The 144,179-nt window shown below is 39.7% G+C and overlaps 5 protein-coding genes, 1 long non-coding RNA gene and 1 pseudogene across 18 annotated transcripts; 5 read left to right on the top strand and 2 right to left on the bottom strand.

Moving 5' to 3' along the window:
* Positions 1-39,273: 39,273 nt before the first annotated feature.
* Positions 39,274-40,227, top strand: LOC149380667 (uncharacterized). The gene has a single exon (XM_089630457.1). It carries the CDS (start codon positions 39,274-39,276, stop codon positions 40,225-40,227), a length of 954 nt encoding a protein of 317 aa, XP_089486583.1.
* Positions 40,228-48,371: 8,144 nt separating this feature from the next.
* Positions 48,372-50,303, top strand: LOC149380668 (bidirectional sugar transporter SWEET17-like). Its single transcript, XM_089600915.1, has 6 exons — positions 48,372-48,573; positions 48,660-48,696; positions 48,849-49,056; positions 49,143-49,304; positions 49,380-49,499; positions 49,802-50,303. The coding sequence occupies exons 1-6, from the start codon at positions 48,537-48,539 to the stop codon at positions 50,093-50,095; spliced, it is 858 nt and encodes a 285-aa protein (XP_089457041.1). The 5' UTR covers positions 48,372-48,536; the 3' UTR covers positions 50,096-50,303.
* Positions 50,304-68,812: 18,509 nt separating this feature from the next.
* Positions 68,813-70,895, top strand: LOC149380669 (uncharacterized; annotated as a pseudogene).
* A 71-nt stretch (positions 70,896-70,966) lies between these two features.
* On the top strand, positions 70,967-88,323 carry LOC149380670 (uncharacterized). Of its 10 annotated transcripts, XR_016293908.1 has the most exons (8): positions 70,967-71,031; positions 71,154-71,237; positions 84,477-84,617; positions 84,753-84,836; positions 86,004-86,434; positions 87,250-87,353; positions 87,436-87,536; positions 87,620-88,323. It is a non-coding gene; the product is annotated as an uncharacterized LOC149380670 (long non-coding RNA). The 10 variants fall into 10 exon arrangements; XR_016293906.1 differs by lacking the exons at positions 71,154-71,237; positions 84,477-84,617 and adding an exon at positions 87,027-87,150; XR_016293903.1 differs by lacking the exons at positions 70,967-71,031; positions 84,477-84,617; positions 84,753-84,836; ... (1 more) ...; positions 87,250-87,353; positions 87,436-87,536 and adding exons at positions 72,636-73,072; positions 73,665-73,788; positions 73,885-74,014; positions 74,095-74,165 and having other exon boundaries at positions 71,120-71,237.
* A 17,642-nt stretch (positions 88,324-105,965) lies between these two features.
* On the top strand, positions 105,966-107,821 carry LOC149380671 (serine/threonine-protein phosphatase PP1 isozyme 9-like). The gene is made up of 4 exons (XM_089630471.1): positions 105,966-106,385; positions 106,535-107,094; positions 107,160-107,363; positions 107,456-107,821. The coding sequence occupies exons 1-4, from the start codon at positions 106,190-106,192 to the stop codon at positions 107,477-107,479; spliced, it is 984 nt and encodes a 327-aa protein (XP_089486597.1). The 5' UTR covers positions 105,966-106,189; the 3' UTR covers positions 107,480-107,821.
* Positions 107,822-112,556: 4,735 nt separating this feature from the next.
* Positions 112,557-115,620, bottom strand: LOC149380672 (folate receptor family protein). 2 transcript variants are annotated; one of them, XM_089602168.1, is made up of 5 exons: positions 115,425-115,613; positions 115,090-115,233; positions 114,278-114,636; positions 113,623-113,942; positions 112,557-112,959 (listed from the first exon to the last, which is right to left on the bottom strand). In XM_089602168.1, the coding sequence occupies exons 2-5, from the start codon at positions 115,157-115,159 to the stop codon at positions 112,830-112,832; spliced, it is 879 nt and encodes a 292-aa protein (XP_089458294.1). In that variant the 5' UTR covers positions 115,160-115,233; positions 115,425-115,613; the 3' UTR covers positions 112,557-112,829. The 2 variants fall into 2 exon arrangements, with proteins under 2 accessions (XP_089458294.1, XP_089458295.1); XM_089602169.1 differs by lacking the exon at positions 115,090-115,233 and having other exon boundaries at positions 112,558-112,959; positions 115,425-115,620.
* A 13,284-nt stretch (positions 115,621-128,904) lies between these two features.
* LOC149380673 (Dormancy/auxin associated family protein) lies at positions 128,905-130,551 on the bottom strand. Of its 3 annotated transcripts, XM_089630785.1 has the most exons (4): positions 130,407-130,551; positions 130,249-130,372; positions 129,877-130,047; positions 128,905-129,325 (listed from the first exon to the last, which is right to left on the bottom strand). In XM_089630785.1, the coding sequence occupies exons 2-4, from the start codon at positions 130,361-130,363 to the stop codon at positions 129,216-129,218; spliced, it is 396 nt and encodes a 131-aa protein (XP_089486911.1). In that variant the 5' UTR covers positions 130,364-130,372; positions 130,407-130,551; the 3' UTR covers positions 128,905-129,215. The 3 variants fall into 3 exon arrangements, with proteins under 3 accessions (XP_089486911.1, XP_089486910.1, XP_089486912.1); XM_089630784.1 differs by having other exon boundaries at positions 128,905-129,318; positions 130,249-130,483; XM_089630786.1 differs by lacking the exon at positions 128,905-129,325 and adding an exon at positions 129,581-129,799 and having other exon boundaries at positions 130,249-130,483.
* Positions 130,552-144,179: the final 13,628 nt, after the last annotated feature.

A 144,179-nucleotide genomic window follows, 5' to 3' on the forward strand; every position in this document is an offset into this window, starting at 1 on the left:
CATTAGTAGGATTGAGGTGGAGTATAGAGGTTTTAGAGGTGGTGAGAGGCCAAAGATGAGCGAAACGAGTGAAGTACGAGTTCGACAGCGTTTCGGGACTCAAAATTGGATTACCTTTTGGGAGAGGACGGACCTCTCTATTTATAGGCGACCAAGGGGTCATTGAGGCACCCCTTGGCCGAGAAGGATTTTGGGCCGGCCAATGGCCGAGGCAAACCTTCGCCGACCGGGAGGCTGCCGGCCGGGAGCTTGCCGAACGGGACTTGGCTGGCCGGGAGTCGGCCGGACGGGACTTGGCCGGCCGGGAGTCGGCCGGACGGGATTTGGCCAGGGATAAAGGCAGGCCAATGGCCGGGGATATTAGGGCCGGCCAATGGCCGGGGATAAGGGCCGGCCAATGGCCGGGGATATTAGGGCCGGCCAATGGCCGGGGATAAGGGCAATGGCCAGGGATAAGGGCCGGCCAATGGCCGGGGATAGCTAGGGTCGGCCATTGGCCGGGGATAGCTAGCCTCGGCCATTGGCCGAGGCGAACCTTGGCCGGCCGGGAGCTGGCCGGACGGGACTTGGCCGGCCGGGAGCTTGCCGGACGGGGCTTGGCCGGCCGAGAGTCGATCGGACGGGACTTGGCCGGCCGAGAGTCGACCGGACGGGACTTGGCCGGCCGGGAGTCGACCGGACGGGACTTGGCCGGCCGGGAGCTTGCCGGACGGGACTTGGCCGGCCGGAAGCTTGCCGGACGGGGCTTGGTCGGCCGGGAGTCGACCGGACGGGACTTGGCCGGCCGGGAGTCGACCGGGCGGGCCTTGGCCGGCCGGTAGGTGACGTTGTGATTTTTCCCTTGTCGATCGTTGACGGGTCGACAACATTAGCCCCCCGAGTTTCCGATCGAGCGTGGGTCGAGTGGAAACTCAAGAATCACGTTGACGCGTGGACTTCAGACGAACACTCTCGAGTTCGCGAGTGCGTCACAGAAAGGCTTTTAACGCGTCGCGAGGGGTGGCTTTGGTGCGTCACGAGGGACGACTTCCGTGCGTCGCGGGGGACGGCTTTGGTGCGTCGCGAGGGACGATCTTTCCGCGTCGCGAGGGACGGCTTTTGTGCGTCACGTGGGACGGCTTTATTGTGCGCGGCTTATTTTCTCGACCTACCAATGAAGGCGTGATCGATTCGCACGACTTGATTGCGCGCGGCTTATTTTCTCGACCTACCAGTGACGGCGTGATCGATTCGCACAACTTGATTGTGCGCGGCTTATTTTCTCGACCTACTAATGAAGGCATGATCGATTTGCACGACTTGGGCCACAGGGGGCCTTGGCGTCACATTTGTGTGACTGGGTTTTCCGTGGGCGCTGGCTAGACCAGGTACGTCCGGCGGGCGCAGGCCTTTGAAACCCATTTGTGACTCGTTGCCCATTGGCGCACGAGCTGGGCGGCGAGCGTGGTGCCACATTTGTGTGACCCGGTTTTCCGTGGACGCTGGCTAGACCAGGTACGTCCGGTGGGCGCAGGCTTTTGAAACTCATTTGTGACTCGTTGCCCATTGGCGCACGAGCTGGGCGGCGAGCGTGGTGCCACATTTGTGTGACTCGGTTTTCCGTGGACGCTGGTTAGACCAGGTACGTCCGGCGGACGCAGGCCTTTGAAACCCATTTGTGACTCGTTGCCCATCGGCGCACGAGCTGGGCGGCGAGCGCGACCATATCATCCTATGAGCGTGGCGCCCTTGGGCGCGCGTGTCACGTGATAGGCGGGGTTATGTGTAGACTTGATCCCCCGGCGAGTGTGGCACCTTAGTGCGGTGGTCGCATTTTCGGGTTGAGTCTCTTGGGTCGAGTCTTGTGCCCTTGTGAGTGCGGTGCCACGGCACGCGTTTCACGTTTGGGGACTCAATTGGCCCATTCTTACTCTCACGAGAGCGTCGTAGAGTGAATTTTGGTCCGCCATTGGGGGCGACATAAGCACGTCGTTAGCGACGGTTTTTGTGTTCCTCGTATGAGAGCAGGCAGATTTGTCATCGAGACTTCCGAGTCTATTGGTTATTGGTGTTTCGAGAAGTTGTGCATGTCTGACATAAGGACTTTCAAGTCGAAACTCGAGGAATAGACCCAACCTGGGGAGCTATGCGTGAGGTCGACTCGAGGGTCGGTCATGTGTAGAGTCGGCACGAAGACTTATCAGTTGACTCGTGGACTCGAGCCTCCACTCGAGGAGTCATGTAGAGTCTGTACGAGGAGTAGTTAGTCGACTCGTGGACTCGGTACTCGACTCGAGGAGTGAACTCAACTCGAGGAGTGTACCCAATTCGAGGAGTGAACTCAACTCGAGGCGTTACGCGTAGAGTCGGCACGAGGACTTGTCAGTCAGCTCGTGGACTCGTTATTCGACTCGAGGAGTGAACTCAACTCGAGGAGACATGTAGAGTCGGCACGAGGAGTAGCTAGTCGACTCGTGGACTCGATACTCGACTCGAGGAGTGAACTCAACTCGAGGAGACATGTAGAGTCGACACGAGGAGTAGCTAGTCGACTCGTGGACTCGGTACTAGACTCGAGGAGACATGTAGAGTCGGCACGAGGGGTAGCTAGTCGACTCGTAGACTCGGTACTCGACTTGAGGAGCGAACTCGACTCGAGGGGACATGTAGAGTCGGCACGCGGAGTAGCTAGTCGACTCGTGGACTCGATACTCAACTCGAGGAGTCATGTAGAGTCTGCACGAGGAGTAGTTAGTCGGCTCGTGGACTCGGGACTTAACTCGAGGAGTGAACTCAACTCAAGGAGTGTACCCAATTCGAGGAGTGAACTCAACTCGAGGCGTTACGCATAGAGTCGGCACGAGGACTTGTCATTCAGCTCGTGGATTCGTTATTCGACTCGAGGAGTGAACTCAACTCGAGGAGACATGTAGAGTCGACACGAGGAATAGCTAGTCGACTCGTGGACTCGATACTCGACTCGAGGAGTGAACTCAACTCAAGGAGACATGTAGAGTCGGCATGAGGAGTAGCTAGTCGACTCGTGGACTCGATACTCGACTCGAGGAGTGAACTCAACTCGAGGAGACATGTAGAGTCGGCATGAGGAGTAGCTAGTCGACTCGTGGACTCGGTACTCGACTCGAGGAGACATGTAGAGTCGGCACGAGGAGTAGCTAGTCGACTCGTGGACTCGGTACTCGACTCGAGAAGTGAACTCGACTCGAGGAGACATGTAGAGTCGGCACGAGGAGTAGCTAGTCGACTCGTGGACTCGGTACTCGACTCGAGGAGTGAACTCGACTCGAGGAGACATGTAGAGTCGGGACGAGGAGTAGCTAGTCGACTCGTGGACTCGGTACTCGACTCGAGGAGCGAACTCGACTCGAGGAGACATGTAGAGTCGGCACGAGGAGTAGCTAGTTGACTCGTGGACTCGGTATCCGACTCGAGGAGGGAACTCGACTTGAGGAGACATGTAGAGTCGTCACGAGGAGTAGCTAGTCGACTCGTAGACTCGGTATCCGACTCGAGGAGTGAACTCGACTCGAGGAGACATGTAGAGTCGGCACGAGGAGTAGCTAGTCGGCTCGTGGACTCGGTACTCGATTCGAGGAGTGAACTCGACTCGAGGAGTGAACTCAACTCGAGGAGCGAGCTCAACTCGAGGAGTCATGTTTAGACCGTCTCTCTTTGGGGCCTCCGGTCTAACCATCGGCCCCTTGAGACTTTGTTATACTTTTATTATTTTTTTTTTGTTTTTGATTTGTTTTGATCGAGTATTGCTCCCTGTTAGCCCCCCGAGTTTCTTGCGTTTGTGAGACGAAGACCAAGAAACTCTCGTGTTGGAGGTATACAATAGTGTGTGTTGCCACGTGTAGAATAACTCTTTATTGCAATAAGGGGGTCGTTACAGGTTGTTATGGCACTTGGCCTTCTTTGAAAAAAGAAAATTACATTTTTTAAATAAAGTGATCACGAAGTCGAGCGAGTTCGGGCGTGAGTTTAAGGTCGGAAGCTGTGACAATCATGGCTTGCTAGCGGATGCGACGAATTCCTTGAAGTTCCCACCTCGAATTAGGGAATCAATTTGCTTCCTAAGTTGGTAGCATTCTGTTGTCGCGTGCCCGTGGTCATGGTGATATTCGCAATGTTTGTTCTTGTCTCGCATTGCGGGGTCCTTCCTCATCAGAGGTGGGGATCCCAGCTTCTCTCTGTGTGAGCTCAGGATCCTGTCGGGTGTTGCGTTGAGAGGTACGAAGGATCGCTTCGGGGCTGGAGAAGGATGGTCATTAGAGACTTGACCATTTCTACGCCTCTTCCCTTGCGAGCAGGGACCGGTGGCCGGTGCCATGAGCGTGGCGGCGCGCTTTTTGTTGGATGCGCGGTCAACAATGTTGGGTGGTTGGTGTCCCAAGGCAGCCTCTCTCGCGGTCTCGTGTCGGGCGTTGAGCTTCTCTCTCAAGTCGCATTGAGGTGGTCTCTCAAGTCTCCGTTGGCCGTCCCTATCACCCTTGGCAAGGATATGTCATTCAAGCAACGTCCTCGACGGGCGCCATGACCTTCGGTGTCGTCGCCCATCCGGGGGCCTTGGATGCGAATGGTGAGCTCGGAGCATCCCTTTCGGGACCTTGAGATTGAGCGTCCTCGGGTATTGTACGATCTTCGACGCCTTGATGCGGTCTCTCGAGTGTGCCCCCTCGAGGGCGCATGTGTGCGTTCAACCATTGATTGATGTTTTGGTGCGGTCGCCTGAGGGTGTCCCCTCGAAGGCGTACGTGCGCGTTCGGTTTCGTGAATAGCGTGGTCGAGGTTGGTCTCGTTGGTTCTCGACTTCGCCACGTAATCGGGGTCTTTCTTGTCATGGTTGACATGGTCCTCGATGCGGTAGCCGAGGGGGTCGGCAATGAGTGCGCCATCGACGCCGGGGCGGTCTAGGAGCTCGGCCAGCCCTCGAGTCGTGTCCTCTCGGAGCGTGGCCTCGGGGTCATTTGTCGAGTCTTGGGGCTGGCTCTCGTTGTCACGAGGTTGCCCTCCTAGACGATGCACGAGGCTTCGAAGACCGTATCTCGAGCTCGTCGCTCGGGTGCCCATGGAGGCGGCGGGAACTTGACTCATCTCTCGAGAGTCGTAGAAGTAGCAAGAAAGAGGAATGGAAGGGAGAGCGTCGCCAAGGTCGGGAGGTCCCCTCCTTCTAGCGCCAAAATGTTGTCGCTCGTTTTCGGAAAACTATTTAGGAGCCCAAAGTGGTTAGACCCAAGGCCGGACCAAGTGGTCTCACTTCCGCTCGAGCGTGTCGGACTTGGTATCCCAAGTCGTCCCTTAGCTGTGAATGTCCCTTGAGTTCGTCCAAGTACCTGAAAAAGAAGAAAGAACAGGTGAACTAGGAAGGGAAAACAGAGGGGGTGCCTCTGTTTACCTCTCCGACGCTCAACATTAGTAGGATTGAGGTGGAGTATAGAGGTTTTAGAGGTGGTGAGAGGCCAAAGATGAGCGAAACGAGTGAAGTACGAGTTCGACAGCGTTTCGGGACTCAAAATTGGATTACCTTTTGGGAGATGGCGGACCTCTCTATTTATAGGCGACCAAGGGGTCATTGAGGCACCCCTGGGCCGGGAAGGATTTTGGGCCGGCCAATGGCCGAGGCAAACCTTCGCCGGCTGGGAGGCTGCCGGCCGGGAGCTTGCCGGACGGGACTTGGCCGGCCGGGAGTCGGCCGGACGGGATTTGGCCGTGGATATTAGGGCCGGCCAATGGCCGGGATATTAGGGCCAGCCAATGCCCGGGGATAGCTAGGGTCGCCCATTGGCCGGGGATAGATAGCCTGGGCCATTGGCCGAGGCAAACCTTGGCCGGCCGGGAGGCTGCCGGCCGGGAGCTGGCCGGACGGGACTTGGCCGGCCGGGAGTCGACCGGACGGGACTTGGCCGGCCGGGAGCTTGCCGGACGGGACTTGGCCGGCCGGGAGCTTGCCGGACGGGGCTTGGCCGGCCGGGAGTCGACCGGACGGGACTTGGCCGGCCGGGAGCTTGCCGGACGGGGCTTGGCCGGCCGGGAGTCGACCGGATGGGACTTGGCCGGCCGGGAGTCGATCGGGCGGGCCTTGGCCGGCCGGGAGGTGGCGTTGTGATTTTGCCCTTGTCGATCGTTGACGGGTCGACAACACATGCATTTGTATTTTTTTCTATTATGTCGTGTGGGTAAGTTTAATTTTTATTGAGATGGTACTTATATTATTTTTATTATAATTGGTGTGTATTTTATTTGGTATGTATCGTGTTTAAGTAATGCTATGTATTTTATTAATGTTATCTTACTTACTTTTTTTTAAAATTATTGATAAGTAATCTATTTTTATAAATTATTTAAATAGGGTCAAACTTATAAATTATTTTTTGTTTGGAGATAAAATTTACAATATTCTATTGCACCAAAATGGTGTGAGCGAATAGTTCCACAACAAATTTGGTGATACAATTCATCACACAATTTTCTTAGTTATTTTGGTTCAAAAAATAGTATCGGTTAGAGTAAAACTCACACTAAATGTGTAACTTACAACACCAATATGATGTGGGTTGGAGATGCTCTAATATAATTGGCCAAATTATCATTTTAATTAATTATGAAAAATTAATTTGTAAATATTAGATCCATCCCTTTTCCTATTTTAAAAGTGCTAACACTTCGAAAAGAGTAAGTATTCAACATCATTTCAAGCATAATGCTTATTTAAATATAAAATAATTATTTTCCTTAAGCTAAGAATAACGTGTTTTAAGTTTTTATCGCAATATATATATATATATATATATATATATATATATATATATATATATGTATATATTTTGTATTTTAAACAATTATTTTTCTTAATGTTTAAAAAAAATGCTTACAACTTTGGATTTCATTTTATTTTGTTTATTGTTACACTTTTTTGTCATAAAAATAATTGTCTAAAGTTTGAAAAATAATATTTTTATAAAGGATTTAAAGTACCTACTGTTAAGCCGTTTTTTGGATTCAACATTTGTCGACACGTGGTGTGCTTGGAATAGTCACGTGCCTAGTCTTGGATGGGCCCAGAATCATTATTCGAGATTCCAAAGGGCTCAAGGAAGTTTAGGACAAGGCCCAAAACATCTGAGAGCTTCAGAGAAATCTTTGAATCGTGATTTGAGAATAGAAGTCACTCTTCAAGGCTCCAAAGGGCTCGAGGAAGGTTAAGACAAAGCCTAACGCGTCCAAGAGCTTCAGAGGATCCTGAAATCGGGTAGCGGGTCGATGAGATTTTTCTCTTACTAAGCGAAGAACATGAAAATTGATTTCTCAAGCTCTTGGACACTTTTAGAGAGGGAAATGTAATTTGGCTTTGTTGGCCTTGGTTTGTGAGAGAGTAAATATTACCTCTTCCAATCTATAGAGAATGGAAGTGATTATTTCTCTTTGTTTATTTTGGATCTCAAATGTTGTTTGAGAAAAACTAGAGAGAGAAGTGGTAGAAATAAATGGCATGAGTTTGCCTAAGTTTTTTATTTCTTGAGAGAAAATGGTAAAATGAGGGGGGGTATTTATAGTGTTTTGTGAGAGTGTTGAGTGATGTGAGGTATTGGGTTTGGGCGGATGAATATTCTCACGTGGGTGAGCTTCTCAATTTTGGCGGATGACATGACAATGAGAGTCTTGGCCTTGGTTTCTATCAGGCAGAAGACTTGGTCAAAGCAAATGAAAGGAAAACAAATATTTTGGGCGGATGACGTGGGATATTGGCTGAAGAGATGTGGTAGTAGGGCCAAGCTTCTTTTTTGTTTGTTACGCTATTACTTTTCCCTTGTTTATTGCTTTTTTATTTGACATTCCCGCTTAACAGGCCCCCAGTTTCTTGTGCGACTTGTCGTGCGAGAAATTTAATTGCTTTGATGGAATATGGAAGATGCTCGTCTAGACCGCAAGGGGTCTAACTTTGAGTTTTTCGTTGATTTCGGAGCCATAGGGGCTATTAGCGACTTGATCCCGGGAATTAGGCGACCCTAATCCACGGGGGTCGGGATTTTCGGAGCCACGGAGGCCTTAAGCAACTCGATCACGGGGATCGAACGACCCTAAACCACGGGGGTCGGGATTTTCGAAGCCACGGGGGCCTTAAGCGGAGTGATCACGGGGATCGAGCGACCCTGAACCATGGGGGTCGGGATTTTTAGAGCCACGAAGGCCTTAAGCGACTAGATCACGGGGATCAACCGACCCTAAACCACAGGGGTCGGGATTTTTGGAGCCACGGGGGCCTTAAACGACTCGATCACGGGGATCGAACGACCCTAAACCATGGGGGTCGGGATTTTTGGAGCCACGGGGGCCTTAAGCGACTCGATCACGGGGATCAAACGACCCTAAACCACGGGGGCTAAGTTCATGTTAGAGGCAACAAAATAGATCATTTTATCATTGATATAAGTATTTCCACTGGGTGGATTACAAAAGGTTTCCCTTCGGGGGGATTACATGTGATGGGTCACAAAAAGATGGTGATAAAAAAGTAGATTAAGTGGAGTCCGATCGTTTATGCGGGTCTTGCTCTTGCCTGGGCAGCTTCTAACTTTTAGGTGACAACGTTGAGATGAGCTCTTGCCCTTTGAGCTTCGTTCTCATTGTTCCCCTTGTCGACTGCTTTGCCGTGTCGGCTTGTCGAGGCTTCAGAGTTGTTGACCATTTTAAGAACGAACTCTTTTAGTTCTCCTCCTCGGATTAAGGACTCGATTTGTCTCTTCAAATCGATGCATCCAGAGGTCACATGTCCGTAACACTGGTGAAACTCACAGTACTTGGACCGGTCTCGTTTAGCGGGATCGCTTTTTAGAGGCGCGGGGTCGGTAAACTTGTCGCGAGCTAACGCGAGGATCCTCTCAGGCGGGGCGTTCAGCGGAGTGAAATTTGAGTGGTCTCGAAATTTTTCCACCAACAGACTCTTTGAATTAGCATGAGGTCGTCCGGAATTGTCGGCACGCGCCTTTTTCCTTTTCCAGTCGTCGGACTCTTCGTCCTCCCTTCGGCGATTTCCTTGGTCGCTTGTCCTTCGGATCTGGACAAACTCTTCTAGAGTGATGTATTTCCCGGCTCGGGCCGTGAGCTCGGTCATTGTCTTTGGCTCTTTCTTGATCAAGGAATTGAGGAAGTCGCCAAGTAGGAGTCCGTCGAGAATCGCCGAGATGGCCGTCGCCATCTTCAAACTTGTCAATTCTGTTAGACTCCTCAGTGAAACGTGACAAGTATTCGCGCAGAGATTCGCTTCTCCTCTGCGTGACTGTCCGGAGGTGGCTCTTCCCCAGTTTTCTCTCTCTAGAGCCGCTGAAGCGGGCAAGGAATTTTTGTTGCAGCTCCTCAAAAGATCGAATGGTCCCGGGCCTTAGCTTGAGGAACCATTGGTAGGCAGGGCCACTCAAAGTGAGGCAAAAAGCCTGACACATGATCGCCGTTGAGTGTCTCCCCACTTTCATCCACATATGGTACTGCTGTATGTGACAAAGTGGGTCGGCCTTTCCATCGTAAGCAGGGATGCGTGGTAGAAGGAAGTCGTGCTTAAAATCCTCTGCGAGGATATTCGTGGTGAACGGAGACGCAGCGTCTTCCATCATGTTGCAGACGTCTGGCGTCAATGTTTGGGTTGCTCTAATGCCTTGCACTTCGTCCCTCAACTTTTGGAAGAGTGTCATCACGTCCGTATTGTCAGTGGGGGTTGCCGTGGGGGCAAGTCTCGTCGTGCGTCCTCTCTCGTTAGACGCCTGGTCGAGAGGCGCAATGTGTGGTGGAGTTGGATCGGTCGGGATCGGTCCCGTTGCCGCTCGAGGGTTCGCCGGTTCGAGGGGGTGAGGATTCCGTGGAATCTCCCATCGAGCGTTTAGCTGTTGCCTTTGGTCTTCGCCATGGCGGGTCCCGGGTCTCGGGTTATGGACGCGTCTTGGTGGCGCGAACCTTCGAGTATCGCCGTTATTCGCCATGTCTTCTTCGTGGCCTCGGCGATCGAAGGTGGACGGACGTGATCGATCCGTTCTAGCCTCGACGAAGGAGCGAGAGCTTTGTGAGGCGGCCGGGTGGTTTCGTGGCCTTGGCTCGACCATCGCTCGGCCAGCCTGACGGCGTCGGTGATGGTCATGAACTCCTCGTGCTTCTTCGAGGTGGTTGTGGCCGATGTCCTGAATGCTCGGATCAGGGACGTCATCGCTTTCTCCTTGAAGGGGCTCGGGTGCTTCGCCTTAGGGGTTGTCGTCGGGGACTTGCTCCGAGTCTTCAATTTCCGGTCCTAACGGGATATATTCCGGTACGTCTTGCTCGTCGAAGACGTCGTTGATGAGGGTGTCTTGGCCTCTGAGTCTCGCGACAACGCCGGCGAGACGAAAGATACTCGTTTCGATTCGCTCCATTCTTGCGTCTCGGTCGCCTTGCACGAGTGCAGGGAGAGATTCCTCTCTGGGGGCGTCGTTCTCTTGGGCTTGACGGGCTCGGGCCCGAGTGTTGAATGCGATGCTTCCCGCCGGAGGGGCGCCGCCCTCAGAGATGGCTAAGTGGCTAGCCATTTGTTGTACGTGAGTTTTGTGGTCTTCCGTGGAGGAAGTGAGTTTGCCGGTGGAGAGCTCGTGGTTGTTCTCGAGATCCCCTCCTTCTAGCGCCAAAATGTTAAGCCGTTTTTTGGATTCAACATTTGTCGACACGTGGTGTGCTTGGAATAGTCACGTGCCTAGTCTTGGATGGGCCCAGAATCATTATTCGAGATTCCAAAGGGCTCAAGGAAGTTTAGGACAAGGCCCAAAACATCTGAGAGCTTCAGAGAAATCTTTGAATCGTGATTTGAGAATAGAAGTCACTCTTCAAGGCTCCAAATGGCTCGAGGAAGGTTAAGACAAAGCCTAACGCGTCCAAGAGCTTCAGAGGATCCTGAAATCGGGTAGCGGGTCGATGAGATTTTTCTCTTACTAAGCGAAGAACATGAAAATTGATTTCTCAAGCTCTTGGACACTTTTAGAGAGGGAAATGTAATTTGGCTTTGTTGGCCTTGGTTTGTGAGAGAGTAAATATTACCTCTTCCAATCTATAGAGAATGGAAGTGATTATTTCTCTTTGTTTATTTTGGATCTCAAATGTTGTTTGAGAAAAACTAGAGAGAGAAGTGGTAGAAATAAATGGCATGAGTTTGCCTAAGTTTTTTATTTCTTGAGAGAAAATGGTAAAATGAGGGGGGGTATTTATAGTGTTTTGTGAGAGTGTTGAGTGATGTGAGGTATTGGGTTTGGGCGGATGAATATTCTCACGTGGGTGAGCTTCTCAATTTTGGCGGATGACATGGCAATGAGAGTCTTGGCATTGGTTTCTATCAGGCAGAAGACTCGGTCAAAGCAAATGAAAGGAAAACAAATATTTTGGGCGGATGACGTGGGATATTGGCTGAAGAGATGTGGTAGTAGGGCCAAGCTTCTTTTTTGTTTGTTACGCTATTACTTTTCCCTTGTTTATTGCTTTTTTATTTGACATTCCCGCTTAACACCTACTATTTCAAAAATGTTACACTTAACATAAGGTTTTATGAGTTTTCCGATTTCAAATTCGTAACCTAAATTTCCAAATTTCAAATCTATCAAATTTGGTTAAAAACTTGTACGGTTTTATTGTTTATGATTTTTTTTTAACTGAGTATAGTGACTAGTTAGCTACACACGAATCATTTTATAATATTATAAAAATAATAACGAGTGAGATTTGCAGTGGTTAAATTGTGTTACTAAGCTTCTGAAAAATAGCCAATAAAGAAGCCAACAATTAAGAAAATAATCCCTTACAAATAAAAAATAATTAATAAAATGCAAATATATATATATATATATATATATATATATATATATATATATATTGGTTAGGCTAAATAAAATTTATGTTAATTTTCATGAAATAAGAGTCTTAGGCGAAATAAAATTAGAGAAATTGCTTAATTTGCCACCAATTTCATAACATTTTCCCACTTTCCACCAAAATTCTAATTATTCCCAAAATGCCACCATCTATGTCAACAATGTTGACATTTATGTTTGCCATTCACTATTAGATGTCAACATTGTTGACATAGAGGTGGCATTTTGGGAAAAATTAGCGTTTTGGTGGAAAGTGGGAAAATGTTGTGAAATTGGTGGCAAATTAGACAATTTCTCATAAAATTATGTTAATTTTCATGAAATAAGAGACGTAAAAGATGGGGAGTAATCAATATAGAAGAATTTATTGCAACTAGTCAATCTTTTAGTTTTATTTAAGATTTTATCTAACGTTTCATCTTATTAAGAAAATAACTCACTAGGCCGAAGTTAATTAAATTAACTAAACAAGTTAATTTAATTTACTACAGACGTGATAGGTTATTTTCTTAATAAAATAAAAAAAAATGTATTTTTTTAAAAGAGGGTGGACTATTGAGCTACTAGCCTTATTGCCCTATTAATATATAAAAGAGAAAGAAAGAGATAGTTAATATAGGGAAAAAAACAACCTATTTAAAGATTAGTAATGCAATATATATATATATATATATAAAAAATAAAATAAAAAAGTTTTTGCATTCAATGAATCCAAAATATACTGCATTTTTTTTCTTGTCATTATCTAACTATTGCAGGTACGAGAACTCATGGACTACCGTGAATGTAGCAAGTAAAATAAACTCTTTTACCGATATCCATGATATTTCGAACGACTCGTTCCAGCACTATCTATGCTACTTTGGTAAATATCAGCTTGGATTTCAGTTTGTTTATGGCAGATCTAATTTAGTCTTTGTGTCTCAACTTTGACATATATATTGTTAGTCATATTGCTAATAATAGGGAAAAATAATAGACTAATTGCAACAAAATTATTTTAAATAAATAAACAACAAAACTAATATATAAACATGTAGACAAGAGAACAAAATAAAATAACTAAACCGGATATCACAAAAAAAGGGTAAAGAATGGAAATGGAGAACACATCGAGGCTTTTCGATAATTTCAGCGTTATTGATTTCCCATCGGGTGCTGGAATAACATGAGCAACCACTTCCCAGGATACAACAACGTACGAGATGAACAAAACACCACCATGTTCAACTCTGGTAAACTACCACTAACACCGAGAGAATTGAGAGAAAACGTGGAAAAAATAAAACTCAAGAAAAAAGCTATTTCGTGTGTGTTTCTAATCAGCCTTTCAGCCACGGCTCAGTTTCATTTTCGCTTCTTGAATGAGAAAATCATTAAGCCTTTTATAGGCATGAACTTGATCATTTTTGTACATAAAATTGATGCAATGAAATAGCACATAAATCAGCCTTACGGAAGAAAAATGTCCAGCCATTTATGTTCATTTAGGAGCACCAGAGTAACAACTCATGAAAGCTAATTACCAGCCCATTTGTGCATCAAACTGTTTCATAAAACAGACAAAAAAAAAATGTTTTTTCAACGCTTTGAGTATCAATTTCTCATTCATCTTAGCTCTGATTTTGAAAAATAAATAACCGATCTTATACCCATCGTAATGAGGAATAAGAATTAGTCATATCTTTCTCCTGAATGAAGAGAGAGGTCATGCCCCTGGGGTCCAGACCCGGGTCCCTCATTTCGGATCCACTCGCTCGCTTCTCTATCTCGATCCTCATCTCAAGTAATTAGTCATAGCAATTCAGTTTTGATGAGTTGGACCCCACTCAAATATTAGCCACAAATCAACATATCAATATGCCCCCATGTGAATGGAATTGAGTTATTTCCACATAGAACATGACCCGTCTCAATATGGTGATAGCTTCTACGGTCAATATTAGTATAGAATAGGTAGGCATGACCTTTGAACCTTCCCTCATGGAAATATGTCATGTTTACTGACTATTCAGTCGACGCGATGCCCTTGAACTGTTACTCGTTTGTGTATGAACGATAAACATATTTCCCACAAATATCTTCCTAAAACAATATCCAACTCTCGTGGTTATGTTCATTTCGGCCCTACACATGAGCCTGATTCTGCAAGAGTTTCTAAATAATTAAGCCCAATTAATTCTTTCGAAGTGGCCCCACTTCTCTCTCACATATATGATTCTTACCAAAAGGAATCCCACATCACTTCATCAAAAATATTCGATATCATAAAATCATTAAAAGCTCAACGCTTAACCTCGTACGGGTGTCACTATTTTTTATAATAGGAATAGGATCAGAGGGTCTCCCTCCATATTAACCTCACTTCGTTTCGAAAACTCGATTGTCCATTTGAACCAAGATTTTGGGATCTCCAGTCAACATGGTTGAGATGTTTTCTACTTTATTCTCAGACATGCATTGTCTAACTCTAATATGACATCTAGAAATTCTAGAATAGTCGTATACAAGCTTGTCTAGAATTTTTTCAACAAGGTGTGACCGTTTCAAGACAATCCTATTGGACTTTGTGTAATTTAGACACCCAATATTACATCGGCAAGTCCAATATATCTTTCATATTAAATTCACGGTTTGATATATCATATGTATATTTGATAAGGTGATTAGTATCACTCATAATAAGCATGTCAACAACATATAAACATAGAACCATATACCTATGTTCAGTGTATACTCATTTGTCACACTTGTGGATCTCAAATCCAATTGACATTCTCATGGTATTAAGTTTCTCAAGCCTTTATCATACGAAGTTTCGTTGAGTCATACTTTCCTCTCTTGCGTAGGCGCAATACAATTGTCGGGTAGTTCTGCATAGATTGCTTCTCAATATATCTATCATGGAAATTAGTTTTACATCTTTTGATGAATTTCAAGATTACGCAACGTGGCAGTTGAAATTATCATTCTAATAGATATTATTGTCAAGATGAGAGAATATATAACAAAGTGGTCAAGACTCTCTAGATGTCTTATGACCTTTTTTTATAAGTCTCGTCTTGTAATTGACCATTTAGGTCATCCACTTTCATCTTTATCGAGAAGATACACTTCGAACCAAGTGTTTTACTATTAAGAAGAAGATTAATCAACTTGCAATTGTGATAGAGTCTCTTTCACTTCTTATGGTGTAAGTCCATAACTGACCATCAAAAGAGTTCGTGAACTCTTAATATGTTTGAGGTCAATCCTCTAGCACATAGGTTAGATATTAATAACTAAATGACATTTTTACCAATACTTAATTTCTTCATCTAAGTCATTCCGACTTTATCTCTTCTTCGGGCTCTTCATCAAGTTCTTGAGTTATGTCCTCAATAACCTGAATACTTAAATAGAAGAGTTCACTTCATCTTCTTTAGATTTATAAGGAAATACATGCTCAAAAAACTAAGCATTTTAGATTCCATAAAGAATCATTGTGTTTATCAAGCTTTTTGAACCATACACAATACACCAATACACATATTTAAATTGTGTGCATTCAATTTAAATGCAACCAAGGCCTTTGGTTCAATTTTTTATTTCTTTGGGAGCGGTTGCAATTACTCAGGCAGAGTACCCCCCACACTTGAAATTATTTGTAGGAAAGATTCCTTCTTTTAAATAACTCGAATAATGATATAACATCTTTCATCCATATACCTTAGTCAAAGATAAATTACCAGCATGATGGTTACCCCCACATGTCTTATAGTAACTTAAGCATCATCACATTCACCAAAGAAAGTGTGATTTAATTGTTTGCAATGCCATGCGATATATGATAATATGATGGATTGACGTTGTGAATAAATCCATGTTGTGCACAGAAGCACCAAATGGTTCATCATATTAACATCTACGGTAACTTCGCACATATTAAATATTTTATAAAGTTGACTCCCACCTTCAACTTTAAACAAGACAAACTACTCAATTGCCACAAAATTTTATAGGCAAATAAATTATTTTGTACTTTCGTCAATGAAAATCACAAAATAAAAATTTTCACCTTAGTTGGTCCATAAACTATACTTGTAAATTTTTATTCATATTACTGATGTCGATTGTCTTCGAAAATATTAAATTCCTTGTGACTTAGAAAGAATTCCACATCAAAGCCTAAATGTGACCAACAAAGAAGCCCGATCTGAGCCCACAAAGGCTAAAAACGTCTACCCAGGACGAGCCCATGAAGAAAAGGCCGAAAAAGCCAAAAAAAAGCCATTGTCGCGCCATGCCACATACATGGCGCATTGTGCCAGTGAAAAAACAGGCGCGGGCTTGTATTTTCATGCGAGCGCGAGAGCCTTCTGCGTACACCTTGCCTTCGCCCAATTCGATTTTTAGGGCTCTTTTCAGTTCCCCAACTACTATAAATACCCCTATCTTCAAAAGGAAAAAGGTACACAATTATCTCTCAACACAATCACTCGATTCCAGAGTCATGAAACGTTGCCAATGACTCTTCGCACTTAATTTCACTCTGATTGAGCTCGATTCTCTCAAATATTCTCTACGAATTACGGCGCCCCCACTTCACGCATACCAATCAAAATAATGTTGACCGTCGGAGTGCGCTCTAGAGGCACTGCCTCTGCACTCCCTAAACTCACTTTATTTTTCTTCTTACTCTCAGGTATCTGCGACGAACGAAAAACATTCTTTATCTAGGGGAGGGAACTCGTGACTTTTGAGTTTCTACAAACCCGGCTCGGGCGTGGCCACTTGGTCTGACCTTGGGTCGAACCGCACAAAGTCTTCGATGTTGTTCATTTTTTAGCGATAATTTTTTGTCGCTAGAAGAAGATGACTTCCCGACTTAAACAGCCCGAAATCCCTTCCAATCTTTTTCTTTTCTCCTAAAAATTCAATTTTCTCAAACTTGTGAAAATATGAACAATCAAAATCCTAACACTTATGAGAGAGGCACACACTCCTACGCTGACTAATCCCTATATAATATGCACTGACTGGCGCAAAGAAATCAAAACTTGCCCCTAAAGGCGATCACACCTCAGATCCCAGAGCAAGAACCGTAGAATTACCACATTATTGAGCTTGATGAAAGCGTTCTTCAACTGACAGACCACCTCGCAACACAACGAAACAATAGAGCCACTATCGAGGGACTCATCGGCCTAGTAGGGTAGGCTCACAATCTCGCCCACTCGGGGGGGCTCCAAGGATGAACATACATACATTCACACGAATGAAGAGAAGGGTAAACACACATATTCTCACACAGATATGAACAACGACACTCTCAACCCCGACGTTGGGGAAGGTTCTGACAGGCGCGTTGTTCGGCATAAAGCTCAGAAGCCCATTCAAAACGGGCGTGAATCGAGCCCATGCTCATACGCGGAGCAACCACGCACAAAGCAGGTAGAGCGCGCCGCACTATACACCTCGCGCGCTTGCCTCCATGAGGCACACACAAGCCTTTTCGAGCACATGCGCCAAGGCTTGCCATGCGCACCTTGCCTCTGTCCAATGGCTCCGCCACAGCTAATTGGGGTAAAAGCATACATAAATATTGCATTAAAGCCAATATCAATATGGATAGACTTGCTCAATGATCAATAATAAAGAGATAGCATTCAAACATGAAAAGAAAAACGTCTCATAGAGCAACTGCTCCAAAATTTCCTACAAAGCAATCATGTGTAGTAGCTTGTATGCCTTGCCCTACTCTACCCCACGATGACGCTTCCTATCCCTGGAGGACTTCATTCAAAACTCAAAATTCCACGATGACCGTCGTAGGAAGAAGGAAGACTCTGACAACCACAACTTGCAGAGAAAAAGAGCAAAGCATGATGACAGCTCTAGCACACTTGCGGGACAAAAGCCCCAGCTATCGGACAAGTTTCATGACTGTGCAAACTTTGCACCGCTGAACACATGGACTGACATAATCTTGTGCATCAGCTTGTATGTCATGCGCTACTCTATCCCGCGATGACGCTTCTTGTCCCAGAGTGACTAAGCGATTGCGCTTCTTGGCCCAAGTGCCTAAGCGATCCTGTGCGTTAGCTTGTACGTCATGCACTACTCTATTCAACGATGACGCTTCTTGACCTATGTGCCTAAGCGATCTCGTGAGTTAGCTTGTTCGCCATGCGCTACTCTATCACGCGATGATGCTTCTTGTCCCAGAGTGACTAAGCGATTGTGCTCTTGGCCCAAGTTTCTAAGCAATCCCGTGTGTTAGCTTTACGCCCTACGTTACTCTAAGCGCACTTAAGACGCTCCAAGTAGCGCACCTCAAACGCCGTGAGTGGCGCACCTAAGACGCCCCATGAGGCGCACCAAAGCCATCTTTCACAAAGCCATCCACAAGGTGCATAAAAATCATCCACTCAAGACACCAACAAGGTGCAATACAGCATGTCCTCCGATATAGCTCAAGCTTTGTTCATTTGGATCCATGAGGTCACTATCACAAATCATATCGAGTAAGAATAGTTAAACTATAAGCTAAGTCAAAACAAGAACGAGACAAGTTTTACGAAAATTGTCTAAAGGGTAATTTTGTCTTTTTGGACATAGGATGAAATGAATGTCAATAAATTTTTTGACATAGGAACGCGTAGCGGAGATGTACGGGCAATTCCTTGAGTTCGATCTCTGGTGGCTCCTCTATCGATGGTTAGGCTTGTCTTTTGCTTTCCCCGAGCTCCTCAAAATATCTTCTCGTGTTTGCCTCTAAGCCATTCATGTGATTTGCATATTCTAGGGCTGCACATGTGACAAACGCATTAGTGAAATCGGACTTGTTTAAGAGGCATACCTCGAGGGGCTCTTCCGAGCGAAATGAGTGATCGTGGACGGCTGCCTCGCACACGTCTACCCGGAATATGTCGTCGCTTGCCTTTGGGTACTTCATAGATTTGAAGACGTTGAAAGTGACCTCTTCGTCATTTATCCTCAATTTCAGCTCGCCTTTTTGCACGTTGATCAAGGCTCCTTCGGTGGCTAAGAATGGTATTCCCAAGATGATGGGAATGTCGCGGTCTTCCTCCATGTCGAGTACCACGAAGTCGGCGGGAAAGATGAACTTGTCGACCTTCACGAGTATGTCCTCGATGATGCCTCGGGGATGCTTGATCGACATGTCCGCCATTTGAAGTGTCACTCGCTTAGGCTTCACTTCGCCGATTCCTAGCCTTCGGAAAATAGAGTAGGGCATGAGATTTATGCTTGCCCCCAGGTTGCAGAGTGCCTTGTCAAAGGAGAACTCACCAATTGTGCATGGAACGGTGAAGCTTCCCGGATCTTTGAGCTTTGGTGGGAGCTTTCTTTGTATTATAGCACTATACTCCTCCGAAAGTGTGATGGTGCTACAATCTTCGATCTTGCACTTGTGCGTGACGATGTCCTTTAGGAATTTCGCGTAGGCGGGCATTTGCTCGATGACATCGGCGAAGGCGATGTTGATGCAAAGTTGTTTGAAGAGCTCCAAGAACTTGCTATATTGCTTGTCAAGCTTCACATTCTTCAATCTTTGTGGGAATGGTACCGGCACCGTCTTGATCGTGGCAGAAGGCGGGGGAGGCGTGATCCTTGGAGTTGTGAACGTTGAGGAAGATGGTTTGTCCTCTTCTTTCTCTTTCCCTTTGTCGGCGCTTTAGAGTTCAAGCCCACTTCTCAGTGTGATGGAGTTGCATTGATCTCTCGGGTTGACTTCGGTTTTGCTTGGTAGAGCGCCCTGATGTCGTGCATGGAAGTCTCGTGCTAGTTGCTCTACCGTCGTCTCGAGGTTCTGAATTTGTGCCTCTTGATTTGTCATTCTCGTTCGAGACTCGGTGATGAAGGAGGCCAAGAGCTCCTCTATGTTTGACTTTGGTGCGGGCTGGACTTGTTGCGGGCGATTCTGGCCTCCCACCTGTTGTTGATGTTGGTGCGGAACCCCCAGTGGTCGACTCTGTAGGAAGCCTTGTTGTTGTTGTGCCCTCCATGCGAAGTTGGGGTGGTTGTTCCTTGCTCCGGTGTTGTAATTGCTGGAGTTTTGGAATGTGGGCCGGTTGTAATTCCCCACGTAGTTCGCATTTTCTGCATGGCCATCATTCGCGTGTGGGCAATCGTCGGTGAAATGACTCCCTTGACACAAAAAACATGGCTCCCAAGTTATTTACGTGGAGTTCACCACGGCTTTCATCTCTTTCATCTCCCGCATCTCCTTTCGGAGGTTTGCCATCTCTATCGTCATCTGGTGCATTGCCTCCGGATCAATCGTGGTCATCGCGGCTTGAGCAGTGGCGGGGCCGGCCTTCATGATTCTCCTCTCTATTGGGCATTGATCGTTGGAGCGCGCTAATTCTTCAAGGAGAGCTTGGAACTCCGATGGCTTCTTAGTTAGCACTGTGCCTCCCGCGACGGTGTTAACTGAGGTCTTCGTTGAGTTGAGGAGTCCGTAGTAGAACATTTTAAGTTGGACCAGCAACGTGACCCTGTGGTTAGGAAATTTTCGAAGCATCTCCTTGAAGCGTGCCCATGCTTCGTGGAGGGACTCGCTATCCATTTGCGCGAAGCTGTGAATGGCGTTTCTTAGGCGGGCCGTCTTCTCGAACGGGAAGAACTTGGCGAGGAAGGTGTTGCACAACCCATCCCATGTGGTGATGGAATTGGGGGGAAGCGAGTTGAGCCATGCTTTTGCCTGGTCAGAGAGGGAAAATGGGAACAATCGGAGTCGGATGGCGTCCGCGTTGATGTTGTGGATCTGGAATGTCCCGCACAACTCGTTGAAGTTGGAGATGTGCTCGTTCGGATCTTCATTCGGGGCTCCGGAGAATTGATTTTGCTGGATCATGTTGATCGTCCCCGTCTTGATCTCGAAGCTTTGGTTCCCTCCGATGGCCGGGTTAACAATGGCCGGGCGATACCCTTGAGTGGTGGGTAACACATAGTCGAGGAATGGTCTTTCTTCGTTGGCCATGATCACTTCTTCAATGACTTCCTCGTCTATGTTTCGCTTCTTTTTCTTTCGATTTTTCTTGCACGTTTTCTCGATTTCGAAATCTAACGGAATGAGACTCGAATCACCGTCTTTTTGCATTAACCTTCAAAAGAGACAAAAAACGCAAAAACAGGTGAGACACAGAAAATAAAAGAAAGTTCAAATCAAAATCTAGTTAATTGAATTGCAATGAAAAACTTAGTTCCTCGACAACGGCGCCAAAAACCTGTTGCGATTTTTACGCGCGCAAGTGCACGTGTCGCTCAAGTAATATAGTGTATTAAGTGCGAGTGTCGATCCCATGAGGAACAATCTTAATCAACAAACAAATCAACTAGCACGAATTGAACGTAAAGGAAAGATGTTACAAATTATTGACAAGTTCTAGCGCAAATAAATAGCAAAACACTCAAATAACAGTTGTAAGCAGAAAAAAGAAGCTAAGGACCAAGGCTTCACGGGTTTATTCAACGGTTTGGATACACGAATTTTACGCACAATCAATAATCAACTCACTACTCTTTGCTAATCATACTCACAGAACAATATTGCTAAATCTCTCTCGAGCATCTAACAACCTATGTCAAAATTAGGAAAATCTTCTCTCGATCTCAATCCCTAACAATGGCATGCATTCATATCAAGAGTATCCACGCGATTCTATGGCAACCTAACTATCTCTAGCCTAGGCATGCATCATAGCCAAAACACTAACAACCTAATCTTTCTCAAGCATCAAGTTGAAGTATAGAATCATGAACAAGGTAGCTAATCTCGATCAAGCATTAAAACGGATTTGAATTAAGAAAAGCAGTAGAGAATGAAAACTGAACTTCAATATATTAAATCATATCCATAACTGAATCCTAAACCCGCTACGCCATAGTCCTTAATGGAATTAGTTCATAGCGTAGCGAGAAAACAAAAAGAGAATGAGAAATTGTGAACTAAAATACGGGAGTTCAAGAGTAAAGGAGAAGAACGGCTCTCCTCTTTTTCTCTATCTCTCCCAAACACTAAGTGAATATAAAAAAATAGTGCTAAGATCACTAAACAAGAGATTGAGAAGTGTATTTATAGGCCTAGGTCGAAATTCTTGGGTTTTTCTTAATTTTCGGAGCAGACTGGGTAATAAAACTTGATCCAACGGCTAAAATTGACTCAAAACACGTGTTCCCCCTTTTGGTTTCGGCGCACCTCGCGGCGCGCGGTGCCTGGGTTGCGGCACGAGGTTGATACTTTCGGGAGACTTTCGGCGCTTAAATTCTTTGACCTCGCGGCGCGCGGTCTGAGGGTCGCGGCGCGAGGTCTACACTTCCACACCCTTGCGGAATGCGCAAGCTGCTCAGAGATGAATGAGATGATTCCCAGACCTCGTGGCGCGCGATAGGAGGGTCGCGGCGTGAGGTTTCAATGTCTTCTTGACTCCTTCTTAGTTTTTGACTCGTTTTCGATCCCGAATGCCTCGATTTGTACAGATTTTTTCAGCGTATCATAAAAATCCCATCTTTGACCTGAAAACCTTCAAAACACACGAAAAACCTCAAAACTACTCAAGAACAAGCTCGGATTTAGTTGGGATGATAGGATTTTTCTACGTACGATACAAACCTATCAACAATATAAGAAAAACCCATGTAGAATTTTCACATAAAATTTCATAAAATGAAATTCAATTCTCAAGGCCCAAATACCTTCATGTTGGCCATGTGGACTATTTCATTGTCATCATATGACAATTTCAAAAACTTATTTATTGACATTCATACCATCTTATGTACTAATGGACAAAATTATCCTTTAGATAATTTTCGTAAAACTTGTCTAGTTCAACATTTGAACTTGTTTTGACTTAACTTCTAGTTTAACTAATCCTACTCTAATGACTTGTGGTAGTGACCTCATGGATCCAAATGAACAAAGCTTGATCTAGCATACTTGGACTCAAAAGTTCACAAACCTTGTCCAAGTTCTAGCTTAATGTCAACTGCCTCCACTGAAAAATTGACACTGAAATCTCTCGGTTCAAATGAATATATTTTCTACTCAAGAATTCTAATTAATTGTGATGAGCGGATCCATTGAATATTATCTATGTTTACCCTTCATGAATATCATCAACTAGATGGGATTTACAAAATTATCATTTTACCCTTCTAGTTGTTGTTTCCTCAACTCTTTTCTCGCTTGTGAATAAGTTAGAAATAATGTATTGACGATGAGCTAACAAATCACATTGATTCATCCAAAAGAGTCATGACTCAATTTGGACATTGGTCAGTTCATTTATTCACATTCCAAGGAATAAAGCATGAGGTGATATACATTGCATTTCAGCAATCTTGTACATGAATTCCATATCTATGAGATCTTCACAAAGTTGTTCATGACATCTTCATAACTTAGTAGTTCACCAATAAGTCTTGTCTATATCACATAGTGAATCTAAAACTCTGAGTTTCTCGAATGAGAATACGTAAGCTATGAAATGACATGTCTCATTTCAGGATTGAGGTAAGCATGATGCAATTCATACATAGTGACTCTGAGACAGAAGAGGTTAAATAGTTTGTTCTTACAATGTCTCTAGAGGTGCACTGGTCAATTCAATATCTTCAGAAGATACCTAGGAAGAATTATAAAGTCTCCAACTCTCTATGTCTCATAACCAGACAATATAGATTCTCCTAACAATCATACTGAGATCAATAGCCCTTTGATCCTTAAATTGTGAATATGTTGTTTTAAGCAAACCATGAAGAGTTTGTTCATGCAAATCTATATTTGACTCTTCATTTCTTGTTAAGTTTGTTTAAGGACTAAAGACTATGGTTTACCATAAAGCTTCAAACAGACAAGGAAGAATGAATGAAAGTTTCAACTTTTATTAATTATTCTGCAGTTACAAGCAAGAGTCTTCGTGAGACTTTATTACATCAAATGCATATGAGTAATGAATACTACTCTTCTTCTGGACAACAATGCCAACACCAACGAGATCTCTTAGGCACTTGGGCCAAGAAGCACAATTGCTTAGTCACGTCGGGACAAAAAGCGTCATCGCGGGATAGAGTAGCGCAAGGCGTACAAGCTATTCAACGGGATTTCTTACGCACTTGGGCTAAGACGCAATCGCTTTGTCACGTTGGGACAAGAAGCATCATCACGGGATAGAGTAGCGCAAGGCGTACAAGCTACCCAACGGGATCACTTAGGCACTTAGGCTAAGAGCATAGTTGTTTAGTTGCGTTTGGACAAGAAGCGTCATCGCGCGATAGTGTAACGCAAGGCGTACAAGCTACCCAAAAATATCGTTTCGACATTTATATGTGAAATGGAAAATTGATTTTTATTTATCTTTGCGGATCTCAACCTAGTTTCCATGAGAGGATCAAAACTGCCTTGTCCCGAGTAATGAATTTATTGAAAGCGAAAAAATAAATAATGCCCTAGAGATTTAGGCGATGATAGTGAGGGGCAGTGTACGGTTTCCGCTATTTTCTTGATGAGCCATGGCGGCCTGTCGGTAGCCAGGAGCGTTGGCGTTGTCAATCGTTTCGAGGACAAACTTATTTAGCTCTCCTGCCTGGATGAGGTCTTCAATTTGCCTCATTAACTGTTTGCATTCGGATGTCAAGTGACCGCGGTCCTTATTGAACACACATTACTTGGTCATATTGCGAGGACCGTCGGCTCTCAGAGGCGCATGGTCACGAAATTTTTCGTGCCTTAGATCATCTATGGCCATGCGTTTAACGACGTGAAGTTTGGATAGTTACATAATTTATCTGGTAGCTGAGGCTTTTGTCTCGGTAGTGGGCGAGAGTTTTCTTCAGGTTTTGCTCCTTTTTTTTACGAGTCACGATTTTCAGAGTCATCTTCCTTCCTACGACGTTCGTCGTGGGATCTTCAGCTTTGAATGAAGTCCTCTAGGGACATGTATTTTTCTGCACGAGTCGAGAGCTTGGTCATTGTTTCTACCTCTCACTTGACGAGCAAGCTGAGGAAGCCTCCCCCCCCCCCTCATCCGAAGCCCCTCGAGGATAGGTGCAATGGCATCTCCGTACTCAAACTGGTCTAAACTTGTTAGATTCTTTTGCAAATCTAACCAGGTTTCCACGGATGGATTCTCATTTTCTCTGCTTGAGGTATCGTACGTGAGCTTTCCTAAGCATTCTCTCGTGGGAGCTACTGAAGCGAGTGATGAAGGATTGTTGCAGCCTCCACGAATGAGTTAATTGATCCGGGCCTTAGGTTTTTGAACCATTTAAAGGAAGGTCTGCTTAGCGTGAGGCTGAATGCCAGGCACATGATTGCCGGTGAATGCCTCTTCACAGCCATCGACATGTGATATTGTTGGATGTGGTGAAGTGAGTCTATTTTCTGTTCATAGAGCGAGAGATCCGACATACGAAAATTGGTTGAGAATTTCTATGTGAAGATGTCAGCCGTAAATGGGGAAGCTGTAAGTTCCATCATTCTCCAGCCATATTGGGTCATAGTTTGAACGGGCACGAGGTTCCAGACCTCGTTTCCAAAGTCGTGGAGCATGGTGACCACGTCTGCATGTGTTGCAGGGAGACCGACCTGGACGAGTGAGGTGCCTTGCCCTATTTCGTCAGAGGCCTGGTCGACGGGGGTTGTGCAGGGCAGAGCGATGTTATTTTGGCCGAGTCCGGCCATCGTCTCGCGGCCCTGTTTTTGGGAGGAAGCTGTTTTCCCGATCTTCTTCGGAAGGCGTTGAGGCAGCTGTCGCCTGTACGGCGAGGGGATAGTTTTCGATTGTCGTTTCGCTATTGCGAAATTATGGCACCGTTGTGTTCATGGGCTGCGGTTTGAGCCTAGTTCATTTGTGTCCCTGAGTGGGAGCGAGATGTTTGAGGTGAAGCTGCGGGACTTCGTGATTCACGCTGAACAGCACACCTGTTGGTGCCTACCCAGTGTCAGGGATGCTGTGATTGAGAGTTCGAGTGTCGGGTTGGGTGTGTCACCACTCTCGCTGTTGGAATCGATCTAGGGTTTGAAAAAATAATTAACGCTTCGGTAAGCGGCGGAATTTTAAAAATTTTCTTTTACAAGTAAAACAGTTTTTACTAACCTAGACAAGTGCAAGTACATGTAATTAAAAACCAATATGAGCTAGAAGTTTACTAACCTTTCTTGAAGCTCGAACTTTGAAGAAGCTTGTGGAAAGTTTGCAACGCTCGTCTCCCCTCGCAGCACGTCTCTCTTTCTTTCCTCGGCACCTCGAGCAACCACGAAAGTTTCTATCACTAAATCACTCGAAAAGAAGGAATCAGTGAGTGGGCACTTTTAAACACTACGACTTAAGAACAAGTCTCGAAGTCGCAGAGCTAAACACTAGGTCGAGTGAGGACCTAGGTGCCAAGACAAGAAAAAATCGAAAATAAACTAGAGAGAGAGAGAGGATTTTCGGCCAAAGTTCTAGAGAGAGAGTCTCTCAATCTCTTAAACTTGGATGAATGAAATGTGAGGAAATGAGGCTCCTATTTATAGGAGAGGTCTCACCTTCAATAAGGTAGTTTCCTCTTCTATGGAATATCACATATTCATGAGCCAAATTCCTCTCTTTCCTATTGAGACACTCGGCCAAGCTAGGGCTTCTAGAAGCCTTGATTTGTTTCCTATTTTGTTCAAGGCTTGCCTTTTCTCTCAACATGGCCGATTCTTTATGCATCCCATATGCAAAATTTGTTTCCTCTTTTTCTTTTGGCAAGTATCTAAATACATTTATGCACAAAATAAACTCTTTCTCTTGGGTATTTTGGGCGCCCAACTCTCATCTAGAAGGAGCTTCTAGAAGCTTATTCATTTGTTCATGACAACATGAGAAAAGCCCATTAAGAATTTTCAATAAAATTCTTATGAAATGAAATTAATTCACAAGGCCCAATAATCAAGTTATGGCCGAGTGACATTAAGTCATCAAATGAACTTGTCAAAAAATTTATTGACATTCATTTCATCCTTTGTCTCAAAAGACAAAAATACCCTTTTAACTATTTTCGTTCTTGTTTTGACCTAGCTTCCAGTTTAACTATTCCTATCGATGTGATTCGTGACAGTGACCTCATGGACCCAAATGAACAAAGCTTGAGCTAAACACTTGGACTCAAAAGTTCACAAACCTTTTCCAAGTTTAGCTTAATGCCAACTGACTCCACTAAAGAGCTGACGCTGAAAATCTCTCGGTTCAAATGAATTTATTTTCTACTCAAGAATTCGACCTAATTATGATGAGCGGATCCACTGAATATTATCTATGTTTACCCTTCATGAATGTCATCAGCTAGTCGGGATTTACTAAATTACCATTTTACCCTTCTAGATGTTATTTCCTCAACTCCTTTGTCGCTTGTGAATAAGTTAGAAACAATGTATTGACGAGGAGCTAACAAGTCACATTGTTTCATCCAAAAGAGTCAGGACTCAATTTGGACACTGGCCAGTTCATTTATTCACACTCCAAGGAACAAAGCATGAGGTGACATACATTGCATTTCAGCAATCTTGTACATGAATTCCATATCTATGAGAACTTCACAAAGTTACTCATGACAGACTCACAACTTAGTACTTCACCAATAGGTCTTGTTCGGAATCACATAGTGAGTCCGAACTTTGACTTTCTCAAATGAGAATACTAAGGTGTGAAATGGCATGTCTCATTTCAGGATTAAGGTAAGCATGATGCAATTCATACATAGTGACTTCGAGACATAAGAGGTTAAATGGTTTGTTCTTATATTGTCTCTAGAAGTGCACTGGTCAATTCAGTACCTTCGGAAGATACCTAGAAGAACTATAGAGTCCCCAACTCTCAATGCCTCATAACCAGACATCATAGATTCTTCTAACAATCATACTGAGGTCAATAGTCCTTTGACCCTAAGATTGCGAATATATCGTTTTAAGCAAACTACGAAGAGTTTGTTCATGCAAATCTACATTTGTCTCTTCGTAAGTTGTTAAGTTTGTTTATGGACTAAAGGACTAAGGTTTTATCATAAAGCTTCAAACAAAGAAGATTGAATGAACGTTTCAACTTTTTATTAATGAATAAGCAATTACAAGCAAGAGTCTTCGTAAGACTATATGACATCAAATGTACATAAATAGACACTACTACTCTTCTTGTGGGCACCATTGACAACACTCGCCTATATGAGAGCGGATGCGATCACTCTTATCCTCGTTCACGTGAACATAATCACATCCTCAGAGCCCCCCGAGTTAGTGAAACTACCATCCTTCCCAGTCGGGCTGAGAAGGTTCTCAATGGTGGCTCTATTGTTTCCTTGTCTCACGAGGTGGTTTGTTAGTCGACGAACGCTTTCCTCAAGCTCAACGATGCAGAAGTCTCGCAGGTCTTGCTCTAGAATCGGATCTGCGATCTCATTCTAAGGCAAGTTTTGATTCCTTTACGCTAGTGGGTGCAGATTATATCGCACGCTTTCTATGCTAGAGTTCTCGCCTCTTCAGACATGTTGGGAATTTGATTGTTCATATTTTATCAAGTGTGAGAAAATTGAATTTTTAGAATAAAAGAATAAGATTGGAAGGGATTTCGGGTTGTTTAAGTCGGAAAGTCCCTTCCTTCTAGCACCAAAATGTTGTCGCTGAATATTGAACAACGTTAAACACTTTGGGCGGTTTGACCCAAGGCCGGATTAAGTGGCCATACCCAAATCAGATTTGTAGAAACGCGAAAGTCATAAGTTCCCTTTCCTAGCTCAAGAACGTTCTTCGTTTGTTGCAGGGATCTGAGAATAAAAAGAATAAAAAATATAAGCTAGAAGGGCGTAGAGACGGTGCTTCTGGCGCTCGCTCCGACACTCAACATTAGTCTAATTGCTATATGTGATGTGGAGGTTTCGTTATTCTTTGATAATATTTGAGAGAATCATGCTCGATCAGAGTACAAACGTGTTTGGAGGGTCCTCGACAACGTTTCACTACTCTAAAATCGAGTTATTGTGTTAAAAGAGAATTGTGTACCTTTTGCTTCTTGGTGATGGATCTATTTATAGTGGAGTGAGGGCTGGAGAAGCCTTAAATTTTGTGGTCGATATATCCATACTGGACATGCAACGATAGAAAATCAGTTATGATAATATCGTCGATATATCCATACCGGACATGCAATGATAGAAAATCAGTTATGATAACAATCGTTTTATGAATTATTGAGAGAATATCATGAAATAATCGAAAATAAAATATCGTGAGATAACAACAATATATGTAAATTTCGCGGTATTTTAAAAGGCTAAAAACTCAAAATATCGACCTTATCGAAAAATCGTGCAAACCGAGTTTATAAATTAAAAAAATATATATATTCAACTTATGGTCTCATTTTGGGCGAAGCCCAATCGAGAGCCGATAGGCTTAATTAGCCTGATTTATTTTTGTTAACCAACTCAATCCTTATTTATACAATACTGAAACATTTCATTAGCATTTCACAACCAAACCGATGTGGGATTTTTTCAAAGAGCCTGCTAAAAGATTTAAATTAAAAAAACTAAAGAGCAAAAAGATGGCTTTGACTTTATTTTGTACGTTTGGACAATTGCGCACCTACATACATAGGCAGATTTATATATATATATATATATATATATATATATATATATATATATATATATATATATATATATAAAACAAGTGTGTCCTGTCTGCTTATCTATTTTTTATTATTATTAAATGTTGATTTTGAGCGAGTTGAATACCGTTTTGTGAATAAGTGTTGTTGATTTTGACTGAGTAGAATACCATTTTGTGAATTAGTAGGATCGTGGTTCCTAATTTGATATTTTGATGATTTCAAACCATCTCTATGACAGGGTCGTGGTTGATATCGTCGATATATCCATACCGGACATGGAACGATAAAAAATCAGTTATGATAACTATCATTTTATAAAATATCGAGAAAATGTCATGAAATAGTCAAAAAAATATCGTGAAATAACAATAATTTGTATAAACCTCGCGATATTTTAAAGGCCAAAAACTCAAACTATTGACCGTTATCGGAAAAAAAAAAAAATCGTGCAAATCTGGTTTATAAATTTTAAAAAATATTCAACTTATGGTCTCATTTTGGGCCAGGCCCGGTCAAGAGCCGATAGGCTTACTTAGCCTGGCTTATTTTTGTTAGCTAAGTCAAATCCTTATTTATACTATTTTGAAACCTTTCATTAGCATTTCACAAATATTGGACTTTTTCAAAGAACCTGATAAAAGATTTAAATTAAAAACGATGGGCCGAACGAGATTTGAACTCGGTAGCATAGCATCATTGGCACACACATTAACCAGTAGATCAAGTTGTTGCCTTGCCGACCATATGGTATAATTTACGGGTTTGGACACCAGGAATAAACAAGCGATTGATTTCACATTACTAATTTTTTTTCAAAATAGTCACATCTAAGAGTGTTTAATCATATGTAACTAAAATTGACACTATTAATTACATGTTTGTAACTAAACACTCCTAAATCTGTCTAATTTTTTTAAAAAATATTAATGTGGAATAACCAACTTATTTACTCTTATACGTGTGTATAATTCTATATAATTTAATAATAAGTTGTATTAAAACAAATTTAAAACATTATATAAAAACAATAAAAAAATATTAATAAAACACTAAATTTATTTTATATATATATCATAAATTAAGTTATTATAAGTAACGTGGCTCTTTATCATATCATTTTTCTTTCTTTTTTCTAATGTGTCTTTATTACTTATAATTGCAATTATGAATATCAAAGTAATTAAAAATTAATGGTACATAATATATTAATTATGAAGACATTCTTTTAAATACCAATATAATTTACAAATATTTAGCGATATAAACTACAAAAACATAGCATTTGCATTTTAGACACCGTTTTTATAATTTTTTCGTAAATAACAATAAATGTTTCGTAAATAGCAAAAAAAAAATAGGACGTAACCAACGTTATTTACTAAAAATTTACTTTGCGTAAATAGATTTATGTGGTTATTTACTAAAAATTAATGAAATGTTAGCTATTTAGAAATGTTTAACATTTTATATGGCTAGATAGCGCCATTGGACTATAGAATTTATAATAGTCATACTATAAATTTAATTCTATGTGTATATATGTATATATATATATATATATATATATATATATATATATTCATATGAAATACGTATGTATACATACATATAACTTATCATAACTTTAATTTGTAATAATAAATTATATCATTAATTATTATATGTAAATAATATAAAAATAATATTTGAGTATATATTAATAATTGGTAGCATTTAAGAACTATTTCATCTTTCAAAATTTGGAGACATATATCTATATATATATATATATATATATATATATATATATATATATATATATTGGATTTTTTTAAAATTATATTATGTTATAGGATTGTAGTCGATATATCATCGGTATTATATGTAGTCGGTATTGTAAATGTTATAGTACCGGTATCGAGATATCTGTCGATAGTCGATATATGAGTAAAATCAACCTCGGTATTAGTACTTAAAATATTGGTTTAAAGTCATTAGGCCGTAAATGTCCTCTTAAAAATAGGTAGAAAAGAAAAAAATTATACAACTATCAATATTTGTTGGACTAATTTGTGAACAATGTTTTTTTTTTCCATTTCTTACACACCTTTCGTGAGAACAAAAAATTATTAATATTTTACCCTTATTCCTCTCTCTCTCTCTCTCTCTCTCTCTCTCTCTATAACCTGCTACTCCACGGAACTTGTTGTCGGGACAATGTCGAGGGTTTGATGCATAGCATTGCCAATCCGAAGCGAAACCATCGATGCCTCCAATGTGTCATTATTTTGAGATATGGAGATGCTTTGATAAAATCACAAGTATATAAGTCTTTTTGTTTCGGTAGTTTTTTAGCGTTACTATATTCGGTTGTTTTAGTTGGGTTAATTACGTGGAATTCAATTTTTTTTTTTATAACATAACTTTTATGGAATCAATGGAACTCCTGTTTAAAAAAAGTTTTACTTCCTTTTGAAATTTATCCCGATTGGTTGATTCCGATTGGGAAAATGCTATCAGCATGGATTATTGCAAATAAATCTTTTTAAATCCGAAATATTTAAGATCAAATATAGATTTTGAGTTTGTTGATACGTTGTTTTGTTGGCTTTATTTTTTAGTGCAAGTGGTATGGAAAGATGTCGGTTGTTATGTTTTCACTTCTAGTTTGACAACTTTCCTCCTGTGTGCAGACAGTATTTCTGGCAAGTTTCCAGTTTTTGACAGATTGTTTTGCTGGTGACTTATTGCTGAGTTATTGCCTCCCTGCTGTCTTCATTACAAGATATCTGCCTCGCTGGAGCCTTCATTGCAAGATATCTTTCGCTGCTGTTTTCATTGCATGATATTCGCCTTGATGGAGTCTTTGTTTTGTGATATTCGCTTGAGGACGGGTAAGGAAACCCGAGATATCTTCCAGGATTGTTCAGCTGCTATAAAAGCCATGCGCTCTCCCTTAGCAGTCTCGACACTTTTGATCGAACACTCAGAGCTCTTAGACATGCAAGACCGGCGGACTGGGAGGCTGTGTGTTTTGGTTTTAAGTGGTGTATTCTCTCAAACACTGTTCCACAGATTGAGTGTATGTGAGAGTTGGGTTCTTGTGTTCTCGTGATTGAAGGTTCACGTTCTGCTGAAGACTGAAGGTCATCCGAGCCAGGAGGTTGCTCGAAGAGTGGAATTGAGACGGAGCTCAAATTCAGGGGGAGTCCCTGTCTAGGTGATCACTGGTAGTAATAGTCTCTAGGTTTTATTGATTTGTTGATTGTAATCAGATATAAACCTTGTGTGTACTATTGACTACAAGTTAGTGAAAATCTTTTCCACTGGCAGCGTGCCCCCAGATGTAGGTGTGTTTCACCGAACTGGGTAACCATATCGTGTGTACTTTGTTTACTGCACTGTTTTGTTGTTTATCCATATCTGTGATCAAGCAAGTTGTCGGACACATTGTCAACACATTGTGTGCGACATCTTGCCTTTGCAACTAATCAGAATTTCAATTGGTATCAGAGCAGGCACCTTGATCTCTTAGGTGGTTTCCTGTAATTTTTTTCTGATTGCCTATTATAGATAGTTCCCGAGAAGGAGGTTCTGTCAATCGCCTTCTAGTACTCGACGGAACCAACTATGGATATTGGAAGGCACGCATGACCGCTTTCTTGAAGTCCCTTGATAGCCGAACATGGAAAGCTGTGATACACGGGTGGGAAGCTCCTATGACGACTGATGACAAAGGAGCCCGTACTGGCACAAAACCCGAAAAGGACTGGACCCCCACTGAAGATGAGGCGGCCCTTGGTAACTCCCGTGCTCTCAATGCTATACTTAACGGTGTCGATAAAGATGTTTTCAGGTTGATAAATACTTGCACTACTGCCAAAGAGGCCTGGGAAATCCTCGCTGTTGCCTATGAGGGAACTACAAAGTCGCTGAGTTCAACGTTCGCATTCGTGACCTCGCCAATGAATCATATTCTCTCGGGAAACCAATGACTGATGAAGATCTTGTTCGAAAAACCCTGAGAGCTTTGAGCTCTAGGTTCAAAATGAAAATCACGGCCATAGAGGAAGTTCATGACCTAAAGACGTTGAAGTTCGACGAACTAATGGGATCTCTCATGACGTTTGAGCTCTCACTTCCTAAGGTGGAAAAGAAACAAAGAGGAATGGCCCTCAAAAGTTCTGTTCATGAACAAAGGGATCAGGTATATTCAGACTCTGACAATGATATTGACGATACTATAGCTATGTTTGCAAAAAACTATGGCAGGGTCATGAAAAGACTCAACCAGATGAATGGGAAAAATGTCCCACAAGATGTCAAGGACAATTTCCAACAACGATTCCAGGAGAACACTTATCCTCACAGGAATAGTAAAAGTGGTGAACGATCTGGGAAAGGCAAAGGCATTCAGTGCCACGAATGTGAAGGTTTTGGTCATATTCAAAAGGAGTGTCCCAACTTCCTCAAGAAACAGAAAAAGGGATACAACGCTACTCTTTCGGATGAAGAAGATGAAGAAAGCGACTCATATCAGATAAGTAACTTTGTAGCCTTTACTGCCTCTGTCCATGCTCATGAGTCTACTAATGAATTTGGTGAATGCTCTCAGAAATATGTTCTAGATGAAGAACTATCTGATGATGCTATGAATGAAGCATACAATACCTTGCACACCAAATGGGTTGAGGAATCCCAGATTCTAGACAAACAGAGTGCTCTTATCCTTACCCTGACTGAAGATAAGGCAAGGCTCCTGGAGACGATTGTGGATCTGAAGAAGGAAGTCAGTCGGCTAAATGGCGAACTCGAGCACATGACTAAAACTGTCAGAATGCTGAACTCTGGGACTGACAGCCTTGACAAAATCCTCACCATCGGCAAGCCTGCGAAGAACATGAAGGGGCTTGGATATACCCATGGAGCTTCATCTTCCCAGACTACGTTCGTTCCTCAAAAGCAGACTAGCCAGATGTCGCGAAACATGCCTCAACCATCTGGTAACAACAAGTCTCATGACCTTTCTCGACATCATCAATTTGGATCAACCAGGTCTCCTGTCAACAGACCTCGTTGGGTATGCCATTATTGTGGTAGGAAGGGACATATCCGTCCGTTTTGCTATCGGTTGTATATGAGGAATATCCGTCAGCAAAGGTCCATCCACAGGAATGTCCCATCTCATCAACAACCTGCTACTCGGCTGGAATGGAGAGTGAAAAATGCCTCCTATCGTGCCAATATTGCCTACACATCTCTGAGTGCATCCACCGGGAATGACTGGTATTTCGACAGTGGTTGCTCTCGCCACATGACTGGTGATCACACCTTCCTGACCAACGTGAAACCTTATTCCAACTGTCATGTTACCTTTGGAGATGGAGTAAAAGCCAAAATTATGGGTAAAGGTCAATTAAACTATCCTGGTATGTCTTGTCTGACTGAGGCTTTGTTGGTAGAAGGACTTACCGCTAATCTTATTAGTATTAGTCAGCTTTGTGATCTGAATTTGCATGTCAACTTTACTCGTGATAAGTGTGTAGTGATTAATGAAGAACATGATGAACTTATGCGAGGAAACAGATCTCGTGACAACTGCTATCTGTGGTCTCCCGTACCAAACAGCAATTGTCTCTTGACCAAAGTTGACGAAACCAAGCTGTGGCACCAAAAGCTTGGTCACCTAAATCTCAGAAGCATGCAGAAAATTGTCTCTGAGAAAGCCATCATCGGTGTCCCAAACCTGAAAATTGTAGAAGGAAAAATTTGTGGTGAGTGCCAGATTGGGAAACAGGTCAAGACGTCTCACAAGATGGTGCAACATCTTACCACATCTCGTGTTCTGGAACTTCTTCACATGGACCTGATGGGACCGATGCAGGTCGAGAGCCTTGGAGGGAAGAGATACGTGTTCGTTTGTGTGGATGACTACTCCAGGTACACTTGGGTTGATTTTATTCGTGAGAAATCTGACACTTTTGCTGTTTTTGAAGCTCTATGTAAGAAAGTTCAGAGAGAAAAAGGAGAGAGCATAGGCAAAGTGATCATAATCTGGAGTGATCATGGGAGGGAATTTGAGAACATGAGCTTTGCTAAGTTTTGTGCTGAAGAAGGGGTAGCCCATGAGTTCTCTGCTCCAATCACACCACAACAAAATGGAATTGTTGAAAGGAAAAATCGAACCCTCCAAGAGATGGCTAGAGTGATGATGTTGGCCAAGGATATTCCACCACATTTCTGGGCTGAAGCTCTCAATACTGCCTGCCATATTCACAATAGAGTTACTATTCGTCCAGGTACTTCCAGCACTCATTATGAAATATGGAGGGGGAGAAAGCCAAATGTGAAATACTTTCATGTCTTTGGTTCTGTTTGTTATATTCTTGCTGACAGAGATCCTCGGCGTAAATTTGACCCGAAAAGTGATGAAGGTATATTTCTTGGATATTCTAGAAATAGTCGTGCATACCGTGTTTTTAACAAACGCACTAAGACTATGATGGAATCCATAAATGTGGTGATAAATGATGACCATAATGTTACTAACAGTCCTAATGATGAGGATGAAGTTTTTCCTAGTAACACAGATGTCAGGACAGACGCTGAAAACTCTTTGGACGATATCTCCACTGGAAATCCAAATGTCAGGACTGATGCTGATGACAAAGTAAGCGACATTGTTCCAGATGAAGGATCCTCTCCTGAGACTGAACAGAGAATTCCTTCCCGAAGAGTTCAGAAAAATCATCCGGCTCATGAGGTGATTGGCGAAATCAGTGAAGGAATAAAGACTCGTCCAAAACCTCCTGTTAACTACCGGGAGATGATTGGTAATCTCTGCTTTGTCTCTAAGATTGAATCTAAGAATGTTAATGAGGCTATTGATGATGAATACTGGGTTAATGCTATGCAAGAAGAACTTGTTCAGTTTGAAAGAAACGAAGTCTGGAAGCTGGTTCCTAAACCTGACAATGTGAATGTCATAGGAACTAAGTGGATTTTTAAGAATAAATCTTATGAACATGGTAATATAACTCGGAACAAAGCTAGACTTGTGGCACAAGGCTATTCACAGGTGGAAGGCGTAGATTTTGATGAAACCTTTGCCCCTGTTGCGAGACTTGAAGCTATCAGACTTCTGCTTGGCATCTCGTGTCACCTGCAATTCAAGCTCTATCAGATGGATGTTAAGAGTGCTTTCCTCAATGGGTACCTGAATGAGGAAGTCTATGTAGCACAACCAAAAGGGTTTACAGATCCCAGCTCTCCACAGCATGTCTACTAACTCAGAAAAGCTCTATATGGCCTTAAGCAGGCTCCTCGTGCGTGGTATGAGAGACTGATCCAATTTCTTGTGCAGAATGGTTATACCCGAGGTGGCGTTGACAAGACCTTGTTCGTGAAAAAGGAGAATGACAATCTCATGATAGCTCAGATCTATGTTGAGGATATCATCTTTGGAGGAATGTCAAACAAGATGGTGGATCTTTTTGTTCGACAAATGCAGTCAAAGTTTGAGATGAGTATGGTCGGCGAGTTAAACTACTTTCTGGGTTTTCAGATCAAACAAATGAGTGATGGTATCTTCATTTCCCGAAGTAAATATGCCAAAAACTTGGTGAAGAAGTTTGGCCTGGAAAAATCTTCTCACAAGCGGACCCCTGCCGCTACTCACATCAAACTCACTAAGGATGAGCATGGAGAATCTGTTGATCAAAGCCTCTACAGGAGTATTATTGGTAGCCTTCTTTACCTCACTGCCAGCCGACCTGACATAGCCTACTCAGTAGGTGTATGTGCGCAATATCAAGCCAATCCCAAAGCTAGCCATCTGGCTCAAGCTAAGCGAATCATAAGGTACATCTTAGGAACTGCTAATTTTGGTTTACTGTATACCTATGATACTTCTTCCACGCTTGTGGGATACTGTGATGCTGACTGGGCAGGTAGCACGGTTGATAAAAAGAGCACTTCTGGTGGATGTTTCTATCTTGGAAACAATCTCATCTCCTGGTTTAGCAAGAAGCAAAACTGTGTATCCTTGTCCACAGCTGAGGCTGAATACATCGCCGCTGGGAGCAGTTGCACTCAGCTCCTCTGGATGAAACAGATGCTCGCTGAATATGATGTTGGACAAGATGTCATGACATTGTTCTGCGACAACATTAACGCCATCAACATCTCAAAGAATCTAGTTCAACACAGTAAGACCAAGCACATTGAGATCAGACATCATTTCATTCGAGATCTTGTAGAAGAAAAGAAGATCAAACTCGAATACATTCACACCGAGAAACAGCTCGCAAATATTTTCACCAAGGCTTTGGATGCTAACCGGTTTGAAAATCTCAGATCTTCTCTTGGGTTATGCGTTATTGATCAATAGCAATTACTGTTTATCGGAGGATTTTTTGGTCTTAACATATGTGCTAATCCTTCGCTGATTCTTGTTCGGGTTACTGTTGTGTTTTTTCTCTCATGGGCCCATGTATCTGGTTGGCCCATTCGACTGGTTTGCCGGGCTAAAATGCCAATTGCTGTATCTCAAGGCCTAAAATCGATCAAGGCCCACTTCATGTCACGACGTCGTATTTCTCCATGCCATGTTCTCACTCATGCAGACGGTTACTCTCCCGAGAAAGAAGGGGAAGTTATTTCTTGCTTGAATTTCGAAATTTCCCATTCTTCTTCGGCGCTCTTAAGCTTTGTTTCCCATATTTGCTTTCTTACCTCTTTTGACAGTTATCTGTGTGGTAGTTTCCCAAATCTTTTATTCAAAATGGTTGGCACAAGAAGTGGGATCAGTACTACCACTCCCTCAGAGAAAGCCACAATGAAGAAGAAAAATGTCGCAACAAAGAAACCTGGTGCTGAAAGTAACATGCATGGTGTTAGGGTTCGAGGTCTGAGACCCAGCATACGCGCCGATGGTCAGGCCGGAGGTGCGATCGCTGGGTCATCGGTGCCTCCTGAGAACCCATCGCTTTCCGCCGTCAGAAGCGCAATCCTCAAGAAAGCTGCTCTTTCCATCACTGACATCACAGGAGAAGCAAGCTCCAGCAGTTCCTCCTCAGAAAAGACACAAGACAAAGCTGATTCCGAAGAAGAAGTTCGTTCTGGAGGATCCCCTATCGAGAGTCCTCACAAGATTGTTCGAGGTAACCCAAAGCTTCTAATATCCCAGTTGATAGTTCTAGGGATAGGAATTCGCTTCCCCATGTTCATGAGCCTACTCCTGAGGATGCCATTGGAGGCATGATGGGCTTGAATAAAGATGTCACGAAAGATGTGCCTACATCTTCTCTGGGGCAAAAGAGGAAGGGAGATCATGTTCAGGATGATGTAGAGGACATTCTCGCATCTCTGAAGAAGAAGATTCAGAGAGATGATGAGGTCTGCTTAGCCACTCTTCTGTCGGAGAAGAGGAAGAAGAAGAAGTCTCCGAAAGAAAGCACTTCTGCTGTCCCCATCCCTGTCCAGAAAAAAAAGGAAAAGATGGGCATGATTAAGAAACGGGTAAAGAAGTCGGCTCAGACTCCCTTGTCTCCTGTTGTTGAGGACCAAGTGGTGGAAGAAGAAGAATCTGTTATCCCTCTTGGTTTGGGAAACAAGAGGTCTGTAGGAGGGCAAAAGCTCCCGAAGAATATCCCCGCTGCTCCCATGGATAATGTCTCCTTCCACAAAGAAGATGGTGTTCTCAAGTGGAGATATGTGTACCATCGTGCCATTTTCCTGAAAAGGAATTATCCACTGAGGCACTGAAAATTGATGCGATTATGGAGCTCCTTCACGACGCCGAGATGCTGAGGACTGTCACTAGCATTGGGGTGTTCTATCCTGCGCTGGTAAAGGAATTCATTGTTAATCTTTCCCCTTCCTTTGATTCTCCAGAAGACCCAGAGTTCAGGAAGGTCTTTGTCAGAGGTCACTGCTTTGAGATCTCTCCTGTTGTGATCAACAAGTTCTTGGGTCGTGGGAAGATCATTACAGCTGATCGGGTACCTTCTCTGGACATCATCGTGCAAGAAATCACTGGAAACGAGACCAAGGTCTGGCCTTCAAAGGGAACTTTGCCTTCGGCCGAGCTTACTGTCAAATACTCCGTCCTGTATCGCATTGGCATCGCCAATTGGGCTCCCTCCTCTCATGGGTCTAACATCACGGCAAATCTCGCTCGGCTCATATTCCAGATAGGTACACGCTCCTCATTTGACTTTGGTGATTTTGTTTTTGATCACTTGGCAAAACATACCAAGTCTTTTGCAGTAAAGCTTCCCATCGACTTTCCCTCTCTTATCTCTGGGATCCTGCTTGATCAAAACAAGAACATCTTGAGGAGTTCAGATGTGGTGGGTAAACGTCCTGGTGCTCTTACCTTCAGTCCCAAATTATTTGAAGGGAAACATGTTCAGGATCTTGTCAGACCTTGTGACGAGACATCTGACGCCCCTGCGAGCAATCTTCACTTGAGATCCATGTCAGAAGATGTTCAGAGAAAAGTGGTGAAGGAACTTCTTGAAGAGGTTGAGACTCTGAAAAAGACCATCGAGACTCTCTCCTCCAGGAAAATCAAGTGTGAAGCTCTTATCAAGGACCTTACTGCCCCGAGCTCTGCTACCTCTTCTCAGCCAGGTCAAGCCGCTGGGTCTCATGTTTCTGAAGCCGCTGAAGATTCTGAAACTGAAGACGATGTTTATGTCTCTGAGAATGATCAGGATATTGTTGGTTGATTCTTTTCTGGTCTGTAATATTCTCTTTTCAAGACATCTTTTGCTACTGCTCCTGTGTGGTTCAGACTAATGTGTTTTGTTTGGATGTTTTGTAAGACAGCTTTCTCGTTCTTTCTGATAAATGATATGATGTTTTCCTAGTTCTCTTTCCCTTTACAGGCTGTTGTTCCTCCCTCTGTGTTGGTCGATCATTGCCTTTGGTATCTTTTTGAGGCAATCAGGGGGAGAGGTGTCATGAGGTCATTTATTTTGACTCTCGCTCTGGTCATGACGCTTGTATGAGAACTGGTCCTGGAAGTGCTTGCCTAAAAAATAGCCAAAGGGGGAGATTGTTGATACGTTGTTTTGTTGGCTTTATTTTTTAGTGCAAGTGGTATGGAAAGATGTCGGTTGTTATGTTTTCACTTCTAGTTTGACATCTTTCCTCCTGTGTGTAGACAGTATTTCTGGCAAGTTTCCAGTTTTTGACAGATTGCTTTGCTGGTGACTTATTGCTGAGTTATTGCCTCGCTGCTGTCTTCATTACAAGATATCTGCCTTGTTGGAGCCTTCATTGCAAGATATCTTTCGCTGCTGTTTTCATTGCATGATATTCGCCTTGATGGAGTCTTTATTTTGTGATATTCGCTTGAGGACAGGTAAGGAAACCCGAGATATCTTCCAGGATTGTTCAGCTGCTATAAAAGCCATGCGCTCTCCCTTAGCAGTCTCGACACTTTTGATCGAACACTCAGAGCTCTTAGACGTGCAAGACCGGCGGACTGGGAGGCTGTGTGTTTTGGTTTTAAGTGGTGTATTCTCTCAACCACTGTTCCACAGATTGAGTGTATGTGAGAGTTGGGTTCTTGTGTTCTCGTAATTGAAGGTTCACGTTCTGCTGAAGTCTGAAGGTCATCCGAGCCAGGAGGTTGCTCGAAGAGTGGAATTGAGACGGAGCTCAAATTCAGGGGGAGTCCCTGTCTAGGTGATCACTGGTAGTAATAGTCTCTAGGTTTTATTGATTTGTTGATTGTAATCAGATATAAACCTTGTGTGTACTATTGACTACAAGATAGTGAAAATCCTTTCCACTGGCAGCGTGCCCCCAGATGTAGGTGTGTTTCACCGAACTGGGTAACCATATCGTGTGTACTTTGTTTACTGCACTGTTTTATTGTTTATCCATATCTGTGTTCAAGCAAGTTGTCGGACACATTGTCAACACATTGTGTGCGACATCTTGCCTTTGCAACTAATCAGAATTTCAGAGTTCTTCGGGTAGACACACTAATATGGTTCAGATAACAATAACAAAATGAATTGCTTTAAAAATTTGGGCGTTGCTTTATGGATTGCACAACAAACTACTCTTCCCTTGAAGAAGTTTTATCAACGCATTAATATTATATTGCTTCAGTTATATGTTTGAAAATAAACGGCAATAACGTAAGTTTGGTAGCAACCGTTTCATACTTATTTGTATTATATATATATATAAATATATATATATATATAATTATAGTTGAAAACAGGAATGAAGCCAGAGAAGTTCACTGAGAGGACTAATTTAGAAAAAAGTTTCAGACGGGATTAATTTGTAATTTTCAAGATAAAAAGTGATTTTTTTTAAAATAGACCAAAAATGTAAATTTTTAAGATAAAAGATGCAATTTTTATAAAATGGGCAAAAAGTGTAAAAAAAATAATCTGAAAAGCGGGGCGAGGGGGTTTGAGCCTCCCCTCTCCTTTTGTAGCTCCGTCTTTGCTTGGAGATATATATATATATATATATATATATATATATATATATATATATATATATATATATATATATATTATCTAGTAATCGATCACCCTATCCGACAAAAAAAATGATGAAAAATGGACAAAGCCCATTCCCCAAGCCCCAAAACCTACATGAAGCCCACCAGCTCAAAGCCCCTTGGCCAAACACGCGCCCGTCATGCTGAGGAGTCTACGCCCATGCGCCCGCCCAATCCCCCTCCCGCCTTGATGTTCCTTCGCGCAGTGAGGGCTATGTGACCAATCCCCCTCCCGCCTTGATGTTTCTTCTCGCCGCCATATGGGCCTGGTGGGCTACCTCTCACTCATTTCACAAAAGCTTCCCGTCCCATGTATACAAATTCTACCCGCCAGTGACTAAAAACTCTCCGCCTCAAAGAATCTTTCCGCCCATAGAAAGTCCACGTATGCATAATAAATTCCCCACGCATGGACCGTGTCTAAGGATATTTTTTGGGCCAATATTAGCTGGGACCCACAGGAAAAAAAACCCTAGACCATAAATACCCCCCATATATCACCATTTTAAAAGGTAAGTCTCTCTCTCTAGCTAAACTATGCCAAATCTTTTACTCAACTAGTTCTCTCACAAAAACACTTTTGAGACTAAAATCAATAGAAATCAAGGCCATCTTTACTCACAAGAACGTCAACATGACTAATATTGAGCGTCGAAGCAAACGCGAGGAAAGATCCTCCGTATTCCTCTAGTTCACGTTTTATATTTCTTAGTAGATCACGACGGCGAGCTTACTCCTAGTGTGGAGTAAGTGAAGAGCAAACTCACTCTTGGCATATAGTTGAGATGAGTTGAGAGAAGAGTAAACTCGCTTCCGATGTGAAGCTGAGCGAAGAACAACCACTCCCACGCTCTTAATCTCACAGGTTTAAAGGCACGTGACCAAGTCCGTCCACACCAAGTGTCTACAAGTGTTAAATCTCAAAAACGGCTTAACATTTTCCGAAAACTTGCTTACACTTTTCAACACAAATGGCATCCTTCCTTATTATTCTTGAACAAAAGAAAAACATATTTTTCATAAACGGACACGTGGCAGCTGACATGGAATTGTGGAGTACCATTTGAGTAAATTGTCTCCACTTTTTTTTATATTTTTTTACCTCTATTATAAATAATACCTTATATATTGAGAAACAAAAGAAAAAAAAATTATAGAACATAAGTGGGAGATATTTTAAAACTTAGGCTAAAATATTTAAATTGTAGTTTTGAATTTAGTGCCCTCTAAATATTTTTTGTAAATTTTTGAAGCAAAGAAAGAAAAAAACATAGTTCACTTGTTTCCAATGACCCGAGAATAATTACATATAACATTAGTGAAATTTGTTGTAACTAGTCAAGTTTGTCATTCTTATTGGGAGAATAGCCCAAGTTTCATTTTATTAAGCAAATAGCTCATATTTCCGGCTCGGACCATAACGCCCTTGGTAAATTCGCGAATAGGTTAATTTAATTAACCTATTGGAGTGAGTTAGGTTAATTAATTAACTTATTGGTTGAATATTAGTTTAGGTTCTGATTTTTTTGTGAGTAAAGTTAATTTACTAAATGATTGAATTCGGAATTAGGTTAATTAATTGAATGCTTTAAATATCAATTGACTTAAGTTACGATTTTTGTAATTTTTTTGTGAATTTCAAATCCTTCACGAATCAGTTAATTAATTAACCTAACTCACTCCAGTAGGTTAATTAAATTAATCGATTCGCGAATTTACAAAGTGCCTCTCCTCAATCTTATCTATCGCCGCCGATTTCCTCTCCGCTGACGATTCCTCTCCCCCCACCGATTTTCGAGTCAATCTGAGTCATCGATTCTCCGAGCATCGCCGCCGTCGGAGCTCGATGGAATCGACGCCGTCTATGGTGGATCTTGACGGCGTCTATGGCGGATCTCGCCGGCGACGTTAGGGATCAGCAACGAGGATGGACGACGATTGGCGACGACGCGGCGGCGTGAAATGGATCGGCGACGATCGGCGGCGTGAAGTGGATCGGTGGCGTGAAATGGATGAAGATGAGAACAAGTTTAGGTTTAGGTTTTGGGAAAATTGAGTTTTACTCTCTTATATATGAGGGTAATTTAGGTAGTGAAATATTAATTGAGCTATTCACTTCATTTATTCAAACTTAAGTTATTCTCCTAATATTGGTGGATTGATTAGGTTAGTATGCTCACTCTCCCTATAACATTACCTGCCAACGGGTAATGGGTAATGTCTCTGCTTTAGTTTAGAGCATCTCTAATGTTTAGATTTGCCACTTTTTACACAATATTTTAAAAATTAAATTAAATTCATTTTACATATAACTTTAACAACGTTTTTTTTTTCCTAAAAGAAAAAAGAAAGTGGGCGTAATTAAGTTTTTTTTTTTTTTTTTTTTTTTACCTAACTTTGCCCACAATGTTCTTGGCAATAGATGCCTACTTGTATTGGAGATGACCTTAGAATAATTTGATCATAGGTGGAGAATATTAAAAGATATAGGTTATGTTGTGAGGCATATCTAATGCATGTGAATTATGCAACACTTCAGCTATATATATATATATATATATATATATATATATATATATATATATATATATATATATATCAGGAGACAATATAACCTAACCACGCTACAAAAAAGAAACAACCAAAACTAAAAATCAAAAGTTGAAGCTAACATTTACATTGCATCGGTCGATCATGTCACGTATCACAGATTACCACAACAGACAGGAAAAAGAGACCAAGAAGAGCTGATATGAAAAAAAAAAAAAAAAAATTAGGAGGAAATCGATGATACTGATCCAAAATTTTGTAAAAACTAAATTAGACCGATCCAGTTTCACCCATAATGTTGCCGTCATTGTGTATTTAAAATAATGAGCTTCTAAATGTGATTCGAACTCATTTCTCCATCTTTTGCTATTGATTTCATCGTATATTTTTTTTAGTTTGAAATCTCCAAAGCATTTTGAAAGTTTAAAAAATATAATTTTGACGTTATTCTTTGTGGTGGATTTTATTTTCATTAAATACAAACTATTTAAATAGTTTGTTCAAATATGTGTGAAAATAAATGAATTTTGTTTGTTTGTTAAAGACACTCAAAAATGAAAAAAAAAATATATACCCTTTGGACATTAATGCTTTGAAGGTTAAAAAATTAACTTTGCGTGGTATATATCACAGTTTTAAATTTGTTAGTTTCAAATATCTTTATTAAAATGCAATCAAAAGGTCAAAATATTTGTTGACTGAGAATTTTATTTTTAGAAAGTTTACAAATAGGCTTTAGGGTATTCAATTCACAAATAAGCTTAGTAGTTGAACTCTATACAAATTATTTCATTGTCTGTTTTTTTTTATTAGCAATGCAAAGCGCAAGCGATACTATCGCCAAAATTATATAATTTAGGATGAATTTTAAAGGGATATGCGTTTATGTAACCCCTGTTTCGAACGCAAGATCTCTCCGTCGAGATATATGTGAGATTACCACTAAAACAAGCTAATTATCACACCATTGTCTGTTAGAATGCATATTTTTCTTAGAAGAAAAAAAATAACATATGCGTTGTAGGCATCATAGAGCATCCTAGGCATCATAGAGCGTCTTTTTTAAATGTCAAAGTAGTCTAAAAAGTTTTGCATGAACTAAATAATTAATGGGTTCTCTTAGATATAAAGTCATAAACATAAAAAAATGGATATATATATATATATATATATATATATAAAACTAATTTTTCGTTAATCGTAAATAAATAATCATGCTATTTTTTATTAACTAGCTAAATTTACGTTAATACTAAAATTTACATAATATATAAATGGGTAAATATTTGATATTTGTATGTTATGTGTGATAAATATCTTTACATAAAAATTTCATCATGTTGGTTGATATTTGATATTTGTCGGTCTTGTAGTATTTCTAAATATTGTTTTTAATCTTTTAAGAAATAGTATTTTTTTAGGACGGGCTAAGTATTTAGTCCAAACAGCTTCTCTATTTTAGAATTATAGTCCAACTATTAAAATATTTAGGAAAATAACCAATTTTATAATAACATTTCAATGTTTCCAATATTACCTTTGAGAGTTGTTATTATTAATTGTCAGAGTAAATAATATAAACTGTCATCTCCGCCGTCTCCGGCGTCGGAATCAGAGTTTTCATCAAAGTTTCAAACATCAAAATCTCAACCCTAGCTTCAGACTGAACGCCGCGGTTAACTGGATCGCCTCCTACGTTTCTCCATTCTCCGGCGAAGTCTCATTCGTCTACGTCAAAAACGAGGTCTTGACATTCGGCGACGAAACTCTCAAATCTTAGCTTCTTCCGGTGATTTCAAGAATGGACTTGCGACCTTTAAATGGTCAAATCGGTGCAACCGCGAGACTCGCTGATGTTCGAGATCGTTTCCGAAATAATATTGTCATAGTTAATCGAATTAACCTTCACAGTTAATCGGATTAACTATCACAGTTAATATGCAAAACTGGACTTGTGACTTTCGAATGACCGGATCGACGCAACGGCGAGACTCGTCGATGCTCGAAATCGTTTTTGGAAGAGGTTCGTCACAGTTAGTCAGATTAACCGTGACAGTTAATCGAGATTAACAGTGAATCCGATTAACTGTCGAACCAAAAACCCTAAAATCTGAAATCACACCTCCACCGCCGTGTGCGCCGGCCCTGCCTCCGCCGCCTTTAAGTTCGACACGCGATTCAACTCGGAATTCGGTGACTCGAGCGACAACCACGTTGGAATCAACCTCGGAACCATCGGTGAGGAGAGCCGGTGCGAACTTCTTCGGAAGGGACACGAGACGGTGGCGATCGAGTCCGAGGCTCCTTCTTCGGCGCCGGCGACAGTGAGTCTCCGGTGTAGATCCGGTGAATTGTAGAGGAAGATTGTGGTGTGGTATGGTGTGGTGTTTGGGTGTTTGGGTTTGGGTGTTTGAGTGTAGGTGTGGTGAGAGAAGGGTATTTTTGGGACTTCAATCAATGTTAGCTATTTTTTAAAATAAATTGATAGTTTGACTATTATTTTAATCTCCCCTCTTAATAGAGGCTAGATACTAATAAAATGATAAATAATGTTAAATAAAGGCTACAATAATAAACGATTTTTAAAAAATTTATTAACATAAAAAGTGATTAATTTAATAAAATACTATTTTCGCCATAAATATTTTAGACACGTTATATTTTCGATTAATCTTAGACACAACCGCATTATTACATACAATTTCTGCCTATAATTTATAGCAAAATACTCAAAATGAAGTGTAGTCCTTGGTGGGCCTATCCAATTGCCATTTGTCGATTAGCAGTTAATATTGCATTAAAAAGTGGGTAAGAATATTTTGACGAGGAGACTCTCCTCATGACTATGGCATAATTAAAAATTTAAAATAAAAATATAGTTGTATTAATAAAAAATCACGAATATCGTCATGTCAAGTAACTGCTCTTCTTCTCTCATGACATGCGATACGTCATTAGTTGAAGTTAATAATTATTTCACAAATAATAATAATCAATAATGAACAAGTCTATCTATGAAACTTCTTTCGGGTGAAGGGTCTTTTTGCATGTTATCCACAATCACCGACCATACTCGTCTAGAAACAAAATCCATGAGATGTATCACCGCTAAAAATGGTCATAGCTTCAATCAGTTATCCAAATAATAAAAATAAAACCTGATAAAGTCTCAAGCATCTCTTATCCACTCATGTCGAAAATGATGGTCATAGCTGCCTACAACTAGTTATCCTAAGTGTATACATTTATTGCATTATATATGGTAAAACAACATCATCATCGATGCTATTGCAATTTTCCAAATAACAATCTTGAGATTTTAATTTATTATCCAATAGAAATGAGCATTGAATTTAATAACACTACGATAATTTGATATTACACACAACGCAGCTTTGAAGAAATTAACCCATATAAGAAAATAAATCGTGTTTAAGTTCAGTTAAAAAAATGTGTTAATGCAATAATTTGGTAGCCTAGACCGATAGGCATGAACATACGATCAATCTGCTTATTATTCTTGTTGCCGACGTATAAAGAAGGGTTAATTTGAGAGTGACCAAACTAAAATTCCAAAGGCATGTGAAGAAGCAAATAAGAAGAAGAAGAAAAAAAAAGGGGGTTAATATGGAAAAGATCAGGTGGGCCAAACGCCATGATATTATAATAATAAAACAAAAATGTAAAACGTGTCACGCTGTGGTCTCTCACGTTCACGGTTTTTTATTCCCTTAAAAAGCAGAGTTCCTTTCAAATTTCCAACCAAATTCAACCATAAATTTCAAAGAGGAAAAGAAAAGAAAAAGGAAAGAAAAAAAAGTATTGAAAACCTCTATAAATAACATCACAAATTCGCCGTTCATTGCATTGCACACTTTCTTCAGCACTTCATCTCCAAATTCTCTCTTCAACTCACATTCCAAATAATTTTCAATACACTCATATCATTTTGCCACAATGATTATCACGGCGAGCTCAGTCATCGGAATTATCGGTTAGTCTTGGATTCCACTATTTTTTTTCCCGTTTCGTTTTATTAAAAGAAGGACACTTGAGCTACGCTTCTTGATTATTTTGTAGGCAACGTAATATCCATACTGATGTTCGCGTCTCCCATGTAAGTGAAACAAAGCTCTATTCCATTTCTTTTTTCTCCTTGACCCATTACGGGCAAGAAAGGAAAAAATACACACACACACACACACACACACACATCCTCATCATTTACCCTTGATCTTATCTCTAAGTAACAGTTTGTTTAATTTATAGAAAAACGTTTTGGGGGATAGTGAAGAAGAAATCAATCGAGAACTACAGCGAAATTCCGTACATAACAACACTACTGGCCACGTGTCTGTGGACGTTTTACGGATTCGTAAAGCCCGCTATACTCATCGCCACCGTCAACGGCGCTGGCGCGGTGTTGCAGTGCATATACATCACCATCTTCTTCATCTACGCCCCAAAGGACAAAAAGGTAAAAAAAACAACCATTCATATAGGTAGGAATAGGAATATATAATAAGCGTACGTAATGGAACGCAAAGGGTGGTTATTGTGCAGGTGAAGATAGGGAAAATGATATCAGCGTTAAACATGGCGTTTCTTGGGTCGGTTATTGCTCTGACTCAGCTTGCAATCATCCCTCAAAAGAAGATCGCATTCGTTGGGATAGTGTGTTCTGTTTTGAGCATTATGATGTACGCCTCGCCTTTGTCAGCAATGGTTAGACTTAGTGCTTGCATTGCATGAGTTGATTATATTCATAGATGACGTCACTTATTAACTATTGGATGGCAGAGCATGGTGGTGAAGATGAAAAGCGTGGAGTACATGCCGTTTTTGCTGTCGTTTTCCCTGTTCTTAAACGGAGGGATTTGGAGCATCTACGCCGTTATTGTCAGAGACATCTATGTGGCGGTACGTTTCTTTTTCTTCGGACGTTACGAGGAAGACAAGGCTTTGAATGAAAAATGTTGACTACAAATTAATGTTGTTGTTTTGTGTACTTGAAAGTAAATTGAATTTAAGAGGGGATAATATTGAAATCTATATTTTCATTTTGAACAATAAAAACTGGATTTTTTTTTTTTTGGTTAGGAAGTTAAATTAAATTTAGAAGAAAAATAATATTGAAATAATTTGGTGGTTGGAGAAAGTTAAAGGTTGATTTTACAAAGGAAGGCAAGTTGACTGATGACATGTGTTGGGAATGTTGTCAGGTACCAAATGGAATGGGGTTCTTGCTGGGGTCGGCTCAGCTGGTGCTGTATTTCACATACAACAAGAAGCCGAAGAAGGGAACGGAAGAGGAAGCAACAGAGTTGGAAGCAAAACAGAAGACGTGTCTCGCGAAAGGGCAGAGCCTTCCACAGCCACTGGTGGTGAACCGCGTGCCTGCCAAAATCTCGAAGACCGCTTCTCTCAGCTCCTACGACTTGGAAGCCGCTTGGGCTATCGTCTCCGCTGGGGATGCCGACACAGGGCTTCGCAAGAATCGCACCGACAAAGTTTAGTTGCCAATACTTTGTTCTATTAGTTCTAGTAGTAGGAGGAGAAAAGTCGGTAACAAATTACCCACCTCAAATTGGGTTTGACTTTTGACTCACACACACCGTGTTTTATTTTGCGCTTCTTTCATTTTTCAGCCTGTCCTAATATTTCGTTTATATCCCGAAGGGAAATTAAGAAGTGAATAATAAAGCTATCTTATCCTTGGTTTTTTTTTTCGAGTGTTAACTATTCGGATGATCAAACCAGAAGTGAGCTAATAAAAAAAAATGGGCTGGTGTTTAGAAATCATTTATTAAATATGAGTTTAAATGAGATAAATTTTGAGAAGAGAGAGTCTGAGAGAAACCGTCTCAGTAGAGCTGTTTCAATTTCACTTGATTGAGTGTTGAATCAGTACAATCTTTGCCTTATTAATACATGTTTGACTATAAGCAGTTAACCTTTGACGGAGGCTCTAACAACCTCTATTTGACTCCATCTAGTCATTCAGTCAGTAGTTTGAGCTGAGTCAGCTGCCACCATTGCATTTGACGTGGGCTTTCTCAAAGCTCTCCCAGCCCCCCTCAAGTTTGGCGGAGGCTCTTCTTCCCAACTTGTATGATCTCGAAAAAGCGAGTCAATGAAAGATCTTTGGTCAACACATTAGTCGTAGGATCCATTGTAGGCACGTATCTTATTGCAAGCTCTTTTTGGACAACCTTTATCTCTTACAACACTACAACATTTACAACATTTACCGATGATTTTATTCGTCGGTAATAACCCTAAAATCGTCGCTAAATGTATTTAGCGACGATATTAGCGACGATAAAAATCGTCGCTAATTCGCCGTGCCTAAATATATTTAGCGACGATTTAATCGTCGGTAAATATTTAGCGACGATATTAGCGACGATAAAATCGTCCGTAAATGTTGTGACCAGAAGTTTATTTTCAATTTGAAACAGACAATTAGCGACGAATTTGTCGTCGCTAATTACCGCGGGAAAAAATCCCGCGTCAATTAGCGACGACAAAGTCGTCGCTAAATGTTGTGACGAGAAGTTTTTTTCGTTGTGAAACAGAGTTTTAGCGACGACTTTGTCGTCGCTAATTCACGCGGGAATTTTTCCCGCGGTAATTAGCGACGACAAAATCGTCGCTAAAACGTTGTGTGAATGATATTTAGCGACGATTTTATCGTCGCTAATTATTATTATTATAATTTTTTTTTCGTCGTTAATTATTTATTTTTTACGGTTTTTTGGTTGTGAAATTCTAAAATGAAAAATCACTAAATTATATTATCCAAATCAACAACTATATAAAATCCGGTTACGTACGTTTTCGGTTATCGAGAAATATGTAAATAATAAATACACAAAACAACTAATAAACCACTTGTTTTGCAAATGAAGATCAATCTCAGCATGCTTTGTTCATGCATGAAAGACCGGATTGGCCGCCATAGCTATTAAGTTGTCACACCAAACGATGGGCATGTGAAGCTCGATATGAAATTCTACAAGGAAAGATCAAATCCATAGAATATCAGCTGACACATGTGCCAACGTTCTGTACACAGCTTGAGTACCTGATCTCGCAGGCCATCCAGTGATTAGTCGTGAGACATTGCAAGCATTGGCTCAACTTTTTTACAATATATGAGATATCAGGTCTTATCATCGTGAGATGTTGGAGTGTTCTCATAACACTCATGTACAGTGTTGGATTCTCCATTACTTCACCCCCATTGGACATAATATGATTATGAGCCGAAGGATTCGAACAAACTTCACAACAATCATGTTAAGCTTGCAGAGGAGATCAGCAACGTACTTAGCTTGGCATAAGTAGAGACCCGATGCATCATGGTGAGCTTCAACCCCAAGAAAGTAATGTAGAGAGCCAAGTTGTTTAAGAGCAAACTGAGCATTTAAGTCAAGGATGAGAGTGGCAATAACAACGTCATTGTTTCTGGTGACGAGGATGTCGTCCACATAAATGACCACTAGCATGTACATACTGAATTTTGGCATAAATGAATAACAAAGAGTCCGATTTAGAGCCAAAAAAACTCCATGCAAGCAAAGCCACTCATAGGCACTCAAACCAGGCCCGATGAGACTGTTTCAGCTCGTACAAGGCCTTTTGGAGTTTGCAAATGTGCGTAGATCTCGACGGATTTTCAAAGTCGTCTGGTTGGTGCATGTAAACATCTTTAGTTAAAATGTCGTGGAGAAACACATTGTTGACATCTAGCAGTCGAGCATCCCAGTTATGAAACACTGCAAAAGTGAGACCTAGTTTGATCGTGCATGACTTGATCACAGGGTTGAACGTCTCTGTGGTATCAACTCCACATTTTTTAGAGTACCATTTGGCCATAATTTGGGCCTTGTAGCGCTGCACTGACCCATCAGCATTGTATTTCACCTTAAATATCCATTTATTCTCAATGACATGTGTTAACCTGAAAAATTGGTTACACCTATCTCACGAAGTGATCTGAGTTCCGAGTACGCAGTCTCAGAGGTTCTCTGGTTCTGGGCAAGACTTTCTCTAAATAAAGACAAATCTATTACAAGAGAGCAATGTAAATGAGAGAGTTCTACGAAGTTATAACTAGTTCCTCCTTTTTCTATAATCTTTTTTATATCTGCCCCTTTGGCCTTGTCGATGTCTCTATTTATACGAGGCCGAGTGCCTTGGCACTTGTTGGTGGATGTCGTGGGAGAATGCTATGGATCGTGGAGTGATCAGTCTCACGTCCTACGATAGTTATTTGACCGTCCCACTCTCCGTTATGAAGAGTGGGTGGTTATTTATGCTATCCTCGATGTTAACCGTTGAGGTGAGCGTTTTGATTATTTAGTACACGTGTTTTATTATCCGACTAGTCTTTTAAACCTATTATCTTCTCTTCTCTTCGAAGTTCTGAGTAATAGGGTCCGTTCTTTGTTAATATGAACGTTCGCTCCTTAACCTCCATGAGTTCTCGGACCTTTGGGTACAAACTCCAGTGCTGGATATCTCTATTCTCGGAACACCGACTAGATTGTTTGATCTCAGCGAATTCTACGAGTAATAACATGATTGTGAGAGTCACAAAGAATAAGGGACCAAGTTGCATTCTTGGCTAGAGCAACGAGTTCAAGACGCATGTCTTGAGTCCATAGTGGATCAGATAGAGCTTGGGCAACACTTATTGGTTCAACATGGTAAAGTTTGATGGCTAGTTGGACGTTTGGTGATGTTAGGAGCTTGGGATTTGAGATTCCAGATTTGGACCTAGTTTTCATAGGGTGAGAGGCTTTAGCAAGAGGTTGAGGTGTGAGGGGTATAACTGTTAGTGTTTTGATCATGACAAGAATGGTAGTAAGTGATTGAGTGGTCTGTGATGGGATAAACGTAGGACCATCAAATAAAAGGGATAAATAAGGTATATGAGGATCAGATAAAGCAAAAGGTTACTCATGTGAGTTGACTTTGGAATGACATAACGTGGTGTTAGATGGTTGTTCAGCTAAGTTGTTGTGGCTACTTGTTGAGCAAACTGATTTATTTTAGCAGGATAGCCTAAATCAACAATCAATCAAACACTAAACCGAAAGCAGTAAAGAAAACACAGAATTGGTATTTCTGATCAGTGATAAAGCATCTACTCATGGGGACTGATATGTCCAGAGTGAAAAGCTATCCACTAACTCAAATAGTCAAAGGTACAAGAATATTAAGTTTGACAAAACTCCCATTCGCAAACACTTTCGTCTTAAACTCTCTAACGGACTCTTGCAACCTAATCTCTCCTTAGGTTTGAGACTCCCTCTCACTTTCACCCAATCATCTCTTGAAGATTGACAAGCACGTCAATGCTAAAACATGCCACACACTTAGTACAACGGTACACAAGTTTCAAGGTTCTTTGAGTTCGTTGTCGATGATGATCTCTAGAGTAGAGGAACGAAACACAAAGATATGGCTACGTGTAATTAGCCAAACAAAAAAGTGAAGTGGTCGCAATTAAACCCTAGGTGGGTTTTATACGATGCACTTCCTAATCTCTTGCGAAACCTAGTAAGTCGGATTTTTTCAAGCAAATCCGATCTTATGTCCATAAAAATCGGAACTAAACATTATATTTAGTTTTCTTTTTCGTGCGGGAGTAAATAGACATGAGTGCCCCGAAACTCTGACTCGCTTGGACAACTCCTTGAAGCTTCGACTTGAACAAATGTTACAAGTTTGTTTTTTCAAAGTATCCAACGATCTCCCCCTTAATATTTTTGGCAAAACAAACAAAAGACACTTCACAAAGTATTTCAAGCAAAACAAATTCTAGCATATCTAATCAATTCAACTTAAAGGAAGTAAAACAATTGCTTAACTAGCTATTACCAAAAAAAAAAAAAAACTTAAATACTCAACCAAAATACTCCTCATTTTTGCCACAAAAGAACAAGCCAAGGGAACATATAAGTCTGGGTTGAGAGTGAAACATGTAAAAATACTGAAATGAACAAAAAGAAAAAAAATTACATTATTCACGACACAACGACTTCAGCCTTGATCTCTTTCTTGGTCTTCAGCTTGGACTTCTTCAATATGGTACTCGATGTCTCAGAGCAGGTTGCTTAGGTCCTTTCTTGAGCTTGTAATCATTGTGATCTCAGATGTCATGAACTTGATCTCAGCTTCAAGATTCCTGATGATCTTCTCATTTATGGAAGAAGAGATAGAGAATGTAACTGCTAGTGAGGAAGATGTTGGAACATCTTCTTCAACATCTTGAGCAGCTTGCGCCCTCAATGCCATTCTTATGCTTCCAGGTGAAGAGCTTGGGATCAACATAGATGAGCTTAGGGTCTCCAGTCTTTCACTTTGAATTACCTCCATCTGGGGGCTCTGCTTCATCAGCAGCTCATAAATGAGAGATGGAAATCCAATCGAATGATTGACCTTCTCTGAAGTAACATGAGTAGCAATCGGGTTGAAGATGATAGAGCCAATGTCAACTGACCCCTTGTTTCCAATGGCAAATTGCAGTTGAGCCATGGCCTTAGAGATTGAGCCTCTGTGAAGTGAATGGAACTAGTTCTTGATAGCTACTCCATACAGCAGGGAATACTTCGTGGTTAGGTCAGTGGAAGGCATACTCTGATCAATCCACTTGGTTCTCTCATCACCAGTCAGGCGCTTAGCAACCTTATCCAAATCTGGTTCTTTTACGACAGGCGTTTGAACCACAGAGCATAAAACTCATTGATCAAGTTAGGATTGATTGAAAACTCATTTTGTTTGATCATAACTAGTCCAAAGTGTGGACTCGATGAATAACCAAAGTCCTCAGTCAAGTTTACCTCCTTAAGAGTGACACAATATGAGGGGATGTGTACTTTTTCCTCATCGATCTTCGTCTCATGAATGACTGAGCGCTTCAAATCCCATTTGTTGGAGTGAACTTGGGAGCTGAACCACTCTCATTTCTTCCAAACCCCTAGTGCAATAGAGGCTTTCTTCTTGGGAGGACTATTCTTCTTCTTCTTTGCTGGTTCTAGTACACGAGTGGAGCCTTGGCCAACTTCATGAGTAGTCACTTGAGGTTAAACTTCTTCTTCAGCATGATCTAGAACAACCTTTGGAACAGCTGGTGCATAGGCTTGAGTCCTCTTCTTCTTCTTCTTCTGCAAAGCACCACCAGTCTTCTTCCTTCCAGGGTAGTCCCTCTTTCTTTTGTGAGGCTCCTCTTCACTCTCAGTTGCTTCATCATCTTCTGAGACCATAGTTGTCTCATCACTCTCATCACCATTCTTCCTCTTCGAGCTCTTCTTCTGTGGTTGAGCTGGGATGGTCACTTGTTCACTACATGAGTGACCTCTGTTGGGGTCAATGGTGTATGAAAGTAATGTATGAATTTGAAAAAAAATTATGTCGACGAAAATTGAGGTGGTCGACGAAAATTGTGACAAAACATGAAAATTGCGACGAAAATAATGTTGAACAATTTCAAATATAAAAAATAAGTTCTATACACATATAAGAAGTTCTAAACATACATAATAAGTTTCAATTACAAACACACATATAATACACAACCATAATAATCTCAAACTTTAAAGTCAATACATATAATCAACATACATAATAAGTTGAAAAATATCAAAGTCAAGCACAATATAAGAATACACATAAGAAATTCTAAACATATCACAATTTCATGTACTACTCCATATACGAAATTCACTAACAATGTATTATTTTTCATATTTTCAAATACTTGTTTACGAATACATATATATATATATTATATTATATTATATTATATATATATATATATATATATATATTCTCAACAATTAACATCAATTTAAATTTTTACCTCTCCAAAAATATTAAAATAATAATATGTTCACCATGAAACAAGTATAAACAACATCCTTTGAAAAAAAATGAAAAAACCTTAAAAATTATAATTTATATGCTGAAAAACACAAATAAACGCAATTTTCACACAATTTCTACATAATTTCTCGAAATATAGTTAATCATAAAGCTTCAAACAGACAAGGAATAATGAATGAACATTTCAACTTTTATTAATTATTCAACAGTTACAAGCAAGAGTCTTCGTGAGACTTTATTACATCAAATGTAATGACTACTAGTATTTAGCTAAGGCAGATGCAATTGGGTTGCCCAAAAACACAAGTTTTGAATTAAAAAAACTCTATCTACAGGTAAGTTTTTGTGATATTTTCTTGTGTTTATGTGATTTTTCTGATGTTTAATTAATTATAAATGTCTCTTTTTTTTATTTATGTGAGTGTTTATCTATATGTATTTATTCTAGCGTCGACCGAAAATAATGGGAGCAAGCCACTCTCTATGTGCTACACAACGTGTCCGAGGTCACGCCATTTGTGGATATGCATTTGAATGAATTGAGAGTGAATAATCCAAAGAAAGCTAGAAATGAAAAATAGTTACAAGAAGAGCACAACCGTGCGTTTGAGAAGTGGCTTGGAAAACGGTTGTTACAAGAGTCATTACATTCAACAACATTGAGTAAAATATTGGAGGGCCTTCCTCAATGGGTACAAGGTACACTACTTGGTCTGTTAATGGTTTTACATTTTACACAAGAGAAAGAGACAACAAGCATCATTTTCAAAATAGTGGTGTGACATTATTTGATGAAGCATTACATGTTTCGTCGGCAAAGAATAAAAATCCAAAACAAGGTTTTATGAACTACTACGGATACATTGAAGACATTTGGGAATTGTTCTCAATGGTGCCCACAAGAAGAGTAGTAGTCATTACATTTGATGTAATAAAGTCTCACGAAGACTCTTGCTTGTAACTGCTGAATAATTGATAAAAGTTTAAACTTTCATTCATTCTTCCTTGTCTGTTTGAAGCTTTATGATTAGCTATAGTCTTTAGTCCTTAAACAAACCTAACAACAAAAGAATAGTCAAATATAGATTTGCATGAACAAACTCTTCATGGTTTGCTTAAAACAGTATATTCACAATATAAAGATCAAAGAGCTATTGATCTCAGTATGATTGTTAGGAGAATCTATGATGTCTGGTTATGAGGCATTGAGAGTTGGAGACTCTATAGTTCTTCCTAGGTGTCTTCTGAAGGTACTGAATTGACCAGTGCACTTCTAGAAACAGAATAAGAACAAACCATTTAACCTCTTATGTCTCGGAGTCACTATGTATGAATTGCATCATGCTGACCTCAATCATGAAATGGGACATGTCATTTCATAGCTTACGTACTCTCATTTGAGAAAGTCAGAGCTCTAGACGCACTATGTGATATAGACAAGACCTATTGGTGAAGTACTAAGTTATGAAGATGTCATGAACAACTTTGTGAAGATCTCATAGATATGGAATTCATTTACAAGATTGCTGAAATGCTATGTATATCACCTCATGTTTTGTTCCTTGGAATGTGAATAAATAAACTGGTAAATGTCCAAATTGAGTCATGACTCTTTTGGACGAATCAATGTGACTTGTTAGCTCCTCGTCAATACATTGTTTCTAACTTATTCACAAGCGAGAAAAGAGTTAAGGAAATAACAACTAGAAGGGTAAAATGGTAATTTTGTAAATCTCATCTAGTTGATGATATTCATGAAGGGTAAACATAGATAATATTCAATGGATCCACTCATTACAATTAAGTAAAATTCTTGAGTAGAAAATATATTCTGTTGAACCAAGAGATTTCAATGTCAACTCTTTAGTGGAGTCAGTTGACATTAAGCTAGAACATGGAAAAGGTTTGTGAACTTTTGAGTCCCAGTATGCTAGCTCAAGCTTTGTTCATTTGGATCCATGAGGTCACTACCACAAGTCATTAGAGTAGGATTAGTTAAACTAGAAGCTAAGTCAAAACAAGTTCAAATGTTGAATTAGACAAGTTTTATGAAAATTGTCTAAAGGGTTATTTTGTCCACGAGGACATAAGATGGTATGAATGTCAATAAATAAGTTTTTTGAAATTTTCATATGATGACAATGAAATAGTCCACACGCCACAATCAAGGTATATAAAAAATTTCGTCATGAACAAAATTCTACATGGGCTTTTCTTATATTATCATGAACAAATAAAGAAACATCTAGAAGCATGTTCTAGACTCAAAATTTCGTCCACCATCATAAAAGAGAAAGAGAAATTATTTTGTGTATTGATGCATGAAGATACTTGCCAAAAGAAAAAAGAGGAAACAAATTTGCTCCATGAAGCATCCATTTGGGCGTCCAAGACTATGAGGAAAAGAGGAAACTTCTTCCAACCTCGGTATTTTGATAGGAATGTGAAATAAAGATTATGCTCATGAATATTTGATATTCAATAGAAAAGAGGAAACTACCTCTTCAAGGAAATCCCTCCTCCTATAAATACCCAATCTCATTCACAATGTTGAACACATAATTTTAGAGATTGAGAGTTTCTCTCTCTAGACTTGTTGGCCGCCCACCCTCTCTCTCTCTATCTCTTCTTGTCCTTTTTGTTTTGGCACCTAGGTCCTCATTAGACCTAGCGTTTTGTTTTAGCTCTTTGGCTCAAAGACTTGTTCTTGAGTCATTGTGTTTAAAAGTGCCCACACACTAAATCCTAACCACACTCAAAGACTCTAGTGGTAGAAACTTCCGTGGTTGCTCATAGGTTCAAGAAGACTAGTGCGAGAGGCGAGCTGCGTGGGGAGATGAACGTTTCAACCTTCCTAAGGCTTCTCAACGTTCAAGCTCCGTTCAAGGTTGGTACCAAGTAAAAACTAAAAGTATTTTTAAAATTTTAAATTATATGTTCATGCGCTTTGTCTAGGTAGTAAAAACGTTTTACGAGTTTTAAAGAAATTTTTTATATTCCGCTGCTTGCTAGAAGCGATAAATCTTTTCTTAATCCTAGATCTATTCCAATAGGAACTTGATTACTGCGGGTTGCGAGTTACCCTATTCAAGTGCAAATGGGCGGACAACAATCATGTAAAAGTTGACCGTGAATGAGTTACAATTGTCAACTTTAGACGGACCAGTTACCAGAATGATTCATTTATTTTGGTCTCTCAAGCCAGTCAAGTGTTTTATGTCTCAAATCCAGTCAACCCAGAGTTATCATTAGTGGTTCATATGAAACAGAGAAATTTTGGCGAAGAAGAAGCCGAAGACATGTGTAGTATTCCGCCGTTCAAATCCGGACTACTGCCTATTGATCAAGAGATCTATGACTTCAATGATGTTGATGTTTCTCATTTACTTCATTCGGATATAGATCCAATTTTTGTATGAAAAACAAAGATAATGTATTTTTTATGTACTCTTATCTTTTATTATATTTTATTTAGTTTGAAAGTTTATTTCTAGAAAATAAAGGATTTGTTTTATCGCTGCGGAGAATAAATTCCTTGCCGTGGCGAGAAGAAATTCATTACTCTCGGTAACTTTTTTCGCCGCGAAGAAGACGACTTATAGTTGCGGCGAAGTATACTTGCCGCGGCGAGGAAACAAAGGCGCCGCGGCAAAATAAAAAAGCGTGAACTAGCCTCGGCGAGAAATTCCAGAAAATAAAGGCATGTATCCTCGCCGTGGAAAAAGTATTTCTTGCCACGGCAAAAAAAATCCATTGCTCTCTGTAACTTTCTCGCCGTGGCGAACTCTACTTCTCGCTGCGGCAACATCACAATGCAGCAGCGGGAAAACTGATCCGCCGCAGCGAGATTATTTTTTCCCAAAATTGGTCATGTCACCGCAGCTATGTATTATACTCGCCGCGGCGAGAAATTCCCAAAAAAAAAAAAAACGATTGTACCCTTTCCGCGGAGAACATATTACTTGCCACGGCGAGAAGAATTCACTGCTCTCGGTAACTTTCTCGCTGCGGCGACATAGGATTCCCGCCACGGCGAAGTAACCCTGCCGTGACGAAGAACGTGTGTGAGAATCTTCTCGAGACTCTGCTCATCTTAGAAATGAAGAACAGGGACACTGAGAAAGCGATGCATGATTTGATGGACTTGGAGATCAAGGTGGTACAAACCGCCAACTGCGTACACTTTAACCCTTAAGCAAAGACAGCGGTTTACAGAGTTTGTCCAATCTGTCAAATTCCTAGATGACCTTACCGGGAATTTAAAGAAAAGTGTAACTGGTGACGTGAAGCTGATAGGTTTGAAGTCTCACGATTGCCACGTGATCTTACATAGGTTGTTGGTTGTTGGTATCCGCCCTTTTGTGCCAAAGACTATATCTCAAAATCTAGATCGCCCTGTTCGCCCAAAATCCTGAGGTTCTGGTTCACCCCTGTGTTCTTCTTCTGTATCATTTGAATGCTCTGGCTTTAACCTCAACGCTCCTTATTCTTCGCCATGCTTCGCTGCCGCGACTCAGCAAGGCTTGATCTTTGTCGAATTCTCTAAGTCCGACGTGGTAGTTGGGTTTCAGACTCCACGCTGAGCCGAGCCTGAATTAGAGCCGTTCCGGAGGCAACCGTACGGGTTAGGTTACAAGTCGTGCATGTTCTTCAGCGAACTATATAGAAGTGCTTGATCTTTTTCCCTTTCTCGAACTTTTGATTTTTTTTATTACTAATTTTAGAGGAATAATAACATTATTATCAATTGTAGTGAGTTTTCTGATATATTTGATTTGGAGCACTTGAGAGAGAGGGATGCAAAAGATCCATAGCCATTTCGACCGAGCGCTCGAGGATGGTCATACACTCAAGTATTGCGAAAGCATGTGGTATGTGATTTTGTGTTCTTTTTATTTTGAACCCGATGCACGGAGCGATCATGGCGATCTGGGATGTCAAAGGCAGTTTTTTTGTTGAAGGTTTGGATAGTGCTGGAAGCGATCTAGATGCGGCGAAATGCGTTCATATGAGGAACAACTCTGTTAGATTCATCGAAAATTCTATGAGGTCGTGCATCACTCGGAGAGGACGCGACAGGCTGTTATGGACCGAGCCGGAGATTACTACGAGGATACCAGTGGTATGGTTAAAGTTAATGTGGGCCGCTTTCACTGTCCAAGCTGCATCGATTGGGGTCTTAGCACGAGACGAAGACTAGGCTGTTCTTTGAATTTGGAGGAGCTCGATGGAGGCCAGTTCTGCTATGGATGCATAATTAATTGGAGTTTGGCCAAGTTCAGGAATGTCAAGTGTCTGGTAGGGGTATGATAAACTGATTCTAGATGGATGAAAAAGAGAACGGTCCGCTCAAAATGGAGTTTGGTTCGTCTCTTTGAGCAGATTTTGAACTCTGTGATTTCCTTTCAATTTTGTTGCTATTTTTCCAAGGTGCCTAGAGTTGCTAATGAGGCTGCCCATTCACTATGTACAAGTGGCCTCCAAACATGCTCAGTGGGTTTTTTTTATTTTTTATTTTTATTTTTTTTATGAGCGATCGCGTAATGAAAACCATTTATAGTGATGGTTTATGAAAATATGTTTTGGTATATATGTTGTTCGCGCTCACATGGGACTACGATAATGCTATAGCCATGAATTGTTAAGAAGCTTGATCTGTTTCTGTTTGGATATTTTTTATGTGTGTGCTTATTATGCTATATAAATGGATGTGTTTGTGTGAACATAGAAAATAATTACACATGGGAAGTGTTTTTGTTAGGATTTGGATGTGAATATCTTTTAAGGAGTTTCTTTATTTTTTGCAGAAGTTTCGTCATTAAGATTATAAATTGCATGATTGAATTTGTAACAGTATAAATTATATTTTTAACATTGAAAATTTTTGTGACAGATTGTGTCACGAAATTATAAAATTCGTGACAAATGTGTCACGAAATTATGAAATTCGTGACAGATGTGTCACAAAATTTGTCACGAAATTAAAGATTTCATTAAAAGTATTACAATATTTTACATTAATTAAGTAACAGATCCGTCAAATTTTCATTTTCAGTTGATTTATAGTAAGTGATAGCTAAATGGTAATATAAATGTCAAAATTACTTTCCCTTATTGTTTTAAGGGTGGTGTAAACAACTAGTCCAAACAGCCCCCAGTTTAAAATTATAGCTCGACTATTAACATATTTAAGAAAATAGCTAATTTTTTATAAGAACATTCCAATATTCCAATAAAACTCTTAAGGGTTAATATTATTTACTGTCGGAGAAATAATATTAACGGTGACAAAAAAATTGTAAATCTCAGTAAGAGTAACAAGAATAATAGTAAATTTTATTAACGGTAACAGAATCAACAATAAATTTTAATAACCGTAATACAAAAAGTAATAAATCTTATTAACCGTAACAATAATAACAATAAAAACGAAATGATATACATAGATGAGCTAACGCTCAGCGAGAATAACAATAACCCACAAAACATAAGCAGTAGAAAAGCATGGACTGGGTATTGGTATTTTAATTTAAACCGTGACATGAGATGCACTATTAAAAGACTTGAGTTTAGTAAAGAACACACCAATAGATTGCTGATCTTGAGTCAGGTGGATGAATTCGCGTCGTAACTGGAAGATCATCGGTCCATTGCTCTGCTGGAAGCGATCTTTCAGGTCATTCTAAATGTCCATGGTGATACCTCCAAGAAGAAGACTGGCTGCGATCTCTTTGCTCACGGAATTCATGATCAACGCAATAATAGTGTTGTTGTTCCGACTCCAAAGACGAAGCAAATCTTGATCATTTAGTGAAGGCTTCTTGATACTTCCATCGATGAAACACAATTTATTCTTGGCTTCAAGAACGATCAACATTAATCGACTTGAAGGCATGTAATTGGTTCCGGTGAGGACGTGGGAGACAAGGCTTCCTCCAGAGGAATCAGAATGATGAAGGTAGTATGGAGAGAATTGATCTTCAATGGTAGATCTAGGTCGTGAATTGCCAGCATGTTCGCCGGTGACAGGATTCTCTATCGATGAGATTTCTGCATCCACCATTGTTGTACGGAATCGAAGAAAACGAAATCGAGAAGATGAGAATAAGGAAAGAAAAGAATTTTGATCAATCGATCTCGAATTTTGCGGAAAAAAGCTCTGATACCATATTGGAATCTGAGATCGAGAGAGAAAAGATTCTAGAGAAAGAAAGAGAATGCATGATATTGACTGATTGATTGACAAAGAGGATTCAAAATCCTTAAATACAAAGTTGTTCAGCTAATAACAGCGACTAGTCGTTTTTAGCATAAGAACTAAAAGAAAATAAACGACAACTCTAACAGATAACTTGTTTGCTAAGTAACCCTCAGGAAACTCTAAAACTACCAAAGAACATCTCCAATACACTCACAGAAGAGTTCAGCGAAATTCTGCACAGGTTTTCCCTCTGATAGCTAGAGAGAGAGAATGAGATTTAGAGAGAAAGAGATAATTCTCATTAACTAACTCTGATCAAATGCAGAGTATATATCAGTTATCAGTTACAACTGATTATCAAAGCGTAATTACAAATATGCCCTTAGGCTATTCTATTATTCCCCCTCAATTTGAGCGTCTCCAGATTCTCAACCCTGAGCCTTGACCGCCAGTCAACGAAGTGACTGCTTGGAACAGCTTTCGTCAGGACATCAGCAACTTGAGCATGAGCAGGGACGTGACGAACATCAACCTCCTTGCGTGTCACCTTTTCCCGGACAAAAAACAAGTCAAGTTCAATATGCTTGGTGCGAGCATGTAGAACAGGGTTGGCTGAGATGAGGACAGTGCTCAGATTATCACACCACACAACAGGGGTACGAGTCAGTGGCAGGCGAATCTCAGAGAGCAGAGACTTCAGCCAAGCCAATTCAGCGACGGTGACAGCCAAGCTACGATATTCAGCTTCAGTGCTTGACCTTGACACAGTTGGTTGCTTCTTCGAGTGCCAGGAAATGAGATTATCACCAAGAAAAATACAGACCCCTGACGTAGAGCGTCCATCATCAGGATCATTTCCCCAATCAGCATCACAGAAGGCTGTTAAATTCATATCAGTGCAACGACGGAGATGAAGACCACTCTTGATAGTGCCTTTCAGGTACCGAAGTATCCTCTTGACAGCCTTCCAATGCTCTTCAGTTGGAGCCTGCATATACTGACACACCTTGTTGACAGAGTAAGAGAGCTCAGGGCGTGTGATCGTGACATATTGAAGAGCCCCCACAGTACTCCGATAAGCTTGAGGATTTTCCAGTAGTCGACCACCGTGCTTTGAGAGCCTGTGATTACTAATCATTGGTGTGTGCATACTTTTAGCAGTGAACATGTTAGTTTTCTTAAGTAGGTCCGTGATATACTTGGACTGTGTAAGCAACAAACCCTCATGAGTTTCAGTAACTTGTATGCCAAGAAAGAAGTCAAGCTCGCCTAGATCCTTGAGAGCAAATGACTTGTGGAGATTCTGAATAAGAGCTTTAACTTCTTCAGCACTTGTGCCTGTGATCAAGATATCATCAACATACACCAAGACATAGAGAGCCGAAGACTTGGTGTGTTTGATGAAGAGAGATTTGTCAGACTTGGCACTTTCAAAACCAAGGGAACGAAGTGCTGCATAGAGGGTTTCAAACCAAGCACGTGGGGCTTGTTTGAGGCCATATAAAGCCTTGTGCAGCTTACACACTTTGTGTTCCAAACCAGGTACTTCAAAGCCAAGTGGCTGATCATATACACTTCCTCGGTAAGAATGCCATTCAAAAAGGCATTATTAATGTCAAGCTGAGCTATACGCCACCCTTTTGAGAGAGCAAGAGTGAGGATAATGCGTATGGTGGCCGGCTTGATAACTGGACTAAATGTCTCCTTGAAATCAAAACCTGCAGTTTGATTAAACCTTTTTGCCACCAATCGAGCTTTAAGCTTGTTGAGTGAGCCATCAGCATGTTCTTTAACACGATACACCCACTTACAGCCAATGACCCTCCTGTCAGAGGGAACATCAACAAGAGACCAGGTCTTGTTGAGCATTAGAGCGTTGTACTCCTCATGCATGGCTGTGGACCAGCCAGGATCATCAAGAGCCTTAACTACAGTGTCAGGCTCATGAACAGCAGCCAAAAGGACTCTGTGCTTGTGAATACCTGCCTTTGCCCTGGTGCACATTGGGTGAGCATTGACAGGAGGAGCAATGGCTTGCTGAGGCCGCAGACCAACCTCCAAGTTAATACCAGATGGTGAATGAGCAGAGGAGTGTGAGCTAGGGGCAGCCAGAGTTGGAGAAGAGGGACCTGAACTCTTGTTTGAGACTGATGTGCTGGGAGTAGGGTGAGGAATTCTGACATTAGGGGACCCAACTGGTGGAGAGGCAGCAAATAAAGGCCTTGGAATTAGAGCTGGAGGTAAGGCATTGTCTTGGGCATGAGACTGAGCTGCAGAGTCTGAGAGAAGTAGCTGTGTGTATGAAAAAGTACTCTCATCAAACAAGACATTCCTCGAGATGAAGATCTTGATAGTAGAGTCAAGGCACTTGTAACCTCTGTGATTATAACTATAACCAAGGAAGACACACATCTTTGACCTGAAATCCAACTTGTGAGCATTGAAAGGTCTCAGGTTTGGAAAATAGGCACAACCAAAACACGTGAGAGAACTATAGTCTGGCTTGGCTTTGAACAAGACCTCCAATGGTGACTTAAGTTTGAGAACAGGTGTTGGCAACCTGTTTATCAGAAACACTGCAGTTCTGAAAGCCTCATCCCAATAATCAAGTGACATCTGAGCACGAGCTAGTAAAGTCAAACCAGTTTCAACAATGTGCCTATGTTTCCTCTCAGCCAACCCATTCTGCTGATGAGAATGGGGACAGGACACCCTCTGTTCAATGCCTTGTTCAGTAAGATAGCCAGTGAATGCTCTAAATTCACCACCCCAGTCTGACTGAATAGCTTTGATCTTAGTGCCTAGTTGCAGTTCAACACGTGCTTTGAAGTGCAGAAAAGTAGCAAAGGCTTCACCCTTGTTATGCAGCATATAGATCCAGGTAAACCTGGAGAAATGATCCACAAAGTGTATGTAATACCGGTATCCACTGGCAGAACAGGCTGGTGATGGACCCCATAGGTCCGTGTGAACAAGCTGCAATGGATGAGTGTATTGAGTTGTACTAAGTGGATACGGAAGATTATGAATTTTGCCAATGCTGCAGGAAGTACAGAATTCAAAGCTCTCTTTATTCAAAGTAGGAGACAGTTTGTTACAGCTAGCCAGGACAGACTTTACAATGGGAAATGCAGGATGACCAAGACGATCATGCCAAAGAGAGAGAACTCTGGTAGAGTCCTGATCTGAAGATCCTGAATTCGGTGCAGAAGTCTGGGCTGCTGAGTTGACATGGCACTTGAGAGCTGTTGAGGAAAGCACTTGTTGAGCAGAGAAAAGACTAGGATCCCTGAGCAGTTTGGTTGCCTCAGTAGGAAAGCAGTAGAGACCATTGATGACTCGTCCCTCAAGAAGAACATCCTGCGTTCTCAGATCCTTGACAAAACACACAGTCGGATGAAACTCAAAAAACACTTGGTTGTCCATAGTAAACTTTGACACACTAAGTAGATTCTTAGTTATGTCTGGCACATGTAGTATATTATCAAGTTTCAACAGCTTAGTTTGGCCTCGAGACATGAAATTTGAATTTCCAGTAATAGATATAGAAAGAGCTGTACCATTACCAACAAAAACCTTGTCTGAGCCTGTGTACTGATTCTGATTGACCACATTTGAGGCTGAGGGCGTAATATGAGCAGTTGCACCAGAATCAGGATACCACATCGGGTCATAGGTCACATCAGGAATGGCTAGATAGGTTTGTGGCCAAGGAAACTGGGAGTTGGAGGCTTCAGTACCAGTATAGAAAGCTTGAGGAGCCGGAGATTGACCAAAAGCATTCTGATGCGGTTGAGAGTGACCAGCGTACACCGAAGGAGATTGAGATTGACCAAAGTACACCTGAGGCACCTGAGATTGGCTCGGCAGTGAAATTCCACGACCAGTGCCAGGTGTTTGTGAAAAGTCCTGTACATTTCCGGTGAAGTTTTGATCAAATCTGTACCAGCAACGCATAGCTAGATGGCCTAGCCGGCCACAGAGCTGACATTGAGGACGATTTGAGCTGTTGTTGTTGAAACCACGGCCACGACCACGAGATTGACTCCGACCACCTCGATAGCCACCACGAGTGTTGCTGTTGCCAGGAAACTGTTGAATCTGAGGCGATTGAGATTGAGATCGTTGCTGGGAGGATTGAATTGTTGCTGCATTCGCTGAGTGTTTGTTAGAATCAAGATTGCTGTTGTGTTTGGCGACTCGACGCTCTTGAGCTAAGAGGAGAGCTTCAACCTCAGAGACAGAGTAAGGTTCCATTCGTGTTTCAACAGACGTGACAAAGGAATCATATTCTGAACTGAGGCCTTCAAAGATTGCATCAATGTGAGCGGAAGCAGAAATTTCTTCACCAATGGAGCCAAGTAGATCGACGATGTTCTTGATCTTCAGTAAATACTCATTCATGGACAGATTTGCTTTGGTTGTTGCAGATAGCTGACTCCTGAGCTGTTTAATTCGAGCCTTCGTCGTAACTGTGAAGTATTGTTCCAATTTTGACCAGATCTTGCTTGATCCATCACATCCGATCATCCTCGTGAGAAGATTTTCGGACATCGATGAAAGAAGCCAAGAAAGAAGAAGCTGATCTTGTTGCTCCCAATCCACGAACTCCGGATTGACTTTTCCAAGAGCTTTGTCTGTGTCTGAAAGAAATTCGACAGGTTTCGACGCGTTCTTGATAAAGTGCATCAGACGATGACCTTTGATTGCTGCGAGAACTTGATGACTCCATAACAGGAAATTGTCGTTGGTGAGCTTTACTGACAAAGAATGCGTGAAGACGACCGGTCCAGATCGTGAAATCGAAGAAGAGGAGGCTCCGATTGTCGCCGGTGAGGAATTCTCCATTGCCGACGCATCGTGCTCTGATACCATGATAGCTAGAGAGAGAGAATGAGATTTAGAGAGAAAGAGATAATTCTCATTAACTAACTCTGATCAAATGCAGAGTATATATCAGTTATCAGTTACAACTGATTATCAAAGCGTAATTACAAATATGCCCTTAGGCTATTCTATTACCCTCGGATTTCATAGCTTTTTCAGGTTTAAAAGTAATAAAACTCGAGCGCACTCTATTGACAAGACTTTAAAAGGACATACCTGAAAGAAACGAGCCATACTGAACTTTCCAGCCAAATCTTTGTAAGTCTTTTCGAACCGAAAACAATTCAGTTTGTTCAGTACTCTTCAATGTACTACAAAACTCCTTAGCTACGCATATATAGTAATGTTAAAAAGATCACAACTGTGTATCTACGCGAGCGAGAGCTTGAAAAACCTGTTAAGAAACCCCAGTTCGGGGATTTGCTCAGCTAATGGTTCGTCGGGTAACGATGGCCGTGAAAACAACGCACGCGAGTCAGAATCCGAGAACGAATGGGAAAGACCGATCAAGCCTTTCGATCTGAAAGAGCTCCGGAGAAGCGAGGTTCATATGTCCCCAATTCAGCTCTGCGAGGTTCTCAGGCTCCCATTGGACATTCCGACCTCGATCGACATTTTCGAGTGGGCCGGTTCGCAGAGGAGCTATTCCCACACGTACGCTGTGTATCACTTCCTCGTTGATAAGCTCGGAAAGGCCTCGGAGTTCAAAGCCGTCGAAGCTATGCTCGCCCGGATGAAAGAGGAAGGTGTGGTCTTCAGGGAAGGCACATTCATCTCCATCATCAAATCCTACGGCCGAGCCGGGTTTCCCGGGAAAGCGACTCACATTCTCTCCGACATGAAGACCGTTTACTCTTGTGCTCCGACTTTCAGATCGTACAATGCGGTGTTGTTCAGTGCTCTTGTCCGGCGACTGTCCCATGGTCGCTCGCCGGCCGGGTCAACGAGGCAGCGAAGCTCGTCGATCGCATGTCGCTCAGGGACGTCGTACCCGACAACCAGACTTATCGGGGTTTTGATCCGACGGCTGTGCCGGTCCGGGGAGGTTGACAGAGCGATGGGGAAAGTGGCGACCCCGAACGAGATCCTCTTCAACACGGTGATCCACAGGTACGTGACCGAAAGGGCCGGCTCGAAGAAGCTGAGGAAATTCTCCGCGGCGAGATGGCTTGAGCCGGGTTTCGACCCGACATCTTCACGTACAACATGCTGATCCACGGACTCTGCGAGACGGGTCTGATTCACTCGGCTCGTTCTTTAGCGGGCGATATGGGAGGAACGAAGCCGAATTTGGTGACGTACACCACGCTGATCGACTCTCTCTGCAAGGAGAATTGGGTCGAAGAAGCGAGGAATCTCCTGAAAGAAATGGAAGCCGAGGGACACAGCCTCAACACCGTCGGATACAACTGCCTCATCTCCGCGATGTGCTGGGACGGGAACGTAAATCGAGCTTTCGAGATGCTCGGCGAGATGCGCTCAAAGGGCCGTAAACCCGACGTATACACGTTCACAACGCTCATATTCGGGCTCTGCAGCGCTAACAGGATCGACAAGGCCTTGGGACTCTTGCGCGATATGCTCTCGGAGGGCGTTATCGCGAATACGGTGACTTACAACACGCTGATAACCGCTCTCTTGAAGAGAGGCGAGCTCAAAGAGGCCGTGAGGCTCGTGAACGACATGGTGTTCCGCGGATGCCCTTTGGACAAGATCATAAAGACGCGATCGACTGTGCGATGGGGCTATTCGATGACATGGCGGAGCGCGGGGGAGTCAACAACATGGCGTTCAACTTGCTGGTCAACGGCCTCTGCAGGGCCGGGAAGGTTGAGGAAGCGGCTGCGTTTCTCGGGGACATGATCCAGCGCGGCGCTAGCGCGGACATTGTAATGTACAACAGCCTGATCAACGACCTGTGCAAGTAGGGTCGGACGCCGACGCTTTCGACCTGTTGGAGTGGTTGCAGGACACGGAGACTTGCAACACTCTGATTTGCTGTTTCTGCAATGCGTAATTTGTTCGTAATTTGGATTATACTTGTTCGTAATTTGTCTAAGGGTAGAGGATGGTTCAACCCAATCTAATGACACCTTTTAGGATCATACGTAAATTTATCTTTTTTTTTTTTCCAATTTTCTGTTGAATTTAGTCGAGGAGCTTTAGGATTTCTTTTGTTGCATTTTATTTGCTTTTTCTGTACATCATCAATTACTACGTTGTACATTTTAGCAAAATTTACAGCTTGTTGCATTTTATTTGCTTTTTCTGTACATCATCAATTACTACGTTGTACATTTTAGCAAAATTTACAGCTTGTTGCATTTTATTTCCCTCACAGTTCACTGGAGAAAAAAAAGTTAAAACTTCTTCTCTTTTTCTTTTTTTGTTCTCCGTTATGGTTGCTGACTTTAAGGGATATTGGAATCCCTTTCATGGAGTCAGACACTCTTTTTATTTTTTTCAAAGGTACAGCGCCGTCCATTAAAGTAATGGGATTACAGGTTTATGTTGATAGAGTTCATTCTTTCTTTTCTTCGTGTTACCTGTTCCTGGTTTAGGCTTTTCTCTTATTTCTCTTATTTCGCCAGGGCCACGTCGAGCAGTGGATTGACTTTTCTTCACTGGAAATCGAAGCCAACCTCATGAGTTGGGCGAGCTCCATACCTTCCTCAGTAAGTTATCCTATCTTCAACCCTTGCCTTTTTAACATATTTTAGTTTTGAGGCTACACTTGCAGCCTTAAAGAGAGTGCTGAGAGCTCTGAATTCGTACCTTACCTCTGACACGTACTTGATGGGTCATTCTGTCAGACATTTTCATCATCTGCAACTTGTTCTTCGGGATTACCTCTAACCATCTCCAAATTACGAATAGTCAGTTCCGGAGTCAAGAGAAGACTGTAATACCAAGAACAATACTTTAACCATTGGTTCATCCAACCATGGTATAAAGTATATTCAAGGATTGCTGCTTCTCCATCAAAGACAATTTCAGGGCAAGGTGGAACAGAGAGTTGTCTCGGTTTCATCTTATCCTGAATAAGCCGGATGATAATCCCCTTGATATAAGGGTTCAGAGGTATTCCACCTCCTAACCACATCTCAAGGTCATCTAACTTACTCCAAACCATTTTATCAGCAATTACTTTCATGCGGCGCCACTTTAGACTCTTCGGTTTTTCGACATGGGCAAGGACTCGATAGCCCCCACCTGCCAACCGGACGACAAACAGCTTCACTTCGGAGCTTAGCCATTCCAACAAATTTTTTGAGTCAACGACCAAAGCGCACATATTCTTTTAATATTTCGAATTGCTCACCGGAACTGATATCCCAATGTCTTTGCTCTTTGATTTTCGTATCTACCCTAGGCTTGACTCGAGCAATCCACAACGAAAGATACGTCCCCATTCCTAGCGATTTTTTCCTTCAAAACAGTATGTTCTAACCTCCATGCTTCTATGATTTCCTTCATTTGCATTGGTTTCATGAGAAGAGTTGATCCAGCACCTTTATTGCAAACCGCATCGATTGGGCAACCCATGTTTATATCAATAAATTCAACGCAACATTCTTAAGTTTTAGCTGACTCTGCCACGTCAGCATCCTTGTCACTGACCAACCCAGTGGAGCCATTATCACTGCAAGCATGACCATTATACTAATCCATTTTTTCATCCTCGTTTGTCAAATGCCTTGACTTTCCCTCCTGCATTTCCCATGAGTCCAACAGCTTTAAGTTTGGCATCAACCTTTGTGGAAACTCATCTTGTTCTACAAGAAGAGCTTCTGAACGTCTTTCCTCAATCCATTCACCTCTAAGAGGTAGGCCTGAAATCGTGGACGATATCTCGCAGAAACAGCTTCTAAATGACTACACAAAAATATACACGCCAAGCCACAAGGGCACATCATTTTAGAGCTCACAAATGGGCGCTGTGATCCTTGAAAGCTTCTACATCGTTGTTGAATCGAGATATATCTCCGTAATCGCATGAACTATCTCCACTTTCTCGTTCACGTCGGATTGTTGTTTGACTCTGAATCCCATATAACTTTTTCACTTTTCAGGATACGTTTATGTTTCCAATTAGGACCACAAAGGTGTCAGAAGGAGGCAAATTAGACCAGGGATCGATACCAAGGACATGTGAATATCCTTTTTTTTTTTTTTTTTTTTGTTTATGTTGTGTCACATACTGAACTTCTTACAATTCAGGCCGGAAATTACTAAGTTGATCAGTAAACATCAAAATACTGTCATCGAGAGTTAATACCTCAAAATTGCAGAATATGTCATCAAAGCTTAAAAAGCTTTTCTTACCTGAAAGTGGTGTTTTTAGATGGTAAATTCCTCAGCCACCCCTGGGGTGTAGCAGTTGTGAATTTTGTTCGGGGGTCCTTCGCAGGTCAATTGAGGCTCGGAAGTGGGTCTTTCACGGGTCAATCGGGTCTCGGTCGTGAGTCTTTCGCAGGTCAACCGCGGCTCGATCGTGGGTCTTTCACAGGTAAATTGGGTCTCAATCGTCGGTCTTTATCGGATCAATCGGGTCTCGGTCGTGGGTCTTTCTCGGGTCAATCGAGCCTCCATCATGGATCTTTTCAGGGTTTTGCATGGCTCGCCCGAATATATTGATTAAGAAACATTTTTGTGCAAACAATAGGCGGTTTATCGCATAAACATACGGTCAGGCGATCGATAACCGGTTTCGCTTCCTTTGAAATTAGTATCTATAAATTATATTTCAAAACAGTAGATTGGTCCTCTTTATCATAAAAATCTACGAAGAGTGGTAACATCTCAGAATTGCAGAATATGTCAACAAGGCTTAGAAAAGCCATTCAGTCCTGAAAGAATCTGTATTACACACACGACAACACAATGAATGCTGATCCATGGGTATCCAAAGTGGTAAAAGCAACGACGCCGATGCGTGTCATTTGAGTATCTCAAATAGGTCGATTTTCTAAAAACTATATAAGCAAGCAAAAAGGCCTTGCAATTAACAACACACTGCTGAATTTGAAGGATATGAGATATGTTCCTTATTTAAGTGGAAACAAAAAATAATAGGAAATAACTTGCTGTTCTATCTTCAGATTGATCGATGGGCCATAAGGATTTTCTAGATCACAGCTTCTTTTAGATCATGGGATATAAATTGCCGTTCCCTTAGTCTCTGTAGTAAGTGGAACGAAAAATCTGTTCTGCGATTATCTTAAGGTGAATATGTTGATCTTAGGGTCTATTTCTGCATGATAATCTCTGTTATCTATCTGCTATAACTAAAAAAACTCCCTTTTCCTTTTTTTTCAACAGAAACATGGCAATTATAAAATCCAACAAGGACATGGTACGGACTGGATTCAATCGTGGTTCACGACGGGGTGTGATTCTCGCGGAGGATTTTTCGTCATTCAGACATAAAGTTGGTCCCGCTTATTCCAAGGTATGGACATAACATTATAAAATAATTCTTGTAGCATAAGATTTGACTGTAATTTCCGCTCGGCTTTCTTTATGCAACAGATTGACGTGATCGGACATAACATTATAAAGTTGAGGACTAACAGTCATCGTTTCAGGACTTTATGTTTGAGGTACTTCTCTATTGAAGACTAGTCAAGTTCAAAAAACCGTGTGTAAACTTATATGCGTGGGTCATCGATCAATTTAATTGCAGGAACAGCTTTGGGGTGGTGCTGGACAAAATTCTCCATCGGATTCAATGACAAAAGCTGAGCTCGAGGTGCGAGATTTGGGGGAAAAATGCATTCTTTACGCACGATCATGAATCTTTCACGATATAATCGGGTCACTTCGTCAGAATAATCGGGTCTCGTTCGTGGGTCAGTTGGGTCTCGATAATGGGTCTTTCACATATCAATTGGATCTCAATCGCAATTGTTTCGCGGGTCAATCAGTCACAATCATTGGTCTTTCACGGATCAATCGGGTCTCGTTCATTAGTCTTTCGCGAGTCAATCGGGCCTGATTCGTTAGTCTTTCGCGAGTCAATGGGGTCTCGTTCGTGGGTCTTTTGCAGCAAGCCAAATCAGATTAAAAAAAAAAAAAAAAAAGCTGCGATTTTCCGAGGAGACATGGAACGGAACATATAAGCAAGCGAAAAGACCTTGCAATCAGCAACACAATGCTGAATTTTAGTCATTCTCCGCACTGTCATAAGACTCATAACTGTTCGATTTGTGCTTCGGTTCCAATGTTAACGCATCAGGAACTTTATCCTAGATTTCCACACCTTTCGAGTCTGATCCCCAATCCTCGAGATGAGAGTGCATATCTTCTTGAAATATATCGAGTCTGTCTCCATAACTGATTCATGTACGGGTCAATCGGGCTATAATCATGGGTAGTTTGCAGGACAATCGGGTCAATTTTTCGGAACAATCGGGTCTCATTCATGGGTCAATTCTCAATTGGGCCTCGATAATGGGTGTGAATTCTTTCGCATATCACTCGAGTCTCACTCGTAGTTCTTTCGCGGGTTAGTCAGTCACGATCATGGATCTTTCACGGGTCAATCGGGTCTCGTTCGTGAGCCTTTAAAGGGTCAATCAGGTCTCATTCGTGGGTCTAATACGGGTCGATCGGGTCTCGTACGTGAGCCTTTTGCAGGTTAATTGGATCTCATTCGTGAGCCTTTTGCGGTTCGATCGGGTCTAGTTCGTGAGACTTTTGCGGGTCAATCGGGTCTCATTCGTGGGTCTATTGCGAGCCAATCTGGTCTCGTTCGTGGGTCTATTGCGAGCCAATCTGGTCTCGTTCGTGGGTCTATTGCGAGCCAATCTGGTCTCGTTCGTGAGCCTTTGCGGGTCAATCGGATCAAAGCATGAGAACGAAAAGAAAAGAAAAAAACAGAAACGAAGAGAGACAAAGTGTGAAATTGGGGAAGATGTTAATCGCTTTGCATAAACCCTAGTGGGCACTGGATGATCTAAGATGACGGGCTTTCCATGGGCATAGTGATTTGATGCGTAAAAGGAAAGAAAAAAACAGCAACGACGAACGACGAAAAGAAATATTAAGATCTAAAACAACATAGGAAAAAAAAAAACAGCAAAGAATAACAATAAAGATCGGAAAAAGCACGAGAACGAAAAGGGAATTAAAAACAGCAACGAAGAACGACAAACACAAAAGAAAGATCTAAAAACAGCATGACAGCGAAAAGAAAAACAGATACGAAGAATGACGAAAACATATTCAATTTGCCGATTCCCGACACTTTTCATTAGGTCGAATTCTAAAGACGAAAAAAAAAACAGAGAAAGACAAAGGTTGAAAATGGGAAAAGATCGACTCGATTAACCCTAGCGTTACTGTTTTTCTTTTTTAAATGGGCTCAAGGTATGAATATATAGCACTGAGCCTTTGTCATTCGATATGAATCGGACGGTTGATTTGGTCTGCTCACGATAAAAACCCACTTGTTGAGGGATTTGCCACTTTCCCGTTTTATGGCATTGTATGATCACATCCCTTGAACTTTTGAATCTGTATTTAATCCCTTTAGTCTTTGTCTTTTCTCGTCTCGAGTCATAGTAAAAAAAAAATGGTCAAAACGTAAGTCATGTGTCCACGTTTTTGTCACGCGATCAGTCATGCAAAGGTATATATGTATTTTAACATTATGAGTAAAGTCTTATAAATTGACTGAAAATAAAATTTCAATTGAATAAAAAAATGAAAATAATATGAAGATATTTGTACGAAAAAAAATCAAATAGAATTCAAAAAACATAAAATGAAGGGAGTGAACATTGAAACCTAGAAATCGTAAACACAATTGAGTCTGAACAAAAACCTAAACGAACGAAACACTAAAATGGTGAAGAAAAAAAAGGGAAATCTCCATAAAAGAGCAACATAAAGAGTCCTTTAAAGAAGAAGCCACCGAAGAACATTATTCGAAATATGGGGAGATATCAACGCCTCTGGAAAGACAAAATCTCCGGCAAAGCGCGCAACTTCAAGATCTCTTAGGAATAGAACCCCGTGTCAAACATGCTGATATGGAAAGCAATAAAGACGGCTTTTTGTTTGTTGGGACAAGCCATAGCTTGACTACAATGTGGATATTTACATGCCTCATGCTAAAATTGTGGTTCATAGTGATCGAAGACAAACAAGAAAAAATGTTTAAACTTCCTGGACAAGTTATTTTAAAAAATCACATTTGATAATAAATGAGGTGATGGACTATGTGCACCTGAGCTTTGATGCAATAAATTGCAATGATAATCTCTAAGTACTCGGTGGTGCACGTGGTCTATCGGATCTTCTAACTGCAGTGACTGGTTCAACTACAACTGTTGTTTGTTCCAAGATAGTTTACTCCAAAATTGTTAAAGAGTCTTGATCTGGTAGCTGACTTGAGTGTGTAGATTGATCAATGGACTTAGGAGAGATGTGTGGTATAAGAGTAGATATGTGAGGTGTATGGAGAACTAAGTCAGGGAATGGGTCGGACTCTACTTGATCAGTGTTATGATCATGAAACGAAAAGATATTTTCATGAACACCACATCCCTTGAGATAAAAACTTCTCTAGTGGTTTGGTCATGTAATCTCTATCCCTTGACTTCTAGTGGATATCCAAGAAATATACACTTTCTTGCTCTTTGCTGAAATTTAGTCCCGTTAGCTTTCAAAGTAGATGCAAAACTTGCATAAACCCATAATCAACAAATCATTCCACATAATCTCATAAGGACATTTTTTGGACAACAAAGGACTAGGTGTGCGATTGATAAGCTAAATTGCAGTTAATACACACTTAGTCCAATAATAATTGGAATTTGAGGATGGAAGTAGAGAGATCTTGCCACATTTAATTTTCATCTAAGATAAACATGTGGTGGACTGGAAAGTTTGAGAAAATTCCGAGAAGGTTCTGCCTCTTTAAGAGAAAATACAATTTCCCGAGCACAAGGTTCGAAAAATCCCGAATAAGTAGCAAACGAACTTGAAAAATTATGAAACTTTTCAGAACCTTATATTATATGTTAAGGTAAGTATAAAAGAAATAAAATTATTTTAAATAATTTTCTTGCACAGTTTATAAGGAGAGTAGGCAAAAATATCAATTTTTCAATAAAAAGGACTAAAGTGCAACTTTCGGAGGTACTTTACTGCAAAATTCGTGAGTCATCAGGAAGGATGGTTGAGCTTTCATCTAAATAATGTTGGCTGGTGTGGTGCAAAACCAGGGTCTCGAGAGAATTTTAAAAAGTTCAGGGACTAAAATGAAAAATCCTCAAATTTTTTAGATAAAACCTAGAATTTTTCTCTCTTCCCTCACTTCACTGGTCTATACTTTTGAGATATATATATATATATATATGAGGGGAGCTTGAAAATAGAAAGAGAAAGAAAGAGAGAGAGAAAGAAAGAAAAAGAAAACAAGTCTTACAAGAAGAAAATCAAGAGAAAGAAGAAGGAAGAGGTTTGACCAAACACTCACATCTAAGTTCAAGACCAATGTAATATATTTTCCTACTCTCTTGTTGGGATTCAGAAATGAGAGTTGGAGATGGATTTATACTTGGGTGGATTCTTGAGATATGTTGAAGAACATACATTTTTTTTTTTTTTTTTTTTTTTTTTTTTTTTTTTTTTTTTTTGTGTTTTATAGTTTCGAATCTACAAATAGATAGATGTTTCTTTAAGATGTTCTTTTATTTTATAATTTTATAGTATTATTTAGATTTGCGCACATGTCTAATTTTTAGTTGCTCTTGGATTTTAAACAAGTTGCATGTTCAATGATGAGACATGCTTAGTATTAATTGCAAGTTTGAAGTTTTAGAGTTTTTGTTTTAATTTATTTTATTTTCGGATGAAAATAAAATTGTATGTTTTGTCTTTTAAATATATACTTCTTTAAAAGCTTTTAAAAAAAGTCCGCCACCACCATGCATGCAGCTTCGGTGACTTCTGACCACCGTGACACGACGGCTGAAATAGAGGGATATTTTAGTGCTCAGCCTATGTGCATGTCCATAGAATAAAAGTAAGTTCTCGTATACTAGCACAATTAGCCTACTAATATTAGGAGAATAGCTCAAGTTCTCCTAAATTAAGGGAATAGTCCAACTAACCTAAACTACCAGAGTGCCGCGCCTTGATTGAGGCGGCTTGGTCCCATGATGTTCCCTCGTCCCTCCAGCAGTGCTCCAAGTTGCTGGCGGATTGGGGGAGATCAAAATTTCGACAAATGAAGCAAGGGATTGAGAAGCAAAGACAGATCCTCGATGCTCTTAACTCGTCGGCGGCAGCTCCTCGGGATGAAGATATTCGAGTAGAAGAGAGGAGGCTTAATGCTCTCTTAGATAAAGAAGCATCCTACTGGAAACAACGTAGCCGAATTGCGTGGCTAAAGGACGGAGATCGGAATACGAGCTTCTTCCAACGGAAAGCTTCGCAAAGGAGGAAAAAGAATCGAATCGTGGGCCTTATGGACGAGCGTAATGTTTGGATCGAGATACCGGAAAAAATTGAAGCAATCATTTCCGGTTACTTCAACAACATCTTCTCCTCTCGAAAACTGAGCCCGGCCGAGATTAGAAGAGTCACTGAGTGCGCCACCCCGGTTATCACTGCTAAGATCAATTCAGCCCTGTTGTAAGAGTTCACCGGAGAAGAGGTCAAGGAGGCTGTTTTTGGGATCGATCCGAATAAGGCGCTGGGGAAAGTGGGTTCTCTCGGGCTTTCTTCAAACAGTTTTGGGATGTGGTCGGACACGACGTAACCCGGTTTTGCTTGTCGATCTTGAATGAGAACCAGAGTCTAGACTCGATCAATGAAACAGCAATTGTGCTAATCCCAAAGTGTAAAGAGCCGACTCGGATGTGTGAGTTCCGGCCGATAAGCCTATGTAACATCCTCTACAAGGTGGAGTCTAAGTGTATTGCGAATCGGCTTCGGGGCACGATGAAGACGGCTATTTCGGAGAACCAAAGCGCCTTTGTTGGAGAGATGCACTTTGAGGGAATCCACACCATGAAGATAAGTCGATTCGGAAATGGCCATTGCGGAGCCCTCAAATTAGATATGTCGAAGGCGTACGACCGGGTCGAGTGGAGCTTCCTTGAGGAAATGATGATCCAACTTGGATATGATCCGAGATGGGTGGAATTAATCATGAGGTGCGTGCAGTCGGTCCGGTTCTCTTTCGTTATCAATGGGAAATACAAAGGCAACATAGCACCTCAACGGGGGATTCGCCAAGGGGACCCTCTCTCTTCGTTTCTTTCCCTCTTTTGCTCCGAGGGTCTTTCCGCCCTCTTTCGTCGAGAGGAGGAGAATGAAACTTTAGAAGGAATCAAGTTCGGCCAAATGGGTATCCGAGTTTCACATCTTTTCTTCGCCGATGATAGTCTTGTGTTTTTTAAGGCGTCCGCCGCCATGGCCTCGGTGGTAAAACGGTGCTTGGAGGATTACGCGAGTGCTTCGGGTCAAATGGTGAACTTTGAAAAATCGGATGTGTGGTTCGGCAACAAGGTGAAGTGGAAGGCGAGAGTCGAAGTTGCCACCTCCTCGGGAGTGAAGATTTCGCCGCGGGGCCATGAGAGATACCTAGGGGTCCCAATGACGTTGGGTCGGAGTAAAGCGGAGTTGTTCCGTTTCTTGAGGGAAAAGGTTTGGTGCAAAGTGAAAGGGTGGAAGAACACTTTCTTCTCCTTAGCGGGGAAGGAAGTTATCATCAAAGCGATTGTACAAGCCATACCTAGCTACGTGATGCATTGCTTTAAACTCCCGAAGAAGCTTATCAATGACCTTCACCAATTGGCGGCCAATTTTTGGTGGGGGACTTGTGAAGAAAAAAGAAGATCCATTGGGAGAGTTGGGACAAACTTTGTTTGCGGAAGAGTGCGGGTGGTATGGGTTTCCGGAACCTTGAATGGTTTAACCAAGCTCTTTTGGCTAAGAGTGTGTGGCGTATAGTGAGGAATCCCGAGTCCTTATCCGCAAGGGTGCTTCAAGCTTGCTACTTTCCGGAGACCTCTATACTCAAGGCTACGGACTCTTGCTATGCTTCGGGGCTATGGAAAAGGCTCCTTTGGGGCCGGGAAGTCATTGAGAGAGGCACGAGATGGAGAATAGGGAACGGAGAGACGGTCAATGCCCAAAAGGGGAAGTGGTTACCAAGGCCCGATAACTTCACGGTGAGGTTCGACTCTCGGATTCCCGAAGACTTGAGCGTGGCCGAGCTCAAACTCCCAAACGGGATGTGGAATGTGGACCTTCTCCGGGAGTGGTGCTCAGTGGAAGATGTTAGCGAAATTCTTAAGTTACCCGAGGTCTCTTTGAGTGGCCACGACGAGATTTGTTGGCACTACACCGAAGACGGGGAATACTCGGTGAAATCCGGTTATCGGATGTTGAGCGAGTGCGTGGCGGGCTGTAGCTCTTTGGACCCGAGCGTCACAGAGTCTTGGTGGACGGGACTGTGGCGCCTCCGAATCCCCCCGAAGATCCGAATCTTCCTTTGGCGGGTGGCGCGAGGCTGGCTTCCTACTGGAGAAAGCTTGAGGAGACATGGTATGGGGGTGGAAACTACGTGTTGTAGATGCAGCGAAGGTCTGGAGGACATCTTCCACGCAATTTGGAGCTGCAAATATATCGTCACCTTATGGAAAACTATGGGATGGTGGAGAGAAATCAAGGAGGCGTTCCGGGGGGATATGATTAGCTTCTTGGGAGAAATGAAGAAAAGTCTCTCAAGAGAAAATTTTGATGTCTTCATTATTCTCATGTGGAGTGCTTGGAATTACCGGAATGACCTTAACCACTCGGGAAGGAAGCGGAACCTCGTGGAGCTAATTAACTGGTCCACCCAGTTTTTGGAGGAATACCGACAGTCGCACAGCTCGCCCCCTACCCGACGACCCGAGAACAGCCCGTCATCTCGCTGGCCTCCCCCGCCGGTGGATACAACAGCCCTCTCGGTGGACGCTGCCTTGTCCACTACGGAGTTTAAGTGTGGAGTGGGAGGTGTTTTCAGAAATCACAAAGGCGAGACTCGGGCGTCTTTCGCTCATCCATGGCAGGCCCTTCTGCCCCCTGACAGCAGAACTCCAAGCCGTACTCAATGGTCTTCGGGTGGCGCGGGAGTTGGGGTTAAGCAGGATTCAAGTCCAGTCGGACTGTGTTACGGCGATCACTCTCATCACGAAGGGGAAAAGACAAGTCACGGAAAAGGGACACCTGGTGGAAGCTATCAAGAGGAGAGCATCAATGTTTGAACACTGTAATTTTAAGTTTATTCCTTGCGCTTGTAATACGGTAGCTCATGCCCTGGCTAAATTGGCACCGGAGGCTAACTCTGAATGTTTGTGGGAATTTGGATCACCCACTATCTGTTCTTCCTTAATTGTGGCTGATATGCCTTAATGAATCTCCCTGCTGTTACCAGGTTTTATCCAAAAAAAAAAAAAAAAAAAAAAATCTCCCTGCTGTTACCAGGTTTTATCAAAAAAAAAAAAAAAAAAAATAGATACAGATATAGTACATATTTTGAGATAATATATATATAAGCTTACAAGGATATACCTGAAAGTACATACTTGAGTGTACTCTATGGACTGACTCTTAAGGATATACCTGAAAGAAACGAGCCATACTGAACTTTCCAGCCAAAACCTTTGTAAGTCTTTTCGAACCGAAAACAATGCATTTTGCTCAGTCCTCTTAACGTAATACAAAAATCCTTAGCTACACATTTATAGTAATGCTAAAAAGATCACAACTGTGTATCAACGCGAGCAAAAGCTTGAAAGACCTGTTCAGAAACCCGAGTTCGGGGATTTGCTCAGCCAATGATTCGTCAGGTAACGATGGCCGTGAAAACAAAGCACGCGAGTCAGAATCCGAGAATGAATGGGAAAGACTGATCAAGCCTTTCGATCTGAAAGAGCTCCGGAGAAGCGGGGTTCAAATGTCCCCAGTTCAGCTCTGCGAGGTTCTCAGGCTCCCATTGGACATTCCGACCTCGATCGACATTTTTTAGTGGGCCGGTTCGCAGAGGAGCTATTCAAAGCCATCGCTATGCTGGCCCGGATGAAAGAGGAAGGTGTGATCTTCAGAGAAGACACATTCATCTCTATCATCAAATCCTACGGCCGAGCCGGGTTTCCCCGGAATGCGACTCGAATTCTCTCTGACATGAAGACTGTTTACTCTTGCGACTGTCCGATGGTCGCTCGCCGCGTGTTCGACGAAATGCTAAGCGAGGGCTTGTCTACGCTCTCATCCACGCTTGTGTCCCGAGCTCGGAGGTCTACCACGCTCTCATCCGCGCTCAGTCGAAGAGCGACGTCAACGAGGCCGTGAGGCTCTTCGAGGAGATGCTTCTGATGGGCTGTTCGCCGGAGATTTGGACTTTCCGAGATGTCGTACATGGTCTCTGCAGAGCCGGCCGGGTCAACGAGGCAGCGAAGCTCGTCTATCACATGTTGCTCAGGGACGTCGTACCCGACAATCAGACTTACGGGGTTTTGATCCAACAGGCTGTGCCGGTCCGGGACAGATCGAGATCGACGAGGCCTTGGGACTCTTGCGCGATATGCTCTCGGAGGGCGTTATCGCGAATACGGTGACTTACAACACGCTGATAACCGCTCTCTTGAAGAGAGGCGAGCTCAAAGAGGCCGTGAGGCTCGTGAACGACATGGTGTTCCGCGGATGCCCTTTGGACAAGATCACGCACAGCGCGGGGGAGTCAACAACGTGGCGTTCAACTTGCTGGTCAACGCCTCTGCAGGGCGATTCTCAGGGACGCGATCCAGCGCAGTGCTAGCGTGGACATTGTGGTGTACAACGGCCTGATCAACGACCTGTGCAATCTAATGATCTGTGAAACAACTTGAGTTTGTCAGAATCTTTATATTTTTCCAATTTGTTTGTTACTTTAGCCAAGGAACTTTAGGATCTCTTTCATTGACTTTTAAGATGTAAGCAAAAATTGGAAATCTTATGTTTTTCGCGTCATCCGTACACACACATACACACATGGTCTGGAAGTTTTAATCCAACAGTTTATATAGAACACTGTTTTATTGGCTAAACTCATCGTGTTGAGTCAGAGATTCAGTTCAAAATATACACCATTTTGTGTTAGAGATGGCCTAAAATTACAATACACCAGCTTTTGCAAGATTCAAACCTTTTCGGTAACTCTGTTGGTTAGATGGACTCAAATGTCCCTAATTTTATTTCCCTTACAGTTCACTGGAAAAAAAAAAAACAGTTGGAACTTCTTCTCTTTTACTTCTTTTTTTTAGTTGCTGACTTTAAGGGATATTGTGATCCCTTTCAAGGAGTCAGAGACTCTTTCTTTTTTTTTTTTTTCTTTTTTTTTTAAAGGTACAGCGCCGTCCATTAAAGTAATGGGATTACAGTAGCCACAAGCTAAACCAGACTGGGAAAAAAAACGGTGCAATTTTCCGAAGGGCCGAAAGAACGGAACATATAAGCAAGCAAGCCTTGCAATCAACTATAAAACGCTAAGTTTTAGCCATTCTCCGCGCAGTCATAACTATTCGTTTTTGCTTCTGTGCAAGCTTTAAGGCGTTAGAAACTTTCTCCGAGATCTTAATCCAATCGGCGGAGGTATCAGAAGCCATCATGGTCTCGAGGTAGTTTCCACATCTTTTGAGTCTGATCAAGCAAACGTTAATGCTCGAGACCAAAGCACACGTATTCTTTCAAAATATCGAGTAGCTCTTTGGGACAAGTATTCCTATACTTTTCCCATTTCTACTTGTCTTAATTTGTTGAATGTTTTCTCACACGGTATTGCATCAAGCTAAGCATGTTGATATATAGAATATATATATATATATATATATATATATATATATATATATATATATATATTATAATCATAGTTGTGCAGCGCCGATGTTGAGAAACTAAAAGAAGCTGGTCCTTCACAATCAGTTGATTTTGACACCGCGATAGAGATGTCAAAGATGATCTCATCCCACTTGAAGCCTGATAGCGGTCTCTGTGGTTATGCCATTGATTATGTAAACTTCTTATCCCGTTCTCCTTTCTTTTGTTTGATTGGATACACCGTTTATGTTAATAGAGTTCAGTCTTTCTTTTCTTCGTGTTACCTGTTCCTTGTTTAGACTTTTCTCTTATTTCTCTTATTTCGCCAGGGCCACATCGAGCAGTGGATTGACTTTTCTTCACTGGAAATCGAAGCCAACCTCATGAGTTAAGCGAGCTCCATAACTTTCTCAGTAAGTTATCCTATCTTCAACCCTTGCCTTTTTAACATATTTTAGTTTTGAGGCTACACTTGCCGCCTTAAAGAGAGTGCTGGGAGCTCTGAATTCGTACCTTACCTCTGACACGTACTTGGTGGGTCATTCTGTCAGACATTTTCATCATCTGCAACTTGTTCTTCGGGTTTACCCGGATTATGACAAACACCTTCACTTCGGAGCTTAGCCATTCCAACAAATTTTTTGAGTCAAAGAACAAAGCGCACATATTCTTTCAATATTTCGAATCGCTCACCGGAGCTGAATCCACAACAAAAGATACATCCCCGTTCCTAGCGATTTTTTCCTTCAAAATAGTATGTTCTAACCTCCATGCTTCTATGATTTCCTTCATTTGCATTGGTTTCATGAGAAGAGTTGATCCAGCACCTTTATTGCAAACCGCATCGATTGGTCAATGACTTCAACAGCACGTGCCACAAATTTGTATGCGAAAAAGTCCTTTGACGCATGTTGTATCAGTAGTGCCTATTCCGAAGCTTGACCCTGTAAAGAGATTTGTACGCATTGCCATCTTGCCACAAGTCATTCCTGTTCGTAAACCTTTTCAAATCTTTATTTTCTGCTTCAACGGGACAGCTCTCTGAAACCACTCATCGCTTCAGGTTTGTTGCCGACATCATCGCTTCCTAAAGTTTTAGCTGACTCTTCCACGTCAGCATCCTTGTCACTGACCAACCAAGTGGAGCCATTATCACTGCTAGCATGACCATTATACTAAAATCCATTTTTTCATCCTCGTTTGTCAAATGCCTTGACTTTCACTCTTGCATTTCCCATGAGTCCAAGAGCTTTAAGTTTGGCATCAACCTTTGGGTAAACTCATCTTGTTCTACAAGAAGAGCTTCTGAACGTCTTTCCTCAATTCATTCACCTCTGAGAGGTAGGCCTGAAATCGTGGACGATAGCTCGCAGAAACAGCTTCTAAATGACTACATAAAAATATACACGCCAAGCCACAAGAGCACGTCATTTTAGAGCTCACAAATGGGCGCTGTGATCCTTGAAAGCTTCTACATCGTTATTGAATCGACATATATCTCCATAATCACATGAACTATCTCCACTTTCTCGTTCACGTCAGATTGTTGTTTGACTCTGAATCCCATATAACTTTTTCAGGATACGTTTATGTTTCCAATTAGGACCACAAAGGTGTCGGAAGGAGGCAAATTAAACCAGGGATTGATACCAAGGACACATGAATATCCTTGTTTTTTATTTTGTTTATGTTGTGTCACATACTGAACTTCTTACAATTCAGGCTGGAAATTACTAAGTTGATCAACAAACATCAAAATACTGTCATCGAGAGTTAATACCTCAAAATTGCAGAATATGTCAACAAAGCTTACAAAGCTTTTCTTACCCGAAAGTTGTGTTTTTAGATGGTAAATTCCTCAGCAACCCCTGGGGTGTAGCAGTTGTGGATTTTGTTCGGGGGTCCTTCGCAGGTCAATTGAGGCTCGGAAGTGGGTCTTTCACGGGTCAATCGGGTCTCGGTCGTGAGTCTTTCGCAGGTCAACCGCGGCTCGATCGTGGGTCTTTCACAGGTAAATTGGGTCTCAATCGTCGGTCTTTATCGGATCAATCGGGTCTCGGTCTTGGGTCTTTCTCGGGTCAATCGAGCCTCCGTCATGGATCTTTTCAGGGTTTTGCATGGCTCGCCAGAATATATTGATTAAGAAACATTTTTGTGCAAACAATAGGCGGTTTATCGCATAAACATACGGTCAGGCAATCGATAACTGGTTTCACTTCCTTTGAAATTAGTATCTATAAATTATATTTCAAAACAATAGATTGGTCCTCTTTATCATAAAAATCTACGAAGAGTGGTAACATCTCAGAATTGCAGAATATGTCAACAAGGCTTAGAAAAGCCATTCAGTCCTGAAAGAATCGGTATTACACACACGACAACACAATGAATGCTGATCCATGGCTATCCAAAGTGGTAAAAGCAACGACACCGATGCGTGTCATTTGAGTATCTCAAATAGGTCGATTTTCTAAAAACTATGTAAGAAAGCAAAAAGGCCTTGCAATTAATAACACACTGCTGAATTTGAAGGATATGAGATATGTTCCTTATTTGAGTGGAAACTAAAAATTATAGGAAATAACTTGCTGTTCTATCTTCAGATTGATCGATGGGCCATAAGGATTTTCTAGATCACAGCTACCTTTAGATCATGGGATATAATTTGCCGTTCCCTTAGTCTCTGTAGTAAGTGGAACGATAAATCTGTTCTGCGATTATCTTAAGGTGAATATGTTGATCTTTAGGGTCTATTTCTGCATGATAATCTCTGTTATCTATCTGCTACAACTAAAAAAACTCCCTTTTCCTTTTTTTTTTTAACAGAAACATGGCAATTATAAAATCCAACAAGGACACGGTACGGGCTGGATTCAATCGTGGTTCACGACGGGGTGTGATTCTCGTGTTTGGAGGATTTTTCATCCAAGGTATGGACATAACATTATAAAGTAATTCTCGTAGCATAAGATTTGGCTCTGTAATTTCAGCTCGGCTTTCTTTATGCAACAGATTGACATGATCGGACATAACATTATAAAGTTGGGGACCTCTATGATTTTTGCAGCACAGCGGCAGACTAACAGTCGTCGTTTCAGGACTTTATGTTTGAGGTAGTTCTCTATTGAAGACTAGTCAAGTTCAAAAAACCGTGTGTAAACTTATATGCGTGGGTCATCGATCAATTTAATTGCAGGAAGAGCTTTGGGGTGGTGCTGGACAAAATTCTCCATCGGATTCAATGACAAAAGCTGAGCTCGAGGTGCGAGATTTGGGGTAAAATGCGTTCTTTACACTGAGGAAATCAGAGGAGAGATGGACAGAGTTCATAGGCGGGGCCGGAGTTTACATGCCACTATGTCGCAGGCCAAGCTGTGATCGAGGCCACAAGAGCTGCCTTGGAATATCAACTTCACTCCACTTCGTCAGACTTTTGTTCAGGTCCATTGTGGATCAATCGGAGCACCATCGTGGGTCTTTCGCGGGTCAATCGGATCACATCGTGGGTCTTTCTTGGGTCAATTGGGTACTCGTCATAGGTCTTTCGCGGGTTTATGGGGTAAAACTTTACAACTTCAACAATGAAGTTTCATTGCACTTCGTAAATCTTGTTGCACATAGATATGATACACGGATTGTTACAGGGAAAACTGTTTTTTTTTTATTGTCTAGTAATAATCAGATGCCTCAAAGTGGTTTATCTATTGATAATGAAAGAAAGTAACAGAAACTTTATTCACAAGTATCAATTGGAGCCAAGACTTAGGGCACGATACTCAGTGTTGACATTTTTTTCTTCCAGAATTTCAATTCCTCTCCTTCGAACAAGCTGGCTGCTGCTCGACATTTATGTTTATACTCGGATTGCACTTTTTATTTTTCCGTTCTGGTTGATCCCTTTCATGGAGTTGGAGACTAATCCTTTTGACACTATTTCTTTTGTTTAATTACAACGTTGCTCATTGTTCATCACTAGCCACAAGCCAAACCAGATTGAAAAAAAAAAGAAAAAAAAACTAAAGGTGCGGTTTACCAAGGAGACGAAGAACGGAGCATATAAGCAAGAAAAAAAGGCCTTGGAAAAAGAGAAAACTTCTCTTTCTAAGGCCAACCTTTCTCCTATAAATAGGGCTCTCATTGATCAACGATCTCACTCTCGACAACCATGGCCTCAAGGTCAGCATCTATGTTATTCGGATCGCCAAGAACACCACGTGGTCGAAGTCATACTATGCCAAGAAAACCGCTAAGGAGGCTCTGGAAAAGGTGAACGCCGACCTCAGCTTCCGTTGTGGCGATTCAAACCGAACTCGACCAAGCAAAGGTCGAGGTCGCTCTAATCAAGAGGAAAGCAAAGGCAGATCTAGAGAAGGCAGTTTGGGCGGTCGAGAAGACTTCTTCGTTGAAGTACAATGGGACCATCGAGAAGTTTTGAGCCAACAAAGATGGTATTGACTGGGCCATCCAGATTGTCCACAGGCTCAAGCAATATTAGGCCAACGCCCCTTCTTCTCAAGGACATCCTCACGAACAACGTGGAAGACTTCAACATCGAGCTCCCGGATGTCGAGAAGAACGTGGCCAAATATGAGGCAGAACTCAAGGAGATTGTCATTCCTACTGTGGAGGCGTCCCTCTCACGCCGTACTCGGAGTCTTCTCCCGATGAGGTTCATGAGACTCTATCGGGCGATGGTGTGGTGGCTGACAAGCATGTTTCGATGCTCGACCACACGTTTGGAGAACTCGAGTGGATCATTGAAAAGTCTGAGGGCGTCGTCGACCGCACCCCGACACACCCGCCGAGAGACGAAGTTATGGAGCATGCCGACTGTTAGGAGTTTTGCCCATAGAAGGGTATTATGGTAATTCTTTCTTAAAGCTAGTATTGTAATTACATTAGATTGCAAACTGAATGAGATAAAGACATCATCTATAATAGAATAGATGAGTTAGTATATTGTATAACAACATTCGTCAAACCTTTATCCCTATACATTAAGTTGGATTATATCTCTACATATGATGTGATAGATATAAGTCTCGGGTGGAGCACTTAAACTGGTCATTGATCAATCTATGCATGGATAGCTAGATTTGATATCACATATGCGGTTCGCTAGGGGATACATTTTCACTGAGTGGGAGCGTTCTGTACAGGGTGTATGTACATGACCAGGACGGGTTGCGAGTAAATACATCATTTAAGTGACCGTTACGATGAGACGTATTGCAATCACAACTGATGGCCACGGTATAAATCGACCTAAATCCCGAGGTACTCTTGGAAGTCAGCGTTATACACTCGGCTCTTTGATTCATTCGCTCACAGCTAAGAGATGCTTATATACCTATGTTTTGGAAGACCAGGGTATAATCAGTGATGGAAGGGAAACATCAAAAGTGGAATCCGGCTCTTAATAAAGATAGTCAATGTTCGCTACTTGATAGTCGATTCCAGAACCGTTAGATTGCACGCACATTTGCACTATGAGTGGCAATGAGGCTTGTGGTTGGCGCACACATTTATGTAAATGGACATTAGATTTGTTTGATCACGAATGAAAGAGAGGGAAAAAGATGAGTGACAGTTGAAAAGGAGTTTTTTTTTCAAATTAAAAAATTTAATTGGGTTTTAAGGGTACAAATGTCTTTATACATAGGGCTTGGTAATAGATCTGTTAACTTTTTCGTTTTGATTAAAAATTGGTAAATGACAGTAAATAGTAAAATAGTGTCAATATAAGTAGTCATAGTTCCCAAAGTTTTTTTTTTATTTGTAGTCATCTTCAATAAATATTGAAAGTGTGATGTCTAATACACCTTTAAATTCCAAGAAAAAAATAATTATAAACTAATAATCAGGCATAATATTACAAAAGTGATTGCAATATCTTTAGTAGGATAAAATTTGGGGAATTGACACAAATAATATCATCTCAATGTCACTTACCATATTTAGCCCAAAACCAAAAAATTGACAAAACTAGTACTTTTGGTAGGTGAGAGTAATTATATTTTCCTCAACTACCCTCAACATTTTTTAACCTCTCAAAACACATCTAACTTTCACTTCTCTCATCTGAAACTTCTTTCACATTTTTTTTCAACTTTTTCTTCCTGTTGAGCTCAGCTGGAGAATGAAGGAGTGAAGCTTCTTGAGTCGCCGGAATCTTCATCTCTTGGGTCGCCGGAATGTTCTTGCTCGCCGAGGGTAAGTTTCTTAAACCCATTTTAAACCCATTTTGCAATAATGCTAAACCCATCTAAAACCATTTTGCAATCCAAGGTTGCTCATCAAAACATCAAGATTCAAGTTGGTTTTCTGCAAATTGCTCATAAAAACTTCATGATCCAAGCTTCTTCTTCCTGCAAATCCTAGATCCAAAATTTCTTCAAACATATTTTCGTAAGTTCTTCCTATCTTTAACATACAAGAACATGCGTAATTATTTTTATTCATGTTGAAATAGGTTCCATTGTGTTTGAGTGTGATTTGTTTGTCAAAAATGGTATTTTTTGTTGAATTCTCGATTTTTCCAGGGTGTCACAAATTGGATTCAGTTTGTGACATTAGTGTCACGAACTGGAAATAACAATTTTACCATGTTGTTGATGTTTTTTATTCTATTATTTCAGAATTAAATAACAATTAATGTTGATACAATCACGATGGAGTCGAGTGATTGCAGTTCGTCAACACGTTGGAAGCCGCGCATTTCAGGAAATATAGGAGGTGGTACCGAGCGTTGACGACCTCCTCCTTCATGTTCGTGTGGTCTAAATGGAGTTGAACGAACTTCCTGGACTGCTGATAATCCTGGAAGACGATTCTATGGATGCCCCGAGTATAAGGTTTGAATATGTTTCTCGTTATCCTAGAAAACGTCTAGAAATCTTATAAATAAGGAAAATCGTTAGGTATTCAGTTATGACGACCGATCGATCGGGATGCCCCGAATATAAGGTTCGCATATGTTTCTATTCTTTTTAAGATTCTGTAAATAAATATTCTTTGGTTTATGGTTGTGACAGATAAAGAAATTCAATGGATGCGGGTTTTTAGAATGGATTGACCCACCTATGTGCCCAAGATCGATTCAAATCATTCCAGGGCTGCTAAGGAAGATAAATTATTGGAAAACCTACCATCTTTTGTCGATGAAGACTTTAAACATGAAGAACCAACTGAAGCCAATGAATTGGAACAACTGATTGTATCTGAATTATTCAAGATTAAAATGCTGGTTGTTGTTGTTTTGTTCATAGGTATTGTGTTATTGTTCAAAATTCAAATGAGTCGGAGATGTATTGAATGGTTTAAAAAATGAAATTACATTTGATTTGGTTTGACTTTTGTTGGACTCGCCTGTGTAATGTGATATTGGAATTGTGATGTTTCACCTCATGTGTCACGAAGTGATCTCAGTCCGTGATATTTAGTTTATTGTTAATAATGGTTTATAAAACACAACTGTCACGAAATGAGGTCACTTTGTGACACAAATTCTAAACTAAGAAATTGATGTCAAGACAATACATAAAGTTCTAAACACACATATATACAGTTATAAACACATACATACAATCATAAACACATAATTTTGAGTAGCCTCAATATTGACATTTCCACGCGTGTGTAGTTTTAGCGCTCCGTATCGGTATAATTCGGTGGTCATCTTCTGTCGATACATGAGCATGTCCTCTTATTTCATATCAGACAATGGAAGGTCGTGCGCCAAAAACTCGGCAGTCTTGATCATAAATATGCCACAATCATTTCTGAAGGAACAAAAAACGCATGTTTTAATTAAAATGTGTCATTAATAATGTAAAATTAAGAATTAAAATATTTACCCATTGTCTTGTTGTGGCATTTGATCGTAGTGGACGACCTTGAATATTTCTTCATGGGAGAGTAGAACGCCGACGACATGCATAAAATTTGGTAAAATGGTGGTCAAGTTTTTGACTTTCGTGTCCACAAGCGTTTGGTGTCCACCGGTGGAACTCATGGAGTCATACACCGTTATACACCTTGAACGCACGTTGACAACAAGAAGATACCAGTGCCCGCCATCTATGATAGGGATGAAGACATCATCGACGCCGTCTCATGGGTCCACCAGTTGCTCCGCTCTAGACTCCCCGGTAAAATGTGGTCGACGACACATATTTTTTCAGTTTCTTCTTCAAGAATACACCCGGATCTTGGCTAGCATTGAACTGAGTGTAAGTATCTCGGAGATACTTAAAGAAGACCGTGGACATTACGGTGATGGAGTGACGTAACAAACCCACCTTCTTCTTCTTCCGGAGGTAATACATCGCGACGTCAACATGCTGCACGAAGGAAGGTAAACATAAGCACTAAATACCTCGGACCATGAGACATGTGTCTTGAAATGACCCGAGTTCATGACGCATGTGTCACAGAGTGAATTGACTCCGTGACACATCTGTCACGAAGTGAGCTGTAAAACAAGACTTATTTTAAAAATTACTAACACATTAATACCTGATCAGAAAATCAACCGTCCGCGTGCCACATGTTGTAGAAGAATGTCTTCTGATTTATAGCCATCTGTCCAAGTTCCATTGAAGGCGCTATGGTTTTTTTCCTCCGGCTTATATTTTGGTTTGCCCTGAGATATGTTCTTGTGGCACTTCTTCAAGCCGACTTGGATCCATAACTTCATGACGTCAACATCATCCTGGTCCGGTCGTTTGGTTACCTCCGACAGCTGCAGTTCATCAGGAAGCACGTCGGGAGCATTCGTGAACCTCAGAAATGGAAACACCTTTTTGGAAGAAGTAAACCTATCGAGACTGCGTCGTTGCCGGGTCAACTGTTTCTTGACAGGTGAGTCTTCAATCAGGATATGGGAATTCGGTGTATTCAAGTCGAATATCTATCCAACAAGAAAAATAGAGTTCAAGTTTTTTGTTGAGTTCAACCATAAAATAATATTTCATAACAATTCATATGCTTATGTGAGTTCAACCATAAAATTATATTTGATAACAATTCATATGCTTATGAAGTCAAGAATTGAGTTCAACCATCAAAATAGAAACTCAAAATTGTGTTACCGCAACTGTCTGTGCTTGTGGTCGTGGTGGTTGTTGTGGTGGTGCTTCTGGTTGTGGGGCGTCTTTTTTGGGTTTCTTCTCCGGGCGTTTGTCCACCACCGCTAGCGTCGTAGAAGGGGTGGCAACGCTTGAAGAAGTGTCGCCGAGTCCGTGAAATTCAACCTATACGTGGGATAAGTTAACAAATGAGTGTGATCAATGATCAATATTAAGTATGAATTAACCTAAATTTTTTTTTACCTCATTGAAGTTGATTACTCTCATGGCGGCATCCTGAACAAGTCCGATAGACTTCCACCGACGCATTATTGGACGAGCTGTGGTGGAGACTCTCTGACAAACCCTCATGTTCGTCAGGAAAAGAAGACACTCGTACGCCCAAACCTGAAGCGGCTCTACGAATCCAGGGAGATGGAGCTTCCTTTTTTTTTATCTTGCTCCAATGGCTCGCCGCCCTTCTCCACAAACATTCGGACTTCGCCGAGAAGGTAGTTCCACACCACGTTGCCCCTTGGATGGCGACCGAATGTGTTCATGTCCTCCACCATCTTAATGAGCTCTAAGGGCATGTTTGGTTTGATGTAATGGGCCTGGAATGGAATTGTCATTACTTTAAAATGGGCTCATTCTATTGTTTGGTTAAAAAATAAAACTAGAATGACAATTCTAATGCAATGGTTATTCAGTCATTTTAAGTGAATGGAGATTCATTAGGGGTACCTAAAGAATCAGGATTCCATTCCAATTATTTTTTTATATCCTTAAAGTACCCTTACGACAGGAAAAGCTAACACAAATTAAATGGAGATTCATTAGGGGTACCTAAAGAATCAGGATTCCATTCCAATTATTTTTTTATATCCTTAAAGTACCCTTACGACAGGAAAAGCTAACACAAATTAAACCTAGCCCCAAATTTATTCAAGCCAAAAACTCTAACGATCAGATCTACCCCGTTCTTCGTCGGTCTCCGTCGTCGACGAACTCCGCCTTGACCCACTCCGCCATCGTAGACGTCGGAGCTGCTTTGTGTTTTTCAGGTGAGTCTTTAGTCTATTTGTAACATTTTCTTCTGAAAAAAAACCTGATATTTTGTAACGACCGCCATTGATTCCGCCGAGCCCATGTTTTATATGGTAATGGTTTGTTAACTTATACATATATCTATTTTGTTTGCGTAGTGCTTATTATTATTATTATTAGTTTCAAAGTTGCTCTGCTCTATTGTTTTTTAGGAACAATCAGTCCCTTTTTTTGTCAAATACAATTGCTATTAGACTTTTTTTTTCATACACAACTCTGTAGTGTTTGTGCTTTTTTTTTCCAAATAGTATTGTTATAATGTTATGTACGCTCTTGTTCAGTATTTTTTTTAATACATCTCTTGTTCAGTATGCTTTTATTTGTTTGCCAAATAATATTGTTAATTCGATACCTTACATGTATATAATATTGTTCAGTATATTGCATAACTACTATAGTATCTAAAACAAAAGTTTATAAATAACATTGTTGTACTTGCTGTATATATTATAGGATAATGGCTCGTTCATCTTTAGTACAACAACAAATATTAAGAAAGAAGGAGTTAATGACTCTTTTTTTACAATGGTCGAACATTTTGCGTAGTGTTGAGTGGTTTTTAAAGGTGTGCGAGACAACAATAAAAGATTATATCACAACTAGTTCTCTTAGACGACAGTTATATACCCTTGACATAGGTATCAATAGGCAAATTGTGCATCAACTAGTTTATGATAATAATAACACATGTAAAGAACAACTTAGGTTGAGTAGGGAAGCCTTTACAAATTTATGCACATTGCTTGAAACTAGAGGTGGATTAAAGGCATATAAGTATGTACAAGTTGATGAGCAAGTGGCTATGTTTTTGCATATATTAGCTCATCATGTCAAGAATAGAGTAATCAAGTTTCAGTTTATGAGATCCGGGGAAACAGTTAGTAAGTACTTTCATAATGTCTTGCATGCGATAATTAGAGTACATGGAGATTTATTGAAAAAACCCGAGCCTATTTTGGAGGATTCAACTGATGAGAGGTGGAAATTATTTAAGGTATTTTTCTTTTTAATCTACCTTTGATTTTTTTTTTCTTTCCATAACTGAATCTAACTAACTTTGAAACTATTTATGTAGAATTGTTTAGGAGCATTAGATGGGACATATATTAGAGTGAGAGTCCCTATGACAGAGAGACCTAGATATCGTACTCGAAAAGGTGATGTAGCAACAAATGTCTTAGGTGTGTGTTCCCACGATATGCAATTTATATATGTGTTACCCGGTTGGGAGGGATCAGCGGCTGATGGTAGAGTGCTACGTGATGCTATACGTAGGAGAAACGGTTTGCAAGTTCCAAATGGTATGTCAAATGTAGTGCATAGACTATTGTTAAGATATATTATGTCAATATATAGTCTAAACAACTATGAAATTCATTGTTGGTCAAAACACCTTATACCTTACATCGATTTTCCTATCTAGGTCAATATTACCTTGTAGATGCTGGCTACACTAATGGTCCAGGATTTCTCGCTCCATTTCGTGGTCAACGCTACCACCTTACTCTATGGAGAGAAGGGCCTCAACCAAATAGTCCTCAAGAATATTTTAATATGAAGCATTCATCCGCTAGGAATGTCATTGAAAGGTGTTTTGGTGAAATTAAGAATCGTTGGGCAATTCTTAGGAGTCCGTCGTTCTATCCAATAAAGACACAAAATCGTTTAATTTTGGCATGTTGTCTATTGCACAACTTTATTCGAAGAGAAATGCCCGACGATATTAGTTACATGCCAAGTGAGGATAATGATATGGAAGAGGAGGAGAATGAAGATGGAGAAAATATCGATGACTTTATAACAAATATTGAGCCATCAGACGAATGGACAACATGGAGAAATAATTTAGCAAATGAGATGTATGATGAGTGGAGAACCCATATATGAGTAAATTGATGTGTTATTTAGGAAATGTCTTAGGTGTGTGTTCCCCCGATGATGTCTATTTAATTATATATGTATATCCTTACATGTATTATAAAAATATAAATAAGAAAATATTAAAAAACAATAAACGTTCATACATTGTCATAGACTCGTATCTATTCTATATATGTATAAATAAATAAATAAAATTAACGTACACAATGCATTCAACCAAGATTATAACAACAAGGCATTTTTAGTAGTCCCACATTGTTTAGAAATAAGAAAATGTGTATTTGAAACGTCTATAAAGCTTGTAAACCAATTCTCTCAAGACTCAGGACATAAGGTTTTGCAGAACGGGATTTTATGCATCTTGGGATAGGATTGAAAGATTTAAGATGCATAAAATCCGCAAGAAGGAGGAACGCCTTGGTTTTTGCAAGAAGGAGGAACACCCGTTTTTCGAGAACTAGACTTGGTTTTCTTGAACCCAAGATTAAGGAGGAACGCCTCGATTCGCCCTTTTCGGACGTGTAGTATAGACAATCAGCGACAATGCAGAATCGTAAGCTATCAACATGGTTAATAAAATTTGTAGGCACCGTGTGAAGATAGCTCTGCGATGCATCGGTCGACATTTGGACGCTATTAATAATGGAGAAGTGAAAGTGTTTGAACTAACTTTGACAAGTTATTGAAGCAGTTATTATCTTTCTTAATGACACTAATCAGATAAATTTTACAGTACCGAGACGCAATTTGCGTCATTGAAGTTGTTCTTTGAGAAGTTTGAGCTTCATTATCCTATTCTCTTGGATATGGTCATCGGAAGGTAAACAGTTGATAACTTCTCTATTTTCTCTATAAATAATTGATTCCGATTTGTAGTATCCATTTATACTTTCTGCACAATTTGATATGACAACTTTGTTGTTGTCGGCTCTGCACCAATGTTTTGTGCACTGATGTGATTGATGAGTTTTTAGTATACCTCTTAAAACAATCTGTAGAGTTTGGTCGTGAATTGTGATCATGTATTTTTGTTTTGTTTTGTAGTGTTAGAGAGTTTCATTAAGAGAGAATGAGAAGAAAACAAGGATAACCTTTGTTTTGAGAGTACCATTACTATGAATTTTTAGTTTTCGATTTTAAGTTGTTCATCATGACAAGTGATTCATTTGATTTTGTATTGAATTTTCCTATATTATTGAACATAATATATTTGGTCATTAATCACTCGTTAACTCAAATTTTTCAAAGAATATTAGGCATTAATAACAATTTTTCAAAGCAATAAACATATATGTTTTTTTAAATAATCGTACTTATTGAGAACATAATGGTCATGTTGTAGTACCTAGGCCTGTACATCGGGTTGGGTTATTCGGGTTCGTACATTTTATGAACCCGACCCGAAATCTTCGGTTTGTCATTTTTATAACCCAACCCAAACCATTTATGGTACTGAAACCAAACCAACCCGAACGATATTAATCGGGTTGGTTTGGTTTGATTTATTTGGGATGGTTTAAGTCGGGTTGTTCGGGTTAATTTGTCACAACAAAGGTACAAAATAGAATCGTTGAATCAAATTCATAAAAAAAAACCATTCAAAGAAATTATGTCTCATCTCAAATTTAACTCCATAAAAATCTAGACGTCGTGAAAAATCTGTAAAATAATAAATAAAAAATGAGTTGTTGAAGCTAATATAAATAAGTCTTTATGATCATACTGAGTCTACTTATATTATCTATTTGTCTATTGTCGTGAGCATAAAGATACACCTAAAAAATAATTAATTAATTTAAAAATGCATTTATATTCTTATTTTAAAACCATAAAGCATATGGTGTATTTTTTTTTTACCTTGATAACATTTTTCATTTTTTTAGAGAATTTTTTTTTTAACGGGATCGGGTTGGTTTGGTTCAACTCAATCTCATGACGATCAAAAACCAAACCAACCCGAAAAACTTGCGGGTTGGGTTGGTTTCAACCCAAAAAATTGGCGGGTTGGAAAAGAGTACGGTTTAGTTTGGGTGATCGGGTTGTTTGGTTTGTCGGTTCTCATGAACACCCTTAGTAGTACCACATAAACTAGAGGGGATTTGCTTGATTTGTTGTGTCATTTATTGGGTTTTAGCGATACATGATTTGGCATTTTGGTACGTTGATGTAGGTTTCGCAGTTATTACATAATTTACTATGCATGTAGAGTGAATCGTCAATAATTCCGATTCGGTGTGATTCATAGAATAATAAGATTGTGCGATAGAAAAGGATCGTCAAATTATACCACTAATACCGATTTAATGACGATATAATATCAGCTAATAATATCGATTTAATGAGGAATCATAAAAAAAAAGTATTTTAGAAGACGAAAAATCACAAGTTAAAACGTTTTTAATAAAAAAAAATATAATTACTGAGATCCAATATGAATTGAATTGAAATCTAATAAACTTGAATATGATATGTTATTATGAGATGATAGTTATTGTGATTGTGAATTGAAATTGTTCGATATGAATTGAATTGAAATAAAATAAAATTGAATATGAAACGTTATAATGAGAATATATTTATTGTGATTGTCAATTTTAAATTATGATTTTTCAATATGAATTGAATAGAATTGAAATTCAATAAAATTGGAAATGATACATTATTATGAAACTATAGTTATTATGATTGTGAATTGTGATTGTTCGATATGAATTGAATTTAATACGTTATTATGAGACTATAGTAATTGTGATTGTTCGATATGAATTGTGATTCTTATTGTTCCTATTAAGTCAATTGGTACACTATTGACTATATGTTATCATACGTGAATTGATATTTATACGAATATACTTTATTTTATTACATCATATTTTCTAATATCAATTTTATGTTTATAATTATAATTTTATGTTAATAGTTATAAATTTATAATTTTACAAATATAATATTAATTGTGTTTAAATGGATCGTAATCGTACTATAACTCCTAATCGTATTAATTGGATAATATTCGTGCGGGTCGTAATCGTGTTTCGTTTCGACCATTTAATAATCGTGTTAATCGGTTTTTTATCATGTTACCGTAATCGTGTCGTTTTGAACCATTATTTAATCATGTTAGCGTGTTCGATCCAATTAAGAACCGACCCATTTACTGAGATCTAAATCCGTCTTAAATCGTGTCGTAACCGTTTCGTGTATCGTGTCTTGACCAAATTGCCACCCCTAGTTTTATGGAGTCTAGTCCAGAAGGCATAAATACAAGCCCTCAATGGATGTCATATTAAAGTAATAAAAAAATGGATATATTGTGAAGGGCGGAGTCATGGAATTTTATTTTATTTTTATTAATTGATCTGATCGGGCTGGTTTAAACCACGGGTTGGAGAATCATGCATCGGACCGGACCAGTTAAAATACAACCCATACCAGACTGGATAGGTGAAAACATAAACCGTTTTAAACTGGATCGTTGGTTTGAAAACCAGTGGTCTGATCCAGGTTTATGATTTCACTGGTTTTTTGTGCCGCTTTACCCATACTGCATGGAGCTATGGTGACTCGAAATGCTATTTCCAATCTTCTAAAGACGTAAGTGCCCATGAATTTGACATGTTTAAAGGGCAATATGATAATCTTGGCGCCCATTATCTTGACTGTATAAACTGTGCTTTGAAAATTCAAATTTGTTTCAATTTCTTTTAAAATTTCTAATTTGCAAAGTCTCTCATGTTGGTGATTAATGCACCTTGATAACCATATTAAGTGCGGAAAAGATTAATTACACTAACAAGAGCTAATTAATATTATGTTTATCTAACAAGATCTATATTTACTTATTAATTATTCATGAAAGCAATGTCAAGCAACCAATAAGAGCTAGGTTAATAGATTCAGTAATACTTACATGTTTTGGATCAGCCAAGGAATCAAATGCCGTTTTCGTTGCCGTTTCGAGTCTCCTGATTTACGGAAAATCGTCATGCCGATGGAAAACCCAACAGAAAAATTGTGGAAAAGGACAAGTGAAATGCCGTTTTCCATGGAAAACCGACGTGCCGACGGAAAACCGAACGGAAATAATGTGGTATTTTTCATTATTATTTTTGCTATAATAATGTCTAAAAATTATTATAATAATATCATTCCATGTCTAAAAACCGACGGAAAAATTATGCATTTAATGTCTAAAAATTTGCTATATTATTATTTTTCATTCAATTTAATAATAATATCACCTTCAAATGCATTCATTATCAATTAATACTGACGTCTTGCATTACCAATTAAACTAAATAACTTATTATTAAATTGTATAGTCATCTGTAGCTTTTTTTTATAGCCTGGCTCTAGAGGCCTATTGCATATGGGTGTCCTGTAATTGATTTTTTATGTGTACGTAATCAATGTGTCTTGTTGTAATATGTTTACCTTTTTTTTTTACAATTATTAATAAAGATGCAATTTATTTTACATATTAGTACTTTCTTTTAAAATTTTAACATTTGAGTCCCTTTCATTTACCATTTAAATTTAATTTTTTTTTATTTTTTATTACTTAATGGAAATTAATGAAAATGCTAACTTTCATTAAACCTAACGAAAATTCCACTTTCGTTAAGTAATGAAAGGCAACAGATTACTTAACAGAAATACCACTTCTGTTAAGTAATGGAAGACACACTATTGGAAATGTACTTATGGTTTTTTATTTTTTTTATTTTTTATGTTTGATGAGTAATTATCATATTTTTAATTGAGTAGATGATAAATTTAAGAGTTTATAATAATTAAATTTATCATTCATTAATATTTTATTTGTGTTTAAATTTTGCTGAGAATAAGTAAAAGAAATAAATAATAAAAATAAAGAAAAGAAAAACATTAAGCTCGTGTTGTATGAAATGATGCTTATCTATAACATAGATAATAAAGAGGAGGGTATTCTCAACTTTCACCCACACGCCGCCACGTGGCGTCGCCAGGCGGCGACACGTGGCGGTTTTTTTTTTTTTTTCTTTTCCTTTTCCGGTGGGGTTTTTTTTTTTCCTTTTTTTTTTCTTTTTTACCCTGCCAGCCTTTTTTTTTTTTTCTTTTTTCTTTGCCTTTTCCGGTTTTTTTTTTTCTTTTTGCCTTTGCCTTTTTGGGGTTTTTTTTTTTTTTTTTCCAATCTATTTTGTAAAAAAAAATTTATGTATATTGTTTTTTTCCTCCCTCTCTTATCAATATATTTTGTATAATTTTTTTTAATTTTATAATCATAATTACTGATGCTATATTATACTATATCAATAACATACATTATTTTGAATGTATATTAGTATATTGTTTTTTTTCTCCCTCTCTCATCAATATATTTTGTATAATTTTTTTTTATTTTATAATCATAATTACTGATGCTATATTATACTATATCAATAACATACATTATTTTGAGTGTATATTAGTTTTATATTTTCTTTATTAGATTATCTTTTTTTTTCTCTTTGATATTTATTTCTCTTCACCTTATATGTGTCTCCATATTTCATTAGTTCGTTTTTTTCGTTTTTTTTTTCCAATCTATTTTGTAATTTTTTTTATATATATTGTTTTTTTCCTCCCTCTCTCATCAATATATTTTGTGTAATTTTTTTTATGTATTTTATAATCATAATGTATGTTATATTATACTATATCAATAACATACATTATTTTGAGTGTATATAAGTTTTATATTTTCTTTATTAGATTATCTTTCTTTTTCTCTTTGATATTTATTTCCCTTCACCTTATATGTGTCTACATATTTCATTGGTTCGTTTTTTTTTTTTTTTATCCAATCTATTTTGTATTTTTTTTATATATATATATTTTTTTCCTCTCTCTCTCATCAATATATTTTGTGTAATTTTTTTTATGTTATTTTATAATCATAATCAAGTCATAATTACTAATGCTATATTATAATATGGCCCCGTTTAACATAGTTTTGTTTTTAAAAAAATTGATTTTATAAAAAACTTTTTTTTTTTTAAATGACAAAGTGTTTGGTAAACTGTTTATAAAACAGTTGTTTCTGGTAACAAAAACTGATTTAGCGTTTGGTAAAATAAATATATTATAGTAAAAAAACTAAAATAGTTATGTTCTTAATAATTAAATAATAATTATTGATATGCTTATTTATATACATATTTATAAATAATATTTTTTACGATGATATTACAGTAATTTATATAGCAAACTTAAAAACACTTTTTCTAAAAGTTAAGAATCCTAGCTTTTCTATCTCATGTACAAAATTTAAAAACGTTTTTGAATTTTTTTGTAAAAACAGTTTTGCCAATCACCGGATAAACAGTTTTGTTTTTCCTAAAAACAAAAAACAAGACTTTTTAATCCCAAACAAACGTAGCCTATATCAATAACATACATTCTTTTGAGTGTATGTTAGTTTTTGTTGTCAGTCCATTCCGGGTCGACGGCGCCCGCGGGCGCCCGCGGGGTCCCATGGCCGAGGGGCCAAAGACCGGTCTCATGAGCTCGGCCTCGGCCTCAGCTCGACCTCGGCCTCATGAGCTCGACCTCGGCCTCAGCTCGACCTCGACCTCATGAGTTCGGCCTCAGCCTCAGCTCGACCTCGGCCTCAGCTCGACCTCGGCCTCGGCCTCAGCTCGACTTCGGCCTCATGAGCTCGACCTCGGCCTCACGAGCTCGACTTCGGCCTCAGCTCGACCTCGGCCTCACGAGCTCGACATCGGCCTCACGAGCTCGACCTATATATGTGTATATCAAGGACTAATGATTTTAAGGCCCAAATCAATAAGAGCCCAAACAAGAAAATCCACTAGCTAATCAGACACACACTTCTCGCTTCAAATTTGAAATGACCTGTTTTTGTTCTATCACGAAAACCTAGGGTTACTTGTTTTCATTATCTCTCGCGATCAGACGAACCCAATGTTAGGGACTCTGTCGTCTACTATGGCGTTCGGAGCTCCGCCTTCGTCTCCGGCTTCGACGTCTCTGTTCGAAACTCCATCGCCAACCTCTGGAATGCCGTCGTCCATGCCGGCTTTAAGAACTCCTTCCACGCCGTCGTTATCCGCCGGAGGGGCTTTGGATCGCTGATGACGTCTCCATTTTCGGCCCAGACTCAACCACAATCGAGCTCGCTATTTCAACAGCCATCGTCGACCAGCGGTGGCTTTGGATTCCCGTAAAAAATTTAATTTAGATATGAATTTCTAGATCTCCATGTACGTACATGAAGAGATCATCCTCCTCGAAGCTCTCGAAATGTCCGTCGAACGGATTTCTTAGCATATTGAGGTCTTCAGCATTCGAACCTCCAGTGATGGTGCGATCCGCGTTCGGCCGGATCGGTGGAGAACAACGACGTCATTGCAGCTCCTGGAATTTGGCCAGAGGGTTCAGATCTGGTTCTGGTTAGGGACTCTAAAGGCTACTTTCCTAAATAAATTAATAGGTCGGTTATTATTTTAATCTCCCTCTTATTAAAAGGCTAGATACTAGCAAATCTCTTGTTTTAACTATTTTCAGAAATTTCTCCTTTTTTATCAAATGGAGAACATACATTTATTTTAGTAAACGTGGATAGAACCACGGAGAATTTCATTAACAACCTTCAATTAAATGGCGGAGGAAAACTGTGGTTACAACAAAGTTTTCTGCTCATAAACAACCTCATGCATAGCGCATGAAAGGACAACCCCCATCCATGGTGCATCCGCAGAAACCGAAATTGTATAAAAGAGCTAAATTATGAGCCATAACATTACAAGAGCGGGAAAGAAAAGCAAAATAAATACTAGAAAAATTCTGACAAATAACATGTATATCATTCAAGAGAATCCCAAGTCCCGTAGCCGGGTTGTTATCGTTCTTGGCCGCAACCACAACTTCTAAACAGTCCGACTGCACAACCGCTATTTTTCATCCCAAATTCAACGCCAAAAGCACCCCCACGCCGAACTGGCGTAGCTTCCGTGAAGGAAGAGGGTAGCCTAGAGTTTCTGGACAACATCTCGAAGGCCACAACATACATTCCTATGATCCCGAACGACACATCCCACCCCGAACCACCCCTCTATGCACACACACTGATGCATATCCTTTCGGTGGCGCCATCCACTTGCTCTCCTTACAAGGATTATCCCTTATTGAAGAGTTCAATTTGGCTCCGCGATACTCTTCGATAAAGTCACTCGTCCATTCCACCAAGTCCCCGGGAACCATTTATCTTTCCCATTCACCACGTTGTTCATATGGTTCTAATAAAAAGTTCAAGTTTGCGTACCTCAATGGTGTGATGAAGAAACTCAAAGCGTCCTCATCATGGAATTCTTTGATTAAGTCTCTAAATCCGGTGAGTTCCCACACTTTGTTAGTCCATCGGCACTTCCAAAAAGCGTGGGCAATGGTCTCCGGGCCCTCCGAGCACAAGGGCAAGCGGGGTATCAATGATGATCTTCCGCCGTGCCAATACCGATTTGACCGGAATCCATCCATTACAAACCCACCAAGAGATTGATTTCACCTTCGGAGAAATCGACATCTTCCCACGTATCTTCGACCATGAAGAAATCACCAAGGCCGTGGAGGAGCTCGGCGTCGAAATCGGGACTCCCGCTATTAACCAAATACTCACAGTCTTTAATGTAATGCAATCGGAGCAAATCGATAGCCTCCGAGGAACTTGTCGGAATGATAAGGATGGTTTCCGCATCCTTTCTCACAAACATCGTTCGGACCAAGGCTTCATTCCATCCGTACCTGCCCATCATGAGTTCCGCCACTGGCATATCCATCAGAATAAGAGGAGGGTCTATGAAAGTGAATCCCGATGATAAAAGATATTTGGATAGCTAAATATGATAATAACAAGGGATCGTATGCTTTTAATTTCAAATAGGCTTTAGGTCCCTAGATATTCCTACCTAGTTGGCCAATATACTTGTAGCTTTTTTTTTTTTTTTTTTTTTTTTTTTTTAAATGTATTTGGCTGAAGTATATTTTTATGGGCTTTTTTGTGGTGTTTTAGTTGTCTAGTGACTGGGCCGGGCCTATGTCTTGGACACATGTTGTGTTAGAATCATTAGAAATCCAATGAAAAATAACAATAATCCATTTGGATTCCGATCACTACTAAGTAGGTAGATTCACATATCATGCCGGCCATGACCAGGATTGCTAATAGAAACGCCGTCCAATATCTTCAATAAATAAAGATGACTTTTACCTATATTTATTTCTTTTTAATGAATGGCCATTACAGTAATGGAACACCAAAATATGTTGTCTCGTTGATTTGTGTTTGAGAGAGAAAAATCTTGTGCGAGCAACCAACCCAACTGACAAAACAACCAAGCAATAATTGAAGGCGAAAACTCAACCAACCGTCCCACGTGTCAAATTACGCTATCGTGCGCCGGTCTATGTTTTGTTTCCATTCTGCCTTTGAAGCCTTCAAATCAAACGCATTTTGGATCCATAATCTAGTTGCCTTCGCACTTGGGAATATATTGTAAAAAAATACAAATTTAGTCCATATTATATTATTATTATCCCAAATTTAGTTCCATTCCCATCCTTTGTCTTTTCATCTCTCTCTCTGATTCTTGTTTCTACTAATTTAATTAGGAGAAGGAAAGAAAGAAAGAGAAAAGGAAGGTGGGTTGAGAAAGAAAAGAAAACCCTAGAAGATGATGATGATGACGATGGAGGGAATGATGGAGAAAGGAGTGTTGGACGACATAATAAGAAGGCTGTTGGAGGGAAGAGGAGGGAAACAGGTTCAGCTCTCCGAGGGCGAGATCCGTACACTCTGCGTCAACGCTCGCCAAGTTTTCCTCTCTCAGCCCAATCTCCTCCAACTCCCAGCCCCTATTCGGATTTGTGGTCCGCTCTCTCTCTCTCTGGATTCTAAATCAATTAAAATTGGGTCCGAATGATGAATTTCTATTCCATCTTTGTGTAATATAGAAGAGGTGTGTCTGTTTTTGTATGAATTGGGGGAAATGAGTCTGATCATATGTAGCTGAATCCAGGCGATATACACGGACAGTACCGGGATCTACTTCGAGTGTTCGAGTACGGGGGATACCCTCCGGCGGCGAACTACCTGTTCCTGGGAGACTACGTGGACAGAGGGAAGCAGAGCCTGGAGACGATATGCCTGCTGCTGGCGTACAAGGTGCGGTACCCGGAGAAGATCCACCTGCTGAGAGGCAACCACGAGGACGCCAAGATCAACAGAATCTACGGCTTCTACGACGAGTGCAAGCGCAGGTTCAACGTCAGGCTGTGGAAGATCTTCACGGACTGCTTCAACTGCCTCCCCGTCGCAGCCCTCATCGACTCCAAGATCCTCTGCATGCACGGCGGCCTCTCCCCCGACCTCCACCGCCTCGACCAGATCACCCAGCTCCCCCGCCCCTCCGACATCCCCGACTCCGGCCTCCTCTGCGACCTCCTCTGGTCCGACCCCGACCCCACCGTCCTCGGCTGGGCCGACAGCGACCGCGGCGTCTCCTCCACCTTCGGCCCCGACGTCGTCGCAGACTTCTTGGACAAGAATGATCTCGACCTCATCTGCCGCGGCCACCAGGTCTATCATTCGCACCCCACCACCTTCTACTGTTCCTGTTTTCTAACTTCTTCTTCTTCTTTCAGGTCGTCGAAGATGGCTACGAGTTCTTCGCCCGCAGGAGACTAGTCACCATTTTCTCCGCCCCAAACTACGGCGGCGAGTTCGACAACGCCGGCGCTCTCTTGAGCGTCGATAAAGGCTTGGTCTGCTCTTTCGAAATACTCAAGCCTCTCCTCAACAAACCATCGCCTAGTGCTTCCAATTCATCTGGAATCATTCTAAAAAAGGTTTTTATTTTATTTCTCCTCTCTTCTTTCTTCCGCGCTCAACTTGTTTTTCTCTTTCTTTTTCCTGATAATAACATATTTATTTCATACAGCCACCTAAAGCTGGAAAGAGCTAATTCATTCTGATAGCTCTTCGGATCTAATGTCTCAGTTCGATAGGAAAGGCGGTGAGTTTGGGAAAACCCTTCCACAAAACAATCCGCAGAAGATTTGGATTGCAATTCGCAGAATCAATTGCACATAAAATTCTTAATGAAGTTTGTAAATCAAATGTATTAGCGTTGCCTGTGTAAGAAAAATGTTGGGGGGGTTTTAGGTGTTTTGTACTGTGACTGTGAGTAGATATAGGTATCGAGAAAGGCTTGCATCGTATTAATCTTTTTGTTTGTGTAAGATAAAATTTCTTAACTATGCTATTTTGTAATTTGTTTTATGAGAAATTTCACTGATTTACTCCTTAGTAGAATCAACGATTGAAATTCCGCGGATTCCGGTCGGAAATCGGACCGGAAACCGTTTTTTTTTAGAGTCTCAGTACTGGTAAGTGCAAAACCGGAATTTTTTTTGGATTCCGAGAAAACTGTTACGGTTTTTGGCGTTTTCCGGGAAATTCTTCCAATTTTTTGTTGTCTTTAGGTAGATTCTCACGCATTCCGACAGAAACTTACTGATAAGTGGTCCAATACAAGCAATTCTTAAAATGTGATGATATTTAGTGTTTTTTACTAAATTTATCGTTAGCTTTTGATGATTTAATTTAAATTCTTAGTTTCTAACTTCATTATTGTGTTTAATTGGAGTTTAGATTTGAATGTGTTTTTTGGTTTTTTTTGTGCAATTAGTTGTAGCATATGAAATTATATGAATAGTTAGTTGACTTTTAAAATGAATATTATTATTATTTTGATTTTGTACTTTGTATTGAATTATGTCATTAAGTTTGTATTAGATTTTTGTTTCACTATTATTGTAGATTTTTTATTTTTTGTTTTTTTATCTTATGTTATGTATGATTTTCTTTTTTTTAAAAATATTTATTCAATACATTCCTCTTACTAAATACGGTATGCAAAATATAAGCGGACACTTGTACTTAGAATTAGATTTTGACCTAGGTCCATGTTTGGTTACTCCAACTAAATATTGTCAGAATATTATAAATATAAATATAGAATAAATTAGTAGCAATTAATTTATTCAATTAGTTATGCTATATTTAATTATTTATGTTTAGCCAATCAATCTTGATTATGACATTTATGGCAAGTTTGTAACAATAGCACTATATGTACCAAGTTTGCTAATGAGAAAAGTATTCCACCAAATTATTTTTGATCTCATGGTATCAGAGCCGCCTTACAGCTAAACTCTTCTATAAAGTTTTCGCCGATTCTAAATGGCCAAATCCGATACTACTACCACTAGTTCAACCGATGAATCTCTTCAAACCAGTGGGTCAAATCTCGACTCTCATCAAAGTTATTTCATTACCTCTCATAAACTAAATGGGGGTAATTATGTGGAATGGTCCCAATCGGTCAAGCTCTATGTCCAGGGAAAAAGAAAATTCATTTACCTCTTCGGTACGACGGCAAAACCAAAAGATGGTGATGAAGACTGCGAAAGGTGGGAGACAAAAAATTTCATGATCATCTCGTGACTCGTGAACTCAATGGAAGCAAGTATGGGACGAACGTACTTATTCCTCTCATTAGCAAGCACAATCTGGATTGTCGTAAAGGAGCTGTATTTTTACCCCGAAAATTCAGGCCAACTTTTTGAGATCAAGATTGAGTTGAGAAAGCTAAAGCAAGGTAAAAAATCTGTCACTCAATAATACACCAATCTCAAGATTTGTGGCAAGAACTTGATCTCTACTGCGATTACAAGCGGAGATGTCCTGAAGACAGCACTCTCTTTCAGAAGACTGTAGCGAAAGAGAGAGTCTTTGATTTTTTTTTATGGGCCTAAACAAAGAGCTAGATGAAGTCAAAGGGAGGATACTCGGGCAAGAGCCACTTCCCAACACCATGGAAGCATTTGCTGAAGTTTGTAGAGAAGAGAGTTGTTGTCTGGTCATGCTTAGACCTCGCACCGATATATCTACATCTCCTCAACTCGACACAACCGCCATGATGTCTTCACGGCCTTGCAACCACCTGTTCACAAACATGACTAGCCGATCAGTCTATGAATACTGTACCAAGCCCAGACATGTCAAGGCAAAGTGCTGGAACATCTCGTTACAAAATCGATTGAAAGACAACAAAATCGGCTATCAAGTCAGCACCAGAACATCTCATCTAACCTCTGGCAAACCTTTTTCAACAAGGAAAACTTAGAGCAACTGTATCAGCTATGGTCTTCACATCACTTATCCACCAATCCATCATCCCCACTAGCACAAAAAGGTAACTTTAGAACAACCTTAAGTGTCTCGACCGAAAATCCCAACCCCTGGATCTTAGATTCAAGGGCCACTAACCACATGATTTGATCCTCCTATTTGTTTAACTCATATTTCCCATGTTCTGAGCATAAAAAGTTAAACTTGCAGATGGATATCTCTCAACCATTGCAAGGAAAGGTTCTATTATTTAGGAGAGAATATAGGACAATCATATCTCCTATTTATCCTAGTATATTTTAGGAGCAAAAAAACAGAAAAATACTGGTTTCTCCTGGACTGATAAAATCGCCCATAACCAAGTTAGGGAGGCCTAAAATTTTGCTTTTTCAAGGCCCAATAGCTTTAAACCCATGTAACACATATTTACTTGTCCAACAATAAATATAAAGTTTATTTACTTGATCTAGCAACAAATAAACAGCATTGCCATAAATATTTATTTAATTCACAAAATACCATTTGGAATTAATGTTGTCAATCACTATTACAGCAAGTGGGATTATAATAATAAAAGATATTATTATATTAACGTTCTTATCCGCCTTTATCGAAGCCGAATCAGGGACGATGGACCTAGTAGTAGAAGCTGAATAATCTCGATAAAAGACAAAATATTCCTTTTTTTCTTTTCTAATCGAATTGTCTAGTCCCTTACAATATTCCACCGTGTAATCCATGACTGAACCCAACTTTGGTACTAGAATTATATTTACTCATCATAACGAGTGTCCACTGATTTAGTCAGTACGTGATCATGATCCTCCAGGTTCTGCCCGTATCGAGATAGGTCAATTTGTTCCGTTATACATTTCTCGTTACATATAAGCCCTAAGCATCGTTGCTTCCCCAACGAAAGATTCAACCAAACGTAAGCCAACTTCGGAAGTGTGCGCAATCAATCGGTTCTGTAATCAACCCTTAGGTGAGAGAACATTGACCTTCTTTCAGGAAGGTTGGATTCCGTATATGTAAAACACTTTCTTCTACAATCATGTCCCGACTCCCAAGACACCTATTTGATCAGCGTCTAGCTAGCCTTTAACGTGGTGAATCAAATAAGCCGGTAACATGATCTAGAAGTCCATGATTACTTCAGGATATTAGATCAAGCATCATTGTGACCATCATAAACGGCATCGGCTAGTGCATCGTAACGGTCCTTCAACGACACATCTATCCAAACCAAAGCATGTCCAGGTCGTACACCTTCTGCAAGTGTATAATGCTCTCACTGAATGATCAACCCTCACTCATATTCCACATATATGACTGGCTTTCTAGGCGCATATCAGTCATCGATCAAGTTTTAGTTCACTGCCCGATCTCGGATGCCCAGCATGCTATTCAGTTTGATACAGACTATGGATGGTAGTTGTTTTTTATTCTGAATGTTACCAGACATCAACCTACTAATCATATGATGCTAATAAAGTAACTTCTTATCTTATTTAGTAATCATCATCTTCTAGTGGGCAATATTCCTAATAGCTCTAAGTATTCCAAAATGGAAAGAGGTTGCCTTAGATTAGATGAGAGCTCTTGAGAAGAATGAACTTGGGAAGTAACTACACTGTCTAAAGGCAAACATGTGGTGGACTACAAGTGAATATTCATTGTGAAGTACAATGCCGAGGGTCAAGTGGAAAGGTACAAAGCTCGACCAGTAGCTCGAGTGTTCACTCAAACCTACGGTCTTGACTATGAGGGAACTTTGGCACCCGTCGCTAAGCTTAACACTGTTCGGGTCCTACTTTCTTTGGGTGTGAACTTAAACAAGCCATTATTACAGTTTGATGTCAAGAAGCTCTACTGCGACAACAAATCTGCAATCAGCATTATAATCCAGTTCAACATGACCGCAAAAACACGTGGAGATTGACTGACACTTTATAAAAGAAAAACTTGAGAGAGGAGAAATATGCACGCCATTCATTTCCACTACATAACAGCTCACAGATGTGTTTACAAAAAGGCCTTTACATAACAAAGTTTGAAGAGCTTCTATGCAAGTTGGGCATGATAAACATCTTCGCGCCAACTTGAGGGGGAGTATCAAAATATTATAAATATAAATATAGAATATATTAATAGTAATAAGTTTATTTGCCGAATCAATTAGTTATATTATATTTGATTATTTATATTTAGCCAGCCAATCCTGTTTATAGCATTTATGGCAAGTTTTTAACCCTAACATTATATATACCAAGTTTGCTGATGAGAAAAATACTCAGCCAAATTACTTTTGCTCTCAAATATGGTACTCTCCAACTTAAAACACAAGTCTGAAAGGGCAGTCAATGGATGATTTCGATAAAATGAAGAGCTGTCGTAGATGGGCAGTATCAGTTCAAAAGAAAAATCTAAGTTATATCTCAGGCCTTTTGTTCCACTGAAGAATGTAATGGTTTGAGCACTTCCGTAAGAAGGCGATGTCAAGTTTTGATTTGTATTTATTTTTGTATCATAACAGTCGCCTTAGTTGCCTGAACAGAGAATTTTATTATAAAGGAACCGGGATACTAAAATCATCCAAATAACGGGGCAGCGAATTTCGATGATTGGAAGAGGCTTATGCATATAAGAAAGAGATTTGAATTCTCTGGGTATCTTGAAGATGAATAGGGTATTCTGAAGGAACATATAAGCCAGGCGATATATGAAGAGTGACTATGTATTCTACGATAGTCTTCGGAAAAATATGCTTTCCACTTTTACTCAATTAACACAGATGAGGCAAAACTACAACTCTATTCTGTATCACCAAGTTAAAGAGTAATCAACATTATGCATAAGATTTTTTTTTTATCACCGAAGATAAATTTGTCTAAGCAATGCTATTGTCCACAAAATTAAAATTTTCACTTACAATAATAAGTAATTTAATAAATAAGAGCCAAAAAGAAGGAAATACAGAAAGAGAAACTTCAAACTCAAGATGCACATCACTAGTAGTACTATTAAATAGCAAGAAAACAGTTTTATTATTACAACTGACTTCGATTCACCTATAAAATAAAAAGGCAGCCTATCTATGTTCAGGTAAAAGTGAAAAATCACCTTTTACTTGCCTTGTTATATCCTTGCTCACCAAAGTATCTCTGCCTCGTATTCATCATCTCTAGTTTCCTAGCATTATGTTGAATGGCAGCCAGCTTCTGGGCGTGCCTATAGCTTTTCCGTTTGCTGCATAACCAAAAGCAACGATTTCTCATCACATAGTTGACAAACATCCCAGTAGAGTCCAAAAATACGAAACCAACAATTTCGCTAAACAGCAGCCCATTTTAGAAAAAATTCTCGATGAAAGTTAAGCAGCAAACAGGCTATCAAGGAATGAATTGCAGTGTACATATTCAGCACAGATAAAAATGGGAGAGCGCTAACTATAATGGTAATACATAATTAGGGAGATTAAGATATATTTATGTAGAATACAATCTAGCATATAGCTCCTCGGAGCATTTTAAATAAAAATCATATAACAAAAATATCCCTGGCGTTCGGTGAAAATCAGATTTTGATACTACTTTTCTCAGGATTATGCGTTTACTATATATTTGTTAAATTTTATATAAATACAATCCCACATCCATTATTTTCAAAGTTTTGACGCGAAACAAATCATAACTTAAACCAAGTCATTTGTGAAATATCATCAAGGAGTGGACCACAAAACTATCATCTCATAGAAATTTCGGGGTTTGGTTATGTTTCCTTTATGCTTTTTCAGAAAAAAAAATTATAAACTTGCTTGTCTAGAGAATATGTTTCAATCAATTTGAAAAGAAAAAAAATAAATGATTGACAAGTTGAGGTCGGATGGTGGTAGAAAGGAAAGAATCTGACCTCAAAAAGAGCAATCCGGCTGTAAGAACCATTCCTCCCACGGCCCACGAAACTCTTTCATTGATAGGCATCTCGGCTGCCCATTGCTGAAAATCATCCAACACACCCCCGGCTCCGCCTCTCTGTGGTACAACTAACCGTGAAGCTTTCCAAGAGTCGGCAATCAAATCCAAACTAGCCTTCCCTCCGTAGCACATTTCGTCGAGGTGATAGTCGTCATTTACAGCAAAACCCGCAGACTGACACAGCTCTGTGCCATTATGAACCCACTTTGACGCCCTCCCACACACAAAATCGTTCACTCCACATGGCGTTAGAACCTTCACAATCATAGATAGATAGCAAATAAGAAAAATAGATCTTGTTGGTCCCTCATAAACTCGAAGCCTGTTTCTGTCCCCACCAAACAGAAATGAGTCTATGGACATTAGTATTGGTCTGGTGGTAATGGCGAACGCTGAGATGTGTGGATAGACGCACAGTCTCAGGTTCGATTCCCCCTACAATAAAAAAAAACTTGGGGCTACTGGGAGGGTCTCCCGGTCGGACTGTCGGGGCCTCGTGGGCTTATTAACGAAAATGATCTATAACATGCAGTTCTGCTGACTAAAATAATTCAGCACATAGTTATCATCTTCGGGACTTAAGGACAAACCTTTGTTACAGTCTCCATGGAGAAGTAAGCATCAGCGCAAGCATCAAAGACGTTTTCGCAGAAAGATGCGCACAGTGTCGGAGGTCCGGAGCGAACACCAATGGTTGGATCACAGATCGAACACTCCAAGAGTTCCCACAAATGCAAGCACTCTTGGCTCGCCTCTCCTGTTGAAGCAAGCTTCCGAAGGTTGAGCGACGCGGGATATGTCTGAGTTGCGTCGCAGCAAGTCTTCTTTCGGAACACCCTGCACAGGGTCATGTCTTTCAATCCTTTGCTTACCCTTTTTGGAGGCTTCCCTTGGGACGAGAATGGCGGAAATCTTCCACCTTGTGATGTGCATACTCCATCGGATTTGCCTGCATCGAAATGATTAAAAGAACATGTTAAATTGACGTAGCCCCGACTTACAACCACAACGGAGGATAGCTTCTAATTCAATACCAAAAATATTTTAGCAGACCAAAATAACACATCCAATAGACACGGGTGAAATGAAAGTACTCTAGGGGAAATCAGCCTCAACTGAAATAGCAGAGTGCTACCATAGTCTGATCATTTAGCTGTCCCCAATAACTGATAATCCAACATTGAGAAACGATGACTAAGATTTCATTTTCATTGTATCCATTTTAACTCAATTTTGTTGTTTGGGTTATAGGAGACTCAATTAACACATTGAATAGTAGTATTACTATTTAGACGCGAGTGAATCGAAACATTATAGGGAAAAACAGCTTCAGCTGAAGAATAAAAAAATGCAATCCTAACAGCTAGTTTGATCCTTTGCAAATTCCCAACGATCCATTTACATGCCACACGGACATAGTCTGATGTGCACAGTATAGCTTTGGAAAAGAAGCAAAAGTGTCTTTCTTTCATTTTTTTAACAGAGTTCCAGCACCGGGGCGAGGTAACGATGAACACTCATTACCGAATGCACGACTGTTTAAGACCTAATGATTACAACAATACAGTCAGTAGTTACATAACTTCAAACAAGGTTAGAGAAACAAAAACAAACCAAAAAAACAAAAAATTTGAGGTAACCAAGACCCATAAATAGAATTAATAAGAGCTCTATAAATTCAAACTTCATCAGAATGAAGAAAAGCAAGATGCGAAGTGATAGAATTGATTGAGTTACCAGAGGAAACTGGGACACGGAGATTGAAGAGAAACAAAAGTAACAGACAGTGAGACCAGCAAGCCATTGTTTTGGTTGAATCACATCGGAGTCAGAACGTACGAAGCTAAAGACGACTTTTGCGACATCGACGGATTGTTGTGTCCTGTGATCGACGAAGCTCGGCCAGTTTCTGTTGAAATCTCCATAACCCGATTCGTTGATCAGTTTGATTATTGGGCTTGGGCCTGTAGTTCTGTACTTTCACAGTACTTTCACAGAGTGTTAATTTCATTAAGGATTATTTACAGCAATGCCTCCTGCACGTGTAACACTATGCCCCCTCAATTAGAAAACCGTACACAGCCAACCTTAAAATCTTGCATCATAACAAACATAGTCCTTCCGTCACATATTTTTGACGGACGTTGGGTGTGTGATCACGTTTTTAGCACGTGACAAAGGCCCAATTGTTAAAGAGAAGTTAAAAAAAAACCTTAGTTCATCTTCTTCTTCCGTGTTAAAAAAAAACTTTAGATACGGGTACTCGTGAAACACTAGGGCCGCCCGATCGTCTTTCGAAAGCAGTTCGGCCCCTTTGTTCTCCAAGTCCGAGAGGGACAACACTTTTGCGAGAGGTGTTGTATCGGCTCGAGATTTCGGTTCGGAAGATCTGGGCCGTTGCGGAGAGTCTCTCAGTTGCCTTGAGGATTCTCTCAACCCGGGTCTGGGAATTTGACCCGGGTTTCGATCGGCTTGATTACTGGGCTGCTGAGTACTGTTCGATTCGACTGACAGGCCCGAGAGAAGGAGAGCTATCTTGTGGGAGAGACGCTTGTCGAGGTCCACGTCATCAGGAAGCGAAGCAAACACGCGAGTGAACAGTTTGGTCATCACATACTTCTCCAGTCCCTGTGAATTACAGTTCATCAATCTCCATTTTACAGTTGACTTTTCTCAATCCAAATTCAGGGACTGACCTCGCCGGCGCCGTCGAGCTCGTCGTCGGAGCAGCCGGACCAGAGCGGGTGGGCTCTGAATCGGACTCCATACGGGAGTGGAAGTCCTGTACGGCGGCGCTGTCCCGATCCGGATCCGGCGGGTTGTTCGAGAACGAGACGATGAAGCTGCGACGTACGGGAGAGGGATGACAAATTCATTATTACTTATATTTATCCAATTACATTTTTATCCTTATCACGTGCTAAAAACGTGACCACACACCAACGTCCGTCAAAAATATTTGACAGAAGGTCTAAGTTTGCTACGATGCAGGATTTTAAGGTTGGCTGTGTACGATTTTCAAAGTCAGGGGGCATAGTGTTACACGTGCATGAGTTCAAGGGGTATTTATGTAAATAATCCTTTCATTAATTAGACCTAAAAGTTTATTAAATAGGGAGTTTGCCAATTCTATGAGTTTTAAGAGGGTTTTGGATTTTTTTGGACTTTTTTTTTTTCTAAAAAGTCACAAATATGACCTTGACACTTTTTTCATTTATGTAATTAACATTATATCTTTATTTAGGATAAATTACACTATTGCCCCCTCAACTATGACGTTGATAACGTTTCACCCTCTGAATTATGAAATCTTACACGACAGACCTTAAAATCCTACATTGTAACAAACATCTCCTTCTGTCAGGTTTTATTAACGGCTGTCAAGTGTTTAAAGGGTAAATCGATAATTGTGCAATTAAAAAATTATTACTTTTATTTATTTTGTGCCTCGTTACTCTTTTCTCCACATTGAAACCCCTAAATCCCCAAATCTACTTGACGGTGTGAAATCATTAAAGGTAAAGAAGTATTTTTTTCTTCATTAATTTTTTTAGTTTTTTTTATTATTATTCTGGTTATATATAAATAATCAAATGTTTTTATTAGTATCTCTATGTTTTCATGATATACACAAACATATGTATACATATGCACAAACACATACAAATTTTTTTGATAAAAATCGGTAAATCCACACAAACACACACACACATATTCTTTCCAAAAAAGACTAGCGTTTAGCTGTTAGCATATGTGACTCACACATCTCTCTGTCTCTCTCTATCTTTCCAATCTACAACTCACCCAAACAAAAAAGAAAGAAAATTATGAATCCATCCTCAGCTTTTAGCAAATCCAATCCATCTCCATCGTCGACCAAGAAAAACTAGAAGATGAAGAAATTCAAAATTCGACAGCGACGTAACTAAGCATAAAGAATTTGGGGGCGAGAATTGACGACGGAAGCAACATCGATATTGGCGAGGCCTTCCAAATCTATTCCCTCGCCGTTGGTGAAGAGAACAACGGGATTTATAATCGATTTTCGATAGCAAAGACGATGGCGTTTTTTTTTTTCTGGCAGCGGGAACTTGGGGACAACGAGTTCGAGTATGGAGGAGGCAAGAAGCTTGGGTTCACCGTGGTCGTCACTATAGAGAAAGAGAGAATTTAAAGCTCTATTGAAGAAACTGATTGATGATAATGAGGCTAAGGGATTTAGGACCGAACAAATGAAAAAATATGAGGGATTTGATGGGAAAGATTTGGGGATTTTGATTCAGTACGGTATAAACGAAGGAATAAATATATAACAACACATTTTTTTTTTGTTTTTAGCAAGTATAAATAAGGGTATTAATGTAATGTCACTCATATACCAATTCACGTGCTGGAAACGTGACCAAAGTAACGACTTCCGTTAATAAAACCTGACAATATCTGGGCCGTGAAAGGCGAGGAATTCTCCTCAACGACCCCATAGGTGCTTCCGCCTATTCCATATTCTCGGAGATCTCGTACTTCGTTTCGAAGATTGAAGATCATGGTGACCACATCCAGACCGGTAGTCGGAGTAACTCCCTGTTCGGGAGGAGTCACTTGCCGCCTCTCATTAGATCCTTGACCCGTGCGACGGTTCCTGTTAGTTGGGGCTGCCAGGGGGTAAGTAGAGCTTGACTTACCATGTATTTTTTAAATTTTTATTTTATTTTTATATTTATAACAACCTTTGGTTTCCTAAGACGTATTTAATGAAATAAAAGAGAGATTTCTCTTTAAATTCCATAAAAGTATCCAATTTCGTGACTTAAATGTCATGAAAACGTACTGTTTCGTGACTTGAAGAGTTTTTTTTTTATGATAGCTACGTCACGAAATACCAATGTTTCATGACAGGAAGATCACGAAATCCCCATTTTTCGTGACAAATAAGTCATGACATCCCAATGTTTCTTGATATAGAAGTCATGAAATTCCAAAGTTTCGTGACATAGAAGTCACGAATTTCCTTTTTTTTTCGTGACAAAGACGTCACGAATTCCCAGTCAATTACGTGAAATATGCTCTCTTTTGCTCCTTTGAACTCGTTTGGTCCTCATAAACTTGCTTCTAAATAGTTAAATGAGTTGATTTGGAAGACTAACAACGCTAATTAATGAATTATCAATAAATTCCCACATTAAAGATAAGGTAGAGGAGAAAACGACATGACGTTAAACCTCCTTCACGTATGTTCATATGTTTAGACTAGTTGACATTTTTTTCTCATTTGAAATGATGAAATGGTACAAATTAATGTATGTCAACAACACTTCATAATACAAGACATATTCTTTCCTCAAGATCTTCTAGGTAACTAGAGCTTGTCTTACCATGGATTTTTTCAATTTTTTATTTTTATATTTATAACAACCATTGGCTCACTAAGACGTATTTAATGAAATAAAAGAGAGATTTTTCATTAAATTCCATCAAAGTATCCAATTTTGTGACTGAAATGTCACAAAAACGTACTGTTTCGTAACTTGAAGAGTTTGTTTTGTGACAGATACGTCACAAAATTCCAAATTTTCATGATATAGAAGTCATGAAATCCCCATTTTTCGTGACATAGAAATCACGAATTCCCATTTTTCATGACAGATAAGTCACGCAATCCCCGTTTTTCGTGATAGATAAGTCACGAAATCTCCATTTTTCGTGTCATAGAAGTCATGAAATTTCAATTTTTCGTGACATAAATGTCACGAATTCCCATTTTTTCGTGACGGATACGTCACGAATTCTCAGAATTTCGTGGAAGAGAAGTCACGAAATCCGAGCCAATTACATGAAACATGCTCTCTTTCGATCCTTTGATCTCGTTTGGTCCTCATACTTGCTTCTAAACTGATAAATGAGTGGATTTGGGAGGACTAACAATCCTAATACATGTGTTATCAATAAATCCATACATTAAAGAGAAGTTAGACTGAAAATCGACATAACGGACAACTTGGCGTTAAACATTATCACCTATGTTCATATGTTTAGACTATTAACATTCTTTTCCCATTTGAAATGATGAAATTGTACAAATTAATGTATGTCAACAACACTTCACAATACATGACACATTGTTTCCTCATGATCTTCTAAGTAAGTAGAGTTTGACTTACCATGTATTTTTTCAACTTTTTTATTTTTATATGTATAACAACCATTGGTCCCTTAAGACGTATTTAATGAAATAAAAGATAGATTTCTCATTAAATTTCATCAAAGTATCCAATTTCGTGACTGAAATGCATGAAAACGTATTGTTTCGTGACTTGAAGAGTTTGTTTCGTGACAGATACGTCACGAAATCCCAATTTTTCGTGACAGAATAATCACGAAATCCCCATTTTTCGTGACAGGAAAGTCACGAAATCCTCATTTTTCGTGACAGAAAAGTCACGAAATCCCATATTTTTTGCGACATAGTAGTCACGAATTCCCAGATATACGTGTCAATTACATGAAACATGCTCTCTTTCGTTCCTTTGATCTCGTTTGGTCCTCATAAACTTGCTTATAGACTGTTAAATGAGTTGATTTGGAGGACTAACAACGTTAATACATGAGTTATCAATAAATTTCCACATTAAGGATAAGTTAGAAGGGAAAACGACATGTCGGACGACATGACGTTAAACCTCATAAACCTATGTTCATATGTTTAGACTACTTGACGTTCTTTTTCCATTTGAAATTGTACAAATTAATGTGTGTCAACAACACTTCACAATACATCACACATTATTTTCTCATAATCTTCTAGGTAAGTAAACCTCATTCACCTATGTTCATATGCTTAGACTATTAACATTCTTTTCCCATTTGAAATGATGAAATTGAACAAATTAATGTGTGTCAACAACACTTCACAATACATGACACATTATTTACACATTATATTTTTATATTTTTATTTTCCACATTATATTTATGTGTGTACTTTATTATTTTCATGGAATTAAATCAAACTAATTTCATAAAAAAAATGTGTCTAATTTATTAATTATTTATGTGTGTACATTATTATTTTCATGGAAGTTAAATCAAACTAATTTCATTAAAAAAAAATGTGTCTAATTTATTAATTATTTATGTGTGTACTTTATTATTTTCATGAAATTAAATCAAACTAATTTCATAAAAATAAAAAATGTGTCTAATTTATTAATTATTTATGTGTGTACTTATTATTTTCATGGAAGTTAAATCAAACTAATTTCATTAAAAAAAATGTGTCTATTTTATTAATTATTTATGTGTGTACTTTATTATAATATATAAAGACAAAAAATAGAGAGAGAGAGAGAGAGAGAGAGAGAGAGAGAGAGAGAGAGGTGAGAGCGGGGTCCATGAGACATTGATATTTACAAAAAAAAATAAATAAATAAAGGGATAAATTACACTATTGCCCCCTCAACTATGACGTTGATAACGTTTCACCCCCTGAATTATGAAATCTTACACGACAGACCTTAAAATCCTACATTGTAACAAACATCTCCTTCTGTCAGGTTTTATTAACGGAAGTCGTTACTTTGGTCACGTTTCCAGCACGTGAATTGGTATATGAGTGACATTACATTAATACCCTTATTTATACCCGTTAATAAACCTGACAATATCTGGGCCGTGAAACGTGACCAAAGGTTGTTATGATGGAAAAACGGATCCCACTTACCACATCTAGCATTATGAAACCTGGATGACGATGTAGGGTGTCGCTCCCGGCGCCATGTGTCAAGCTTTTAGTCTTACCCTCGCCGGACCCGGCTTCGAGTGGTTCAAGAACTTAAGGCCGGGAAGTATCGCATCGTTCAAAGACCTGAATGACATGTTTCTAACACGCTTCGCTACGTCTATGGTCCAAAAGAAGTCCAAGATGTACCTGTGATCAATCAGGCAAGAGAGTGGCGAGTCTCTTAGACGATATCTCGCCCGATTCACTGAAGAATCGAATAAGGTCGACTGCTTTGACGACAATGACGCAATCGCCGCCCTCATTGAAGTCTTGCGCACAAGTGGCTTCCTCAAGTCTGTCGTCGGCCATGTCCCTTCTACCATGGCCGAGTTAATGACTCGAGCCAAGACTTTCATGGGAATCGAAGATTACCTCGACGGCCGCAAGAGCAACGATCAAAGCTCTCGCCGCCGAAACGAACCTAGCCACGAGCAAGGCGACTCCCGTAAAAGGTGAAACAGAGGGGGTCAGACTTCTAATAGACAACCTCCGATGTCGTAGAAGCTGGGATTTGCGGAAGACTTTAAGGACTACTCGACGTTCACGCCGTTGAACACGATGCCGGATCGAATCCTAGCTTTGGCGCGTGACAAGTTCACCACCCCGGCTCTAATAAAAAAAAGACCCCGCGACTCGTGACCGGTCTAGATATTGCGAGTTCCATCAGAAATATGGTTACTTGACCTCCGAGTGCCACAATCTCAAAAGGCAAATCGAGGCTCTGATCGAACGGGGTGCGCTAAAAGAGTTCGTGTTGCGCATGATCAGCGCTGCGGGCCCTGCCCCAAGCAGACCACAGTCTAGCAAAGGAGGAGGAATAGCCGCTTCTACCGACCGAGCCACAGCTATTGCTGCCGCCAATCCGCAACTCCACGTCGTAACCACCATACTAGGTGGTCCACAAGGTGGAGATTCAGCTCGACAATGGAAGAAATTCCTAAGGGCCATTTCCCAAGAAGAACCTTCGTCCGTGCCTCACGAGACGATGTACTTCACCAACGAAGAGGCCAAGCGTGTTTTGCATCCAAACAATGACGCGATAGTGCTCAAAACCCAAGTGGCTAATAACCTGGTGAAGAGGGTTCTCATCGACAATGGCAGTGCTGCCGATATAATCTTCAAGACCACCCTAGAGTGCATGAAGCTCGGGGGGCTACGCCCAACTCCGACACAAACACCCTTATTTGGGTTCACTAGGGAGAGAGTCATGACCGAAGACATCATCGATCTGCCGGTCACTTTTGGAACTCCCGGATGCATTGAAGTCATTCACATGGTCCTATTCCTAGTGGTTGATCAGGAGTCACCCTACAACATAATCATTGGGCGACCCACGCTGAACCGACTAACGGCTATTACTTCTACATACTACCTACTAGTAAAGTTCCCTACCAAGGAGGGAATTGGTGTCATGGCTGAAGATCAATCCCAAGCCAGAATATGCTACATCCAAGGAATCGATGGAAAAACCGCTAGAAAGACACTTAACACGATCTCCCAACTTAGAGATAGCGTCGAGTCGCCAAAGGTCCTCCGCGAAATCTACGAAGACATCTGCATCACACCCATGTACAAGGTGCCGATGTCCTTATCCCAAACAGGGAGGGACCCTACAGAGTCCGCCAAGTCATACATGACGGGACCTACTACATTGAATACATGGACGAGACCCCGATCTGTCACCCATGGAATGCGGAACATTGAGACAGTACTACCGGTAGCCAATGCTTCCCCCACTTTATTGCTTTGCTTTCCAACATTCAATAAGGCCTACGAGCCAATATTTTTAGGATTTCAAATTTTTGCAGTATTAATAAAGTTCGAGGTTTTTCTTTCAAAATCCGTTTTATCAAAGTTTTTTCGGCCGCCAAGATAACGCTTGTAAACACAAAAACTTGGGGGAATAGTGACATAGCCAACGGTAAGTACGCTCGAAATCCTAAAGAAAGTACGCTCCACCAAAACAAAACACCCAAAAATAAACGGGAACAAGCGTGCTCTTAAGACGCCTACATGGCGCACCTAAGACTCCTCCGCGATGCGCCATAAGTCATCCAAGAGATGCAGGCTAAAGATGCCTCCATGGTGCGCCATAAGTCATCCAAGAGATGCAGGCTAAAGACGCCTCCGCGGCGCGCCATAATACATCTAAGAGATGCAGGCTAAAGACGCCTCCGCGGCGCGCCATAAGACATCCAAGAGATGCATACTAAAGACGCATATGCGGCGCGCCATAAGGCATCCAAGAGATGCAGGACAAAGACGCCTCCATGGCACGCCATAAGACATCCAAGAGATGCAAGCCTAAGACGCCTACATGGCGGAAGCCTTTGAATATTGGAAAATTTATGGCATTTGATGCACCTGCTGACCATGTCATAGGCATCTCTCTTCAGAGTTGACCAATAAAGGCCTTTTCGGAGCACCTTGTGAGCCATAGCCTTGCCTCTGATGTAACTTCGCAAATTCCTTCATGGATTTCTTGGAGCACATATTCAGATTCATCTTCATTTAGGCATTTGAGAATTGGGCTCGTGAATCTTCTCTTGTAAAGAGAGTTTCCTTCCATCACATACCGTGCTACTTGGAGTGGTCGCCTATGTTATTCTTCAGATATTGGATGATCAGAGTTTTCCACGACTCTTTTTTATCTATCTGGTGAACTTTGCAGCCTTCTTGAATACTTGGGTGATCTACCATGATGACTGGTGTCGACTCTAAGGTAGGCCCTTGAGTGGCAAGCTTAGCAAGTGCATCGGCTTCTTCATTCATAGCTCTCGGGATCTAAGAGATTTTGTAGGATTCGAATTCCTGAGTTAGGCTCTGAGCTTTCTCGGCATATAGTGACATCTTTTCGTCTTTTGCTTGGAAATTTTTTTTATTTGTTAATGATTAGTTGTGAGTCTGAGCAGACTTTTAACTTTTTGATTTCTAAATATTTAGCAATTTCAAGACCATGAGTCATGGCTTCATATTCCGCTTCATTATTTGATGTTTGAAAAGAAAATTTTAAAGCCAGTGTTACCTCGTCATTGTCAGATCTTGAGAAATCGATTCCGACTCCTGCTCCTCACTCGTTACGTGATCCTTCTACATGCATTTCCCAAGTAGGATACTCTACGGGCCGATAGGTGAATTCAGCAATAAAATTTGTGACTGCTTGGCCTTTTATCGCAAGTCGGGGCTTGAACTGAATATCATACAGGGTCAACTCGATTGACCAAATCATTAGCCTCCCTGAAATGTCTGGCTTTTGCAGTACTTGTCAAAGTGGGAAATTTGTGAGCATTATGATCAGATGTGGCAGGAAGTAATGTCTTAACTTCCGGGTGGCTGTCACGAGCGCGAAAGCAAAATTCTCTCGCTCTAGGTATCTTCTTTAGGCTTCATTGAGGAGCCTGGATGCGTAGTACACAGGTAGTTGCTACTTGCCCTCATTTTTAATGAGTGCCAACCTCAGTGCATGCTCAGAGACTGTCAAGTAAATTTCTAATGGTTCCCTATCTTGTACCTTTCTTAAGGTCGGGGGTTAGCTGAGATGTTCCTTCAGAGCTTCAAATCTTTGTTGCATTGTTCGATCCATTCAAAATCTTTCGATCCTCTTAAGGCGTCGAAGAATTGAATGCTCTGATCAGTTGATCGTGATATGAAATGGCTCAGCGCGACAATGCACCTTGTCAGCTTTTGAACTTCTCTTATGCTCCGAGGAGGCTTCATGTCCAAGAGTGATGTTATTTTCTCGGGATTTACTTCTATCCCTCTTTCGTGGATGATAAAACTTAGAAATTTTTTAGCAGAGACACTGAAAGTACATTTTAAAGGGTTATGTTTCATGCGAAGTTGACATAGTATTTCAAAAGATCTTTGTCCTCGGTATGATCGCTTATTTTTTCAACTCTTTACTAATATGTCATCGATGTAAGCCTCCATCATGACTCCGAGCAAGTCTGCAAACATCCTATTGATCAATCTTTAGTATGTCGCTCCAGCCTTTTGTTATTCGAAAGGCATCACTGTATAACAATATAGTCATCGGTCTGTTATTAATGTTGTATGATCTTGGTCCGGACCATACATAGGGATTTGATTAAATCCTGAGTAATCATCCATAAAGCTTAGAAGCTTATGACCTGCTCTGGCGTCGACCAATTGGTCAATCCTTGGCATGGAGAAGCTATCTTTTGTACATGATTTGTTTAAATCTGTGAAATCCCCACAGGTTCACCATTTTCCGTTCGGTTTTTTAACCAAGACATGGTTGGCTATCCATCTCAGATATTTTGTTTCACGGATCGACCTATTCGAGATTAGCTTCTACCTCCTTTTTTAAAGTAGTGTATCTCTCATTGTTTAATGATATTCTCTTTTGTGTAGTAGGTTTTTATTTGGGATCTATGTTTAGCCTATGTCATGCTAGTTCAGGAGCTATCCATATCATGTCAGCTTGAGTCCATGCAAAGATATCTAAGTTATTAGACACAAGAGAATTAAGTTCATTTTTAATACCCGATTCATGATACTTTTCGATCTTGAGCTTCTTCTATGGTTGCTCGGGTCTAGGGGTGACTTCCTCTATTTCATCCTCGGGTCCGATCGCTCCTCGGCTTGGTAGACGTGGGTTGAGGTCGGTGCCAACCATCTTCACCTTATGGCCATGCTTTTCCTGATTTTTAGTTGGGAATTTCATTTTAGGGGCTGGACTAAGGTGATTGCTCCGACCTCCTGTAGAGTAGGCCTCCCAATGATAGCGTTGAAAGACGATTTGCCGAGAACTACCACCTACTTGTTGTTGATGGCTTTGGTTCGCGGGTTTTCCCCAAATGTGATGGGCATCGAGATCGTTCCTTCTGGCTCTATTGAGTCTCATGTGAAGCCATAAAGGTTCTCTGGAGATGGGGATAATGATTCTTTCTTATGGCCCATTCTATTGAATGTCTCTCCGTAGAAAATGTCAACTCCATTCCCATTGTCTACCAAGGGATCATTGTGCAAGACATTACCCAATGCGCATCGTCTACAGTGAAGGTAATTAGTTTCGAGCTTGGCTGGGCTACCTTGCTCGGTCCCTGCTCTACCGCAAACAAAATCGGCAGTGTCCCGCCTACGTATTTCCCCTGATGTGTAGTCCGTCTACGATCAGAGAGATGTCTCCATATTCCTCGCTCTTCAGCTAGTCTCTCCAAGATCAACTCAAAACTTCTTCAGCGAGATCATCTCTGGATCAATGCTTCTATCGCCTCTTTTAGGTAGAAGCATTCTGAGGTCTTGTGACCGACATCATATACTGGAATGCGCAGTATTTTGTTTTATCTCTTTTCGAGATATCTTTCTCTATCTTGTTTGGCTTTGGAAATCTTCTTTTTCTTGAGTGATACTGAATGTTTTCTCTATAGAAGCGTTTAGGGGGTGATATTTATCGAAACTTACTTGAGAAGGGCATGGCAAGGCCTGCTCTAGAACGACTTTTCTTCGTCAGTCGGATGTCCTCGGACTGCCGCCCCCCGTGTTCATCACGTTGTTTCTTTGGTGGCTCGACCTTTCGTGCCATCAATCTTGCTTCTTCGATATTGATGTATTTCCGAGTTATCTTCATAAAGTCATTCTAGTCCTGATGGCCGGTTTTCTGGAGGGACAACTAGAATTTTGATTCTATTAAGATCCCCAAAGTTATGTCGAAGAGCTTGAAGTCTTCAGTGTTGTCGTCTACTTAGAGTGCTTGCTACGAGTATCGATTGATGTAGTCTTTTAGTGACTCATCATGGATCTGCTTGCTGGATGATCGCCTGCAGTCTCTCCTTAGGGGTTTTTCTGGAACTAGATCCGACTAACTGTTCCATGAACTTTCGAGCTAGCTGCTTCCGTGATCCCACTGAAATTTGGCCTGAGCTTCTGGTACCATCTTTTGACTGAGCCAGAAATAGTGATAAAGAAAGCTCAACACATTACCTCTGGTTTGGCTCCCTGCAGTAACATCCACGAGGTGAACGTATCAAGGTGGTCGCCGTGATCTGTCTTCCCATCATAAGTTGGGATGCCTGGCATCTTGAAACGATAAGGCAAAGGATGTTCTAACACCTGAACCGTGAATGGAGACACAGCATCTTCGATTTTTTGGGTCGGATCTTTCTAGCCCAACCCCTCAATCTTTTAAAGTTGATTTCATTGGTACTCGTGCTGTCTCCAGTTTCGTTTGAGTTTTCCTCGAGACCTTTCATGTTTTAAGATATACTCCTTTCAATCGAAGGCTGGTATCGATAATAAATATTTTCCTGACTGACTTAGTAGCCTTCGGAGACTGAGTCATTCTCCTCCCCTTCATACCAATCTTTGACATGTTTCCTAAATTTCTTAATCCTCGGTTCATGTTCCACATGCTATTTCCCTGATCGGTGTGAGGATTCTTCATCTGGGATCACGACTGCGATTCGCAGTGTTACCCTTTTTACCCAAAGCTTCTCCTCTAAGTCCTTGTTGCTGGCTTCTAGGACCAAGAGATGCTCTTGCATCTCTTTGAATTGTTCCGCCAGACTAGGACGAGACAGGTACTCAACGAGCTCCTCCGGGGTGAGTGGCAAAGTGCGGTTGTAGTGCTCGATCCGAGGATCGACTCCGGTAGTGTTGTTGGCATTTTCGGTTGGAGTTGGCGAACTAGCCATCGATCTTCAACGCTATCCCCTCCTTTTAGCGCCAAACTATTGACAGACAAATCAGTACATCAATTGTCTCACGAAGAGCAATTGGTTCCGAGTACGTAGTCCCGAGAACTCCGAGTATCTAGACAAGATTATCTCTAAATACAGACGAACCTAGTAAAAGAGAGAGAGTAATAAAAGATGTTGAACGATAGGTGAAGCTTCTAACGTGTGCTTGAGTAATAAAAGATGTTGAACGATAGGTGAAGCTTCTAACGTGTGCTTGTATGTGAAAATGTAAATTGTCCTTGCTTCAGTCTTGCTTTCTTTTATGTAGACTTTCAAGTCGAGTTCGTGAGGTGATCAATCCGACGTCTTTGACAGTTTCTTGAATAACCGCTCTCAAAATGTGTATAGTGTGTGATTACTTGTTTGTCTACTCAGCATAACCATCGAAGTGAGCATTTTATTTAAGTTTGAGTTTGTTTACACGTGCTTATATTTAATTTGACTAATCTTTGACCTCTCAGCTTCTCTTTTCACCGAAATTTTACTCGTTAAAATTCGTTCTTATCTAACTTATTTGACTCGAGCTCGATGCTAAATTTTTTTTCTTTTCTGTGCGTCTGCGCTCTTGCTCAAACTTTGCAAATTATACGAGTAACAAAGTTAATGAGAATTATTCACTCCTGATTTTTTTTTAAAGGTACACTCCTGCATTCATTTATAGATATTTCTTTTCTTCTTTTTCGAGTTTCTTCCGTCAAACCATTACATATAAACGGACGCAGAAATATAAAAAGAGTAAAAAGTAAAAGCCCGAAGATAGCGCACTAATTATATTCACAAGTCAGAACAAGAAGTAGAGCTATGGTGCTATACATTACAAACCCCTAGGATGACACACTCACTCGCATCCCTCTCTAACTCGCAAATATAATACCAGCTGCGTTATGCATATAGTTTTTAATTACTTCACATATAGCGTTAAAATACACACATCAACAGAAGCTCAGCCGCAAACACACAGAAACCACGGATCTACAAAAACACAATTAATACGCATGGTAACATTTATAGTAGCTACGTGGGTCACGGAACGGAGATGATGATCATATCTCACATGTCGTAAGGAGAAGTAGGGCTGTTCCTTGGTCCAGTTGTTTCGCTTGCCTTCTCGAAAGCGTCCGATGTCGACTTTCTCCGAAATCGAAACGACTCTCTGCCTCCTACCAAAACATTCCATGAGTAACACTTTTCCAATTAGACCTTCTATTTCATATATTCTTCTATTTTATCGTATTAGTTCATTCAGAAGCATATTCAAACACACATTAATCCGTGGCCAATGTGATTTTCTATCTTCCTAGTTCAAATAGCCAACAGTATGTGTGTTTGACACCCACCTAATTTTAACGAATATTATTACTTTGTGACCTGAATCTCTGAATGTAAATTCTATTTCTATGGACCCATGACTAATATAAGGAAACTGTCTTCGTCCTTGATAAGGAAACCATGCATAGTATAAAAAAAAAACAAAGTACTGTTGGGGACAGAAATGTCATTTCGTTCCCGACAAAAAAAAATACAGCCACTACTCTTTTTTATCCACTAATCCACTTGGACTCGGCCACCTCCACGAAATGACAAAAGTAACCCTCGTGTAGAGTCTGTCCAAAAATCATAGAGACTCTTTTGTCCTAAGCGAGTGACAAACAGAATCAGGTCAAGCGTCAACTCTAAACAGAAAACCGAGGGTATTTCCGACATTTTGTACCTGAAAATGGGGAAACCGGTGGGGTTGACCCGGCCGGCGAACCCAGAGGCGAATCGGTTTGGGTATAGCCCGGTGGTTTAACGATCATGATGCTGCGCGTGACCTTCACCGCCGTCTGCGACGTGTCATCTCCGCCGTACGATGGTCTCGCGCTGCTTATTCCCTCCGACCCTGTTAATCACCAAAACCAAATAATATATCCGATCCTTTACAACAAAACGGTAGATCTAATGAAACGGTACGTCATATTCGAGTTCCATTTGTTCTATATATATATATATATATATATATATATATCATGCGCGTTACGTGACTGATCTGTATTGATCGTGTTTGTGATGGCAATATTGTAATTTTAACCGGCTATTATACCCTTGCCGGAAATCGGACGTTGACCAAAGGAAGAATACTTCCGAAGCTTTCCGAGACCATTTTCCGGTTGAGGTCCGGCCACGGTGTCATCCCAGAGCTGATCCAGTAAGCTCATCTCAAGTTCGCAAACGAGTGAAAAAAAATTATGATTAAAAATTGAGGAAGAAGAGAGACTCAAGATTCGAAGATCTCACTCTGGCCAGATAAGAGCGGGTTGCAAGGCCTTGCGGGGTTATTTAAGGTTAAGAGGGTCCGATAAAGATCGAGCTTGATCGCGGGATCATGAGCGATCTGCACCGTTAGATTGGCCTGGATGGTGGGCGTATGACGTGGCCAATAGATCGATTAGCACGTCATTAGGATAAGACCGATATGACAGGTGGGGGCCATCGGCTTGATAAAATTAAGGGATAATGGTGACACGTGGATGGAAACATGTCGAGTCACGTGACGGGCTGGTTTTGTTTGATCTGCTTCGGAATGACTAGAATACCCTAAGACCATCCAGGTAGCTATGAAACAGGGTCAGAATTGGATTTAAATTACAGTGGGTGCCACCAAGGATAAAAATACCCTTTTAGTTGCCGTTTCGAACCCTAATTTACGGAAAATCGTCATGTCGATGGAAAATCGAACGGAAAAATTGTGGAAAATGACAAGTGAAATGCCGTTTTTAAATGAAAAATCGACGTGCCGACGGAAAACCGAACGGAAACAATGTGGCAAAATATATTTAAAATATATACATATAATATATTTACATTGTATGTAATATATATATATATATATATATATATATATTTTAATTTTTAAACATATATAAAAAATACATTATGTATATAATCTTTTTTTAATAGAAAATTGTATATATATAATATTTTATAAATGTGTGCTACTAACGTATATATTATTTTTTATAATTTGTTTTTTAAAAAACGATAGTAAAAATAGAAAACGACAACAAAAAATTTAAAACGACAGCTAAAAAACAAAAACTACACAAAATGTATCAAAATACTTTGACATATATATATATATATATATATATATATATATATATATTCAATAGTATTAAAAAGTTAGTTAAAAAAAACTACAAAAAAACAAAAAACACTACAACAACAGCAGCAAAAAAAAAAAAAAAATCCGAGTACTTTTGTAGGTGCTTGTAATGACTCCTCAAGGTGCTTGCTCACGAAATTTAGAGGTTTCGTGACCTAGCTGCGGGACAACAACGTCACGAAACAGGTACTTCCTCGTCACAAAGTTTCCTGATTTGTGTCATCCTAGTCACGAAATCTAAAAACACATTGGAATTAGAAAACACACTAGAATTAGAAAACCAAAGCCATTACAAAATAAACACCCTCAATTTAAACAAAAAAACATTACAAAAACCATTGGTTAGGCATCTAGGTGACAAGCAATTACAAAAACTCAATCTTGATGTCATGGCACACCGTCACTCCGGTTTTGGCCGACCGCCGATAGCAGTTTGTTTGAGACAAAAACTCTCTCCACACCCGGGACTTCCACAATAGCTCGCACTACTTTCAAATCAGTTTTTCATGTCTCGCCGATTTGGATTGGTAGCATGGAGCCTGCGATCAATATGGGGTGATGTCCATCCCCATCGGAATGATTCTCCACGTAGTCATTGAATTCAGCCTTGGCGACCAAGTTGTTCACCAACTCTATGAAGAAGTCTCATACGACATTGCCCCATGGATAGGTGTCGAACATGTCAGGGTCGTCCACCATCTTAATGTAGCTCGTGGTAGGCAACTTGAGACTCTTCTCGACCAAGAGGAGGACTTTGTACAAAAAGTGAATGAGAAGAAGTCTCACTCTCTTTTCTTCCGACCAATCCTTGCTGATCTCACTTGCGGCAACAATGTTGCCATTTTTTTGGAAAAACGCGCCCTTGCAAAACGTTTCATCATACAACCCTTTCAAAACCACATCCTTATAATCTTCTTGCTCTCCGTAGTTCGGAACAAACCTCAGTCTCGTGATCATAGCGAAACGCTCATTCGTGAACTCCCTCGGTCATCCACCAATCTCTATTATCAAAGACTGATTCAATGTACAAGCCCCGTCGAAATACCATGATCTTAATACCAACTGACTTAACAATCCTGGATGATTTGGTGATCAAGGGTGTGTCTAAGAATTGCCCAAAACAGGATTTTTGGAATAGAGCTTAACGCGAGGTCATGCATGTCTCTTCCTCGAAATCATCCAGGTCTCCGTGGAAGTTGAAAGAATATCCCTCTTTGGTATCCACTTCTTCTATATGGCAATTCCAACCCTGAATCAAATCATAGAAATAAGGTCAATACACTAACCACGAAAACAGGTCAATTTAGTGACAACATTGTCACGAATAACAATTGTTTCGTCACCATGTTGTCAAAAAATTGAAATTTTCATGACCTCACATTTGTCACAAATTCACTTGCTCCGTGATCAATATTGTCAGGAAATCAACTGTGTTTTGACTATGTTGTCACGAAATAATGAAGTATTTTACTATACAAACGACATTGTGTCACGAAATCACTACAATCACTAGATTTCGTGACAATAATGATCACGAAATTAATGGAAAATAACACAATATATGTGCATATACACAAACGAGCATATGAAATTCTTTGAAATGAAATAATAAAAAACACACAAACTAGAGCAACATCTTAACCTGCATTATAACCAACGAGACCTATATATACACAAAAATGCAGTTTATCAAACCAGATTTCTACCAAATAAAACATCAATGTTTAGGATATTAGTAAACTGAAAAAATTCGTGGTTTAAAATCATGAAATACAACACATTTCTAACAATTTTCATAGCAAAACAATGGTATAAATCAGCACTTTCTTTACAAAGTAGTCACAAAATTCGACAATCCACATCAGAGGAGAAACACAAAAAATTCAGACCTAATTACGAAAAAAAATCACCTTCTGGCATGGGTCAAGTCTGCACGGGACCATTGACGAATGCATCGAAGTCGAAATCAGAGGAATGCATGGTCCTCAGTTTTCTGGCGTTTGACCAAAGACTTTGGTGGCACTAATGACTTTCTCTTCTTCGCCGTCGATTTCTTTGTCACATGAGCTTCTCGACTACGGCTATGACGTCATGACCCACTCGTGAACTCCGACACGGTGTTGCATGTGTCTCAGGCAGAGGTTTTTTTGTGGGTGTTTGGTGAGAATCCTCTTTCGAATGTTTTCTAGGTTTTGTGGGTTTCTTGGTTGGGGGACCAGATTTCTTCTTCATTTCCGTTTGACGAAGGAGAGTGAAGAAGAAGAAGACGGCGAAAAAAATGGGGTCGGCGATAGATAGGTGAGGTTTTGTGCGCCAGTGAAGAAGACGAATAGTCGATCGAGAAAGAAGACGGTGAAAATTGTCATTACAAGCTCTAAACCTAAAAAGGAGAAAAAAAAATTCCTCTCTCCTGACAAGGTCTTAGAGTAGGAAACATCCCAACATTTAATTAATGGCCAATTAATGTTTGAATATGTAATTTTGCAACATTTTATAACAACGAAGTATACACGCCATTAACAAAAACTATTTTATTGAAAACGTTATAAATTCTTTAAATTGAGATTATTGGCATGACTTGATATATACACTATATTTCTTAATAATAATTCACGTAAATAATTAGCAAACGGCATTATTTGTGTCACAGTATTTCTATTTTTTTTTTATTAAAAAAATTATAGATTTAGTAATATATATGATATCTTTATTCTGATCATTCCGCTGTTGATTAATCAATTATAAAGTATTAGTTAGCAAGCGTTGTCTCTCGGTAATTTTTTTTATTAACGTTTTAAATTGCGATTTTTGGTCTTCTAAAATACTTTATATATGAATCCTCATTAAATGTATACTAATGGCGGATATTATATCGTCATTAAATCGATAATATTGGTATAATTTGACGATCCTTTCCTATCACAAAATCTTAATATTATTCTATGAATCGCACCAAATGGGAAATATTGACGATTCACTTTCCATGCTAAGTAAATTATGTAATAACTGCGAAACCTACAGCAACGTACCAAAACGCCAAATCACATATCGCTAAAACACAATAAATCACACAACAAATCAAGCAAATCCCCTCCCGTTTACGTGGTACTGTAGCATGACCATTATGTTCTCAATGAGTATGATATAGGAAAATTTACAAAATCAAATGATAAGCTATTATGATGAACTTAAAATCAAAAACTAAAAATTCATATTCGTTACAAAAATCAATTATGTCTGAGAAAAGAGAATATAGAGAAGTCATCAGTTGTTTGCCTTTCCGATGGCCATTTCCAAGAGAGCAGGATAATGAAGCTCCAACTTCTCGTAGAACAGCCTCAATGATGGAAATTCTGTCTTGACGCTGTAGTATTTCTCAGATTAGTGTCGTTAAGAAGGAGAATAACTGCTTCTATAATATTTGAAAGTTAATTCATACCTTTCCACTTCTCGAACATTAATAGCGTCCAACAGTCGGCCGATGTGTCGCAGAGCTACCTTCACACAGCGCCTACAAATTATCTCAACCATGTCAAACAATATACAATTAATCACAACATATGAATAAGATAGCTTACTTACGATTTTGCATCGTCGCTGATTGTCTTTACTACACGTCCGAAAAGAGAAAAATCAAAGCGTTCCTCCCCAAGCTTGGGTTCAAGAAAACAAAGCCTAGTGTTCTTGCAAAACGAGTGTGCTCAATATTATCCTCCTGATAAGCAGCGAGATAAAGTGGATTTGATGACGGTTCATAGTAAAAATATTTTAGAAGATTAAATATAGCAATTTTAAAACGTATTTAATAAAGAAGAATATTAATTACGTTTAATATCATTTCAAGCAATAATATCGATTTAATGAGGACCAAAAATCAAAATTTAACGTTCTTAATGAATTTTTTTATTAATTCTTAGACACCAATAATGTCGTTTGCTAAAAAACAATAATTATTTAGAATTATATATGACTGTGTAGTGATGGACTTTGTTGTTATAAAAGGCCTGGTACAAAGTTACAACACGCTATAAAAAGCCTGTAGAAATGATAATAATTCCGACCCGAGTAACTTCCGACCCGAGTGTTACTCGGAGCTATGGCTGCTCGTAATGCTAATGGTGTATTTGGGATTTCCAATACAAAAAAGACGTAAGTCCCCATTACTTTATAATGTTTTAAAGGGTAATTTTGACTTTTTTTAAAAAATTCCGATGGCCCTCTTTTTCCCTACTATATAAGCCTATTTTCGATAATTCAATTTTAAAGTTCATCTAATTCAAGTTCTCTAGGTTTTCGATTTTCTACTCCAATGGCTTCTGGTTCAGGCGATTCGAAGCTGGACGAAAATCACGCTTCGCCAAATGAAATCGCAGAATAGGTATGTTTCTCATTTCTGTAATTTGAACACCTGGTTGGTTGAATTAGAAATAATTACGCATTTCGAATTGATATATTGGAAGATTTTTTTTTTAAGTTCTTATGTACTAGATAGTCTCAAATTTGTATTTACAGGAGTGATCACATTCATATTTTGAAATCCTGAGCACATCATTTCGTTTCTTCTTAGTTTTCTGATATTCTTCAGATCTTAGATTCATCCGTTTGATAGGCCAGTTGATCGCTCATGTAGTCCGAAGTCTTTAGCGTTCTAAACAACTATGCTTAATTTTTCAGTAGATATTCTTAAACAGTTTGATTTTCTGGAGTTTTCCATGGCCTCGGCTAGTCCATATGTGGACTGGATGAAAGAATTTTTGGAAACAAGGCGTGTCCATATTCTTAAACAGTAGAATTTTTCTATTACTGGATGAAAGAATTCAGTAATAGAAAATCCAGAAACTCTAGTATTAAGGCACGCCTTGTTTCCAAATATTCTTTCATCCAGTCCACATATGGACTAGCCAAGGCCATGGACAACTCCAGAAAATCAAATTGTTTAAGAATATCTACTGAAAAATTAAGCATAGTTGTTTAGAACGCTAAAGACTTCGGACTACATGAGCGTTCAACTGACCTATCAAACGGATGAATCTAAGATCTGAAGAATATCAGAAAACTAAGAAGAAACAAAATGTTGTGCTCAGGATTTCAGAATATGAATGTGATCACTCCTGTAAATACAAATCTGAGACTATCTAGTACATAAGAACTTAAAAAAAAAGTTTCCAACTATATCAATACGAAATGCGTAATTATTTCTAATTCAACCAACCAGGTGTTCAAATTACAGAAATGAGAAACATACCTATTATGCGATTTCATTTGGCGAAGCCTGATTTTCGTCCAGCTTCGAATCGCCTGAACCTGAAGCCATTGGAGTAGAAAATCGAAAACCTAGAGAACTTGAATTAGAAGAACTTTAAAATTGAATTATCGAAAAGAGGCTTATATAGTAGGGAAAAAGAGGGTCATCTGAATTTAAAAAAAAAAGTCAAAATTACCCTTTAAAACATTATAAAGTAATGGGGACTTACGTCTTTTGTGTATTGGAAATCCCAAATACACCATTAGCATTACGAATAGCCATAGCTCTGAGTAACACTTGGGTCGGAATTATTATCATTTCTACAAGCTTTTTATAGCGTGTTGGTTTGTAACTTTGTATCAAGCCTTTTATAACAACAAAGTCCATCACTACACAGTCATATATAATTCTAAATAATTATTTTTTTTAGCAAACGGCATTATTGGTGTCTCGGAATTAATAAAAAATTCATTAAAAACGTTAAATTTTGATTTTTGGTCCTCATTAAATCGATATTATTGCTTAAAATGATATTAAACGTAATTAATATTCTTCTTTATTAAATACGTTTTAAAATTTCTATCTTTAATCTTCTAAAATATTTTTACTATGAACCGTCATCAAATCCACTTTAAATGATATCATATAATTTGACGATACTGATTGTATTCACATATAATTCCTTCATTTTCCATAGGAAATATTGACGTCCAAGTTAAATGCTAATTTTAATACCGTGTTGGTTTGTAACTTTGTACCAGGCCTTTTATAACAACAAAGTCCATTACTACATTCATATATAATTCTTAATAATTATTATTTTTTAGCAAACGGCATTATTGGTGTCTCGGTATTAATAAAAAATTCATTAAAAACGTTAAATTTTGATTTTTGGTCTTCCTTAAATCGATGTTATTGCTTGAAATGATATTAAACATAATTAATATTCTTCTTTATTAAATACGTTTTAAAATTGCGATTTTTAATCTTCTAAAATATTTTACTATGAATCGTCATCAAATCGACTTTAAATGATATCATATAATTTGACGATACTGATTGTGGGGGTATTCATAATTCCTTCATTTTCTATAGGAAATATTGACGTCCAAGTTAAATGCTAATTTTAATAAATAAATAAATAAGTTATAAAACCAAGAGATTATGGCTTGAAAAGTCAATAACAAGAATTAATATGTCGATTCACTTCCCATGCTTAGTCAATTATGTAATAACGGCGAAACCTATAATAATGTACCAAAACGCCAAATCACGTATGCTAAAACCCAATAAATGACCAACACCAACAGTGCAAGTTAACGACAACAAATCAAGCAAATTTCCTCTAGTTTATGTGGTACTACTACTATAGCATAAAGCCTTTTTGCCTAAGGGGCTTCAGCAAAATAGCCACACTTCTCGTTTTTAGAAGTATATGACTTTAAATCATGACCATTATGTTCCCAATAATTTTGATTACTTATAAAAAAGAATTTGTTTATTACTTTTTAAAATTGTTATTAATGCCGAATATCTTAAATGCGATATTCTTTGAAATAATTGAGTTAATAAGTGATTAATAACCAAATATATGGTGTTCAATGATATAGGAAAATTTGTTATAAAATCAAAATGAATCATTGGTGAAAAACTTAAAAAAGGAAACTAAAAAGTCATAAATATTTCACTAATAACATGGGTTATTCTTGTTACTTTCTCGTTCTCTCATCTTTAAACTCTTAATACCACCAAAAAACGCACAAATTAAATATTTTATATTCGAGTAAGAGAAAAAGTTCGACAAAGAGTGAATATAACAGAGAAATCGATATCTACCAATCCCTTTTCATTTTCTTGTTTGTTTGTAATGTGAACTGCTTTTTTAATTAAAAAATTACTAAATTCCATTGTTTTGGGTTATTTTCCTTGTTGGCTGGATTTCAAAATGTTAAGAACTGTACTCTTGCTAATTTTTGTTTTGTGTTCGACTTTTTTTTTTTTTTGTACATTAGAATTGCGAATTTCAGAGTTTCCATTTCTTTCGAAGTTTCAAGCGAAAACTGCTGTTCATGTTTTTATATTTGAATAAATCACTCTCTCTCAATTATTACCTTAGTTTAATATAAAGTACATAAACGAAGCTAATAGTAAAGAGACTTACATAAATACGCAACTCTAGGATTGATTGATTCGACCTCATTGGTGACACAGAGAATCGGAGCGATCTCGACAACGACGACCACATTTCCTTCTTTCACCGCCACATTCCGATCAAAACCTCACACCCTGAAAAAGCAAATGAACACTTCTTCTCTATTTCCTTTAGAACAAACAAAAACAAACGTTGTTTCAGAGATTCAGTTTGGTAAAGCAAGAAGGCTGCGCAAACACCATTATAGCTCGAAATCACCTTCGGATCTTCCTCCTCGCTGAAGCAACCATGATAAGTTACAGAGCGGATCTCAAGTTCGCCGAGCTTAGCACCTAATGAACACTAATCATGTTTGATGCGTGAAAAGTTCGAGCGTCTGAAAATGAATATCTCGCGAAAAGATTTAAAAATATGTAAAAAAAACATTTAAAAAATGTTTAAAAAAATATTAGATTGTTTTGGACCTGCCAAAGTCATTTCAAACAGCAATTGACGCGCCCCAGTTAATAATTGCTAGCTGCATCATTGCCACAAGTGCAAGGTGCTTATTCCACACCCTCACACATCCCATTTATACTAAATCCATATTGTTTATCTCTTTGTCCTTTACCGATGTGGGATTTTTTTGGTGTCCACATGCATAAAGAAACTCCTCATTTTAGTAGTGTGGAATTTCCTTAATCTAAGTGTCCTTATTAGTTATAAAAAAAACCGTTGCTATGCATATGATTTAAAAAAAAAAAATTGTTACAGTGTATATGGTAATGTATTAGATTTTAACTTCTAGTCTATGTTATATAGTCTTGGTTTGTACTATGTTTGGTAATGTAATTTGTACTTTTTTTTAACAATTTGCAAATTAATATCTAAATGATATCAAAATTAATTTCGTGAAAGTACAATATTTATAAATCAATATCAAAATTACTTGAAGAATTCTAATTTACAAATTAATATCAAAATTACTCTTTATGTGTAATATGTTTTAAATGATATTAAATTATTTTTAACATACTAATAATATTTATAAATATCAAAATTCATTAGGAGAAAATCAAACAATTTTTATTTGTATGCTAAACTCATTAATTTCACTTGCAACATATGTATGTATTGTAATTTTTTTTAAAAATTACTATTTGTCCAAATACCCCGCGGAATACCTTTTTTTGCGGTATACCTCGCGGAATGCGAGTTACCACGCGGTACGAGATACCCTCAACGTTCGTCAAATACCGCGGAATACCTTGGTACGAGACGAGATACCCTCAAAATTTAAAGTGCGGTATGGTTGCGAGATGCAAGATTTCAATCCTTGGTTTGGATGCGAAGAAGAAGGGGAGCAGAACGGAATATAGAAACCCTAGGAGAGAGAATTGAACGAACAGATAGATAAACTCTGCTTCAAGCTTGAAACTTTAAGCTATACTTACCTTTATTTTCATTTTTTTTTTCTTCTTTTGAAAAAAAGGAATACTAATAAGGACCCAAAAAAACTTTACTAATCCGGTGGGTCCCGTACCCGATACATCAGATTTTGTTGGGTTATCGAAATATAATTTTGATTTATCGGAGTATTCAATGATAATAAAGGTAAATTATACCCATGAACTTATCGTTATCGATGTGGTTTACCGATAAATATCAGACTTATCGATAGGGTATCCAGTGAACAAATATTTATAAAATAAATTATAATATATATATATATATATATATATACATTTACAAAAATATCATTGCTCATAATCTTTTTATAGAATACTTAAAATATGTATATTGTTGTAAATTATTGTATGTATTATTAGTATGCTCATCAAAGTAAAAAAAAAGTAGGATAAATCATTTATTATCTTTGTTGACTAATACACCCTATTTTTTTTTTTTTTTTTTTTTTTTTTATATAAATACAAGTGAATGCATGAAGGAAAATCATCGTCATGAAATCTATCCCGATTTTCATTTTCACTTCTAACAATTTACTCTACATATCTCTCTCTCTCTCATCTAAAATCTCTTTGCCTACAATTATTAGTGTTTAAAGTATTCTTAGTTTCAATTATTGTCTTGATTTTCATAACATATATCAATTATAATATACATATATATATATATATATATATATATATAACACTTATACATCTATATTTTAAATGTTATAAAGAGGATTTACTAAGAAATGAGTATACATATAAATATTTCGAACCAAAAAAGTATATATATTGGGGAGAGTGAAACTGTGGCCCACATGTCATAATAACAAACATCTTCTCATCTCTCAATCGATGTCTTCCTTATTCGCTTCGTAAAAATCATTCCCGTTTGATATAATATAATATTTAACTCTCTCTTTCTCTCTCTATTTTTCCTGCAGAAGACTAAGTAAAAGAGAAATTTGCTTTAATAATAAGGGGTAAACTGGCAACGTAGCCATGTTGAAACGTGGTTTTTGGTTTCTAGTCCACGTTTGGTAAATTTTGCAATCTAGCCATTTATCGAAATTTACCGGTATAGAATACCAGATTTATCCTTATGCTTAATTGTACAAAACAGTATCCAAGGTTTGCCCGAATTGATATTAACAAAAATTTACAAAAATCTACACTGAGACGGTGACTAAATAGGAAAGTCAACTAAACATTTTAATAGTGTGCATTAATAAAAAAATGCAAAAAGAAAGAATTACCGAAAATAACGTGAAAAAATTATGTGGTTACTTCTGCCTATCGTTAGTCAAAACGTGGGCTACAGTTTTTCCATTATTCAAGCCAAGGTTAAATTCGTAATTAACGTCTTACATAATTCTGACACGAAAAAGAAGGTTAGATTGCATTCTTTTATACGTTTTTTTTTAATTTTTTTTTATCTTTGATTGTCAGATTATCCTTCCTCATTGTTTGATTTCATGTTCTTATTTTTTTATACATTGGATCTAGATTTCATGTTCTAAAAATATTGCCCTCCATGTGTTTGATTTAATGTCAACACTTGATAATGTCCACAGATAAAATCAACACTTGATAATAAAATAAACACTGAATAATAAACTACACATATCATAACATCATTTTGAAATAATATGGTATAAAAAAAAATCTTTGAACCAAGCTTGTATTTGCAATAAAAAATAATCTTGTATGCATCACTTTTATAGTGTCATGATAATTGGTTGGTTTTATCTGAGTCGACCTTTTAAAGTTCATCAGTCTTTAACTTTGTGGGAAGTGAAATTGACGGGCAGATAATGACCGAATCGTTTTTTTTTTCTTTCGTTTCATGGTCGAGCTCAGACTATCGCTGCTGCTGAAAGTGGATAAAGTTACTCAGACTATCGACACAAGCTCTTCTACGATTGTGAACTCGAACGATGTCCACGCTATCGAGCGTTCTCCACTTTAACTTTCAGTGCCCTCCCTCTATAATATATGTATGGTAGTCTTGAGAAAGATGACACACATTTACTTTTTATAGCTTTACCCATGAGGAGATGTATTTTTTCAGGTTATACACATTGCAGACATTTGTTCTACACTTCTTTTCAAATCCATAACCCACGACTAAGAATTCCTTGTAAGAGATTCTTCTCGCGTATTATTTTCTTGCACTGGTAAATTTACTCTGTTTGTTCAATGATTTTTCTCATGAAAATGTGATAATAGTATTTGTCTTACTACTTGTAATATATGTTGTTATGAACTTTTGAGTTATAGTTTTGAATGTTGATATCGATATGTAAGGTAAGGTCGCATGTTCTCATATTTTAGCTCTGTTTTGAACTGTAAATATTGTTATTGTTGTATTGAATAATGTATTGAATATTGTTGAGTTACAGTATTGAAATTACCTAGTTTTGTGACATGGTTAACTCATGAGTGTTTGAGGACCATCGAGAGCTGGTTGTCAACTGATAATACATCAGGGGCTCTTCTACGTGTATTGGGTTTTCATTAAGCATATTGTTGTAACTTCTAAAATAATCTTTTTACATACAATATTGCTCCAATTATGGCTATTATTATTGCTTTGAAATATCATATGTAGATGTTTTTTTTTTCTTCAGGTTAGAACTGTGTTCTGTACTTCTGTTCAATTCCATAACCCACACGACAAGAAACGACTAAGAATTCATTGTAAGAAATTCTTCTAGTGTATTATTTTCTTGTACTTGTAAATTTACTCTTTTTTTACACTGATTTTGCTGATGAAAGTGATAATATATTTTCAATGTGTTCATGTTACTATCCAAAGAAATTGAGCAGTATGTGTTCAATGTATGAACTTGATAAAGAGTTGTACTAAAAATGCAATATGAGCTTCATGTTTTTTCGTTTTAATTTGCTATATGAACTTGATCAAGAGTTGTACTAAAAATGCTATTTAAATATAAATATATTCACATCAGACATTAATCACTAGTCACTTTGGACTAGATCCAAATCCAATTCTTACACTTCACTTGTCAACTCTTCTCTCTTCCCTCCCACACGTTACCTATTTATTTATTTATCTATTAAAATCAATTGCTTTTTTTTTTTTTTAAAAAAAGGCTTAGACCATAACCAACCGAACGTTATAACATTGATTTGGAGTGATGAATGACTCCAACCGAATGCCAAACAAGACGTCAAAATGGCGTGAAGTGAAGTTAATATATTGTGCTGCGCCATATTTGGCGCAGTACTGCTCACTACGCTAAAAACAATTTTTATTTGTTATTTAGTCCTTGCAAAATTTATTATTTACTCAATTGTCATTGTTTTATAAAAATATATCATATTTATCTCAAAAATTATTTTTATATATTAAATATTTTAAAAGACCACGATACTTTAAAATACAACATTGACATTTGGAGTTTGGAAAAACTAAAATGACATTAATATTAATACCGAAAAAATAACATTACAACGACATTGAAATGAAAAAAAGACATTAAAAAAAACACAAAACAACAAAATAAAATTGAAAATAAAATTACAATACATAAACTAATAATCGGGAAGATTAGCGTCGGATCCTCCAAGACCGGTGAAATATTGTGAATATGAATCAGAATTGGAAAATGGTGTTTGAGATTGTTGTTGTTCGACTCTCTTTTGTAAAACTTTGGCTTGTTCAGCTTCCCAAAATGCACGAACCTGAGGATCTGATATTTTATTTAAATTCATTTTCATTATTTTATATTCTTCTCTGATTGTTTTCAAATTATTAGCCTTATCTATACTTTCTAAGAGGCGTTCCCTCATATCACCCGACTTCTTCATCTGCTCAAGAAGTAGTTTATTTCCTTCATCAAGCTTGCTGATGGAGGAAGCTACTTTGTCATCCGTTTTCATTTTTAGTTTGGCTTTTTTCACTCCAATCGGTTGCTCAGAAGGAGATGGTTGTCTAACCGACTCAGGAGTTTGTTGTTCGGACTCCGAAAAAGAACACGAACCTCGAGATGTTTGTCTTGCACTTGAGGCTCCATCT

Source organism: Urtica dioica, chromosome 11 (assembly GCF_054948205.1).
Source record: "Urtica dioica subsp. dioica isolate 48M chromosome 11, U.dioica_male_clone48M_v1_H2, whole genome shotgun sequence".
NCBI classification, from domain to species: Eukaryota; Viridiplantae; Streptophyta; class Magnoliopsida; order Rosales; family Urticaceae; genus Urtica; species Urtica dioica.

Coding starts and splice junctions, on each gene's coding strand:
- LOC149380667 (XM_089630457.1), top strand. CDS start 39,274: ATGGAGCTCCTTCACGACGCCGAGATGCTGAGGACTGTCACTAGCATT.
- LOC149380668 (XM_089600915.1), top strand. CDS start 48,537: ATGATTATCACGGCGAGCTCAGTCATCGGAATTATCG. Junction 49,057..49,142: donor ACGCCCCAAAGGACAAAAAG/GTAAAAAAAACA, acceptor GTTATTGTGCAG/GTGAAGATAGGGAAAATGAT. Junction 49,500..49,801: donor TCAGAGACATCTATGTGGCG/GTACGTTTCTTT, acceptor GAATGTTGTCAG/GTACCAAATGGAATGGGGTT.
- LOC149380671 (XM_089630471.1), top strand. CDS start 106,190: ATGATGATGATGACGATGGAGGGAATGATGGAGAAAGGAGTGTTGGAC. Junction 106,386..106,534: donor AGCCCCTATTCGGATTTGTG/GTCCGCTCTCTC, acceptor AGCTGAATCCAG/GCGATATACACGGACAGTAC. Junction 107,095..107,159: donor TCATCTGCCGCGGCCACCAG/GTCTATCATTCG, acceptor TTCTTCTTTCAG/GTCGTCGAAGATGGCTACGA.
- LOC149380672 (XM_089602168.1), bottom strand. CDS start 115,159: ATGAAAGAAAGACACTTTTGCTTCTTTTCCAAAGCTATACTGTGCACA. Junction 114,637..115,089: donor AGACTATGTCCGTGTGGCAT/GTAAATGGATCG, acceptor ATTTCGATGCAG/GCAAATCCGATGGAGTATGC. Junction 113,943..114,277: donor CCATGGAGACTGTAACAAAG/GTTTGTCCTTAA, acceptor ATGATTGTGAAG/GTTCTAACGCCATGTGGAGT.
- LOC149380673 (XM_089630785.1), bottom strand. CDS start 130,363: ATGAGCTTACTGGATCAGCTCTGGGATGACACCGTGGCCGGACCTCAA. Junction 130,048..130,248: donor ACGTCCGATTTCCGGCAAGG/GTATAATAGCCG, acceptor GGTGATTAACAG/GGTCGGAGGGAATAAGCAGC. Junction 129,326..129,876: donor ACCGGTTTCCCCATTTTCAG/GTACAAAATGTC, acceptor ATGTTTTGGTAG/GAGGCAGAGAGTCGTTTCGA.